Here is a 122,427-nt window from a genome sequence, read left to right as displayed (position 1 = left end):
TCGCCCAAACTCGGGCAAATATGACACTTTTATCCCTGTTTTTTTACAAAAAAGTTATTTTTTTTTTTTTTTTATATTTTTACCCCTGTCCATACAGCTGGATCGGAACAATATCAGGATCGGTCTCGGCCAATACCGATCCGATCCGACCAAAATCAGCCGATCCGATCCGATACCTCAAACCATGAGTAGAGGTCCAACAGCACTCGTGCGTGGGTTGGGTACTCGCTATTAATGAAGATTCTTTAAAGTTTGAATCATTACTTGGTTGAGTAGGATCAGTAGGTAGACTTACTGGTTTGCTACCAAGGAAGTCTTGCACCTCGAACTAAGAAGTGGGCCTTCTTTAAGTTGTGATAGAAGCACTATGCCAAGCTATATAATGTTGTCTACTTCCACGACCTAACCTCCCCCAGATCTCAAAATATTCATTCCATTAATGGCAATTTGAAGGAATTAGATTGGGTCCTCTGCATATGCTTTTCCATGCTCATGTTTTGTTATTAACGGTTCTAATGGAAGAGGATCATCAACATATCATACCTTCCATTTTTGTAAAATCTCATTCTTATCTTTTCCTTAATTCATGTAATCAAATCCCTCAATCAAGGGACAATTTCTTGTATATATTCTCTTCACTATTGATAATAAGATCATACAAATATTTCACCAAGTATTCCAATTTTATATGGTATGCCTGAAAAGATGATCCTGATCGTCTACGATGCGCTGCCCGTAGTGGCCATAGCGATCCAGACACATCGCCTCGCGCATTCTAACGTGGTGCCATGTGATTAATGGGATTTACTAGTGAGGAGGTCCTAGTTAGCATCATTTTTAAACTGGAAAATTGGTAGTAATCATTCACCTTATACATTCCATTCTATAGCTTGAGAAGGCAAAAGCATAACATGAGCACGGAAATGACTTGAACAATAAAACAAGAAAGGTCTGGGCCTCTGGCCATCACAATAAATTTGAAATTTACAGTAAGGTGGCAACAGGCAGTGTATATGGCTCAGACTTTAGTAGGCAAGTGCTTGGCAAATTGCCCCTTTTATCATATGATGCATGCACCTTTTGCCTAGCCCTCTCCAGCTTATAGGCTTCAATCACCTATAGCAATAAGCAACGATTATATGAAGGCACAAGGTTTATGGATGGTCCCTTTCATAGAATTTCTATAGGTGATTCACTTAGTTGTGCCATGTAGATTGTTGATGTGGCAATTCTTAGACTATTAAAAAGGTGTATGACAATAAATGAGAGAGTACATGATTGAATTCAAGTATGGAATTCAATATGGACCCTCGCTAGGCCTCGCAGTGACGGGAGCCTCGTGCACTAGCTACATCCTATATATTTTACAAATTTTTATCATATTCTTTTGTTATGATGTTCTCCATTTAGTGGTCAGGATACTCTGTTTAATGGAACATGATGATGATATTAACTTAATTTTATGTCATGATGTCCATTGTAAGATATTGTAAAGTAGAGGGATATACAAGTATAGTTTTTTTTTTTTTTTTTTTTTTTAAATTTACCTGGGTGTACGATCCAATAAAACCGCACCACTTGGCACATGATTCTGAACAAAGGAAAATCATGTTTGGCTATTTAATTGGCCCTCAAAGGAAAGAAAGAGAGATTGATCAAGCAATCAGTAGAGATCATCGATTCCTACTTCCATAGGTTTGGTGTTCAAGTGTTCTGAACTATTGGATGTCTTTTATATTGCGTGAGGTTCGGATGATTGTTGGACGAAATACATGACAAGAACTCAATGGCCTTTCGTAGTTGAAAGTAGGATCGCAAAGCTGAAGTTCGACAATTCGATTAGAAGGCCAATGCTATCAAGTTATATATATTTCTTAGGGATAAATGGGGATCGGAGGGAAAAAGTGACAGCATACTTGAGACTTCTTGCTGAACATAAACATGAAGCGCAGCACAGCTCACCAAATGCACTAGGCTAACTGTTGTTAATTTCAATCCAATTTTTAAAACCCAAATAACCGTCAAGCGGTCAGTGAATATGAACATCTCTTACGATAATAGTTTAAAAAAAAAAACCAGCCGAAATTTTTCCCAGAGCCTCCGAAGAGGAGGTGCATGTAATTGTGAGGAAGTTTCCAGAAATTTCAAAAACTACGGTAAACAATGTTGACAGATGTGGTCCGTGGTCCGTCCTTTTCCCGCCAAGTCTCTTATTATATTCAACACGTGTTTTATAACAATTGCCGACTTTTAGGCTATACGGCGGGGAGGGTGGACCCCATTTGGACCTATCGGCAACACAAGTCTATAGAATATAGATCCATCCACTCCATCCACGCGGGGTCGTAGGAAGAGTCCAAGCATTGCTGTTCGCTTTTGACAATTTTCACAAAAGAAAGCCGGCTCCCTCCATCAAAGCTTACTTAGACCTTTCAACTACATACTGTCTGATTGGAATCTAACCGACAGCCCCATATTTACATAAATACCCTCTAGTTTATCATCCCATCACACGACTGCAATGACACGTGCGCATTTTCATTTAACACTTCATTATTGCTATCTTTTTTCATCTTTCAAGTTCCTGAAAGTGACACGTCGCATGGTGTCCCACTTACTGCTCTTTCTTTGGTCAAGGAAGTGGTGCAGCAAGTCCCTTCTAATGCACGCACGTAGAAGCTGAAAGGTCTTCTCCATTCTCTTTTTGAACTGGATGTAACTTTATAGGGTAAGCCTAAAAGCATCTTGAAACTTTTCCATCGATTTACAACCCAAATTGGAGATTGGGAAGCATGGTTCTAAGAATCGGTATCCAATTGGTGGGTCTGTATCGATAGTGACAGATTCAGAAATTAATATCGGACCAAGGGTAAGAATGTAAAAAAAAAAATAGTAATAATAATAAGGGAAATTATTAACATAACAAAGGTCTGTTATTTATCGAAACATAACAAGACACCAACTATCCCTTAAAACTACAACAAGAGATGCAACGAGAATAATTTTATAGGGATAATTAAGTAAAATTACACCCACTGTCAAAAGTTAAATAAAAATCATAGGAAAAACAAGAATTTAAACAAGATTTCGTTTTAAAGGATTAAATCGTCATTAAGCACAACCCATCTTCTCCTACCCAACCTCCATCTCTTTTTTCCGGTGGAGCTTGGTCTCCATGAAGTAGTCGGCGAATTCTGCAAAGAACGCCTTGGCACTTATGCAGCTCACCATGTGTTGCGTTAAGAAATCGCCGAGGGATCCTGCGAGTGCCGTCACCTGCAAGTGAACCAAAGGGTCAATAGAGAGAATCGGTGTGATTCCGGCCTAGGGCTCTCAGATGCCAAAGTTAGATCTCCTGAGCAAACAGATAATGTAGAATTCAATATGAGTTATTTTTCTTTCCCCTTTGAGGGAGGTGTACCTTTCCTTTTATAGTGGAGTATGATGATATGAAGAGTCCCAGTTTGATGGCGAGTGTGTCGTTGAGTTGATAGAGGCCCTGGGTAGCAGGGCTCTATCCTGATTGGCCATCTCCCCGCGGGAGGGAGTGTCCTGGTGGTATCAAGATCCTTGACGGATAGATACTCGCGTTTGGTGATAACGTCATTGGTGCTTGAATCCGTCTGGGTGACGTGACTTCTAAGCGGTGGCCCAGAGTCCTGGTGGTGGCATAAGTCTGCAGTGACACGATTGAGTCATAGACGAGCGGCCTCGGTGTCCGTGTACATCACGTCTGCATCCACCATGCTGCGCCTGGGTGTAGGCCGCGCCTGGGTGCAGGCCACGCTTGGGTGTGAGACCATGCCTGGGTGAGGCTGCGCCTGGGTGGGATCCCCGGTTGGTTCTCCTTGGTTCTGGAATGGATCGCTTTGTGACACGTGACAGCCGTTGACTGGTTCGATGAATCTTGGATGTATTATTTGCCCCCACTCTCTTGAGATAGGATGTCCAAGAGAGTAGATGCCTTTATCTAGTGAGGGGTCCGCTGCGAATGAACTTCCTTTGTGGGGCTTACCTATAAATCTGTTAGTGAGGTAGGAGAGGTTGGAGGTTGAAACCTCTCCTCCTACACTTTTCCTTCTTATTTTTTGCTTTGTTTTTTGTAGATATATGTCCCTCTTCTTCACTTTCTCTTTTTTCACTTCTCATTTTTCCTCATCATTTCTCTTTCTTACTTTTTGTCTCCCAGTTTTTGCATTTTTTTGAATTTCTCCTTTGCATTGCACTTTTGTCTTTTGCCCTCTTTTTGGTAACCCCCATGTGCTTGTCCTTGGGTGACCTAGACTAGTGTCAACTTTTTGGTTTTTCTGCCTTTGGTTTGGGGTCCCTGTGCATGCCTTGTTCTCACTTAGTGCCTTGCTTACTTGGAGGGCTTGAGTGGTGCTTGGCTTGAGTGCCTTGCATTTAGGTGGTTATCGGACCTTAGTGGCATTGCGTCTTGGTGGTCATCGGACCTTGCCCCCCGGAGTCTTCAAGCGGTAGGTCCCTGGACGTATCTGTTTGGAGACTATGTAAGGCCCTTCCCAGTTGGCTGACAGCTTCCTTGCCTTCTGTGGCTGTGATGCACTTGCCCTCCTTAGGACTAGATCTCCCTGGTGGAATAGCCTTTCCTTAACCCTGGCGTTATAGTACCTGGCAGTACGTTGTTGGTAGGCGACGTTCCTTAGGAGTGCTCTCTCACGGACCTCATCTATAAAGTCTAGGTTCGCCCGTAGTCTGTCGATATAGGTACGTTCCTTGAAGTGCAGAACCCTATGGGACATGGCGCAGACCTCTACTGGCGTCAATGCTTCAGTGCCATATACTAGGCGGAATGGGCTCTCTCCTGTGGGTGTTCGTACTATAGTTTGGTACGCCCACAAAACGCTTGGTAGCTCTTCGACCCATTTTCCTTTGGCTCCCTCTAGCCTTTTCTTGACTCCTTCCAGCAATGTTTTGTTGGTGACCTCCACCTGACCATTGGCCTGTGGGTATGCTACCAATACAGGCCGATAGTCGATGTTGTAGCTTTGACAGAATGCTTAAAATTTGGGGTTGTTGAATTGTTTGCCGTTGTCTGAGACTAGGATCTGTAGTACCCCAAACCTGTAGATGACGTCGTCGCAAACGAATTTCTCCATCTCTGGCTCTGTTATCTTGGCCAAGGGTTTAGCTTCGACCCACTTGATGAAGTAATCAATCGCGACGACCAGGAACTTTCTCTCCCTGTGCTGCGGTGAAGTTTCCTAAGATGTCCATCCCCAACATGGCAAAGGGTATGGGGTTAAGGACTGATGTCAGCTTGGTGGCGGATACATGAGTTACTGGGGCGAACAACTGACATTGTTCGCACTTCTTGGCATATTGTATGGCCTCCTCTTACATTCTTGGCCAGTACAGTCCCTGGCGGAGGATTTTGTAGGCTAGGGCTCATCCCCCCATGTGGCTTCCACATATCCCCTCATGGACTTCTGCTAGGGTGTACTCTGCCCCCTTGGGTCCTAGGCACAGGAGTAGTGGTGCTGTTACCCCCCGCTTGTACAGTACCCCATCTAGGACGGTGTACTTTGCAGTTCTCATCCTGATCTTCCTTGCCTCAGCCTTGTCTTCTGATAAGATGTCGTATAGGAGGTAGTTGAGTATGGGGTCCATCCAGCTAGGTCCTTCCTCGATTTCGTTAACCTATTTTTCCTTATATGTTGGTTCATGTAGGATCTCAACATAGACTACACTAGCCAAATTTTGGAGTTCATCATTGGCTAGCCTGGATAGGACCACGGCGGCGGTGTTCTCATCCCTGGGAACTCGAACCATCTCGAACTTCATGAAACTCTAGATCAATGCTTGAGCATGTGCTAGATATGATGTCATCCTATCATCTTTCACCTCGTACTCTCCATTCACCTGGTTCACCACAAGCTGGGAGTCACTCCGGGTGGATAGGTGTGTGACTTGGATGGCCTTGGCCACCCGGAGTCCAGCTAGTAGTGCTTTGTATTCTGCTTCATTGTTGGATACCTGGAAGGTGAATCAGAGAGCATATTGGATCCGAAATCCTTTGGGGCTGGTTAATATGAAGCCAACGCCGCTTCCTGCTGCGTTACTCGACTCGTCCACGAATATGTCCCATGATCCACGATCCTTCTCCTTGGGCTCCCCTATCTATGGCTCGATCTCAGATAGGGTACACTCTGCAATGAAATCTGCCAGGGCATGACCTTTGATGGCTGTCCTTGGTTGGAACCTGATGTCATGCTCACTTAACTCCACTGCCCATACTATCAATCGTCCGGAGATGTCTGGCTTGTGGAGTACCTTCTTCAGAGGTAGGTCGGTGAGGACTGTGATGGTATGGGCTTGGAAGTATGGTCGTAGCTTCCTAACCGCGATTACCAATGCATAGGCTACCTTCTCGATCCTAGTGTACCTGGTCTCTACATCGATCAGAATATGACTGACATAGTAGATGGGCCTCTGGACTTTGTCCTCTTCCTTCAGCAGTACTACGCTGACCGCGACAGGGGTGGCGGCCAGGTAGGGATGCAATTCTTCGTTAGGTTCTGGTCGCCCAAGCAGTGGTGGGCTCTCTAGGTACTCCTCAATTCTTCGAACGCCTTCTGGCACTCTTCTGTCCATGTGAAGTCTTTAGGGCTTTGGAGGTTCTTCAATATTTTAAAGAATGGTAGGCACTTGTCACCTGCTTGTGACACGAACCTTGAAAGGGCGGCGACCCTTCCATTCAACCTCTGCACTTCCTTGACCGTTCGAGGAGGTGCCATCTCTTGGATGACCTTGATCTTGGATGGGTTGGCTTCAATTCCACGTACTGAGACTATGAACCCCAGGATTTTACCTGACATTACACCGAAGGTGCACTTTGCAGGGTTTATCTTCATCTGGTTCCTCCTCAGTACTATGAATGCTTCCTCTAGGTCGGTCAGGTGTTGGTTGGCGTGGATGCTTTTCACAAGCATGTCATCCACATATACCTCCATGTTGTGCCCGATCTGTTCCTCGAACATCTTGTTGACCATTCTCTGATAGGTGGCCCCTGCATTCTTCAACCCGAACGGCATGACATGGTAGCAGTAGTTCTCCTTGTCTGTCCAGAATGCGGTGTAGGACTCATCACCCTCATGCATGAGGATCTGGTTGTACTCAGAGTAGGCATCCATAAAACTCAACATCTCATGGCTGACAGTGGCGTCGATCAGTAGGTCGATCCTGGGCAGTGGGTACTCATCTTTTGGGCATGCCTTATTCAGGTCGGTGTAGTCGACACACATCCTCCACTTCCCATTGGGCTTTGGTACCATGACCACGTTTATGAGCCAGGTTGGGAACTTCTCCTTTCTGATGAACCCTGACTGGCTCAACTTCTTGACCTCTTCCTTGATTGCTGCTTGTCGATCGAGGGTGAAGTTACGCCGCTTCTATTGGATGGGTTTCCTGGTTAGGTCGACATGTAGTCGGTGCTCTGCTATGGAACGTGGTATTCCAAGCATGTCAGAGGTCGACCATGCAAAGACATCCATGTTCGCTTGGAGGAGGTGTCCAAGTCCTTCTTTCTGTTCCTTGCTTAGTAGCGAGCCAACCTGTACGACCTTAGAGAGGTCGTCCCTGCTGAGGGGCCATGGGATGAGGTCTTCCACTGGTCTTCCTCTTCTCTCTGTCAATTCATCTCTCTGGTCACTGACCATGTTCTCTAGGCAGAGTGTCATTCCGCAGGTGTTACCATTATTCTTCTTCATGAAGGTGGCGTAGCACTCCCTTGCTTTCTTCTGATCTCGTCGAACTTTACCTACCCCATTTTCGGTAGGGAACTTCATCTTTGGGTGGAGTGGAGATATGACTCCTCTAAGGGCTATCAGAGATGGTCGCCCTAGGAGGCCGTTGAAGGACACCAAGGACTTGACAACCATGAAGTTCACCATGATAGTCACTTGTCGAGGGTGTACCCCGAAGGTGACGGGTAGTTCTATGGTACCTCTGATGGAGGAGGTGACACTTAAGAATCCATGGAGGTAAGTGGGCTCTTGTTTGAGCTGATCATCCCCGAGCCCGAACTGTCGATAGGCGTCCAAGGAGAGTACGTCTACAGATGCCCCTGTGTCTATCAGTACCCTGTGTACAGGTCAGTTGGCTACCTCCACCTGTACTACCAGGGCATCCTCATGTGGGAAGCTTAGTCCTTCCAGGTCTTCATCCGCGAAGGAGATCACTGTCTCAGTTTTAGCTATCTTGCTTGGCTTCTCTGCCACTCCCACGAACCTGGCATGGGCTTTAGCCTTTCTGGTGGACTCTTGCCCCGGTCCTCCAAGTATGGTGAGGATAGGAGGTCCCTTGGTGCCACTAGGTTCTGTTGCATCTCTCCGCTCTTCTGGGCGGTCTGTCTCTCTCGATCTACTCTTCTTTCTTCCCTTCTCGGTTCTACTCTGTCTCCGTCACGACCTTTATCTCCTTGGCCTAAGCGGTTGTCACCTCTCCCCTTCACATACTTGTTCAAGCTTTCTGCTCTTACAAGTTGTTCTATCACTTTCTTCAATTGATAGCACTCCTCTGTGTCATGCCCATTCTCTTTGTGGAAGAGACAGTACTTGTTAGGGTTTCGCTTCTCTGGTCCTGCTAGCATAGGTCGTGGCCAAAGGAGTAGGTCACGATCTTGGATCTGCATGAGCATCTGGGACCTAGTGGTGTTCAGTGGGGTGAACTCAGGGCTGCTTGCCCTCTCACTTCTCTCTAGGCGACGGTCAGTCATCCCAGATGGGCAGTCGCCCTTCTCTTGTCGATGTTCTGTCCTCGACCTCTTACTTTCTTTGCGATCATCAGGTGCTGACCTCTTATTATCCTGCGGCTTGGCCTCGATTGTCTTCGTTCTAGCTTGTAGTACCTCCGCCATATTTATAAACTCGTTGCACCGCTCCAGGAGCTCTTTCATAGTCCTAGTCTCATGACGTGCCAGGTCCTTGATCAGGTCCAGGTCCCTGATACCTCTTGCCAAGGCTGCATGCTAGGTCTGGTCGTCCAAGTCTCAAACCTCCAGCGACTCCTTGGTGAACCTGCTAACATACTCCCTGAGAGATAACCCAGGATTCTGTACCACGTTCAGTAGGTTGACGGTGGTCTTCTTCTGCTTGACACTGCTCTGGAAGCGGGTGACGAACTGTTCGCATAGCTCCGTGAATGAGCCTATAGATCTCAGTCGTAGCCTGAAGAACCATGATGTGGCTGCTCCCTTGAGGGATGCAGGGAATGCCCGATAGGAGACCACGTCCGACCCACCATATAGTGTCATCATGCCATTAAAGTAATTGAAGTGGTCATTAGGGTCCATGCTACCACTATAGAGTTCAAAGGTAGGCAGTCGGAACCTAGAAGGGAGCGTGGCTGACATGATCTCTGTCGAGATTGGGTGTTGTCCAGGTATGAAATGTGTCTCGCCTTTGGTCTGCTTCTTCAACCCTTCCAGCTTCTCATCTAGGTCGCGGAGTCTTAGATTGAGCTCCTCATCCCGTGTCTGTCCCTCACACCTGATAGGACGTTCACTGCGACCTCGTTCACGCTCTCTCCTGGAGGTCCCTCCCGCCTTAAGTGTTGGCGGGATGGTGAATGGTCACGCCGCGATGAACCCTGTCGCAAAGGTGAGGGGCTTTCCTCTCTGTAGGTCCGGCTTCGTTGTGGTATGTGACCTTCTTCAAGTCGACCATCGAACACAGACCTCCGGACCGATCTCTCAGGGCTAGGCACCCTCGCCCTGGGTGTTGGTGTCCTCCCACGCTCTGCCCGTGGCGGGAGGTCTCTTATTCTCCTGGGACGCTGGGAAGGCTCCCCCCGCTACGGAGTGGGGGTTGCCCTGTTGCGCAAGTCTCTTTGATCCTACGCCCTTGGGAGATGATCTCCTAGGGTTTGGCTCTTGTCAAGGTACGGACTCTGCCCTTGCTGACAGCGACGTCCTTCGGCGGTGAGACATCGCACGATGTGTCAAGTAGTCTCAAAAGAGTTATCGTTCTTCAAGGATTTGTCACTGCAGGTCGTTGATCTGACCCGCAGTTGCTGGTGCATTGGGGTCAGGTATCACCTCCACCACCACATCGTCTGCCTCATCATTGTTGGACTCGTCGACCACAAACTGGTCATTAAGGGGGATCTCTTCCTCCAGAGGGACATGGTCCTGGTCATTGGCTCTGCGGTGAGAGCACTCTGGGGGTGGTGATCCATTCCTCGCTACGTTGTTGGTGGAGGTAGTCTTCCTTTGTGCCATTGAATGAATATGGAAGCGAGCTAGTAGATGTAATGGCTAGCGTCGTTCCCACAGACGACGCCAATCTGTTGCGTCAAGAAATCGTCGAGCGGTCCTGCGAGTGTCGTCACCTGCAAGTGAACCAAGGGGTCAACAGAGAGAACCAGTGTGGTTCCGGCCTAGGGCTCTCCGATGCCAAAGTTAGATCTCCTGAGCAAATAGATGAATGTAGAATTCAATATGAGTTCTTTTTCTTTCCCCTCTGAGGGTGGTGTACCTTTCCTTTTATAGTGGAGTATGATGACATGGAGAGTCCCAATTTGATGGCGAATGTGCCGTTGAGTGGATAGAGGCCCTGGGTAGCAGGGCTCTATCCTGATTGGCCATCTCCCGGCGGGAGGGAGTGTCTTGGTGGTATTAAGATCCTTGGCGGATAGATACTCGCGTGTGGTGATAACGTCATTGGTGCTTGAATCTGTTTGGGTGACGTGACTTCTAAGCGGTGGCCCAGAGTCCTGGTGGTGGCATAAGTCTGCAGTGAGACGATTGGGTCATAGACGAGCAGCCTCGATGTCCGTGTACATCACGTCTGCATCCACGATGCTGCACCTAGGTGTAGGCCGCGTCTGGGTGTGAGACCACGCCTGGGTGAGAGGCCGCGCTTGGGTGAGGCCGCACCTGGGTGTGAGACCATTCCTGGGTGAGGCCGTGCCTGGGTGAGGCCGCGCCCGGGTGGGACCCCCGGTTGGTTCTCTTTGGTTCTGGAGTGGGTCGCTTTGTGACACGTGGCAGCCGCTGACTGGTTCGGTGAATCTTGGATGTATCATTCATGTGTTCTAAGTTCTAACAATCAGCACTTTTATGGGCTGCCTATTAGTTTGCTAAAACATATTCCATCTCATTATTTCCTAAAGATGCCCCTACTATCTCTATTACAAATTTCATCATATTTGTAAGATGGATAAGCTTTTCTAACAAACAATTCACCAGAATCAACATGCCGCATTTTTATTCTTCACACTACAATAACAATTTAGAATTTGTAACAGAATCCGTTTCTGCTACTGCAATTCAATGGAGTCACCCGAAAAATCCCTCAGCTCTCTCCAAATAGAGGAGCACTGCTGCTTCATTATTTGTATCCATTTTTTGTGCAGGAAGAAGGCAATACAATAGAGGATTAGTCAAAACCTAATCCCCACAGCATATAAAAAATTTGGAGAAAATAGAAAGAATAGTGATCAAATGGATTTGAACCCAAAAAAACTGAGCCCTAGGTGCCCAACCAAAAAAAAAATTGGATTTACAGTTCTCTAGGACTAGAAGAAGTGAGTTGTGCTACAAAAAGAACACTGTAAGAGTTTTAGTTCTTCAACCCTAATTTGATGCTTCTAGTAACGAAAATGGAGAATAGGCCCTAGTAAGAAATGGATTTTTCTGCTCAATAGTTGACTTGTAGTCTTCATCAATGAGACAGAGAGAACAAGCTAACTCAAACAATTTTTTACACAGGCCCCATAAAGGGGATTTCCATCCAAGACAATCCATTTCCCTTCTTCGATTAATAGAGAAAAAATATTGTTTCTGCATTTCCCCTTTTTCGCTTCAAGTATATTGCCTACTGTTCTTGGTGACCATTCTCTATAGCAGAACCGACATTTTCTTCTTTCAGACGAGGCCACTTTGCTTTTGGTGAAACCAAAACAGGTTCAAAGATCTCTTGAGATTTCCGAGTATTGTTCTGAGATTCATATCTGACTCAGAGTTTAAATTCGCATTCAAGTATGCTTTGCTGGTGGAGGATCCTAACCCCTTGTTCTGAAGCCTCAAGCTCCAAATCCTCAGGCTTCTCTCTTGTGATCTAAATGAACAGGGCTCACAGCTGCTGCCACCCCTTCTTTCGCCATTGATTTGTTACAGTGATCTCTACCCACTGAAAGAAAGACCCTAAACCTAGCTTGGTCCAACAAAATCTCACCTAGAGTTTCGAGAAATACAGAAAATGGTAGAGAAAACGAAACCAAATCCAAGGATGAGAGGAGATTTGCGAGAGGATTGAGAGAGAGAAAGAGAGGCTATGGGTTCACGAAAATTACAGTGACTCAGTGAGTGATCATGCAGAGGTGAATGTTGGAGGAGAAGGCTCGAGATGGACGGAGGTATGCAACGAGTATATTTGTAAATTACATAAATACCATTTTAAATTTCAATTTACAATATAATCATGAGATTCTGATAAAATAAATGAAATGTCTAATTTACCCCCACTTAATTCATTCTTTTACGTCCCATTCTTCATTGTTTATTGGTCTTTTCCTTATTTTGTTATTTTTCCAAATATAACCTACCCTTGTTACATGAATAACAATCCTAATAATAAATTTTTATAAAAGATATGGGCAAAATTGTCCGATCAATTGTTTGTATTTACTAAAATACCCTTAGCTATTTCATGCTCCCAGGGATGTAAATGAATAGTCAAAATTCGTTTCCGTATCCGTTTAGCACTATCTGAATCCGTCTGAATGCTAAATGGATATGGATACGAATAGGCTACAGCTATCCGAAAAGCTATATTTACATGAAAACGGATAAAATATCCGATCCGTATTCATATCCGATCCATATTTATATCCGTATCCATTTAGCACTATCCGAATCCGTCCAAAAATTAATTGGATGCAGATGCGAATATAATACTATCCGAACCGAATCCAATCCGGTTACATCCCTAATCCATTGCTGACCCGGATTCCTGACTCTCAAAGTCTCTGTCTCATTTTTACCAGAAAAAGAAAAAAAAGTCTCTCCCTCACGAAGTTCACGAGTATTCACTTTTTGGGAGTTAGGCTCACCTTGTCAGATAGCGGGGACATTATTGGAAAACGCTAAACTACACAGAAAAGGTTGAGTGGTTACCGTACTACATTGTTACCAAAAAAAATTTAACGTACTACATTGAATTGGAGACGTTAGAAAATAATCATGCTACAGTGTATTATTGCCCAAGGACCATTGTCCCCAATCCATACAATAGATGATGACAACACGGCAGATCAAAGTACTTCCCCCATCAATGAGATACTCTCTTTTTCCGTTGTGGGGAGGGGGATGTCTTAGCTATGAAAAATCTCAATGATATTATATTGGGTCTTCCACCTGAATTTTTATCCTCTCGGGTTCTTCCGGTTCGATGCCTCTAATAAGAGAGGGGGTGGATCCCATTCGGGCAGGGGGTTAGGTTGTTATTTTTGCTCCACCTATGAGAAGAACCAAACAACTGTACCAGACAAGGAACCTGAGAGGATAAAGGTTCCTACCACCGACGGCTCAATTATGTAATGGAGTGAGGAACAAGATATTTACGATCCTACTTACCAAACATACAAGGGTACAAAAGAAAAACTTAAAACAATGCATAAACAAAGATTTATGTAGTTCAACAAGACTGTCTACGTTATTTATAGAGAATAGGATTAAGTCACTCGTCCTCACACCTTCTTTCAGATTAATTACAAGGAAAAAAAAAACTCTCTACAAATATATGGTGAAACCTTATACAAACACATTACCGAAAATATTCATATAGCTCTAAAAAAAATTCTTCGGGGTCTGATGCCTCAATCACAAATACAACACACAAGGTGAGTTGATTCCTCCGGACCTCATGCCTACAATCCTTTAGAATCAACCCACTTATGCAAATGACGATAAATAAGGCATCCTACCCCAACAAAGGATTGAGTATAATGTATGCACAATTCATGTTTGAATGTGGAATTGTAGATATAAACATTATTGAGCACAAATGACAAAGGATGGAAATTAAGGCAAGAGCTAATTTTATCTTGTTTTAAGATTAGAAATGTCCAATTATGTCCAACTACTAGTTTATTTTCAAGAATACTAGTAGGTCGTACCCATGAAATGGCTTTCCAAATAGCATATGGTCTCACACACTAGAAATCAATGAGTATAGTCGCTATCATTCTCAAAATATGAATTCAAGATTCATAAAGAGAGTGTCGCATCTTTTAGAAGGATTAGGCCATTAAATTATAGATACTTTTATGGGAGAGGGTTGGGTATGACACCAACTTTCAGTAAGCTTGTGGTATACATCAATCTCAGAGCAAGACACAAGAGGACAAGGCTAGGGGGTCTTTTCAAAATGAGAGGAAGAGAGTATCATGTATTGTGTTTTAGGTAGCTAAGGAGTTATGTACGGATAAATAGTAGAGAGACGTTAAGAAGAGTAGTGGACAGAAGTTAGAAGAGTTGATAGGGAATGTTAGAGATAATTCTAACTCATTATCGACTAAACAAGGATTGACATCCAAAATTCAAAATAGATTCCAATCATTTGTACACATCTGTCAAGATCCATTATCTTATGAAGAAAATTGCTACACTAATCACCGGCTTAACAATAGCAATCTAATTGACACTCCAGCCAATAGTGCTCCTCATATTAGAAAAGTCTACAAAGAGCCATCTCACATTTTTGTAAATAGAATAACAGAGTTGTCCTTAAATAAGAACTGTACACAAGAAGGATGATATAGTTGAAAATCTTCTTATCGTGGACGTAGGTGACTACCACCGAACCACGTAACTCTTGAGTCTTGCTTATCTCTCTCTCTCTCATTCTCTCTTAATCTCAACAGGGAATAATAGTTCATTAACTAAGAAGTAGTTGCTTATTACTAGAAGGTAGTCTTTGAAATCCTTAATTTATCTTTTAAGAGATGAGATAGGTAGGATTCCTCACCTAAACCAAAATGCCCAGTGTCATCCGTAAGGCCACAACAATTATTCTCTATTTTCTCGCCTATTTCTTGTATCTGTTTCTTGTTTTCTCTCCCTCTATGGTGCACTTATCACTGGGCATGTGGTCTGACCGTTATTTGGCCCGCAGTTAGACTGTTGTCTGATGAGTTCAAATCGTTTTTATTTTATTTAAATTTTTTTACCTTAAAACTTTGAAAACTCATAACTTTCAAATCTTAAGTCCGATTTTCGTCAACCAAAAATCATTACGAAGCTTATTTTGTGTACTATCCACTGACATGGAGTTTTGGAGCAGATTTGATATTAATTAAAAAAAAAAAAAAAAAATTTTAGTTGAAAATATTTTTAACTGTATGATCCACATGACCAAAAAACACATAAAATGATGTCAAAATCAAGTTACTTTCACACCATCTTTAAATCTAGAAAATTTTATGGCAAAATATACTTAATTCATGAATTTTGAACATTTTTCTAGGGATTTTATTTACTTTCGCCTAAGTATCCTATCCTAGGATAAAAATAAAATTGGATCCTGTCTTTGTCTCAGAATTGACATCTCATCATTGCCCTAAACATCCAAGGGGTGATAAAATGGGGTCGCTACAACATGAAGATAAGTTCACTTTGAAATTATTTTGAAAACCTTCTTTTAAACTTAGATTAAATAACTTTTAGAAATAAAAAAATGAGAAAATCACCAGGGATGCATCAATCATTTGTGTGCCCCTGTGTCCGAACACATGTGCACGTCATAATGCACGATCGGGTGACGTTCTTTCTCCAATTTTCTATAAACCAATATTTTTCTTGAAAGCCATCTAAAATTTCACCTTGCATATGAAAGCCAACCATACCTTTTAGTGTAGGAAATCATAACCAAGGTAAAAACCTTATAAGTTATGCAATACACATGTAAATACCAACCCTACCCCCATAAAAGGTCTTAGAAACCATGATTAAAAGGTTTGAGAAGGACCACGTACAGCCCTTGTTTTTTATTCAGTTCCTGCTACCACTTGCCACACTTTCCGAGAAAGAGTAGTTTAATAAGTGTACACAACATCAGACAGCCAACAAAGATGGCATTCACTTCCACTTCAAAGTGGGTGTAGGATAGTATCTATATAGGATCTCTTGAACTGTCCCATTCACCATATATAGTACAATGCTCTCAGGGTGTGTTCCCCATTTGAGGCACCCATACCATTTTATGTGGTGACAGTTGAAAAGGCACGAAGATGCTGATGATGGCCACCGAGCTGTGCTTCCCACGATGCCACCATGGTCGGATTTGGCGAAACTCCCCCTCCGTTCAGATCTCAAGCTTTGCCGCTTTGGCTGAAAGGAGGGGGGGGGGGTCATGTACTGATGGCAACTGTTAAAGGGTGTTTTAGTAAATACACTAGACTCCTCTCCTATCCTGATTCCTGAGTCCTGCCCTTGCATTGTGCCTTCTGCCTCGTGCACGAAAGCGTGACAATACCGTCAAACCTGAAGTGATGGAATGAGCCTCCCACCTTGAAATCTTGAATAGAACAAAAATCTCTTCTGAGATCATAATAGTGGATTGGTTGGATGTAGTGTAGCCTGTCACGCAGACACACTTTGGAAAGGAATATTTCCTCGAATGAATAATTTTTCTAGCTAGGTTTAATTTGTTATATCATCATATTCGTGACATTTGATTTTTGTAAGAATATATCATTTTTGTCTTGGGAGTTGTCTCGATTAATGACAAGTTTCGAATTAGTAGTTTTTTGAGGTGGTATGATCATGTACAACGAAGGTCTAGAGACACTCCAATAAAGAGGAGTGACATGATCTTTGATTGAAGGAGCTAAAAGAGCTAGGGGCAGATCTAAAATGATCATAAGAGAAGTTGTGAGGAACAATATTTCATAATCTAGGTCTTGTACTAAGTATGATATCGGATAGATCCTATTGAAGAGCAAAGACCCACGTAGCAGACCCCATTTAGTTCAGATACTCTTGACTTGCTGAGCTGTATCTCTTTCCTCCTACTTTCTTCCTCCATCCTTAATTTTTTTTCTTTTTATTTTTATCTTTTCATTTGTCTTTTTCCATTTTTCATTGCAAATCTTATCTCCCATCCCTATTTTCCCCAACGTTCATTTGATCTTTGTTTTCCTTACTTTATTTTATTTGGATCCATGTTACCATCTTACCAATTCCATTAAGTTGGGATAAGGCTAAGTATTGTTGTTGTATCATTTTTTACATTTAGCAATTCAAATTGGGGTGAATTTTTTTTGAGAAAAAAAGACTTATTTTTTATTCATATGTCAAGTTTCAGTTCAATTAAAATTGTCCATTTGACATAACAGACTATTTAAAATCTCAAACTACAAAAAAAAAGTTTAATGAAAGTGGTCAAGTGCCTAATGCACTTGATAGCTAGTGGTGCGTAAAGACCCATTGCTACCAGGAGGTCTTGAGTTCAAGTCTCTTGATTCACATCCTACATCTCCCCCTACCTATCAAAACAAAAAAAGAGAAATTTAGTGAATGCATGGATATGATATATGATTAATCTAGACCATAGAGTGTGCGTTGGGACATCAATGAGCGATGGGAGTTTTTTCATTAGAAGTGAGCCCGTGCCTCGATGTAGGTTGCATGCAACATGGCAAGAGTCTCATAATCAATAATGATTACCACACATTTGTCAATCGTAGCCAACAAGGTTTTCCTTTTTTGTTTTTGTTTTTTCCTCGTTAAAAGCTTACACCCTTTAACCAAACCAAAAATAAGGTGAGGAATTGTGAAAATTATGCAACTAGCAAGTCCCTTCTTCTGCCTTCAATTAAGAGGAAGCACAGAGCAGTCAATCTCTTCTTTCTTCCTATGATTTGAAAGTTATCCATGCACCACTCACCCTAAAAAGAGGAAGGATTTGAAAACCACTTGAACGCATGCATACCTGATGACTTATAAATTCTCGGCAGTTGAAAATTTTACCCATTGTTGATTGTCCTTAAAAGGAAATGACTTTTTTCTTTTATGTTTTTAGGAAACAACAACACTGCTACCTAATCGCATGGCCCTTGCATCGACACGGGATCAACGAGTGAACATGCAAGGAGAGGAAACAAAAACATAAACATGTTATGACGGGAGTGTGGGTTCATGTGTTTATCTCTCTCTTCCTCAAAATAAGAGGGCACAGATATCTTTTCATATGGGGCGTTGACCATACTCATGGTCAGAATTCTTTCTTCCAAATTCCATATAATTAGGGGAGCATATTATTTTAAAAAAAAAAAAGAAAAAAAGAAAACTTATGGGTGGCATTGGGCATACTCCTGGACTAACAGACTTTATGATTATCATCCGAAACAAATTGGAAATTTGGACCAGTGGGCCGGTTCATGGTTTAAATAGAAAATCAGCTTGAACTAGCAATCCTAATTTCAAAACCCTTTCCGTCTTTTTTGAGTTGCGTTTAAACTGAAATATCCAAAAGCATCGATTTTTTTAATATAAATTAGGTGAGTTGTCATCCACATTTCTCACAAAAACATTTGTTAATAGTTATGTTTGTTTGGCAAGACACGAAAATAGAAGAACATATCCCTATTAATGGAAGAGAAAGATTTTTTTTCTGAAAAACCATGTCTACAAAGAAAAGCATTTGGTCGACCGATTGGTTATATACTTTAGGTAATTAAAGTCAGAGTCCATTTGAAGTGTCACATGCCCTATTGATACATTATGGGTTTCGAGGAAAATCCTTTAGTATAGACATCTTGTGACTATTAATAATGGATGTGACACATATCCTTGGCTTGACAACTGCCATCTTAATGATGTGTTTATTTTAGAATATAGTAATTATATAAGACAAAGTCGGTTCCAATAGAATGACCAAGGTTCCCACCATTATTTGAAATGGTATTTGTTGTCGAGTGCTAGTATTTCCAATAAAATGATAGAGATTTGGTCTAATATCTTTTCTTCTCTGGGAAGACCTAGCTAGGTGCAGTGGTGATTCAGTTTTATGGCTTTCAAATTCATTTAAGAAATTTATCTTTGTCTTAGTTTGGAATTTGTTAAAATCAAAAGTTTTGAAAATTCAAATATTTTTAGGCATAGTTTTATTGTTTGACGTGTTCTGATCTTATCTCTCTTTATCTGTGAGTTCTTCTATAAGAAAATTTTATCTAAAAAATGTAAACTATCTTTTTTTTTTTTCTCTTCAACAAATATTGGCCTCATCAGAGAACTATCTTTCTCTTTGAAAGAGAATGAAAATGTATATTAAAAATTTTCAATGGTAAGTCAATCTATGATCATGATTATATTGGAAAGTTTGTCTTTAATGTTGTAACTCATTATGCTTGGTGGGCAAAAAAAAAGAGAAGAAAGACCCTCAAACCATTACTTTTGAAATTAGAAATAGACTTCTCCCCATTCGTTTTGCTAGTCCAAATACCTTAAGAAATAGACAACTAACCATATGTGAAGGACCTTCCTCTTATTTCTTCCCCACCCCGGTTTTTTGATATATCATCATTTATTCAATCTTTCTTCAATTCCACCCTCTTTTTGATGTATCATTAATTTGATTATCTACTTTGATCTTTTGTTTGTGATTCTCATAGGCTAACCTTCTATTTTTTTTATTTTTTTAATGAGAAACAGAAAATATAGGCTAAACTTTTGGTTTCGGTGTTGCACTTTGCTGTTTTTCTTTAATTTATTTTCCATTCACCTCAAAAAATAAAAAATAAAAAATAAAAAAAAATTTTCTTTTGTCTAAAATTGACTGATTTGGACTTGGATCAGACCATCAAAATCCTTAGTTCTAACTCAACCAAATAGTTTGGATTAATTCTCAATATAACCATATTCAGACATAGCTGTATTTCTTTATTCTCTTTTACATGGAGAGTGGGAAGTTTTACTTTGGGACTTACAAACCAAATAAGAAATCATAAAGGTAAAAATTATAGGGTAAAGTACACGTACCCCCCTAGAATGCACCTAATATTCCTCATACCCCCTAAGCGGCTCAATATTCCACGTACCACCCCTGCTTTACACCCCAAATGCCATTTAAGTCCACACCAGGTATTAAATATTATAAAATGACCAAACTACCCTTTCTTCTATCTTTTCTAAAATTTGAAAAGACCTAATTGCCCTGACCTATTTGCTAAAATTTAAAAAGACTAAAATACCCTCATCTTCCCCAAATCATCATCTTCTTACAATGTAGATGCCCAATACCACCACCACCAGCGTCGCCGCCGCCGCCACCAACACCCACCATTAACACATCACCACCGTAAAGCCCCACTTCCAACTCCTCCACCTTTCTGTGCAAAATTTGAAAGGAATAGAGAGAAGAGAGAGAGAGAGATAGAGAGGAAGCAGTTTCCGTTGCGTTTATACAGAATTTTTTTCCTTTCACACTAGAAATAAAATGTTCCATTTCTTTCAAAATTTGAAAGAAAACGAAAAGGGAGATCTTTTTCAGTATTGCTTGAGATGCTTATGCTCAGACAGTAAGGCATGTAAATGATGAGTGCAGAGTGGTTTTTTTTTTATTTTTTAAATTACTGTTTCATCAGGCAGAGTTGCAGTTAGCGATTTAGGCAGCAAGTGATGGGGGGAGGAAAGTGGAAAGATAAGTTTCGAATATGCTATAATACCGGGTGGGTGAGAATCAATTCGATGTCGCGCTATACCTAAACGACCATTGAGTGACACGTTGGCTGCGATCAAAGCCATTTAGGGCATAATCTCTGGTTAATTAGTTAGGTTTTGAGTCTTGATGAAGAGATAAGACACAATACCTAACTGGGCTGAGATGCTCGCTTCAAAACAGGGACATGGGTGGTGTTAATTGTTAAATTCACTCGATTCCACTTAAAAAGTCTAGTGCCGAGGCCATTCTGATGGTGTTTATCCAGTCTGTGCATCGGTTGCTCTCAATTCGGATTTCGAAGGAAGAATACACAGTGAGGTGAGGGTTTCTCCCCTTTTGAGTAATTTTTTCCCCGATCCTGGTAATCAAGCAGATCTAGGTTAAGTAGCAAATGACTCAGTTTTCTTAAGGAAAAAAAAAATGAATCTTTGCAGAGCGTGATCAAGAGATTGTGGGGTTCGAAAGATGAAAAATCTGGAGGAGATTGAGGAAGTAAAGGAATTGAACCCGTGAAGGAGTGGATTTTGGCAATTTTCTCGGTTACGGACTATGGTGGGTGACATAGATTGGTACCTGTGAAAGTTGAGAAGGTTGAGCCGTTGAGGGGGGGGGGGGGAGGGATGTGCGATTAAGAAGTTCAGAACTTGGAGCGGTGATGGTGGTGGTGGTGGTGGGGGTATGTAAAAGAAGATGATGATTTGGGGAAGATGAGGGCATTTTAGTCTTTTCAAATTTTAGCAAATAGGTCAGGGCAATTAGGTCTTTTCAAATTTTAGAAAAGATAGAAGAAAGGGTAGTTTGGTCATTTTATAGCATTTAATACTTGGTGTGGATTTAAATGGCATTTGGGGTGTAAAGCAGGGGTGGTACGAGGAATATTGGGTGCATTCTAGGGAGGTACGTGTACTTTACCCTGTATATATGATACTACCTTATTTTTACCCCTTTCATTAGTCTTTCTCTTAGTGTAAAGCCATTCTATTAGAAGTCCTAATCATCCATCTTGAGACACTGGTTCAGATGTTACAATTGGAACCATTTTATCCTTTCCCATAAATGAAACTTGACCTTCATAAGCAAAACCCAAAAGAAACAACACAATAAACGCATCTAGCAATATTCTTATTTCTTAGTGGTGATGTAACCTATAATAGAGGATATTCTTTATTCTTTATTTATTTATTTATTTATTTATTTGGTAATGAGATATTATTTAATTAATCAACCTCTTACTTAAATGATTTTAAGTTCGAAAAAATTTCTTGAAAGATTAACATATATAATAGTTGACTCCGTAGTCAGTGTTAATAATAGAAAAAAAAGACTAACTAGGAAGGTTTTTTCGGTAATATGTATAACAAAATGATCAATTTCCACTTTATGGTTGTTGGAAGCTTGTAATTCTGTGACTCTATGCTTTGCACGTGCGATTGCAATGATCTCATTTGGTGGTGTCATACACCCTCTCACACTCTCTCTCTCTCTCCTCCCGACATACAGATCCCCTATTGATGAACCATGTGGTGGATTCCATCCATCCCATGTCGATCCCTGGCCTTGAAGTATCATGCACATATTAAATAGATAAATTTGCATGTTTTGGAAAGAAAAATTTCTTCACTCTCACACCCAAAATCATATAGATCCACATCTTTATCTAGAACCTTGGTTGTATAAAATGCATTTTTTTCTTTGTATTATTTTATATTTTAATTAAATTCTCCATTTATATTTGACTTAAAATTTTCCCCAATGCCAAAAATATAACTATAACTTTTCTATTTTCCAACGAGATAGAGTTTTTGGGGATGAGCTTCTACCTGAGTGGTGGTAGCTAGCCAATGGAAGGAGGTCTAGTATGTCCAAGCTAGGAGAGATCGTATCAGACTCTCCTATTCCTCATCCTCTTTGTATAAGTAATATGTATATTAAGTAGTGTAACAATAAGTGGTCTTCTTGGTCCCTCAATGGGTCGTTGGGTCTCTTGTCTGATCTCATAGTGGGTCTTGCAAAAAAATAATTAAAGGAGGAAAAGAGATCGTTGTATGATATTGTCCGTGCACCAGCGTAGGGGTCAATGAGAATGTGTGCAAGGGCATCAACAAGGGTGATATTTTTTATTTCAAGAAAAGATGTACGATAATTTCATGCACTCATATGTCAGGGTGTAAGAACCATGCAATCAAGTAACAATATTTTTCTTCATTTTTTTTTTGGTAAAAGAGAGGCATTGATTCATGCATAGGAGGATTGTCATAAGTCATCTTTTGTAGTTCACAAGCCAATACCATACAACAGTATTATTCGGATTGCGATAGTAAGACAGTAAAGCCCATAGGTCTGAAGATTTAAGTTTACCAAAAAATTTTAAAAAATAAAATAAAATTGGCAATCGGCCAATTTGGCTCGGAGTTGACAGTGGTCGACGATTCTGATTAAACCCGCTTCAACACCAAACCACGGATTCCGAATCTCTTTTAAAAAAACAAAACGGATTTCGTATCCAATTCCCACTTTTTAAAACTTACCAAGACCACGATAGCCAAAGAAAATCATAATTTCAGTCTTTCCCTCTCTTTAATAAACACGTGGGCATAAACATTTTGGAAAAATTAATTAACAAACAGGTAAGAGAATGCTAATCGGTCATGTAGGCCCTATATCAAACCAATAGCCAATGAAAGTGCATACAAAGACATTGGTTTGGATGCAATCTTCGATTTCATTGAAAGTTGAATGGTCTACACTAAAAGGCATTGGTTTGTATCTAGACGCATTGTTAATGCACGACTTGATCTGATCTCCAAAGTCCCGAGTTGACCTGCAAAATCGTACTTGGGTCAATGCTAGCCAGTCTGGGCCGATCGATTGAGCTCCGATGCCTAAATCAGATCATGCACACACAGATAATTCAAGAATTTAAGAAGGCTGAACTTCCAAAGAACCTCCCTCGAACTATGACATACCTGGTTATTTATAGGTTCCATGCCGCAGACCATCATAGGCTTTTATCGATTGCAGACCCTTATTTTGATCTAAGAAGTGCTGAGGTGGAGCCCCATTTGAATGGGCACCTGTCTCGGGGAGTCATGCCGAATGCATGACCCTAACTCACTTGTTTCGCGTGAGCTGGGTGGAGTGATCCTTCCTTCTCCGATATCTCCTCAATCCTTGGTCCCGAAATGCTCGGCTCGGTCGACACCTATTCGAGCCTTTCTTGGGGCTGGTCAGGCACAATCCGTCTTTGGAATCGGACCGGTTCTGGGCATTGCAGTTCGACCTTCAATCTCAACCCATGTTACTTTGACTGCGGTTCAAATCGGTGTGGCCTAACCAATCTTAAAAGGACACGCATCACAATATCACTGGTGGGGTGCTACTAGGTATATCACGCACGAACCCCTTAACCACGCTAATCAAATTTTTTCCCCATGGAAAGTGGGAAAATGGAAATTTTATTTTTCTTACTAAAAAAAAAAAAGGAAAAATACTTCCACGAGATAGGCTCCTTTTACCAAAAAAAAAAAAAAAAAAAAAAAAAAGAGACTCTACTTTATAGTCTTTCTTTGCCACCCGAGGACCCAACCAAACGCGACCCAATCCTTGACCATGCACAGTGCATCAGTTTGACGAGAAAAGCAAGAAATACGTCGCGAGTTATGACATATGAGTCCCCACACCACTCTTAATTTTTTTGTTTTTCTATTTCCGCGTGCCTGATACTGCCGTGAGTCCTAGGTGAAAAAACCGTCTTATCCCGTTGAGGTAAGACGCTCGGACAAGGACAAGGCTGTATTTTCACCGCCTTGCGTGTTTAAGACTCACACGACAGTACGGGCTGGCGGAAGTAACCACACCACTCGTACATCACCGCTAAATATCGCGATGGATCATCGAAGCTGGGGGTACCAACTAGGAAGCCACCAACTCTGAAGCTCCATCGAAGCTCTTTTCTCACTCATAACAAGAGAGAGACAGCTAATGGGAACTTGTCTTCGATAGAGACCGCTTTGGCTTGGCACACTAATCAATTTTGAAACGCTTGTATAACCCGGTGACCGAGTTGACAACTGAGTAGACCACCACAGTGCCGCACACCTCTCTTTAGTTCCCACAAACTAGGGCCCCAGAGGAAGCTTACCAACTCCTTATAAAAAGGAACCTTCTAATGCGGTTTAGAAATGCGAGCTCTACCTCTGAAACTCTTGTTTAGTTCAGAGAATTAGAGAGTATTTCATTTCATGGCCATGGAGGAAAATCAGGGCCGTGGTGATACTGTTCTAAATGTGGTTGAGATGATGATGAAGGGGAATGAAGAAGTGAATGTTGTTGCAGTTGGAGAGGAAACCAAAAGTAAAGAAGATGTTGTCGACGATGGAGTACGAGATAACTTAGATAAGGACATGGAAGTCCAGACCCAGAACAAGCACAAGAAACAATTTGTTAGGCTTGACTCGCTTGATCAAGAAGCCTCTCATATCTCTGGAATGGAAACCAAGACAACCAAGGTTTGAATTTTATTATGTTTTTCAAGTGGATTTTGATTTTATTTTAGTCAGGTAGAAATGGGTTCCTTAATTTCCTTGCAATTTTTTCTTCTTTCTTCTATTATTTCTGAAATCTGGTCTATTTGTTCAGTTTTGGCTTTTCTAAAGATGGGTTCAGTACAGTAGAGTTTCATGTTCTTTGATTTGGTTTCTGAAGTGGGTTAATTTTTACTCTCTTTGACAGGCACTATCCATAGCTGCTGTAATGAAGCTTGCCTTCCAAAGCATAGGAGTAGTATATGGAGACATTGGAACATCTCCTTTATATGTATTTGCAAGCACTTTTACAGAAAGAGTCCCAACTAGTGACAACATTATAGGGGCTCTGTCACTCATCATCTACTCTCTCACACTCTTTCCCCTCATCAAATACGTCTTCATCGTCCTCAGGGCCAATGACAATGGCGATGGTAAAGCATAAAAAAACCCTTCAACAACAGAGAAGAATTCTTAATCATTTTGGGTAATCTTGGTTCTTAAATAGTAATTGAGTAATGGGTTTTCTGTTTTAAATAATTTTCAGGTGGAACATTCGCAATGTATTCATTGATTTGCAGGCATTCGAAGGTGAGTGCTATACCAAGCAGCCAACAAGGGGAAGATGAGATGAACCTTTCTGCTTATCAGTTGCAGATCCCCACAAAGCACTTGAAGAGAGCTGAGAAGATCAAAGCAGCCCTGGAGAGAAGCTCCTTTGCTAAAACTGCCCTTCTAATTGTTGCTCTTCTTGGAACTTGTATGGTCATTGGAGATGGAATCTTGACTCCTTGCATTTCAGGTTGTTGTCTCTCTCATGACTCTGTCTTTCTTCATGATATTAATTTATAAGTTAGTAGTAGTATATTTAATCTTTTGGTAATTTAATTGGATTCCTTTATACCTTCCTCACATAATAAATAGTGGAGCCCATATTGATATTTATTTCTCCTACTCTGATCATAAGGACCCATGAGGATGATATCAATTTCCAACCCTTCATTGGTTGTGGTGTACAGATTCCTTTTTAATCTTAATTGCTACACCCTAGACCAAATGAATCTCAGATGTCATGTTTCAATTTTATGATTTCTTTTCCTGCTACCCATCTTCTTATTTAACCTTTGCTGTTTATATATATTTCAAGTGTTTAGAAGAGAGGAAAGGGGAGAGAGGAGGGGGGGGGTGGTTAACTGTTAACTGGGAAGGAAGATTCAAGTTTTCTAAATTCCATTCCCACCCATCTATTGTTGGAAAACACTAAAGGACTCAATGGCAGATTGGCAGGGGTGAGAACTTGTTTGGCCAAAACTATACTCACACTTTGCAAAAGCCTAAACTTGTGGGGGCCACCAAGGGTTGGGTCGAGAGCTTTAATGCAGTGGGTCCCGTTTCCCCACTTGTGAGAAAACAAGAAGGTTCAGATCTGAGACTTTTAAGTAAGGTGGGTTGGGGCGGATTTTCCACAGATTTATAATTTTATAGTGGACCTGTTGAAAAATGATGGGCTTCCCTTTGTTAAAGCCCATAAATTTTTATTATTCTGTTGAGCCCACTGCAGAAAATTGAGCCTCAATACCAATTCAGAAATGGATAATTAAACTTTGTTTTGCATGTAGAATATTTCAATTTTCAAGTTTCAAAATGTTTTTTTTTTCTAACGTAGAAATATGATAATTCATTCCAGTGCTGTCAGCCGTGGATGGAGTGAGGAAATTTGATTCACATCTAGAAACTGGTAAGCATGAATTATCCAAATTTTTTACTGAAATTTTCCTGATTGTTTATATAATTTATCAATCACCAATAAAAAAGTCTAATTCATGATTTTGTGTGTGTCTTTTAGATGTGGTGGTGATGATCTCTGTAGCCATATTGGTGGTTCTATTCTCAATTCAAAGGTTTGGAACTGATAAGGTTGGTTACACATTTGCTCCGGCAATCATGGTATGGTACTTGTTCATCGGAGGCGTTGGGATCTTCAATTTGATCCGACATGATTCGTCGGTGCTGAGAGCATTCAATCCTGTTTACATTTTTTGGTACTTCAATGATGAGCCAAAGCAAGCCTGGCTCTCACTTGGAGGGGTTGTTCTTTGCATGACTGGTATGTTCATGACTGAACCACCATAGACTTCTCTCTTTTTTTTACTGTTCATCACTGACCCATTTTATCATCTATTCGATGAAACAGGAACTGAAGCAATGTTTGCAGATTTGGGGCACTTCTCTGTAAGATCAATTCAGGTTTGTTTCAATTCAAATTCTTATCCAGATTGGAGTCAGAGACAATCTTGTTTCTTCTAGCTCTTAATTTTATTATATTAATTTTTCCAGATTGCATTCACTGGCCTGGTGTATCCTTGTCTGCTCTGTGCTTATGTTGGCCAAGCTGCTTATCTATCCAAGTTCCCAAATCATGTGTCTGATGCTTTCTACAAATCCACCCCTGGTAAACTTCCTTTATATTCTCTTCCTAAATTAAGGGCTTTAATCATAAATGAGTTTTTCTGTATCTGAAAATTCCTCTGTTTTAACATGTCAAACAGAACCAGTGTATTGGCCCATGTTTGTAGTTGCTGTAATTGCATCAATCATTGCAAGTCAGGCTATGATCTCTGCAACCTTTTCTATTGTGAAGCAGTCCATGGCCTTGGGTTGCTTCCCTAGGGTCCGGGTTGTGCACACCTCACACAAGCATGAAGGACAAGTCTATATACCAGAGATTAATTTCTTCCTCATGTTTGCCTGCACCTTGGTTACAGCCTCATTCAAGGAAACCACCAAAATAGGGAATGCTTATGGTAAAAACTTCAAGTTTCATAAGCTCGTTTTCTTACAATTATATTATGGTATTTGTCTTATGAGTTCTAATTTTAATCTTGTCTTCTTAACCTACAGGGATTGCTGTCATGGCAGTAATGTTGGTTACCACATCATTGCTGGTCTTGATAATGCTAATGATATGGCAGACTAGTCTTTTCCTTGTTGCCCTCTTCATTCTGATCTTTGGTTCCTTTGAGCTCCTTTATTTCTCATCAGTACTATACAAGTTTACTAAAGGTGGCTATCTCCCTCTCACCTTCGCCGCAGCAATTTTCTTCGTTATGTATGTATGGCACTATGTCCAGGTGAAGCGCTATGCCTTTGAAGTAGAGAAGAAGGTGTCAACTGAATACCTAATCAGTCTTGGCTCTGGACTAGGCATCACAAGAGTCCCTGGTGTTGGGTTGCTCTACACAGAGCTAACACAAGGCATTCCAGCCATATTCTCTCATTTCCTCACCAACCTTCCAGCCATCCATTCTGTTTTGATCTTTGTCTCTGTCAAGTACTTGCCAGTGAACAATGTCCCAGCAAATGAAAGGCTTCTGCTAAGGCGGGTCGGACCAAAAGATTACAAGATGTATAGGTGCATAGCAAGGTATGGGTACAAGGACAGAAGGATTGGCAATGAAGAGTTTGAGAACTTGTTGATGGAGAGCCTTAAGACCTTCATCAGGGAGGAGAATGGGGAAGACAACATAGCTATGATGGGTCAAGAATGGGAAGAAGAGATACAGTTCTTGGAAACATCAAGAAGCCATGGGGTCATTTACATGTTAGGTCACAGTGAAGTGAGGGCTAGTGTGGATTCTTGTTTGGTTAAGAAGGTGGTTGTCGATTACGTTTATGACTTCTTAAGGAGGAATTTCAGGCAAGGATTTGTTGATCTGCAGATTCCAAACAAGAACTTACTACAAGTAGGCATGAACTACCACATATGATCCCTAAATTATGTAAAGTTGTTATTGTAAACGCTGGTAGTGAAGACCAATGGTAGCTAGAGAGGTTTAGGTTCTAATAAAGACTTGGGACTGAAATCTTACAAACAGAATCTAAGAAATGGAATTGCAAGATGATTACTTAACCCAAAATGTTTTCATTCATTTAATTCATGCACACTCTAAAGTTATTTACTTAAAGTTTCCATGCTTCTGAATTGAGGGGATAAGGGATACTACAACGCAATAAGAAGTTAAGGGCTTTTCTTACCTGAACATCAGGTTACAAAGACATGAACATTTTGAGCACTTGAAAAGAACAAAGAAGAATTGGAAAGAAAAGAGACAGAGAGCTTCCTAAATACAATCGGCATATTCTGAGATTTTTATATCATTATCTGGGTCTGAGATTTTGGGTTGCAGAGGCCAGAAACTTCAACTACCTATAGAGACTTGGAACGATGTTGGGAATGCTCGGTCCAAATGGAGGTGAGTCTCATCACCTTGTCATACAATGCAAGGATTCACGTGGTTTAGAAAGATCGCCTATGTCCACGGTGAAATGAGATCTGCTTCATTATCAATGGAAAATAGGGTTACAGCCGCTCGTCCTCACACCTCTCTCAGATTACAGAGAATGAACCATCAGTACAAATTTATAGTGAACCCTGTACATGTAGTTTACTGAAAAATACACATAACCAAATATTGGGCAGAATTATAGCTCCCTCAATTACCAAATATTGTTCAAGAAATTTATGTTAGATACAGATTCTAGTATTGTAGACCTCCAATGAAAGCTTAACAACTTCAGCTTATAATCAACAATATTCTTAGCAAGTGTCCCTAGCTCCTGCATTGGAGCTCTTCAAGGCTAGAAAGCCAGGAGAAATCAAAATCTTTCAGTTGCTGAACTTTATACATGCCTAGGTTTTTCAGTTCAAACTTAGGCAACTCCAAACACTAACCAAACAAGATTGGTTACATTGAAAACACAGAAAACCAGAACCATCATGGCTGTTAATTGCATATTCCTACACCAAGGCAAATCAGTTTATTCAATCTTGGTAGACAAAAACAAACATGTTGGGTGCTAGTAAAATCACAGGGAAAAGCTTGGAAGTTTGAAAACATGCTAATCATTCTCCATTAAAATACGCATATAAGGACTGTAGATGCTTTAGAGGACAGGGAGAAGAAACACTTAAAATCGCCAGGATATTGGAGGAGGGGGAGAAGAAATTTTGAAGTAATTGGACACTTCATATCTGGTTATTCAGTTAGAATCTAGAATTGGGCAAACGAGAGAAAGCTTAGTTTTGTAGAAAAAGATGGAAAAATGGAGGATCTTAATTCTCTCTCCATACGCCGTCTGTGGGAATCGAACCCACGACCACATGGTTAAAAGCCATGCGCTCTACCAGCTGAGCTAAGACGGCACATATTTTATGTACTCTCTTTTAATTAATTAACAAGTACCTTTAAACAGAGGATCAAGCAAAAACAAAAAAGGAAAGTTAAGAGTTGGATTAATCGCGCGTTGGTAGAATCAACTCAGGATTGGGTAAGCTAGATCCGCATGATGAAGGCTTAACAAAAAAAAAAAAAAAAAAAAAAGATTGGATGCTTATCAAAACAAAAAAACATGGAAGTTTGCAGTGCGTTGCCCTTCGTCCAGACATTGGGGTGGGCAAAATGATAGTCGTGGCAGCGCATCATATGTGCCCAGGTAGCATTCTCTTTCCCAAAAGAAAAAACTAGGGATTGGCAGCTATTACATCTAGTAAGAGAGATCATTGTGAGGTTGTGTGGCCCCTGCATCAACACGGGGGCAAGGAGTGCAGGTCAGGTTCTCGAAAATCATTCTTGTATGGGTCTGATCCGCATAGATGGAATCAGATTGTGGTACCTCTCTTGGATTTCATCTATGCAACTCAGACCTTACGAGAATGTTTCTCGTATGAGAACCTAAGCCAGCCTCTATAACAGAGGGTGGGAATTTTCGTTTCACCAGGGGTGCAGGCACCACACAGCTTGGCAGCCTTCTTTTTTCCCTAAATCCACTTAATTAAGATTGTGTCCAACCTGTTCCTTCAAAACTCAGCCTGATTTCGGTCGAATCAGCCAAGTCCACTTGAAAACTAATATACCATAATTCTAGTCCATAGTGGCACCTATACATGCAATTTGGTTGGGAGTAGAACACGGTGAGTCAGCAGCTGTTTAATTAGGAGTTAGGTAAGCAGTGAGCAGTTTGTTATTTCATGTGGGTAGTAATTAGGAATGATGCGTTGTTATTTTATGTAAGTTGTGGGGTTAGATGTGGAATAGAGTAGTTTTAAAACTTTGGAATTACTCGGCAATTGAATTTGGCACCTAAAAGTATAGATCCACTTTTCTCTACTTAGTTGAAAAGTTAAAACTAATGAAGAACAATCTCATATTCTCATGCCTGAAACTTCAAAGTATAGGAAGACAAGTCCTATAATCCGATGGATGGGTCATTGTTGAACAGACAGTGCCATCGTGTTTGGTTGTCATCGTTGTCAACACAGTGCATGTGTGTCGTTATTGACAACGACATAGTGTATCTTGGTGCAGTACAGGATAGAGGCTGTGTACAGTGGCACTCCAAGGCAGTTATAGAGCTCAGAACAGTGCAGACAGCTGTGACTGGATAGTGTCCCAACATCCCCAGTAGTTATGATAGTGTTCACAATGGCACTGACATCATTAATTACAAAGGTTTGGAAGCATACATAGAGGTTCCACAGTGATTAGGAGTGATTTGATTAGAGGCATTTCTACCATTTTCAGGCATGGACAGCATTATAGGGGCATTTCTATAATTTTACAAAGTAATGATGGCCTAGACAGGTGGCAGTCAACATACAAGAGTGTTTTGGTGATTATGTCAATCATAGGGGTCAGTGGGGGTGTTAATACAATTCACAAGGGCATTTCTATCATTTTCAGGCATGGACAGCATTATAGGGGCATTTCTATAATTTTACAGAGCAATGATGGCCTAGACAAGTGGCAGTCAACATACAAGAGTGTTTTGGTGATTATGTCAGTCATAGGGGTCAGTGGGGGTGTTAATACAATTCACAAGGGTATTTTGATAATTTGACATTGATGTGCCATGTTGGTAGTGATGCTGGAGCATCCGGGCTTATGTTGCAATATATGACACTTCATTTTAATATTATAAAGTGTTTAGAAACCTTAAACTACCTTGGGTGAAGGTTAGATGCATTAAGAATTTTGATTTTATAGGTTTTCGCACTGGCAGCATGTTCATCGATTTTTTTAAAAGGTGTAATGGCAAAACTGGACTGAACAAACTACATGAACATTGTACGAGTCATCTATCCAACGCAACTGGAAGTGCATCGTTTCGATATCGGATGAAGAAGACATTACAGTTTTTGTTCAATTAAGCAGTTTAGAAGCAAAATGAGGAGAGAAATATGGAGTGGGCCACACATTGGTGGACCCCACAGTGCCAAGTGACATGCAGGTAGATCACTGGTTGAGGTGGCATCAAGTTGGCAGCAAGTAACACATGCCACATGGGCAGCTGGGCTAGGCTAAGGTGCAGCCACGCCTGTAACAGATGCAGCCATGCGCGCGCATGGTGCAACAATTAGTGCTGCCGTGCCATGCCAAGGCCTGGATTTAGTCTATTGTGCACTTTCTCTTTCAGGAGATTCCAAATCATGGAATCTAATTGATCTTTAAAAAGGTCAGTGCCTTTAATGCCAAATTGTTGAAAGTCTTTTTCAAGAGTTGCCCACGTGAAGTCCGAGGATGGTGACTTATTTAATTATTTTTGGTAATCTGGTGACTTATTTAATGGCGAGGCTTTTAAAAACTCTTGATTCCATGTATTGAAAGCTGATTAGTGCTCAAAAATGTAAAGTTTGCCGATCGTAAAATGTGCAGCCCAAATGCCGCTCGGCGAGGTACTTGTGTGTTAAGCACATACATCTAAGTGCCATTGGAGATTCCAAAAACAACTCTCTCATTCGCCGATGTCAGATCTCTCAGTTTGAAATTCAAAATCAAGGGACAATTTTCTTCCTGCTTGAGGAGACAAGATGGAAGACCATGCTTGATTTGCTGTACAAACCAACCATCTTGTGAAACTAGGGGTGTAAATGAATAGCCGAAATCCATGTCCATATCCATTTAGCACTATCTGAATCCATCCGAAAGCTAAACGGATGCAGATACGGATAGGATATAGCTATCCTAAAAGCTATATTTACATGTAAAGGGATAAAATATCCGATCCGTATCCGTTTAGCACTATCCGAATCCATCCGATAGCTAATCGGATGCGGATGCGGATATAGCACTATCCGAGCCGAATCCAATCCGTTTACAGTCCTACGTGAAACGTCGTCTGACGACTAACACAGTCAATCAACTTTTTGACTTTGATCTGACGTTGATCTAATGGTTTAAATGAAGACATGTCTTCTAATGCCCATCCAACGTCTGTCACTTGGTGTGATTGGTACACCCCTGTGTCCCCTAATCACATGTATCATCAGCTCATCATACATCTTATCAAAGATTCTATTTCAAGCCTTCTGAATGGCCCAACTTAAAATCGTGATATCTTCCTCATCCGGTGGTCAAATGAGGTGTTCCGTGTTGGTTTTTCTCATCTCTCCGAGCTCTATCCTTAGAAATGAAGAGAACACACTGGTTGCAACCTCTATGGAGTGGAAATCGTAGAAACCCCTTCTCCCCTTGTTGGTAAGCATTAATCCCATGCCCTACCCTTGCATTTGTGTTTATGGAGCTACATTAATGGTCCCAATAAGGTAGGATGCATTTATTGATGTTTTTATGAGTGGATAAAGAAGGAAGAAAGGAAAGGGAGAAAGGAAAGGGAGAAAGGAAAGAAAAGGAAAAGAAAGGAGAAGGGAGGAAGACAGTGGTTTCCCATACTGTCAGGAGCCACTCCAAGACACCAGTGATTGAGCACACTTGAAGATTCCAGTTCTCCATCAAATTAGGAGGAGTTGAAAATTCCAGTGAGCCATCAGTCATCCCAGTTCATCTCCGGAATACTAGTGATCAAAGACATTGCATGTTGTGAGCATTCCTACACTTTTTGGCATGTCATTTTGATATTGTGTATTTCTTTGTATATGTTAGCAAGGTTGTATTACTACAAAGACCTAGGCTAGATGTGCTTGACATCGTATGGCGTCTATATAAGCCCAAACTTGATTTTTATTGGATGTTCAGTGGGTGTTGGACACAGGGACAATTGTTCCTTGGTAGTCATTACTATTTAAATTCCACCGTGGGTGCGGTCTCCTGGTTGTATACCGGGGAATTTGCCGTGGGTGCAGTCTCTTGGTTTTCTATCGGGGAATTTGCTGGAAAAATTAGTGATGAGTAGATGTTGAGGTCAGAGTGACCAATACTCCGTGCACGTAGGCAAACTGTCAAAGCACGTATTTCTCTGTGTTCTGGATGCTTGCTTGCTTTGTTAGAAGTACTTTTCTACAGGATGGATATACAAACATGGTAGGGCCTTTGACAGTAAGGCTGGGGTGTGTATGTGCGTATGTATACCAGCAGTGTTGATCTCCGGTAGTGATTGAGAGTGTGTGCTTGAGTGAGGGATCTCTAGCAGTTGACATAGCAGCTCTTAGCAACAGGGGTTGTGAGTGTAGTTGTGTGTGCCTAAGTCAAGGTTGTCAGACTGTGTATGGTAGCATGATTGTGTATCTGAGAGGATTACATCAGTGACTGTACAAAGCGTTTGGGATATGAATAGGTGAACAATAAAGTGAACCTATTGAGGGAAAAGTTTGAGTCCACTTATCAGTGGTCATCACTGTTCAACAGTCATATGGTTGAATTGAGATCTCTAATTTAAAAGAGCATAGTAAGTAAATACTAGTATAAACAATCCTGGTAATTAAAATAAAAAAAAAAAAAACAGAAGAGCTTGAGAGGAATATTAGCAAATCTAATCATGTTCTTAAGGCCACATATTAAATGTAATTAACATTGGTTACAACCAGATCTTGACTAACAAAACAGATAATATTATACTTAAAACACTAGAAAGACTACTAAAGCTCATAAGTCATTCCCACCTTCAACAAACGCTTACGAGGAATAGCAAAGACTTCATCTTGTTGCTTTAAACATCTTCTCAATCCATTATAAGCATAGTCTATAGTCAACTTCTTCCCCAAACTAGATGCCTTGGAAGCCACCACTTCACTCTCACCAAACATATAGATTACACCTCCTTTCTTGCATTCATTATCCACCAATTGAACCTCCTCTACAAATGCAGCCTCATTCTCAGATGATTCAAACTTAAGAAAATCCTCCATAATGAACTCCTTCAACCTATTCACCAATGTATCCTCGAATGACTCATGGTCCTTCTCCACATCCTTGTATCCATACCTCACTACGCATCGGAAGATACATAATTCTTTAGGCTCAACTCGTCGGAACAAGAAACGCTCCTCAGCCGGAACCTTGCTTATAGGTAATGACTTGATTGAAACAAATATAAGCACTGTATGTCGTGCTGGAACATTGGCAATGTAGTGGGTGAAGATTGGGGAAATGCCTTGGACAAGCTCTGAGTAGAATAGGGCTAAACCAGGAACTCTTTGAATGTCCAAATTGCTGGCTATCTCCTTAAGTTTCTCCATTGAAACTTTGTTATCTAACTCGAAAGTGTACTTCTTGCGGTATACGTAGTTCCAAACAAACATGACCGACATGAGGAATGCAGCAAAGGCTAATGGAAGATACCCACCTTCCACGAATTTGTAAAGGACCGAGCTCAAGTAGACTAACTCGACGAAGCCAATGGTTGAAGCGTAGAGGATAATCAATGCAAAATTTATCTTCCATATCATGATCATCACAAGGATAAGAAATGCAGAAGTGAGTGTCATCACAAATACAACAGCAAGCCCTGCATTCAAAGATAACAATTATCAAAAACGAATCACAATGAAATTCATACATAATTGTTACCTAAAGGATCACTGAATAAGTACCATAAGCATTCCCAATCTGGAGTGTGTTCTTGAATCCAAGTGTGACACCAACACAAGCTAACATGAGTAAGTTGTTGATCTCTGGTACATATATTTGGCCTTCGTATTTAGAAGAAGTGTGGACAACTTTCACTCGTGGGAAACACCCAAGTGCGAGAGACTGTTGGACTATGGAGAAAGAAGCTGAGATCAAAGACTGGCTAGCAATAATAGCTGCCAACACTGCCACTATAAACATTGGCCAGTAAATAGGTTCTGCAAAACATAGTTGATCACAATAGAAGTTATTAGGTTAACTCAGAAAGTGGCCGGAGTCATTGCTTATTTAAAAAAACTTAGCAAGGGAGAAGAGGAATCACTTGGAACTGATTTGTAAAAAGCAGCTGATGCATCAAGAGGGTGTTTACTAAGATAGGCAGCTTGGCCTACATAAGCCAAGACAATTGAGGGAAAAACAATAGAACATGTACTGATTTGGATCGAGCGAACATTGAAGTGACCAAGATCTGCAAACAAAGCTTCTGATCCTGTTTTTTTTGGTTCATCAAAGATGTAAGAAGTTAGCAATTATCAAAAATCAGAGATAATAGTAGTTTCTATTTAAATTTGGCCATGTGTGCAGAGCATACCTGTCAAGGATAGGATGACTCCCCCAAGTGAAATCCATGCATTTTTCTTATTTCTTTGAAAATATTTCACTATGTACATTGGGTTAATAGCCTTGACTACACTTGGATCATGTCTTATGAAGTTGTGGAGACCAATAACAGCAATAAAGAGGAACCAGATTGTAAGAATTGGTGCAAAAGTGTACCCAATTTTGTCTGTTCCAAACCTCTGAACTTGGAACAACAGTATTAGGATCACTACAGATATCCACATGATTGTGTCATCTGTAAGGGAACTCGCAGCTTCCCTGATACCCCCTACCGCTGATAATACTGAAAAACAAAAAACAGGGAAAGGGGCTGTTATGAAGAAGAAAATCACACAAGATGATGGTACCTAAGCCCCCATAAATTCGAAATCAACATAAACAAAGTCATCCCAGTACAATCATTTAATGAATTTTAGCTCACACTTTCTCAGTTAATGGGGGATTATAATTATCTTTACCTGAAATACATGGAGTAAGTATCCCATCCCCTAGAACCATAGATGTTCCAATCATTGTCATAAACAAGAGAAAATACTTTGCAATTCTGCTACTTTCAAGGAAGGACTTGACAATAGAAGCCCGACGCAATCGGCGGTTTGGTAATTCAAGCCGGTAGTTCGATACATCTTTATCTTCAGCCTGTTGATTTGGTATGAAGCTCACCTTTGCATAGCGACATATAAGAGAATACAAAGCAAATGTGCCTCCTGCAAATGGAAGATATTTAATTTAACAACAGAAATTAAAGGTTTATGATACTCAACTCTCAGTAATTAAAAAAGATAGAGAATTAAGTAAAAGATAAGGTAGATAGTCCTATATATGTTTCTTGGTTTCATATTGAGATAAGAAGGTAATTAAGGAGATTGAAGGCTTACCTTCACCATTGTCATTGGCAGATAACACAACGAAGACATACTTGATCAAAGTGATCAAGGTAAGGGAGTAAATGATTAGAGACAATACCCCCAAGATATCTTCACTATGAGCAATGCCATTCGGAAAAACACCAGGAAGAACATATAGTGGTGAGGTACCGATGTCACCATAGACGACTCCAATACTCTGGAATGCAAGCTTTAATGTGGTTACCCAATCCACAGCCTGCAATTTAGCCAAGCAATTTCATGATGTAGTCTGACTCCAACATCATATGATCGAATTCTTCAAGTTCTTATATGAAGATTGGAATGGAAAATCAAAATTTTAAAATAGCAACTTGATTGAAATAGTAACAGGACAAGGTAACAATCCTGAAACAATGCCAAAGAGGGGGAAGGGGGGAGGAATTTTTTCTTATCAAAATAAAACATGCCTGAAATGATCTATGGTTAAGATACCCTGATGGGATCTTCCCGCTCTCCATGTCAAAAGAATCGAGCTTCATAAGCCTTCCCCATGAGAATTTCTTCCCTTTTAGTACCTTGTCTCTCTCTTGTGGTTGCTCCTGCTGTTCATTTTTTTCTTCAATTTCATCTATCTCTCCACCATTCTCCATTGGATTACTATTACAAAAGATTCATGTCAGTTTCATTCCTTTTTTTTTTATTCTTCCAAAAAGAGATGCAAAAAGATACATCTATAGGCCAGAAGTATTCAGTAAGCACAACTTTTGCTTACCATGTTAATGTAATAACATCTTTTTAACAATAACATGTATAAATTCCTACCTAATACAAGATTAGATTCTATAGAAAAATTCAAAATTTAACTACAAATATTTATTCCATTAATTCATTCTTCTGCACTCCTACATATAAATAAGAGGAGCTAGTAGCACTATGACTCATTAGGGCATGCACATCTACAGTTGAACATAAAAATTTCAAAATCATTCAACAAGGACAAAAAAATTAAAGTCAAAGATATAGGAGACGATTCACACTGATGCACAGAAACTGAAAAGAAGAAGGGTTTGAATCTGGATGAGAGAAGTACAGAGAAATATTATTCAAAAAATTGTATTTAATTTATTTAGAATGTAAAAGGTTTTGTGATAAGTTGAACAAAAACAAACTATATGACGTGTAAGGATTGAAAGTAGGATGCTAAAAATTGATGACAGGGGATAGCATAAAGTGAAAATTTTAGGCACCTAAGTTCAATTATAAATAAAGAAGGAGAAATAGGGGATGACGTTGAAAGTAGAGGGGTGCATCCGGAGTATTGTGTAATAAACAAAATCTTTTAAAACTCGATGGAAAATTTTATAGGATAGGTATATGATTGGAAATGATGCACGGAGCTGAATGTTGGGCGATAAAGAAACATATAAACAAACTTAGTGTAGCTGAAATAAGAATGTTGAGATGGATGAATGAAAAAAACACTAGAAAAAATAAAATAAATAATTCACAAACCATAGCTAATTTAGGAATAAGATACATGATAAAGTATGAGAAAGTCATTTGAGGTGGCATGGACATGTGAAACAGAGTACTTTGAATGCTCCAATGTGGAGTGATTTGACTCGCATTTAAGGAGTTAAAAAAGCCAGGGGTAAGTTTAAATTGATTCGAGGAAAAGTGGTGATGAAAGACATGAATAACTTATAACTTCTATTTATTATTATTATTATTATTATTATTATTTTGGGCTAAAGTTATAAATTAGAACTAATAACGAGTATGGCATTGAGTAAAAGCTAAAGGTGAAACCTGAAATCTGAATCAGGAAGAACAAACTTAAAATTCTAGTCTTGAAAGTTGCACTCACACCTTAATATCTTGATCTGATGCATTCATCAAATAAAATATATACTATAAACCCATTTTATTTCATAAATTCACCAAGAATTACAACTATGTAACTACATATCTCCCAATTTATTCTTCTAGCCTCCAAATACCCAAATAATATGAAAACAGTTTACATTTTTTTTATCATTTGTTTTTTGGGGGGGAGGGGGGGAGGTGGAAAGGATTCTCTGATCGTAAGGCATACCCTACGCCTACACACATAAATATTATTTATTTATTTATTTATTCAAGAAGAGAGAAAATATTAAAAAAAAAAAAGGCATTGTTCTCTGTGCCACAGCTCAGCCTACGCCCAGGCACATGGGGTGGGTGCAATGACCACCCTGCCCCCTGCACAGGCTGCCCATGTGCCTGGCCACAGGGTAGCACGGAGAACATTCTCCCTAAAAAAAATATGGGAATATGAGGAGGCACAGTATACACCTTAAGCACAAAGAGCTTTTTCCCATTTCTTTTTTTTTTTTTTTTTTTCCTTCTCTCATTTTAGATATAGAGAAGAAATTTGGGGGAAATTCGGCTTCTCTTTCCCTACACTCTAATAAACCTTAGAAAATTAAACGCCCACAACCACCCCACCTTCATTAAAAAAAATTTAAAAAAAAAAAAAAAAAAAAATAGAACAGAAACAACTTGAATTAAAATTTTTAACAGTAGCTTGCAAACATCGAATGAACAATGTGAGACATGTTTATATCCCTTGTGAAAATTTTTAGAAGGAGAAGGAAAGATAGAAATAGGAAGAAGAGTAGAAGAAAATAAGTAGAAAATTAATAGAGAGATCCAATGTCACAGACAAAAAATCTCTTCGAAGACAAACTTTTCCCCTCCCCAACCCTTATTACATCTGAACATTCTGCAACTTCTCCTCTCCCCCAACTTCAAAACCGCAATGACTCCGGTTCTGGTTTTCCTGGTTTACTCATTTGGTCAGAATCAACTGGGCGGAACCCTAAAGCAAAAAAGCCAGAAAAATGGCTTATTCTTTTTGAATGGGTTTAACCAAGTGGGTGGGTCTGGCTTTTTTTTAACATATGACCCCCCCCCCACCCCACCCCACATCCATACCAAAATCTCTCACCTGCAAACAGTTCGAATTGCATTGCAAGTGAAGAACCACATAAAATTCTTCTCAAACACCCAATGGATCTGAAAGCCAGATTACATTGAATCCGCTATCAAATCTTCGTCTAATCAATCACTCCTTAAAACATATGAAGAGAAATTTTTTTCTTTTTTTTTTTAAATTAGATAGGCTTTCCCTTAAACCCTGTCTCTACACTACCCTAAACCCTATACAGAACCACAAGTTTATTTTAATTGATCTCAGTTATACATGATTCCATGCATGCATGCATCTATGGCATCTATTCCATCAATGCGATCCATGGAACAATCCTTATAACGATATCAGATCATATAAGAATTCATAGTAACAAGAGATACCTTACAGTGTATATAGATTAAAGTTGCAGAAATTTGTGGTCTCAAGTAGAAACCTAAGAGAGGAAACTACTTTTCTTCTTCTTCTTCTTCTTCCTTTTACTGCTTATGCTTGCTTCCTCTTCTCCTTCCTCTTTGTAGTAGTAGTTGTAGTAGTAGTATAAGAGAGATATTACCAAAAAACCAAAAAGAAGAATAACAGAGAAAAAGAGAGAGAAGGAATTGGAGACCCCGGAGAGAGGGAGGCACAGATAAATAGTTACCTAACGTAAGTGGGATGAGGCTCTAATTATTACTTGGTTTTTTTTTTTTTTTTTGTTTATTACTTACAAAGAAGCGAAAAAAAAATTAACGTGTGGGGACCACATCGTTCTACAGTTCATAATTCCTTATATACCCACGTATATTGGGGCCGACAAGCCCAGTGGGTCCCATCTATTTTTCTGAAGCTATTTCCATATAGGAGGAATAAAATAATATTCTAACCATTCTAATCGTTGGATAACTGGGCCGAGGACTCACTAAGGCGTGTCAAACCCTAGGCCGAACCGGTGAAATTGAACCAAACTGACCGAAAACCCCAAATTGAATCAAATCTTTATTGATTTGGTTCAGATTGCGTATTGTGGAATCAGCTGAAAATTGGATCGCACCAAAATCGAATAAAACAACATTGAACATGGGAAATCGGATCGAAACTGATAAAACCGAGAAGTAGCCTACACCAACCCAGCTGAAATCATTAAAAAAAAAAAAAAAAAAAAATTTTTTTGTACTCATAATTATGTATATATTTACATGATAAATCAAATTGCAACTGAGCTGGATCCAATATCAAACCGATTACAAATCGATAAGAGCTACAAACCTATTTATAGAAGTTAATAGGCCTTTTCCAAAAAAGAAAACGAGAGTTAAGAGGACAGTTTATTTCCTTCCAAAAAATGATACAAATTTATTGAGGGTTTAACCTCTGATTTATTAGGGAAAGGAGTGGTGATTAAACGCCAGCTGGACACGGTCAACACACGGTTTCTGACCTGGCATAGCTTCCTTGCAACGTTTTCTACGCCCCCGCGTTCCTCTTCTACCAAAAGCTGCTCTTAATAACTGATTTCACGTGGCCCTAGATCTAACGGACGTGAGTTTGTTGCCCTTTGGTACAGTCGTCCTGTACTTCTCATAAGGGGGTGGAAATGACAGACTTAACCTCACTTAGGCAGTATGTTCGGACAAGGTGTTAGATCTGTCGTTTCCAACTCCTATGAGAGCAATCGGACTAATGTATCATGTAAGAAACCGGACAGGATAATGATCCGGATTTAGATGATAAATACATGGATTACATTTTTTCGTCTCTCTCTATCCTCCATCAAATCCAATAATACGTAAGATTATTTTCTATAAAAAAAAAAAAGGAACAATTACTATCACTACCCTACACTTAAGGTATATTTACTAAAAGTATCTTACCTTAAACTTCTTTTTTGATACTACCTTGATTTTAAATTCTTACATCTTCTTCTTCTACCCTCATGTTTCTAAATGCCTAGAATGCCCTTCCTTTCCACCTGATAACCTCCTAATCTATTTATCCATGAAAAAAACCAACCGATTAACAAAAACAAATGACTTTCACTCTCTCTCTCTCTCTCTTGGTTCGTCTCCTTCTGTCTTTCCCGCCATTGGAGAGCTTAGAGGTCTGGTTTGGTATGAACCCTAACGATTCTCAATTGTGTTCTCATGTATCTGTTAGCACCTATGATGTCAGCTTCTTCATCTACTCTCCCTGCGATCTTTGCAAATTATCCACAGAGCCACATGTTTTTGCCTGGAGCTTATGCTCTCCTCGATCGGTTTGGGACTTTTGTTTATAAACACGAACAGTTTTAGCCGATGTAGGGTTGGTAGTTGGACTCGTTGGGACGGCGATTTCTAATTTGAGGAAGAAGATGGATCCGAGCTTTGAGACGCCGAATAAACCTCCGCCAACGTTGCTGAATGCTCTTACTTGGGCGCTTCGATCATATGGGTTTGAGCAATAATTTTAGGTACCAAACATTGAATGGGATCTAGTTTTTGCTGGCGAAAGGGCTCTGCCTCTTGTGGCTTTTAAGAGCTCAGTGGTAGTTCTGAGGTGTTTGAATAATGTTCTTGGTGGACTGGAGCACAGAAAGTTGAGAGTGGAAAGACTGTAGTTGCTGTGCCGAAGACACACGAGTTCGGCTGAAGAGAAGGTGAAGTTGTTAGAGGGGGGGGGGGGTGAGGATTTGCAGAGCAGCGAATCCACTTACTTCCTTCTTTCCTTTTCCCTTTCAATGTAGTAGGGGAACATAGCCACTCATTTAGATTAGGTTTTCATTGAGGGATGGGTTCTGATGGGTGTCTCTGATTTTGTGTAATTTGATGTTACACGTTTTATAAAAAAATAACGTTTTTAGTTGATGATGAGTGAATTTTTTTTGGGCCCTATTTTCCTTCCCTCTGTGAGCTGATGAATTAATATATTTCCATGCTTTTGCTTATGAATGATCTTCCTCCGAAAGGAAGAATGAAGATCGCAGGTTCTCTTCTAGCAGCAGATTTTTATTCTGAATCTCAGTCACAGGTCTGGTTTCAGAACCAGACCTCTAAGCTCTCCAATGGCGGGAAAGAGGGAAGGAGTAGGAGGTAACCAGAAGAAGTTTAATGTAGGATAGTTTTAATAAATATAGGCTAAGTATAGGGTAGTGATAGTAATTACCTGGTCGCGTGGTCCACCTAGTTTCTGTGCTTTCCAGGATTATCCAAGTGATGGAGATGATAGGATGAAGAAGGATCAATACCAGCTGATTCGACGATGGAAGAGACGCTGGCTGAAGGAGACAAGTTGGGATCTTGCACAACCATTGTGATGAGAAGCCGAGAAAAACGAGAAGATAGTCGAGGTGAGGAATCGTGTGATGAAGGAGAGTAGCAGAACCGAAGTTGAAACCCTTAGAGACAAGAGAGAGACTTGAATAATGATGTTACAAAGCCGGCTTAATATAGACTCAAGAGATACGCAGTCGTGTATACAGAAGAGTTCTAATTTCTAATGAGACTACAATTCGAGTAAATAAGAAAAGGAAAGAAGATAAAATCTTAGGGTTTTTGTAATCTAGACTTTTTTGTCCTCGTAAAACTAAGGTGTCAGCTGATTTTTGCTCAACTAGGTTTTTCTCATAGGGAGGGCGAAAATGACGACTTCACCCCATCCAGGCAGGGTGTGAGGTCGTCATTTTCGACCCCTATGAGAAGAACCTACGAATCTGACCGGACAGGGAACCTGAGAGGAGCTAGATTCCTATCAGCTATTATTATAATGTCTAAAAATGTAAATTCACAAAAATCCTGATCCTCCCAAAACTCAAACATTTCGTCGTCCCCTCGAGCGTGTTCGCCCTCAAGACTCTCACACACTTCTCCTTCCCTGCCCTGCCCTGCCCAGCCCCGCCCCGCCCCGCCCCGCCCCGCCCCAGCTGTGGATTACGTGGCAAATTGAGTTGATGGTTACTTCGCTAATCAACCTCCTTTCTTTTCTCGATCTTGTAGCAGAGGGACAGCTACTGAATGAAGCCACCATTCTCTCTTTTTTTCTCACCTGGAATCTCTCTACTTCAGCCCCTGCTTAAATCAATGGAGCCATGGATTTGAGGAGAATGCTCCCATTTTCCAGTATCCTGATTTTGAATAGTGAAAAGTAAACTAGGAAACATAAAACGATTATATTTCTGAAATCGAAAAAAGATTTTTAAATGATGGGTAGGGTAGGGACAACGATTCTGTGATGCCGCCCAATTTCTGGTGGGAACTGATTCTGTGAAACTTCCATCACTCAACAAGGTCCAATCCATCCTCACGTTACACTCAACACCATGTTTGTGCATGCATTCTCATTGGCCAGTGCACAAGTGCAGGTTTTAGAGGCCTAGAGAGGGATCTCTTTCCTAATTTTTCTTTCACCCCACCGAGAAACACCCAAGAAACTAGGGTCATTAATACTTTCTCCAATTTTTATTTATTATTTATGCTTTTTAGGAGAAAAAAACGGGAGAGTACTGATGGATCTTTATCCTCTCAGTCCCTGCCTGGAACAATTCATCCGGTTCCGCTCATAGGGGGCGGAAATGACAACCTTACCCCCCGTTTGGGTGGGGTCCATCCCCTCTTATTAGAGGCACTAGGGAATTGTGCCGGTCAGAGAACCTGAGAAGATAATTTTCAGAGTAATGATTGGGTGATTGAGACCTAGTTAGGATTAAAATCCTTTACAATGTCAAGCTTGCAAGGCCGCATCGTTGGATGTCACATCATCTATGTGTCGAGTTCGTAAGGTCATATCGTAGTGCACCGCCAAATCGGTGCATTGTAGAGGATTTTTTTCCGGTTCATATGACCTTATCTTTTTTCCTTTTTTTGTTTGGGTACAAACTCATATGACCTTATCAAATGAGAAGAAATAGCATCTCGGGCCATTTATGACATTACATTTGGTGGTTTTCAAACATAAAGCTATGTGGTGATCAAACTAGCTAGGTATCCTATGGGAACACAATTCTTTTCCCATAAAAAAGGGGGGGAAAGTGTTGGGTTATGTGGTTTTTTTTTAGATTGGTTGAAGTTTGCTTCAATGGTTTAGATGCGTTAATTGAGAATGTAGAGAATTTATTGGTGTTGGGCCATGTGGGGTTTAAATCCATGTGTGCAAATGACATATGAATTGGCAAGCACTTTTCTTAGTGTATTTTCTCTACAATGAGAAGAAAAAAGATACTGAGTGGAGAATGTGGAGTCTTCCAAATAAGTGGAAGGATGGAGTCTTGAACAAGGATGAACGTTCCAAAAGAGTGGAAATGATTGATGGTTGAAGACATTAAGCAAAATGGAGTTTTCAAAAAGACACTTTGGAAGAAGTGTATAGTGGGTTTTCTCTAAAAAGCAAGGTTCCTAATCTCGGGATCGTTCATGATTGATACTGATCCGATACTGATCCGGATCGGTCAAAATCGTCTTGAATCGGCTAAAAATTACTAAAATCCAGGTTTTATTGGATCGGTTGCTATATCGGTCATAAAAATATTAAAAAATTAAGAAAATTAAAAAATATATATAAGGCTGAAAAAATGATAATCATTCTGTAATCCTATTTTTTAGGTTGAGAAAACACTCCAGGTTTTGTGGGATCAAATCAATGTTTTCATAGAATGAAATCTTCCCATAATAGATTCCTAGTCCAAAACAGTAAGATCCCCCCTTTTCACACTTGGATTTAAGGCTAGATTAATTTTTATATAGAATGAAATATTCTCTTAATCGATTCTTGGTAAAAAATAGTAAGATCCCCCCTTTTTTTTCTCACGGATTTGAAATCCCAAATCCAAGAATCACGGTTTGAAAGACTCGGGACGAAGAAAATTATGGGTTTTAAACCCAAAAAAAATGACAAGCATTGGCCGATCTAGGGAACAATCCGGTAAAACCTTGTCATATTAGTATGATCACAGGATTGGCCTCGACCGATACCAATCCGATCCACCGATCCGATTCGAGATTACAAACCATGCTAAAGAGAGAGAAAATGAAATCTTACCCAATAAGCTTGACGAGGAAAGAGAGTTAGTAGATTTCTTCTAAGGAGAGAGAAAGTAAAATCTTGCCCCAACAAGGTAGAGGAGGAGAGAATTAGTGGGTTTTCTCTAAGGAGAGAGAAAACAATAAGATAGAAAAAGAGTTCTATAAAAAGTTAGAGGTGTCTATCAAAGAGAGTGACGATTGATCCAAGTGAGGAACCAAAATGTGAGGATCCAAGTGAGACTCCAAGAGGTACAATGTGAGTGCAACATATGTAAAAGGACTAAGTAAGGAGCCAATGTGAAAATGTTGAATGAACGAGAGATGAGAGAAGGGTGTATATGGGGGCTTGGGTTTGGGTATCAAATTGCAAGGTTGTACTATTTTTCTCTTCTCTTGATTCATAGTGGAAGTTGGATCTCACTCTGTCGACGTAGGTGGTTTTGCTGAACCACAAATCTCTCGTCTCTTATCTTGATTCATAGTGGAAGTTGGATCTCACTCTGTCGACATAGGCGGTTTTGCTGAACCACGTAAATCTCTTGTCTCTTCTTTTGCGTATGTGTTTTTTTTTTTTTTTTTTTTTTTTTGGATTTTGCATATATTGATTTGGTGCGTTGTTCACATCCCAAAGAAAAAGTTGGAAAAGTTATTTTTCAACCCCAACAAAAAGAACGTTGATATTCGCGGGGAACCTGCCTAGACAGAGGAGCGCATGAAATTATCACCCCATCCTCCATGAAATAAAAAATTACATCTATGTTGATGTCTCTATGCATGCTCTAATTGGCCCGCATTAATATAGGGGTTATGCAATCAGGTAGCGATCTCTTGCCCAAAAAAATTACAAGTTCCAGACTTGCATTATATGAACAAAATATAGGATCAATGGAGGTTGATTCCAAGATGATGTAGTGACTAGGGCTCAAACAAGACTGAATTGTTTTAAGGCTTTGTTTAATCTTTTAAAGCCGGATCTACATACCCAGGAGTGGTGACGATGACTCTAGAGATCGATCAGTCGGGATTGGATTGGTCTGGTTCAGCAAATAGACCTATGAACACCGGATCAAACTGAGAGGGGGGTGAATCAGCTTCCCTTTTTTGACGTTTTCTATAAACAACACAGTCGCTTACAGTCCCACCTCACACCACCAGAATGTGGTCAGGTCTACCAAGACTGTAAATCCACTCTGCAAAACAGGGATTAGTCTCCAACAAAAACAATAGGCAACGAGACAAGATATACGTGGTTCACCTCACAGTATGTGAAGGCTACGTCCACGGAGCAATACCCCTCGGGGTTTCGTATATGCCCAATACTCAACTCAAATACAATAAGCCGCCCCTACGGCCAGGATACCCCTTACCTTGCTTCAACCTCTCACCTCAGTGAGGATAAGGACCTCAATCCCAATATAATAATGGCCTCAGCCTTACAATCAATCAACCCAATAAACAGATTCAATCACAAACCCAACCCAAAACAGATCACACTCTAGGTTCTACCCAATACATTCAAAAACAAGAATTAAGCCTAGAACAGAGAAGTAATGGTTTGTGATCACGTTTACCTCCTCAAAGGCAAACCTCCAACTCCAAACGAATGTTGTGAGATCTTCAATAGAACGAATCAAGCACCCGAATCCATCGCCAACACCAAATCGAGGTTTTCAGATGATTTCCTTCGCCCCTCTGCTCTCGAACCACGCCAGAATGGTAGAAGACAACTTCTCCTTGATTTCCTTCTTCTCTAGGGCTCCAAAAGTGCGTTTTCGGTCATACTAAGTGAATATATATACTTTCCAATAAATACTAAGTGAATACATATGCTGACCAACAGAATACTGTACCCACAACCATATGCTGATGACCACCACTGCCAAACCTTGTTGCCAACAATGACAACACTGCCACGAGCACTAACAAGACCGATCCATCAATGTGGTCATGCATAGATCCTAATCCTCAATACTTCATGAGAAACCTCAGTTCAGCAGCACATGAACTTGTTAAAGTTGCTACTAATAAGGAAGTAATTGAGCTCTACCGAGATCAATCAAGGGTGCCTCCGCTGGAAGCAGCCTCAGTATTTCAGGATATTGCTTCTCTACTTCATTTGTTTAATTATGTTTTTTTTACTTATATTCCAAGGGCTATCAATGGTGTAGCTGATGCCCTGGCTAGGAAGGCCTTGTCTATCATGTGTAGGATAGATTGGCCACATTCCATTCCTTGGCTCTCTCGGCTTTGTGAAGCTGATGCCATAGATTGTACACATGTTTTTCCAGTTCAGTAAATCTCCTTTCTACCAAAAAAAGTAAAATCTCCAAGCTTCTTAATTTCCAAAAAAAAAAAAAAAAAAACTCCAACCTTCTTTAAGGAGAAATATCACAAATTGGAGTCTTGTAACCTTTACATCTCTTTTTGGGGTAAATTACACGTCACCCCCTGGTTTTTGAAAATACTCATCCGCCCCCCTCTACAGTAATGGTGTTAGTCTGTTGTTAGTTATTGGTGTGAAAGGACTATTTTACCCTTGTACTAAAACATTAGAATTAAATCATCACTTAACAGCATAAAACACTGATCAAGGGTAGTTTAGGGATTTAAATTTCTTTAACTGGCTGACATCATCACTTAACAACATAAAACTAACAGTAAGGACTAATTTGTCATATTGGGGTCTAATTCAGAGGGTGATTTGAGTTTCGTTTGAAAACCAAGGGGTGACGTGTAATTTACCCCTTTTTTTTTAATCAGGAAATTTAAAGACAAGTACTCTTCAAAGTCGCCTGGTTATCACATGTCAAGTTTCAACACAAATAAAGTCAACAAATTGGAAAAATAAAGCTTTAAAAATCCAGTACAATAAAATTTAATTATTGAAAGAAATAGTTATGTCTGAAAAATAAAAATAGAAAGGGAAAAATACCAATACATGGTGATATGTATAAAATGATCCATCAATGGGTGACCAACACATGGCACGGTACTAAGTCAAAGTGGAAGACAATGCTACAACTGGTGTGACTGACTGAGGCTCAATCTCCTCTACCGTCTGTCATCCTATAAATAAGAAGACAAAGCCAAGGTAAAGGGGGGGGGGGGGGTCAATGGATAAACCACTACTTCCCAGAAGTCACTACCGTTGCACGGATTACTGACTTTAGCATCCACCTCAAAGCCAGCTCCGACCCTCTCTCTTACTCAACTCTTGGTTTGTGGTGTGCAAGCCTCCCCCTTACGTGGCAGTTCATTCTAGCGACAACACATGGAAAGATATGATTGAATTTGAGTTTAAAATTTGTCATGTAGTCGATCTAATGATTCTTTAGATATCCAGTGGTCAGAATTGCTACATGTTAGTTTTAAATAAGTTCTTAAAACAAATGAAGATTCAAAATAGTTTTAAATAATTGTTTAAAATAAGTTTCATAACACTTGCATCTTCATTTACTTATCAATTCAATTCTTTTGGAGACATTTTATATCTCTTTATAAAAGATTCTTAAAGGCATTGTTTCTTCAATTTGTGAGATCCTTAATGTCTCTTCTATATAAATACAGGGGGGCTTTAGCTTTTGTAGCATGAGTTAAGTCCCTCCTGAGTCACCTGTGTGTATGTGTTGATATTTTTGCTCTATTATTGTAAGTGTTTTCCTTTTAGTTTGGAGTATAACCTGTGATACTTGAAAAGATTAGTTTAAACCCATATATCTTGTACCTAGTGTAAGGTTTGCCAACGGATTTTTTTGGTTTCAATTTTGTGAAATCTATTATGTTAAAGTAACTAATTGGATGATCAACCATATGTTCCTTTAGATTTGCCATTTTAGTTTTGATGCAAATTGGAATCGTTGATATGGCTAACCATAATGGTATATTTTGATCTTTAACATTGATGATTATTTTGATAAATTTAAATTGAAAAACCATTCCCAATTTTCCTACGAAAACCCTAACAAAGAATATCCCTTCCTTTAAGCAGTCTACACCAAGCCCAAGAACACTTGGTCTGTCTGACTTGTAGCCTCTAAAAACAAAGTCCTAGGATAATATTTGCCTTTGAACAATGAACCCAAAGAGCGTCCTCATTAGGGATGTAAACAAATCGGATTCGGCTCGGATAATGCTATATCCGCATCCACATCCGATTAGCTTTCAGACGGATTCGGATAGTGCTAAACAAATACGGACACGGATATAGATCGGATATTTTATCCGTTTACATGTAAATATAGCTTTTCAGATAGCTATAGCCTATCTGTACCCGCATCCATTTAGCTTTCGGATGGATTCAGATAGTGCTAAACAGATACGAACACGAATATGGAAACGAATTTCAACTATTCATTTACACCCCTAGTCCTCATTGTGGAGGATACGCCAACTTTCGCGAGCAAGTAAAGAAAACTTAAAACATTTAAAATCACGAAAACCCAATCCACCACCCTTTTTATGGAACAAAAAAGACTCCCAATTGCGCTAAAGCACTTCCCTATCCTTATTATCATTCCACCAAACTAGCTTCACAAGATCCAATAAAATGCTAAGAGGGGAGCAAGAACATGGGCATTGCATAGGATGGAATACTACTAGTGACAACCGCTTTAATAAGAACCTCTTTATCCGTTCGAAAAAGGTTAAGACTCCTTCCAACCCAACACCATGGATTGAATAGTTTCTTCCTCATGTTTCCTGGATTATGGTTGCAGTCTTAATTCTTGAAGATCACCAAGGAGTGCTTATAGCAACAACAAAATCAAATCTCTCCTTTACTTGCATTAAAAAACTTGTTCTCCCCAATCTATGAAATTGCAAAGTGTTTGTGTATATTATTCTTATCTGGTTATAAAAACACGGTCATAGATTGTGTGGCATTTTATGGAAAATTTTCAGGGAAGGATCTATTGGTCCTGTGGATTCCAAAAAGAAATAACTACTAGTAGGCATGAAAGTTGTGACCGTTCAAGTATATGAAGTTGCGTTTGTAAATTCTGGCAGAGAAGATAACCATCCAGAGAAGCCCAAGCAGTAAACATCTCTAAAACCCTGGGAGAGAAAGGGATGATGTTTCGGATCTCAGAAATATTAACCAAGATGAGAAATTGTGAGGTGCTAATTTAGCCAAATAAGAATGTTTTTTAATATTCTTTCTATGCTTTTGTATTTACACACATACCAGGCGTCACAAGACAATACAACACAAAACCCAGCCCACAAGCCTCTTCATTCAGACACAATGTGAAAAATTATAACAAGTACCTGAACTTTAACGAAAACGGCTTGGCACTGCAATTGGAACATAAGTTATCTGCCAGAAAACTAGAATGCCATTTCTTGGAGAACTTGAAGAGTCTTTTGATGAACCTACATACAAAAAACAACAGCTCTTGTGAGTTAGTCATCAGATAACAGAACATAGTGAGGTTCCTTCTAAATTTTGTTGAACCCTATGGAGAAAACTAGTAGTGGAAAGTAGAAGGATATTTATAGATGGGCTAACAATGGATGATATAGTTGTCACACTTTAGGTATAATGCGTGTGCAGCTCAGACACACAATGTTGGCATCCTGCATTAATGGTGTACCACAGTACGTCTGTATATCAACTCGGCTTTCTTTTCAAATAATTAACAAGTAAAATAAAACATAAAATTCACATGATAATCTCTCAATATTTTTCTCAAAATCATGGAGAAAAGAAGATGACTTCGCTAAATCCATAAACTAATTCAGGAAATAATCATCTTTCATTTGGTGGGTAAGCTTGGCTTGAACTCAGCAAGTAAGACCAAGCCCAAAAGCCAAGGTTTCTCGATAATTTTCTTAATAAGATGTTGTAAGCAATATGAAATATGCTGAAGTGATCAAAGCAAAGGCAGGTTACCCATTCCAGATGCTGTGCTGTAATACCAGGTACATTTCCAGCATAGATACCACCGAGAACCTACTAGGTCCATGGAATAGAAACATCAGAATTTTTTTTTTTAACTTTTTAGTGAGAAAAAAAAAAGAGAGTACACATAAACAATACATAGAGGATATACTGCATATTTGACTAAAGAGCAGCAATTAAAAGTTTATGATCCCTTATACCTTGGAAACAGTTTCAAGGAACATGCCGGGACGCACAGGAAGCGGTCTACTACCTGTGACACTGGCCTGGAAATTACAATTGGAGTTTCAGTTTCCACAATGCCAACATTCATTTTCCAAGACAAAGGGTTTGAAGTTTTACTCAAAAACCAAAAAGGAACTCACCCTTCCCGCAATTCCACCTGATAATGGTCTAACAGCACCTTCCTCACCATTGTCTGAGATGTCTGCACCTTCATCTTTTCCTTGCATTACATTTGTTATCATTTCTTGGACATTTTTTCCAGGTCTCAAAGCAACTAGCTTGGTCAGAAAGTTCACCTGCACTTGGAAGAAGATAGACTTCAAGACCCAAATAATAATATCAGCACCAAAGAATTATATATTATGATTTTGTCTTACTAAAGACTTCAAAGAATGATGTGACACAGATTTGGAGAGAGAATTATATCCCTCATGCTTGTGTTGGAGAAAGAAGTGGTCAATATAACTAGTGCTTACGCACCACCCCAAGTAGGATTGGATGAAAGTAGTAAGTTAGAATTTTGGGAACACATGGATGGATTAGTGCAAGGTTTGTCAAGGAGAAAAGAGAATTATAGGGGGGTGATATAAATGGACATGTTGGCAGAGACCATAAAGGCTACGAAGGTGTACATGGCGGTTATGGTTGTGGGGAGAGGACTGAGGAGGGGATCTCAATTTTGGATTTTGTTGTGGCTTATGACTTATCCATTGTAGACACTTACTTTAAAAAGAGAGGAGCATTTAGTTACCTACAAAAGTATGCATCATAATAGCCAAATATTTCTTCTTAACTAGAAGATCCGATAAATTGTAATGTAAGGACTGTAAGTTTATACCAGGGGAGAGCCTAACCACTCAACATAGATTAGTGGTCATGGATATGTGCCTCCTTTCGCAGAATCGTCAGAAAGGGGAGCTTACTTGCCCGAGGATAAGGTGGTGGAGCCTAAAAGGAGATACCTTGAATTCATTCACTGAAAAAGTAGTCAAACAAGGAAAGTGGGACTTTGAGGGAGACACTAACACGATGTGGAATGAGATGACAATGTGTATTAAGATGGTTGCTAAAGATGTCCTAGGGGAATCAAAATGAAAATGTCATTCCAGTAGGGAGACTTGGTGGTGGGATGATGAGGTCCAAACAGCCGTTAAGACTAAGCTAGTTTTAAGACATGGCAAAGTACAACGAATGTAGAAGATCTAAAAAAGGTATAAATTTCCTAAAAATAAAGCTAAGAAGATTGTGGGGAAAGCAAGGGCAAAGAAATGTGGAGATCTTTGTAACTATCTGAACACAAAGGAAGGGGGAAAAGCTATCTATAATATAGCTAAAGGAAGTGAAAGGAAGAGTAGAGATTTTGACCATGTTAGATGTATTAAAAGTGAAAATGGTAGAGTGCTAGTAAGGGATGAGGACATTGAGAAGAGATGGAAAGAATATTTCAACAACCTACTAAATGGAGACATGCTGAGTATTAATGCCACGGAAGACGACATCACCCATTAGGTCACCACATGTAGATATGTATGAAAGATTACGATGTCTACACTCTCTAAAGTAAAACAAGCTTTAAGGAGGATGAAAGTAGGCAAGGCACTAGGCCCAGATGAGGTCCCAATATAAGTGTAGAAGAGCTTAGGAATTTGTGGTTTATTTTGGCTAACGAAGTTGTTTAATAAGATTACGAGCACAAGGAAAATTCCAAATGAATGGAGGAGAAGCATTGTGGTTCCGGTTACAAACATAAGTATGAGATTCAGAGTTGTAATAACTATAGAGGCATAAAACTAATGAGTCGTAGTATGAAATTATGGGAGAGAATTATTGAAACCCACCTGAGAAGAGAAACTACTATTTTGGAGAATCAATTTGGTTTTATGCTAGGTAGATCCATGATAGAGACTATTTAAAGCTATCCATGGAAAGATTTAGAGTTTGCAAGAAGGATCTCCATATGGTCTTTATCGACCTAGATAAAGCTTATGATAAAGTCCCTAGAGAGTTAATCTGGCATGTATTAGAGAAGATAAGTGTTTCAAGTAAATATGTGGACATAATTAAAGATATGTATGATGGCATGGTGACTAGTGCAAGAACTGTGGGAGGTCAAGGTAGTGAATTTCCAATTACAATTGGGCTACATCAAGGATCAGCTTTAAGCACTTATTTGTTTACACTAATCCTGGATGATTTAACCAGGGACATTCACGATGAGGTTCATTGGCGTATGCTTTTTGCTGAAGATATTGTTTTGGTGGATGAGTCAAAAGCAAGGATTGACGCTAAGTTGGAGTTATGGAGATCAACCTTGGAATCAAGAAGTTTTAAGATAAGTACAACAAAGAAGGAATATATCGTATGTAACTTTAGTTACACTAAGACGGAAAACGAGATGGTGAAAATTGATGAGAGAGACTCCGCAAAGTGATTATTTCAGGTATTTGGGCTTAATCATAAATAAGGAAGGTGATATAGAGGATGACATTTCACAAAGAACTAATATAGGATGGATGAAGCGGAGAGGTGAGTCTAGAGTGTTGTGTGATCGACGTATTCCTTTAAATCTTAAAAGGAAAATTTTATACGACAGTAAGGTAAATTTTTTAGGGTGGACCTTGGTGCAACAGTAAGGTTGCTCCATTGTGACCAAGTGGTCACGGGTTCGAGTCTCTGGAAACAGCCTCTCCGCAAAGTGGGGGTAAGGCTGCGTACATTATGACCCTCCCCAGACCCCACAGTGGTGGGAGCCTTGTGCACTGAGTACAGCCTTACTCATATGACAGGCTATGATGTATGGAGCGAATGTTGGGCAATTACGAAGCATTATATAGATAAATTAAGTGTAGCGGAGATGAGGATGTTGAGATGGACATGTGGCAAAACTCCAAAGGACAAAATAAGGAATGATCGTAATAGAGCTGATTTGGGAGTCACCCTGATACAGGACAAACTACAAGAAAGTCGTTTGAGGTGGCATGGCCATGTCCATCGGAGGTCTTGGGATACTTCAGTACGGAGGAGTGGTTTGATTCAGATTGAGGGAACTAAAAGAGCTAGAAGCAAGCCTAAATGACCATAGGAGAAGTGGTGAGGAAAGACATGCATAGTTTAGGCCTTGTTTCGAGTATGACCTTGAATAGAAACGATTGGATGGCTAGGATACATGTAGCTGAACCCATTTAGTTGGGTTAAGAAGGTTGTTGTTGTTGTGTTGAAGGTGTTTTACATAATGTTGCTTAAGTTATATTTTTGTAGCGATGCCAGAGCCCATTGAAGGGTAAGGATCCATGTAGCCAACACCATTTAGTTGGGATAAGGCTGAGTTGTTGTTGTTGTTGTTGTTGATTTTGTCCTATTGAAGGTGGTTAGCATAGATCTGGCAAATGTTAAAATTTTGGACAAGAGTATGTTAGGAACGGCACTATCTTTTTTTTCTTTTTTGGTAGAAGGAAAGGCACTATCTTTAGTTAATGTTTATAAAGTATAAATTCTTCTGCATGTGAGTGCAATTTGCCATGGGTAGATCCCAGAGTAAATAAATTAGTAGTTTTGTTTTCACAGGAGCACGTCTTCCTCATAACTAGTATCAGAAACTAAAACATGAACAGACCTCTGCTTCAGGGAGAGTATTTAGACCACGGTCATTTCTTTCATCCAATATTCCACCCCCCATCATATTCCGAGCTTCCTCTCTAACCAAAACAAGCCTTGCCAGTAGCTTCCGATCAGGAACAGTGGGCCTGGTTTCCATTGTCTGCAAAGTATCAATGAGATATGATATTAGAATAAAAGCACAACATAAAAATAAAGATTTATCATTTTGGCTAGATGGAATTCAGTTTCAGATATGTGATCAAGTGAATATAAAGGCAACAGCATAGCACAAATCGCAATGCAGGACATGGTGCACCAGGCGTCTCATTCTGTGCCACATGTAGCAATCTGAACTGTTAGATAGGTAGGAAGCCCCTAGATTGATCACAATATCACATGCCAAATCTACCATTTGTCCCACACAATATTGGACTTTTCAGTTATCATTTGAAGCTTTAATTTGACACCAGCAAACTCCATTTGGCTTAGAACATGACAGTTGGATAGAGGAGGATGTGGCATACCCGTGGACCGGATTCGGATGCCTGGCAGTGACAGTTATAGACTGCCAATTGTGCTAAACGTGGCAAAGCAGCCATTGCACTACCACCTTCCCCAATAAAAATAAAGAGGGGGTGGGAGGTCATCCATTGCTACCTAATGACTTTAATACAATGAATCAAAATATATTTTTAGAGGATGCTAAACATGCAGGCTGCTTTATTTCAAGTTTTGCTAGGTTTCAACATAAACTGGAATTCGACAGCTTCCCATTTACAATCGTCCATTTGTGAAAATTTATTTAGCAACCTCCACTTACAACAAGGAATTCAACTGCTTCCCATTTCTACTTTCCATTTGCAGAAAGTTTATTTGCGAACCTATGCCTCCCACCAAGGAAGCAATGTTTTTGGAAAACTTTGCTTGGTAATAAATTACACTTGATCACTTAACATGCAGGCACAAGATATACCTCATTATTCGGCGTGTAGACAGAGCCTAGAAATAGCTAAGTCTATCTTTTCCTTCCTATCACATTATAAGGTCGTGTACAGCTCTTTGACTGCATTTTTTGATAGAACATTTCCGGGTGAATTCTCAGGTACTGACTGCTCAACTGGAGGATGAAATTATACCCAAGATGAAACCTCATGCAACGGATCTTTATCACCTCCAGTTTGCTGACCGGCCCAGTTCCCCAGTTCCTCTAACAAAGGGGGGCTGAAATGACCTCTCTACCCATGCCCAAACACCCTGCCCGGGTGGGGTCCACCATCCCCCTATTAGAGGAACTGGGGAACTGGGCCGGTCAGCAAACTGGAGGTGATAATTTTCCCTCATGCAACATGCTGGTTCCTTTGAGAGGAATGACAGAAAAATTTTATTATCAGTATGATAACATTGAATTGGCCATGAGATTGTCCATGACACTCTTTTAAGGGGAAGAACTATAACAATTTGTAATGGCTGTTTTAGCAAAGAGTATGGCAATTCTTTTTCCAATCTCACACGGTTGAGCTTGTAGTACCCCGGTTTCTAACTATAGAATTTTAATGCCTTGTAGGATTCAAGAGTGTCTGGAAGTCATTCCTTTGCGACGGCCGTGGGAGTGTGAGAAGTCTCAAAGGTTATGGTAAGCATCATTATTGACCATAGTCATCATTTTCTTTTAAATGTTTAGATGGGGGAATGGCAGTTTCATAATTCCGGATGAGACCATAGACTTTTCGGCATGTCTAGGTTTTGGGTATCATTACTACTATTATTATTTGTGATCTAAACCTTGTCATTATGATATTTATGTGAGTGTTATATACCATAGCTACGTAACAAAGTTATTTTTATCCTATGGGCAGGTGTATTTATACTTTTGTATTGGATATTAGGCACATACTATATAAGGGGCTAATCCCAAGAGGGCTAAAGGTGAACCTTTGGGCTAGGCCAAGTAAACCCTAATAGTCTAGAGAGGCCAGAAATGACCCAGGCATAAAAGGGTTGTGTTAGTCATTTGACTGGAAAAATATCTCAGCACTTTACCTAATTAGGAAATGAGTGAAGAGAGAAGAGGAGGAAGAATGAAAGAACAGCTTTATCCAGTCATGAATCCATTGAAGAACTTGAAGTTTTAAGAGAGATTTGACAAAGAGAAGCCGATTTGCTTAGGGAGTGCAGGGGACCTTAGCACCATCAATCACCTTGAGATTTCAAAGGAGTTTTGAGGTATAATCTCTTATAATCCGTTTGGTTTTCAGCATAGGGCTTAGATAATGCTATTGATGATGATTAGATGTTGTTTAAACTGTATTGAGCCTATATGAACAGTACTTTCGTGAGATTTGAATATGGGTTGCAGTTTCCCCAAGAAATGGTGAAACATGAGTTTTATTGATTGATTTTCTTTGATTCAAAGTTAGAATGAGTGTTCTCTTGGTAGATTAAATGTCTTAATGTTATATTAGGTGGCTTTTGATGTGTAAAAGGTTAGGATTCGCTCTTAAGGTTTTGGGGGTGAAAAACCTAGAAAAATCCCCAAATTCTGTGAGATTTCTCGTTCTTCCAAGAGAGCACAGTCGCGAGCCTGCGAGCCAGCTAAGTTATCCGGCGATTCGGATAAACATTCAGAGGCCTCCGGTAGCCTCTGGAATAGAGAATCTATTTTTAATTTCGATTACTGAGACAACCGGGATACAACCGTCGACTCCGGTTAGGCTTCCGGCGACTCCGTTATCCCTGTTGTTCTTGTTTTATATATTTTGGCTAGGAGAAGCCAATAGGGTTGGAACCAAAAGTTCCTAAGGATGTTTTGACACTTGTTTGGTGATGTTTTGTCTAGAGATGATGAACGGTTGGACAACCCAAGTGTTCAAGTGTGAACCACCTTATTCTACCACGTGACTGTGAGTGGGAATTTCTTTAAAGCATTCTTTCCTTGTTGTGTGATATGTACTTTACTTGATGTGTGATTGTGTAGTGATGTGAATGTGAGCATTATTATAGAATATGGAGTAAATCATGTTGCATGATAAATCATTGCATATCATATCTTTATGGATGTATAATTACTGTGTGGAGTATTAGTTGTGGAAACCTCACTTAGCGGGGGGGGAGGGGAGAGGGGGGAGAAGGAGTGAGGGAATGAGAAAAGGTAATGAGAATGAGAATGTGATGGATTGTGGCGTATCTTACTTAGCGGGGGTAGGAGGAGTGAGGATACGAAGGGTTGATCTCACGTAGCGGGGGAGGAGAAATGGAGATTCAACACGAAGGTCATTCCACCTATGAGTGGGTATGACCAACGATGAGAAGGGTGAAGATTGGAGACCATTCCACTACTGTGTGGTTATGGCAAAGTGAAGAGAAGAGATATAAGAGGTAGATGGAAGTCCACTCCACTTGGGTGTGTAGATGTGGTATCATAATGTAGTATGGATTCGATATGAGAAACTGTGTGATGCATTTGCATATAATTCATGTGTAATTAACCATGAGCATGAGCATGTATGCATGGACGACTTGCATAAGAATAAATTATGATTGTGTATTAATGTGTGTAATGGTAAGACTGTTTTGGAGTGATTCTTACTCATTGGGTTGTTGTAGCTCCCCCCCCCCCCCCCTCATGGAATTTCTTATTACAGAGCCTTCGGAGGAGGAAGGTAGCATGTTCGTTTACTGAGGAGCAGACACGGGAGACTACCATTTGTTTACATGTGAACATTTGGGTTTTGACTCTTTTGTACTTATGTTTTGATGAGGGATTTGTACAGAACAATGTTTCAGTTTGTAAATATGGGGAAGGGACAACAGGGGTGTACTTACTACACAGAATGCCATCAAGAAGGGAAGGTTTTATTATTTACGATGACCCATTTGTTTGATTCCGCTGCTATGAACTCTATGAATTTTGGGGTTGACATGGACTATTTATGAATAAAGGCTGGTATGATGTGCTTACTTAATATTGGAATTTGTAAAATGTAGCAATGATTTATTTAAGATCTTACGATCCCACCTGTGAGTGCAGCTTTCTCCCTTATCCTGGGATTGTGGCGTGACAGAGCTATTGTGGCTTCAATTTTCTTCCTCCATTTGATGTAACAATTGTTGAGCACAGCTTGCATTGCACTGTTGTCATTGTTGTCAACACAGTCAGCCAAGAAGATCAGTTGAGCAGTGAGCTTGTGTTGGTATTCTTGATGGTCAACACACTCACTTAGTTGAGCTGAGATGCGGGCATATGGATGGTCAGTCTGAAGATGAGAAGAGTTAGCACAGCTGGAAGCCTATGAAAGTATTGGTTGTCTACAATCAGTAGTGACAGTAGGCAGTTGTCAATTGAAGGCTACAATGAGCAATCAGCTTGTGAGTTGACATGGTAGACATGACAGGAATCACTGGACAGTTGGCAGAGGCAGTGGCATTTGGGCTTTTGCAGCTGAACAATTGGTTCGGCATGGTGAGCAATCTTCAGAGCTGATTTGAGTTGTGGTGTGAAAAGGCAGTCAGCTTATGGCAAGACATGAAAGTCTTCTGGTGGCCAGAGCAGAGAAGAGTAGACAGCTGAGCTGACAGGCTTGGTGGTTGTGGAGCAGCCTTGTGCCAAGGGTAGGATCGAGCAGGGTCAAGGAGGAAGAAGAACACTCAATCACAAGATTGGAACTCGCAAGCTCCTCTGAAACTCTCCAATGGAGGTCAAATTCAATATTATTCAAAACCTGCCTTTCCTGATTACATTAGATCCTTTTATAAGATTCCTAAAACCCAATCTCAATCCTTGAGCCTAAGATTGAGTTTTACTAAAATAAGAACATACTAAATAAAAATATAGCATATTAGGTAAAAACTAATTAAGGATAGGATTAGAAGGCAATCAACTGTAAATTAGCCAACCAATCCTTGATTGCAATCAACACCAAATCAGTCAATCAAGCCTTGATTGCAATCAACACCAAATCAGCCAATCAAGCCTTGATTGCAATCAACACCAAATTAGCCAATCAAGCCCTAATTGCAATCAATACCAAATCAACCAATCAATCCTTGATTGCAATCAATACCAAATCAAGTAAGGATCCTTGATTGCAGTCAGAATTTAATTAGCCATGTTGCTCTTATTCTCTTAGATCTTCTAAGGATCTTTGGGTGGTTGAGCTGGACTTCCACGTCCTCCACTGCTGCCTCTATGCCTGCATCAGGTTGATAGTTAGCAACGGCAGTGGCATCTGGCAACTTGCGCTTGCACAGTGAACTGGCATGGGCAGGAAGGTCTTGAGATGGCCAAAGCAGAGCAACAACACTATGGTCAATGGTGTAGTTGCGAACAAGGTTTAAAGTATCAGTATCAGTTTCCGTATCGGAAAGGTGATTTTAAGAGATGTATCGTATCAAAGAGATGCGAGATATGCTAAAGATACGCATGGAAATGCTTAGGATACATGCAAAATACAGTTTTGAAGTATAAAACACTATAAATAAGTGTTAGTGATGTAACCCGAAAGGGTGGCTTTTTTCCCCATAGCTAGTACAGTCGGCTATGAGGGGGCTTATTTGTAATCCTGTCCATTCTTTGAATGTTATAAATAAAAGGGCTTGATGATCACATTGATCATTCAAACATTGCATCCTAAATTGTTCTGCTAACATGGTATCAAAGATAACTAATCTGATCTAGGTTTCAGAACATCCCCCCCCCCCCATCGTTTTTCCTTCTCTTCATCTTCTCTCTTTCTCTCGGTCTCTTCTTATTCTCCTTTTTTCCTGTTTTTTCCATCCTTAATAAAGGGCAGCACTAAGAAGGTGACCGAATGATCTAGTTGTTGCCCTCCATGTTACCTCATCAGTCAATGATATGAAGAAGTTTTTTGCGATAGATGCTGCTTCCCTCTCTTCTACGATTTTTGGAGATTCCTCTTTCTTGAAGATCAAGTCTCGATTACCACTGGAGCTTGATTGTTCGTATTGGAGATCCATTCTGGCAGCCTTGGAAAGCATTTATCACAAGTCATCATCAACAATTGAAGCCCCCTACCCTACATCGATCTCAACTTTCAAGGTTTTCAAAAACCTTAACATTTATCGATTTTAGGGTTAGGGTTGTTAACTCTTGCTTATCTTTTGAGGGGAGTTCTATCCATACCAGAGGAGCACTCGACCCTAATATCAGCCACATCTACTGAGTTTTTTTGAAAAATTTAGGTCTTCTTCTTCTTGGATCGATTTCTCCAAATATCGATCTCCTTTTCTGGTTCTTCTTTTGGCTGACTGCATCGACACCTTGCCGGTTCTGTTGAGTTATCCATCCCTCGCTGGTTCTGTTGATTTGTTTTGCAAGTATGTCGGGTTCAGATCTTACTACTACTACTTCTGGAATTGACGGACAGACAAGGACTGAATATTTACCTTTCGCTGCTCCTATTAAACTCGATGGAACAAACTACTTAATATGGTCCAGATCTACTTATTTGACCATTGCTGGTCGAGGACTTATTGGACATATTATTGCCAGTGACACAAAGCCAGCTCAAACTGGTCCTCTTCAGGATTGATGGGTTTCCAATGATGCTATGGTGATGTCCTATTTGTGGCACTCTATGCAACCTGACCTCTCCAGCAACTACTTATTATTGGATACAACCCATCAAATATGGAGTGCTGCCAAGGAGACTTATGGACAGGTAGGGAATGATGCTCAGGTGTATGAGATTCGAAAGAAGGTTCATGACACCACAAAGAAGGAACTGTCAGTCTCTAAATACTATGCTGCCCTAAAGAGTTTATGGCAGGAATTGGATCACTACTCAGATTTTCAGCCTTCCACTGCAGCTGATATTGCTGCCTATCGCAAACACGTGGACAAAATTCGTGTCTATGACTTCTTGGCAGGCCTGAATGTTGAATATGATCCCGTTCGTGTGCAAGTGCTTAGCTGATCTCCTTTCCCTACATTAGAGAAGTCCTTTGCTTTGGTTCATACTGAGGAGACTCGTAGGGCTGCTATGTTGCACACCACTACTATTGATAGATCTGCCTTACAAGCTGGTTCCATCCCTACTTCCATTACCAAAACCGATGGTGGTAATGCTGCCTCCAAGGAGCCTGTAAAATGTGAACACTACAACAATCCCTATCACACTAAGGCTACTTGCTGGAAATTACATGAGAAACCTGCTGACTTTGAGGCGAAACAAGGACGTGGGAAGTCCAAGTCCAAGGCTAATCACACCGAAACTACTGTTGTTGCCCCTTCTACAGACATTGGTCTCATTCCGGATGAACTTCTAGCTTTCTGTCGCATGCTAAAGGCCTCTTCAGCTCCCCACCTGATTCGGCATCTGCACCTACTGCCCCTTCTGGTTCTCACTTTGCTTCAGGTATTCCAGTTGGTAGTCATTGTGCATCGGCTGTCTCCAGTCCCTAGATTATAGACTCCGGTGCTACTGACCACATGACTGGTTCTTCCCATATTTTTCACCAGTATTCTACCTCTTTCGGGAAAGACACTGTTTGTGTGGCTAATGGTTCCCTTTCTCCTATATCTGGAAAGGGTTCCATTCGTTGCTCTCTACTTTTACATTATCTTCTGTTTTACATGTTCCCTCTTATTCTACTAATCTTCTTTCAATTAGTAGTCTTACCAAAGATTTAAACTGCAAAATAACCTTCTTTCCTTCTCATTGTGTCATATAGGATCAGGTGAAAGGGACCACGATTGGGGGTGGTAAGGTACATGGTGGTGTCTACTTACTTGACACAAGTCAGACTTCTCTTCCGCTGGCTTCACCTCCAGCTCATTAGGTACGTCTGATCTGCCATCCTCCTCTTTGAACATTAGCTTTTTTATTTCCTCAGTTAGTAAAAGATTGTAAATTGGATGAGTTTTTATGTGAGGCTTGTGTTTTAGCCAAACAGACTCGTTCCAATTATTTTTCTTTTAATTAAAGAAATGTTTCCTCCTTTTGCTTTAGTACATACTGATGTGTGGGGTCCTACCCGTCGTGCTTCCATTTCTGTTCATAGGTGGTTTGTTACTTTTATTGATTGTTATACTCGTACTACTTGTGTGTATATGGTGCAGTACAAGTGTGAGGTTTTTCGATGTTTTCAGCTCTTTCATCGTATAGTTCAGACCCAATTCAATTCAACTCTAAAAATTTTGGGTAGCGACAATAGCAGTGAATACATGGAGGGTCAGTTCCAAACATATTTGGCCGATAATGGAATACTTCATCAGACCAGCTGTGTCAAAACTCCTGCCCAGAATGGAGTGGCTGAAAGAAAGAATCGTCATCACTTGGGAAGTTGCTTGGGCCATTATGTTTGCACGGCAGGTTCCTTCTCAATACTGGAGTGATGCTGTCCTTACCGTTGCCTACCTGATAAACCGCATGCCTACTCATGTTCTTGATGTCCATGCACCTACCGACATTCTCCAGGGTTCTTCTTTTGTTGTTCCACTGAAGATATTTGGTTGTGTTTGTTGTGCTTGTAACCATCATCCTCATGGCAAGCTTGATCCTCGTGGCATTCGGTGTATCTTTTTCGGCTACTAAGCTACCCAAAAAGGATACAAGTGTTATCACCCTCCTACCTAACTTTGGTCACTATGGACATTGTCTTCCATGAATCCCTGGCATATTATTCTCAGCCACCTCTTTAGGGGGAGCATGATTCAGGTTTTGAAGATGTGTCTGCTATACTACCGGTTCCTATTCAAGGGGAGCCATCTCCTCAAGCCTCTAGTTCGGTTCCTGTTCTGGGGGAGCAATTGGTTCATAGACCTGTGAGTCAGATTCCTATTGATAAAGTCTATACCTAGATCCCTAAGCACAAGGAGCAAGTTAAGACTACCACCACTACTGTACCTCTTCTCCAATCGTCAAACCTTTGATCCAGAGCCTGCTACTCCATCTGGTAAGGATCCTTCTCTTGAATTACCTATTGTTGTTCGTAAAGGCATTAGGTTTTTGTACCCAACATCCCATCTCCAATGTTGTTTCTTATGATTCCTTGTCTTCTTCCTATCGTGCCTTTATGTCTTCTCTTTCCACTGTTTCTATTCCACAGAAGTAGCAAGAGGCAATTGCAAATCCAAAGTAGAAAGCAACCATGATGGAAGAGATGAAAAAGCCTTATCCAAAAATGAGACGTGGGAGTTAGTGGTTCTTCCTTCGAGCAAGAAACCAGTCAGATGTAAATGGGTATTAGTAGTCAAACAGAAGACGGATGGGTCAGTAGATAGATACAAGGCAGGACTTGTGGCCAAGGGGTTTACTCAAACCTATAGGATCGACTACCAGGAGACTTTTGCCCCAGTTGCAAAGTTGAACACTGTTCGGGTTTTATTGTCACATGCTGTCAATCTGGTTGGGATTTGTAGCAATTGGATGTAAAAAATGCCTTTCTTCATGGAGAGCTTGAAGAGGAAGTTTATATGGAGATTACTCTAGGTTTTTCATGTGAGAAGACTCATGGGAAGGTTTGCAGACCGAAGCGGGTATTATATGGGCTGAAGCAATCCCCTCAAGCTTGGTTTGGCAGGTTCCATAAAGCCATGAATTTTGTAGGGTATAAACAAAGTAATGTTGATCACACCATGTTCATCAAGCGTTGTGGAAATAAGATTACCCTTCTTATAGTCTATTTCGACGACATAGTTGAGACCAGTAATGATGCTGATGAGATTTCTCACCTGAAGGTTTTCTTGGGACTAGAATTTGGAATAAAAGATCTAGGACAGCTAAGGTGCTTCCTTGGGATTGAAGTTGCCCATTCTTCCAAAGGCATTTTTCTCTCCCAAAGAAAGTATGTTCTGAACCTACTCTAAGAGACTGGTTTGTTAGGGTGTCATCCTTGTGATACTCCTTTGGAAGCTACTACTCATCTGAAAGAGAAAGATGGTGATCCTGTTGATAAGGGACATTATCAACGGTTGGTGGGAAAATTGATCTATCTCTCCCACACTAGACCAGACATTGCATTTGCAGTGAGTTTGGTCAGTTAGTTCATGCATGATCCCTACTCCACTCATATGGTTGTTGTTCTTCGCATTCTCCATTACTTAAAGTCAGCTCTAGGAAAAGGGATCCTCTTGTCTCCGCATGATCATCTTCGTATTGAGGCCTACATTGATGTTGACTGGGGTAGTAATCCTGATCAGAAATCTACTTCAGGTTATTATACGTTTGTAGGAGGTAATCTTATCACATGGCGTAGTAAGAAATCAAATGTTGTGGCAAGATCCAATGCTGAAGCAGAGTTCTATGCTATGGCCCAAGGAATCTGTGAGTTATTATGGCTTCAAAGTTTACTTCAAGATCTTAGTAGTTCTGTTCATCGTCCAATGATGTTGTACTATGACAACAAAGCAGCAATTAGCATTGCCCACAATCCAGTGCAGCATGACCGTACCAAACACGTGGAAATTGATAAACACTTCATCAAGGAAAAGTTAGAAAGTGGACAGATTTGCATATCTTTTGTGAAGTCAAGTGATCAGCTTGTTGATGTCTTCTTCACTGAAGGATTGAGTGGAAAAATGTTTCATCCTAATTTGGTCAAGTTGGGCATGTGTGATATCTATGCACCAACTTGAGGGGCAGTGTTGAGTAATGTAACCCGAAAGGGTATTTTGGGCTTTTTCCCACTATAACTAGTAGAGTCGGCTATGAGGGGGCTTATTTGTAATGATCACATTAATCATTCAAGCATTGCATGTCACACCCCAACCCTCCACCCTGGGGTTTTGGTATGACTAGGAGAACACCTGTCATCCTAAACCACCACCAGGATCTCGATGTAGTGGCTTAAATCACAATCATCCCAATACAAAATCATATGTACATCAGAGTGCGAAAAGAAACACATTTACAATAAAAGCAAATGTAGAAACAAGAGTGCAGAAGCGTTTAAAATAACACAAAGGGTTCAAAGTCTACGTGATAAATAATTCAATGTATTACATTTTATCCTAATAGATTAATTAAAAACTAAAAACAGGCCAGTAATATTACAAAGTTTATACAATACAATTGATGAAACTTAAAAGAAACAAAAGGAAAAAGAATCCCGATCCAGGTGCCCCTTTGGCACAGTCCTTGAATGTACATCCAGCATCAGAATTCTAGGTCACCGAATCCGAACGGATCATGACCAACAAAAGAGCATCCTCAAAGCATCACTTGCACACATCTAAAAAGGTTGCGCAAAGAGGGGTAGGCTCCACTAAGCCCAGTGAGGGGATGGGGATGCACACACACAACAATTCACATATAGTCCATGGTACATGCAATTATTACTAATTTTTCACCTAACACACAATCTAGGTCACTAGGCATATACTACTGTAACAACTCGGGAGACATCGTAGTTCACTTACATCATCCCCACAGTGAAACCTCAATTGTTACCTTGGGGCCCGCGCCAGTCGAAGCCCCAGGCTACCCAGAGGCAGACCCCGATAACCAGTGATCATCCTTGACTTGGCCTCGTATCACTCCTCAGGCACACAAGGAGCCCTGGTAACCCAACACCTGAACCTCTGTTGGTAAAGGTCGTAGCATAGGGAACGAAAACCTAACCGCAATAAAACTACATGAATCTTATCGTGTCGAGAGGTATTCCGGGTGCATCAACGTCTCATTCCATCTAGCACCTGAGGACTAGCACAACACGGCGCATACAGATCAACATGACATGCAATAGCAATTCATACATCCTTGGGGTTCCGATACCAGCACATTCCGTCACCATAACCCGATATAAGCAATGAAACACAATCCACAATAATGCACATAACAACTCAACAATCAAGTTATAGAATGCAAGTATGCAACATGCTTGATAATGATGCGATGAAATGCAATATAGTAATTTATATGTCCAGATATATTCAATCCCAAGAATTCACCCAAACCCACTCACCAATAATCCGTATATCGTTTGTAGTGTTCATTACCAATCGACGTGATACACACTTCCCCATAGTTGGTTGGTAGCCTAGGAGCACGTGAACATAAGTGTTAGGCAGTGTAGGAGGGCCCCATAGAGGGTCCCCAAAGTTTATCTTTTAGAACAGCAAAACAGAGTACGAACGGATCCTCGAAACGATAGGCAGACTATTGAGTCCAGTCGTGGATCCATTCGCAGACAAAAGTGGCAGTAGCCACAATACTTGGAACGGATCCTCAAATGGTAGGCAGACCGGTGGGTCCAGTCGTGGATCCGTTCGCGACATGCCACAAAGTCATCAAATGGATCCTCGAACGGACTCCCGATTCTTGGGTCCGGTTGTGTATCCGTGTGAGATAAAACAGAGATTCTTCAAGTTATTACTTCCCCAGCCTCAATCCTCGTGGATTTTATAGTTTTAATGCTTAGGGGAGGGTACCTTAAGGTCTCCTAGGGCCATGTTATTAACATCAACTCATTGGTTTTAGGGGGCTCAAGGGATTGAATCCCCAATGATCAAATTCTAGGTTTTTGGATAAATGACCCTGGCACAACCATACAATGGGGTCCAACATCCTACCAAGATCATACCTTGGGTTCCAAGTGGAACTCTAGGTCAAACCCATCCCTTAGAGAATCCCCAAAACCCAAAATAGATGGTGAGAGAGAGAGAGAGAAACGTACAAAGCTTACCTAAGACTAGAGGAAGAACCCCAATGAATGAGCTCCAACTCCTCCCTTCTTCTTCCTTCTCTACTTCCTTCTCTTTCTTCCTTTCTTCTTCCTCTCACTCTCCACGGTTTTGATTTGTAAAAGAGGAGAAAGAGTTGAGAGCTTTAGATTTTATAAAACTAAAATGGCCTTAGGGCATGTTTGGTTGATATACCAAAGCCCCAAAACCCATTAAAGTATAGTTGAGCCATGTGGAGCACATCTACATGGTCCACCAAGATAAAGGAAAGATGGGGATGGGGTCCACCATGCCCGAGAACACGATAATGATGTCCGGGACACGAGGTATGTGGGTCCCACAAGGATTCCTTCACAAAAGGGCTTGACAGCACGAATGGATCTTCGAATGGACTCACCAGCAGTGGATCTGTTCATGGATCCGTTCCTGCAGAAAAGGCCAAACAATATGGAAACGTTCCTCGGGCCTTGGCCCGCACTCCGGGGACTTCGAGGGGAGTGTGAACTAGTAGCAATTAGGGTTAGAAACTTACCCCGAGTATAACCTCATTCCTCGTCAAGGCTTAACCTCGGGCCACCGAATAGTAGCCTCTTCTCAATACACACCTCACAGATGCACCGCTTGACGATGCTACAGGAGATGGGGTTCTCCCTTCAATGCTCTTCGCTCATGGGCCTGGTACTACGAGGGTAATCAATGAAATCATCGTCGACGAACTTTCCCCAATCCCGGTTGAGGAATCTATCCTCGACAGTCAACCCCGTGAACTGGTCAATGATCTTGTAGGTTGGTTTGATGACCATAGCGAATAGCTCACGGGCATAGACTTCAGCTCCATCTACGTGGTGTAAGAATAAGATTATAATATTAGTATCTTGGATGAGGGTATACATTGCATCCTAAATTGTTCTGCTAACAATAAGTAATATGTAAAATATATTATATACAAAGAGAACTAAGTACAACGAGAAAAGTGCATTTTCAATTGATTATATATAAGGGACGAGGTTTCGTACAAGTACTAATGCCCCCAAAAAAAAATTATTTTCAGTTTGGGGAAGATTTACGATTTAGATGCACACATTTGATACAATCATTCAGTTTTTTTTTCCACTAATCTAGTGATCTATTGAAGAAAAAAAAAGAGACACAAAAAATCAATATGTGAGCAAAAAATTCAAAGTTTCAAGAGAAAACTGTTCTTCCACTAATCTAATTTCGATCCATGATTGCTGGATGCTTAATCACCAAATGATGAAATCAACATTACTAGAGTCGCTTTTGCTAATAGAAGCAAGAAATCAAGTTGATTTCGCCAAAACAAAATCGATCAGAATGCCTTATAGGCATAGTTGTCACGGCGTTTAGGCGACCCAAGGCGTTAGAGGGGGCCTGGATGCAAGGCGAGCAAGGTGATATTATTTGTTAAGGTGCTTGGATGCCAAGGTGGTAACTTAGGTGACGCATTGACAACTATGCTTATAGGAGCTCTCGGTAAGTGTTTTGCAGTCATGGATCATGTTATACAGTGTATAAGGGACGTATCTAGCATATCGATACACATTGACCACGTATTGACCCAATACAATCGATACTTTGTTTGAGTATCGTATCGGTTGTCATATCATATCGGCACCTTAAAGATATGATACATAACGGTTTGTATCGGCAGATACATTTGGATACTTAAAACCTTGGTTGTCATCAAAATGGTAAATAACACAAAGTAGAAAGAAAAAAATATGGCATAGCTGTAATTTAGATGAAATCTAATTATAAATACCACCCAAGGCAAAAGGGTAATCTTTGAATGAGAAGTAAAATAAGGACATGAGGGACTTAGTGCTAATGAGAGGGTCATAAATGAAAAATTCAAATAATGAAATAAAGGACAAAGAATATGGAAAGCACTCATCGTATTCTAGCAATTTTAGAGGAAGTTTTCTTCCTCATGAAACCAACTGGAGCGAGAACCAGGGAGATTGAGACCTTCACGCAACGAGAAGAAAACCACGGCTACTGCAACCGAAAACTAGAAAGAGGAGGCAACGGTGACCTGGACCTGTAACAACCACTGAAAACTTCCTGATAGTTTGCAACCAGCATCAACTATACGCAGCGAAAAAACAGGTTGTCTTCAACCTATGTTCCCGAGAACCAAGGGATCATCATCAACTTCTTCGCAACCAGATCAGCAAACAAAAAGCAGGAGCAGCCATCAACTCCATGAGACAGCATATAATCCATCGACCAAACCTTCGAACCAGCAAATATCAGAAACCATAGCAGCGGCAGCCATAATTGAAGAACCAATGAACCATTCAACATCAAACAGAAGGGGTTTCAGCAACAGAAAAGCTCCAACAGCAATCGACTACGATATTCAGCAATTTCAGAACCCCAAAATTGAGACCAGAAACCAGACAACCCATACGAAAGAATAAACAACCACTGCCAGCAAACCTTCGAACCAAACATGTATGATTCATCATACTATACTTCCGTCTTCAGCATACGAAACCCATATGAAACTCATCGAAACTCATACGAAACCCATTGAAACTGAAACTAAACCCTAGTTCTACTTTTATGAACTTGGGTTTCCTTCTTGGTTTCCTTCTTCAACCCAGAAACTAAAACAACTCTCTGCAAACCAAGGAGAGAATCAGGTACTGGTTAAAGTTAAAGCTCTGATACCATGTAAAGAATCCCAGAACCTGTAACCAATGCCTAGTAAAGAGAAGAGAGAAGATATAAACAGATTAAGGGAGAAGAAGATAGAACAATGGGAGAAAAGGTCTGTGTGATAGATTGTATGTTCTATCGTACCAGCCAACATATATCTATATTAAAGTCAAAACAGAATTACAAAAGGAATATAACTCTTACCTAGTTAAGCCTAAAGCCTAAACAGGAAACTTACTTAGACTAGGAAACTAAAAATTAAAGACATAAAGAAATAAAGGAAATCACGATGGGGGGACTCCTCCTATCGTGTTACATATCTTAACAATTGTGAAGACCATTGAGCTCAATTGGAGTTCGGCAGGAACATTGACAGCAGGCGTTTTTTGTGAGCAGTTAACCTTGCATTGTGTGCCGATATGGTATGATGAGGTGGCTAGTGTAGTGCTCTATGCTTTGGAAGAAGTTATGAGAGCCTCTGGGATGCATGGTGATGATGTGGAGCTTCTGTGAACATGATTGCTATGATAGTTGGCATGAGGGAAAGCTTGACGCTAAAGTGCAGTGATTTGTAGTGGCATTTTGCATGGTGCAGACCTTCATGAGAGTTTTGAGCTATCTTTGAGGCAGAATCAGTTAATGCTCCAAACTAAAAGACTCTTGCCCTGTGAGTTAGCCTTCCAACGCTTCAAGAAGTGAGTCAATCCGAGTTCGGATGAGGGAGTTATGATCTCTCGAATGCAGTTGACATGCATGATTTCTAGAATGATGTTTCTACACCGTGCAGCAACTTCATGGAAGATTGGAAGTGTTGAGTGTTTCTCCACTTGGATTTTTTAGAAGCCATAAACGAGGGAATTGTTCATCTCTGAGTTAGCTTTACAATGCTTCAAAAATCATGCCAATCCGAGTTCTGATGAATCAGTTATGGCCTGGACAGTGGAGACGACACAGTGGTTCAGAACACTGTTTTTGCACATCCGGCAACTTCAGAGCTATCATTGAAATCCTTCCATTAATTCTGGGTTGAAGCTCAAAACTAAAGACTATATCTCTATGAGTAAGCTTTACAATGCCTCAAGAATTGGGTCGATCGAAGTTTGGACAAGGAAGTTATGATCTCGAACGTAGATGCAGTGCATGATCTCTTGAACACCCATTTTGCACATACAGTGACTGCCAGTCCATTTTCCAATGTCTTGCACTCTACCTGTGTTGAAACTCAAAACATAAGAGTTGTACGTCTTCAAGTCTTCTTTCCAACGCCAAAAGAATCGGATTAATCCGACATCAGACGAGAGAGATATGGCAGTGAAAAGCCCATGCTACCAATCTCCATTAGGCATTAAAGCTTCTATTGAAGGCTCCAAAGAGATGGTTGAAGAATGCATTGAAGACCAAGCTACGGTTTGAGAAGATTGAGAAGAAAGAAGAAGAGCAAGGAAGGAAGGAAGGCAGGAAGGCAGACATCAGAGAAGACTTCAAAAAGTGGAGAGGTCCGGTCTGCAGCTTTCTCCAGAGGTTACCAGAGTTGTAGGTAACCCTTGTAGCAAATCCCCTTTTGTATTGTATTCACTGTAGGCTTGGTGTTTGATAAAGTGAATATTTGTGTTATATGTGGGTGAGATTTGTAATAGATTTGTGCTTGTAATTGGGGCATTCCATAAGCCCATTATTTCTGTATTTCTGGACTTGTCCAGCAGGTTCTGGACAGAGGGATTAGAGTTCCTTGGTAGTGAGTGCTACCTAAAGCTAGGGGTTGGTGCTCCCCCACAGTAGGTGTCGTGTAATTCTGGAATTGGTGCTCCCTGCAGTGGGTGTTGCAGCATATTTGTATTGAGCATATAGAAGCCCATTTAGAGCATTGCTCTGTGGATGTAGGCACACTGCCGAACCACGTAAAAATCCTGTGTTGTGGGTGGTTGCTTATGGATTGCATGTGTGGATATATGAAGTGTCATTTTTGCAGGATGGTCATGCACACCGGGTAGACCTTGCCATGTGGTTGTGAATTCCTGTGGTTGAGAGGCAAGGTGTGTTATATGACTGTGTGTCACTGAATTGCATACTTAAAAATAACAATGGGAAGTTAGGCTTTGGGCAGTGATTTTTGTGAGCCAAGGCAGACCTTCAGTGACAGTTGGGCAATTAAAAAGAGATTTTAAAAGAATCATTGATTCACCACCCCCCCCCCCCAGTGACGACCAAAGTTCAACAACAATAACTATTGCATTGGTTTTGCTCCTTTTAGGTTAATAATACATTCTCAGGTATTAACGAAAGGGAAACCAAAAACTTTATCAAGAAGGTAAGAAACAGCAGGATGACCGTGGGAAAGGATCACCACTGGACTCAAAGAGTCTCACAGCACTTCCCTTCACAAGGTTATCGACAAGGATGTTTGTCCTTAAATACGTAGACATAAAGATATGTATGCTGATGTGGTGACTAGCGCTAGAATGACAGGGGGCCAAGGTAGTGAATTCCCAAATCTTAATTGGGTTACCCAAGGATCAGCCTTAAGCCCTTATCTGTTTGCGCTTATCATGGACGACTTAACCAAAGGCATACAAGATGAGGTTCCATGGTGTATGATATTTGCAGATGACATTGTTTTGGTAGATGAGACAAAAGCAGGGATTAACGCCAAAGTGGAACTATGAAGAACAGACTTGGAATCAAAAGGTCTGAAGATAAGTAGAACTAAGACCGAACATATGGTGTGTGACTTTAGCAGCTCTGGGATGGATAATGAAGTGGCAAATATTGCTGAGAGGGAGATCCCGCAAAGTGATCACTTACGATATTTGGGATCAATTGTAAACAAGGAGGGCGACATAGATGACGATGTTGCCCAAGGGATTAAAATGGAGTGGATGAAGTGGAGAGGTGCAACTGGAGTTCTGTGTGATCGGCGTATCCCTTTAAAGATTAAAGGAAAATTTTATAGGACTGTCATTAGACCAGCTATGATGCAAGGGGAGGAATGTTAGGCTGTGAAGAAGTGTCATATAAATAAACTTGGTGTTGCAAAGATGAGGATGTTAAGATGGATGTGTGGGAAAACTAGGAAGGATAAAGTAAGGAATGACCATATTAGAGCTGGGTTGGGACTTGGGAGTAGCTCTGATAGTTGATAAACTTAGAGAGAGTCGTTTGAAGTGGTATGAACATGTTCAATGGAGGCCTTCAGATGCCCCAGTTCGGAGGAGTGACCTAATCCAGATTGAGGGAATCAAAAGAACCAGGGCCAGGCCTAAGACAACCATAGGAGAAGTGGTGAAGAAACACATGCTTAGCTTAGGCCTTGTTCCTAATATGACCTCAAATAGAGCTGATTGGAGAACAAAGATCCATGCAATCGACCCCATTTAGTTGGACTATGATGATGTGAGGCTTTTTTTTGTATTACACTCCATTTCGAGGCCTAGAGCAGAATGTTGGGCAGTTAAGAAGCGGTACGTAGCTATGGTTGATGCCCTAGAGTTTGTGTCGATGTTGTATGCCCCACCCCCCTTTACTTCTTTATTATTATTCTACTGTCTCTTCAAGGATCCATGTAGCCGACCCCATATAGTTGGGATAAGGCTATGTTGTCATTGTTGTTGTTGTTGTATTAGCCAAAAATTCACAAGACCAATCACTGATTTCAAAAACAGCAGGAGATGGATGGGTTCAGTTTCACTACAGATTTATGGTTCTAAGTAACAGCCAGATCAGAGAAGAAAGAGAGAACTGCCCCAATCCAATTTATATCTATGGGAAGACTTAAGCATACTTTTAAAAACAACTCAGGAATTTCTAAATCAACCAAATAAACTCCCTATAGTTTTTACCTAATCCTAACCAATACCAAGTCAAAATAAAGAGAACTTTATAAACACACTATCCTAATTTAGTTGACACCTATTGCAATAATGCCAATATCCAGGCACTTGAGGGGGAAAGGAAAGAAAATGGCATGCAAAGGAATCAATTCTGTGATCCAACTTCTTGATATACTGCAACCGAAAGCCCAGTTTCCAAAAGAACTTGCCATCAATTTTTGTTCTTAATGATTCCATCTCGTAGTGACGAATTATTCACTCAAACAGTTTCGAAGCAAGAAAAAGCGAAACAGATAATCAGAATTTTTTTTAAAAATTAAATAAATAAAAGAAGCATTCATTTCATTAATCATGCAATGGATGACTCGAAGATGCATAATACATATCAGAATACAAAAGGCATAATCAAACAGTTCCAGATCTAAAAGATTAAAATGGAAGCTAGCTAATACTTTTCACCATTCACCTCTAAAAGATCATCAGCCTGGTTTGCTATATCATTTAAATTTGCCCCTGGAAGATGAACTTTTGTGCCTTTCTCACTTTTAAAGACACCTCCACCTGCAGCTACTCGACGAAGTAATTCATGTCTGCTTTCTTTCTGGGGAGTCTGACAGAGCAGGCCAATGACTTGAACCTAGAAACCAAAATAAGAACTAAATCACCTGATTCACAGTACTAGATCATGGATTGAAGTTCCTTGAAGCTAGAAGTATTTCAGTCATTAATGCTGGAAGAAGGAAGCCTCACATGTGGAGGGCACTTTTTTGTTAGATGAGACAACACCGTCTCCTTGATCACCTCCAAGAGTGACTTGCGCTGTACAGAAACCAATGAAAATTGAATATAAACATTCAAATCCACATATATGTTAAGATCGTGACAATGCTAAATGTCATAACAGGAATCCAAAGAAGCACGGGACAGAACAGACAGCCTAATCTAGCTTGCTCATATGTAAAAAAGAAGTACTAAACATAAAGCCCAAGAGAAAAACCAACAAGATAAAGCATGGATCAAGCATCTAGAATTTGTAGGCAATTCCCGCATCAAACGTTTCTCTCGTGTATCATTAGAGGTTCAAATGCACATGACTAAACATTCATTTCAACAGGCCTATCCATCTCCTCCATAAAGATACTTTACAAATGTCATTTTTTGATAGTATGCATTCATGAGGTCCGCATTTGATGTTTGCTTCTGTCATCAATTTCTGTTAGATGCCATTCCATTGATTTGCTTCACTAACTGAATTTGTAGCCCTTGGTTTCACTTGCCATTAACTTGGTTTTCAATCTATATGACAATATAACTAAGATAAAAATGTTTATAAAGGCTCTGCAAAGTTGTGATCCTTCCAAACTTGAGCAGGATCTTAGAATGTTCTAGTTTGGAGAGATTAACGATGTCAAGTTGTAAGCATTAAACACACACACACACATATATATAGCCACCTATCTTTTCCTAATTTTCAGGAAGTTGATATGCCTGACATTCATATCGATGTCAACGGATCATACCCGTGCATTATAATTTGTTACTGCTCCATATCATCAAAATAAATGTAACTAACCTTGACTTGAGTACTACTTGCTTAACATGGACCTTGGAGAAATTCTATCAGAAATTTCTAATTTATTTTTGCATGTACTCATCCCTTTCTATTGCAAACCAGAAATTGTTATCGAAACTAATGCCTAAAGTTTTCTATGAAAAACAGGTACCGAAAATTGCATGATTTCACAAGTCATGGCAGCAAGAGCTCCCTATGGCTCTGAAAGTTGAAAGATAGGAAACCAGAACATTGCCCTTTAGACTCAGATTTCTGTACTGGCCCTGACAAATCACCCTGATGACAAAATAATAACTGGAAACCTTGAACATTTAAATTTATCTGGTTGCTTACTTTATAGGAAACTCTAAATAGCCAACTTCAATTCAGCAAGAAAAAAATGCTGTAGAAGGATATCAAAGGTATAACAACCTAAAAAAAGTCTGCCTCGCAATTATTATTAAAAGAGTCAATTAACCAGAAACAAGTTGGTCCAATCTGGTAAGCATCAAGGGGCAACATTAACTGCCTTCAGCTGCAATGCAACATAAACACAAAAATGAAACAGACAACGTTCAAGGATTATCACAGTTAGCAATTAAGAGAATATAGAAATATAATCAATATAAGAACATAATAGATATTCTCAAAAGTACAGGTATCAAAACAAGCAATCAAAATTAGTACTTGAGTGTCATTGTCCTTTTCAGCAAGTTGGATCATGTAATCAAGGGCCATCATAAACCCAGACTCCATCTCTTCAACTCTCTTTCCAATTACCCCTTGTGAAACTAACTCCACTGCAGCCTCCTCCGATGCTTCATCCATGCTCATATCCTCCAACTGCACTTATGTATACAAAACAATTAAATGATGCAAAAACTGTGGTTACATTTATCTACGACCAACAGCATACGGCCCTTGATAAGAATATTGAACCCTTGAACAAAAACACTCAACAATACAAAATGGCTATAATATGAAAATTTTCTTAGGAATAAGCTTTCTGAAGCAATGGTTGGGCACTAACCGAACGCAAATATAACTTGGAAAGTTACTAATTCACATCAACATATCAAGCACATAAAAAAAAAATAAACAAACACTGACGACTTTAATAATCTATAGAACATATAAAGCTGGAAATATTTTGACTTTGAAACTAAAAGATTAAAAGAAACTGTAAGAGGGAGGGAGTTGTTACCACTGCTATATAAATAATTAACTCAGGGTACTCATCAAGACTTGATAATGGAGTAAAGGTTTTGTAGTCAAGGTAATTAAGGTTAAACAATCATTAAACAGAACTTACGGGGTTTTAAAGCAACTACAGATTAGGGATCGTAATTAAGGAGAAAATTAAGAGCAATCAATCAACAGATCAGATGCAAGTAATTCTCAGGTCGAAGCTGGCTTTCAACTGGATTCACAGTTGTGCAGACTTATAATGAAATCTGATGGATGGATTAGAAGTTCTGAAACAGTCCCACCAGAATTAAGCAATTAAGGTTTCAACAGAATCTGAGATTTTTAACAGCAGCAGATCAGAGAACCTAATCTGGCCCAAAACCTGGTCAAAGGCTAGTTTTATATAGCAGAACAGAATCCCAGAATCTCAATTAATCCAAGGGTTGGATTCTGAGATCAAGAAGTTTCTTACTGCTGAAAGGAATCTCAGAAACAGAGCAACAAAAAATAAGTGATTAGTTTGAAGGAAAATATTAACCAGCAACTGAGAGCTTAATATCCCCAAACGGAATCAGATTGTAACCATAATATATTTGACTAAAGCAAACAACAGAAAACTGGTGTGCGAGTTACTTGAGATCAGATTCTAGTGAAGGTAGAATAAATAGGAAAAGAGAGGGATATGACCTGCGAATCACCACCAACCATGTTAATGCATCACCACAGCAACAGCAATTATGAATCACCACAGAACCGTAGGTGGCAGAAAGCTACTTCTTCCATTTAACCAAAAACGTGGGGAAAGGCTGCTAACAGCTCTTACATTTATAAAGACTCAATCATGCCACATCATAGTTGTCAAAGCATCACCTTAGCATCTAAGCTCTTTCTTGAGTCCAATGCGGCAGCATTCCTTGTTGATACTTCGCGAGTTTACATTGATTTATGTTATTACTTTGTTTTTTGTTGAATATGCTTATATTATATCCCATGCTTTGTTTATTATATGTTGATTTTCTCATATAAGGCCATTACTAATATGATTATAACATATTACATTGATATGGCTTCCATGTTGCATATGAACATAATTACATAAAATGATCAATGCTATATTACATATAGTCATCAATGCACGCCTAAGGCGCCTTGTTGCCTAAGTGCTCCTCCATACCTTGGGTCTCTTAGTCGCCTTGAAACCTATGTACCTCATTAAAGTACACATATCAGGTCAAACAAAGTACAAACTGAAAAACCCAGACCATAGATGCTTTAAAGTCAAGGGAAAAGAATACATTTAAATTTTCCAGGATCTTAAAAAATACAGTATTGTAATATTGGGGTAGGAGAAAGAGAAAAACCTTGAAATTCAGTCCTCCCTAAACTACTTGGACTATGCAGAATAAACTCTGCAAATTTGTGCATTTCTGGACTCTGCAATGCTAAATAAAGGAATATAAGATTACTTGAAAACTTGCACAAGTTGAGCACTTTGAAAGCAGAGTGTTTTTTTTCCCCCCCTGGAGGGAGAGGGGTGGGGCGGGTGAGTCATAAAAATTTTCCAAAGTAATGGGTACACAACTTGCAAGGAAAGCAGCTGGACAATCTGAAGGCTTGCCCAAATTTCAGGTTTGCTCAGATAAAAAGTACAGCAAAGACAAACCCTGAACTCTGAAGGTCTGAGAATTTCATACCTAGGCAAATTAAGTTACTCGGTCGAAAACGGAACAATGGAAATCTTTGGTACTTAGAGAACGCATAGAAATTTGAGTCACTAAATAGACATGTCATAGTCGAATTTAGGTGTATTTGGCACTTGGAGAATACAGAGAATTTTATTAAATATTTATTGTTGAAGCCTTAGCTCTGTTTCAAAATTTCAAAATTTCACAATTATGTAGGCTTTACACTTGGTTAGTCAAATCTCGATACGGGCACGTCAGTACGGGGAAGAAACAGATAAGAAACAGAGAAACTGCAAATACACTTGCTGGGTATGCATTAATCGAATAGAACTCACCAGTTTCACCATTTCCTCAAGTACAGAGGTAACCTGTTCGCCCCCTTTAAGAAGCGCCTCGTAGTGCGAGGGGTCCCATTTCTCATCCTCTTTTACTTTTGCACTGGTCTTTATTCTAAAACCCTCATCTGGAAAGCCTCCACCAACTTCATAGCTGTTGCAGAAGGTAATCCAAGAAGTTTGCTTCTTGGTTTGTCGGGAAGAAAAGGAGAGAAAAGATCCTCTGCAATCGGAGGAGATGAAGGGAAGATGAAAAGCATTGGTGGTTAGCTTTGTAGTAGAAGAAAAGCAAGAACAGGTGGTGGAGATGGCTAGCCTCTCCAGCATTTTTTGCTTTCTGAGCTCGGCTTCTTCTCTGTAAGTGTTAATAGATGGATAGGGATTACAACGAAGAAGAAACATTCGTAAAAGGTAATGAAAAAAACCAAAAAAAGAGACATTTCTGACAATTCAAAGAACCTCCCTGCGTGTCTGACAATTTCTCAAACCTCCCCTACTTTTCTTAGCCACAGTCCATTAATGATGTTAATAAAAAACCTGTTATGACCAAAATGCCTTTACTTATAAAAGACTAACATCAATACACTCTTTCCCTTTCTATTTTTCAAACTTGGTTTCATTTAACCCCAGTCCATTAACGGTGTTAGCAAAAAACCCTACACAGTATTTTCTTCTTCTTCTTCTTCTTCTTCTTCTTCTTCTTGCTCTTGCAAACCCACCTGCTCCCACCTCTCTGCAACCCCATCCATGCAGGCAGCATTCCCCACTCTCTTATTTTTCTTCTTTCTTTTTCCTGCAACCTCACCCGACCTCACCCCTTTACAACCCTGCAATCTCAGCAAAGATGAGAAGATTACACATGGTTAGTAAGAAAGGGAAAATTAAGGATGACTAAATGATTTTAGGAGAGAAAGAGAACTCAGGGAACCCACATAACAAAGAGAGATATAAGACTCGGTGATCTCCCTACTGCGACTCCCTGCTCCACCTGCTACCTCCCTCCCTTCCCACTATACTTTTTGCTAGTTTAAATTAGAGAAAAAAACAAAAGAATAGCCCAATAACATTGGAAAGGGGGAAAAATAAAGAATGGCTAGGAGTTGAGAACTTCCTTCATAGATTTCGAGAGGATCAACGACATCATCCCTGTGAAGATCTTCAATTTGAGCAATCTTCTCCTTCTTAGCGTGAATAATTGGATTAGGATTAATCAGCCCGAGAGTCATTGTCTTCCTCTCTACAAATTAAACAATTTTCTAGTCTCTCCATGCTACCCCTTATCAAGTCAACCAATGTGAGTCTCAGAGCATTGGAGACCATGAAGCTCGACCAGAGTCCGAGGGGGAGGGGTAAAGCAAGGCAAAGTTGGATGGGATTCAATGTACCTCATGCTTTCATAGCTTCGCAGACGAATCCAAAAACTCCCCTTCCCACTATACGTTCTCTTCCTCGGGCCTATGTTCGCCCTCAAACAAGCATCTATAAGTTGGAACATTAGATTTGATCAAACATGCAAAAAGTTTGGAGCCTTGTATCTACAAGAAGATCAATGGGAACACAGTCTATTTCCTAGTCTTGTATGTGGATGAGATACTGTTGATCAATATTAATATGCTCACTTCTGTAAATAGGTGGTTATCCAAGAATTTCTCAGTGAAGAGTTGGGTGATGCCAGTTACATACTAGGAATCAAGGTTGTGAGAGATCGAAAAATTAAGATGTTAGGACTTTCATAAGCCAACTACATTAACAAAATCCCAGAGAGGTTTAGAATGGAGAATTCTAAAAGAGAAAATGTTATCTTTAGACATGTCATTATATTTTCTAAGTCACAGTGTCCCCAAACCCCTGACGATACAGACTATAAAGAGGTTGTCTATGCTTTTGTATTGAGAAGTCCAATGTAAGCAATGTTGTGCACTAGACCAGATATATGTCATGCGGTTGGTATGGTCAGTAGACACCAGTCTAATCCTGGACCGAAACATTGGACTGTTGTTAAGTGCACGTGAAGTACTTGAGAAGAACAAATGATTATTTTCTTATTTGTGGTGCAGACAACATGTCAATAGTAGGATATACTAACTCAAACTTCCAGAATAATATGGATGACAGGAAGTCTACTTCCGAGATGTTGTTCATGTAAAAAGGACAATTAGTAATATGAAGGAGTGTCATACAGAAGTCAACGAAAGATTCCACGACTGAAATTGAGTAATTTATAGCTTGTAAAGCAGCCAAGGAGGGGGTATGATTGAAAAGTTCTCAATTGACTTTGAGGTTGTACCTGACCTTGTTAAACACCCCATATCACTTTTATGTGGTAATAGAAGAGTGATTGCTCAAGCTAAGAAACCTAGAGCTCATCAGAGAAACAAGCATGTGGAGCACAAATATCATCTCATTCGTGAGATTATACAATGAGTTTATGTTATTATTGTCAAAGTTTACTCTAACTATAATTTGTCTGACCCTATGATGAAGGGACTCACACTGGTTGTATTTAATAAACATGTTGAGGATATGGGTATTAGAATAGCTAGACATTGGTAGACAATAAGAATCTCTAATAGTTATTTTTCCCTAACCTAAGAGATACTTGCTGTTGCATTCATGTCTTGTGCGTATGTGGTGTATCAATGGTTAATGTCTATCGATAAGACTTGCTACACACTGTCTGCTCGGTGTATATTGTATGGATGTGAATGAGGGTAATGCTCAATTTCCACTGCCTTTTCGTTAAGGATAACATCCATATGAGTGAGTTGTCGGACAGTGACTATGCATAGTCCAGGGCCCAACACTTGTTTTGGAGGGAGTTTGTAAAATGGATTTTATTATAGTTAGTTAAATAAATATTATTTGAAAAATATTTTCAAACCTTTTTGTGTCCGGTCACTGGTTATGACACTCCCGTATTAATGTGCAATGGATTATGTTTCATGATGGTGATTTAAATCCATCTCTGTAAGGTTCATTGTGGACGTTAGTTATGTTGTGGAGAAAATGTAATAAAAGTTTATACCATCGGAGGTTTTTAAGTTACGTCTTTGATAGGATTGTCCTTTTATGTAATTAAATATAACTTAAGGGTTATTCTTTAGGATCACACCATGTGGAATGATTATGTTCGTTGGATTGTAATCATTTACATTAGCCTACTTATAAAAGAGAGGCTAAGACTAAAACCCTAGAAGAGAGAGTCTCATCGTCTTCAAGCTTAGGTTACGGCCATCGGAGAAGGGGCATTCAACGGAAATCTTCACCAAGTGCTACATTCCTTTGGAAGAACATAAAATCAATGAACGTTAGGTAACCTTACACTCGATTGTTTGCTTTAATGACTGTGTTCATTAAGATGTGAATGCTAGAATTTTTTTTGTATTGTATGTTCATTGTGCGCCGCTTCCGCTGCATCTTACATTTGATAAGTCCAATCAATTTTTTTTTTATTTCTATGCTCTTTCCCCATCCATCTTTTCTCATCTTTTCTTTCCCGTTTTTGTCTAGATCTCAGTCGTTCTTACTTTGTTTGCTTTTATCCTTTGGAAGAACATAACATCAGTGAATTTTAGGTAACCTTACTCCCGATTGTAATGACTGTGTTCATTAAAATCTGAATGTTATATTTTTTTTTTTTTGTATCATATGTTCATGGTGCACCGCTTCCACTGCGTCTTACACTTGATAAGTCCAATCAGTTTTTTTTTTCTCTGCTCTTTTCCCATCCCTCCTTTCTCATTTTTTCTTTCCCTTTTTTGGCTAGATCTCAGTTGTTCTTACTTTGTTTGTTTAGATCCTTTGGAAGAACATAACATCAGTGAACTTTAGGTAACCTTACTCCCAATTGTTTGCTTTAATGAATGTGTTCATTAAGATCTGAATGCTAGAATATATTTTTTTTGTATTGTATGTTCATCGCGCACCGCTTCCGCTGCGTCTTACACTTGATAAGTCCAATCATTTTTTTTTTTCTCTACTCTCTCCCCATCCCTCCTTTCTCATCTTTTTCTTTCCCCTTTTTTGGGTAGATCTTAGTCGTTCTTACTTTGTTTGTTTAGATCCATGTAGCAAAAACTTCATTAAGTTGGGATAAGGCTAAGTTGTTGTTGTTGTTGTTATATTCATGGTCATTGTTATTTAGTGATCTTCCACATTCTATTATATGAAATGTAATCATTCTCTAAAAAGAGCATCGCACATTCTACAGAAAGTATTTGGTTTATATTAACAATGGATCTAACCAAAATAATTCTACTGTAGAAGAAAAGCAACAAATTCACATTTAACCAAAAAAAGGTAAGCCCAGAAGAAAAAGCACCATTCTATTAGATACAACAAAGCACTAATCTATCAACCCAATTTAGCACACATTTAACCAAAAAATGCTAAGCCTATAAGGAAAGCACCATTCCATTAGATATGAGGCAATGATTTATCAGCCAAATTTAGCATCCAAATTTTTGTATAGATCAATGTTACTGCTGAACAAGGGAGAAAGTTCTCTGTTCGGGAGTGTGGCCTAAGCCAACACTCCCATGAGTCTATCTCTCTCCTCCACATATGAAAAGACACCTCTACCCCCTTGTTTTGAGGAGGAGAGAGATAGACACATGGGAGTGTGGCCTACACAAAAAACTATTTCCTGCTAAACAATTACAGTATTTAACAACAACATCAATAGCAAAAGCTAAGCCCAAAAAGAAAACACCATTCTATTAGATACAATGAGGTAGTGATTTATCAGCTCAATTTAGCACACATTTAACCAAAGGAAAGCACCATTCCAGTAGATTCAATGAGGCAGTAATCTATCAACCCAATTTAGCACACATTTAATCCAAAAAAGCTAAGCCCAAGAGGAAAGCACCATTCTATTAGATGCAATGAGGTAGAAATCTATCTATAAGCTAGTAGCTAGCCCAATGATTTGAACTTAACCTGATTAGAGTGGTCAGTGGTTGAAGACCTTGTTCACATCTTCCCTCCCTCTTAACTATATAAAATTAGAACTTAAAAAAAAAAAAAAAAGGGAAAGTTTTCTTACACAGCCGTGTATGTGAGAGGGTGGGAGTTTCAAAGCATTAATTAATGGGTGGGGGTTTATGACTTTTCTTTTTTTTTGGTAAAAGGGGTTTATGACTTTTCCAACTCTTTGTGAGAGGGGGCACGACCATGTATGCTTACATGGCCATGTATGAAAACTTCCCCCCCCCCCCAAAAAAAAAGAGACAGAAATCTATCAACCCAATTCTATATAAAAAAAAGGATAAATTACACATCACCCCCTAATTTTCAAACGAAACTCAAATCACCCCCTAGTTTTTGAAAATACTTATCCGTCCCCTCTATAGTAACAGTGTTATCTTAAATCAAACCAAAAAGTGAAATGACAAATTTAACCTTATCTATTCTTTTATATAACCAGTCCTACCCCCTCCACTCGGACCACTCCACCTCTCTCTCCTCTGGCACCGGTACCAGCCTCCGGCACCGGCACTGGTACCGGCCTATGCATCTTCCCCCCTCTCCCCTTGACCTCCTGTTTCGCTTGATAATTTACCCTTTATTTTATCCCCTTGACCTCCACCTCTCTCGTCCATTTCAACTCATTTTGTTAGTGTCAAATGCTTTAGCGTCTACTCTCTCTACGCCTATTTCCACATTTAAACAGATCATATAGGCACGAACTACATCTGATCAGTCATCTAAGTAGCACACTAACCGGCAATCAGAATGCCCCCAAAAGTAGGTCGAGTGGAGGCCCTAGGTAGGGCTTTGTGCTCCAAAAGTTTCACAGCAAACAGATTAGAGGGCTGGGTTTAATTGAAGGTTTACTATGCTGGGAAAAAAAAAAAAAAAACAGAAAACAAAGTATATGATGAAGCCTTCAATCCGGAATTAAACTGGGATCAGATGCTTCCTGTTGTTAGAGATTGATTGAGAGAAAAAGGACCACCAACTATCTTGAATTCAACAATCAAAACTCCCACAGAAAATAAGATATCAATCAAAACTCAGACACAACCTTCCTGGGTTTCACTTGATATGGACGGTAGACTAGGATTTAGGATACAAATCTTCTTCGGTGAAATCCATCTAAACCCTTTTCTACTCCAGCCTCCATTGACCACCGACCTCAAGCAATCCATTCACCTTTATTTTCATTAACCCCCCTAACACCTTGAACCATTCTCCAGCTGAGAATCCCATCCACCTCCCACCTCTCTTCCCACGGTTACAATCCAGCCTAGAATCCCATTCACCAAATCCACCTTTTCCCCTTAATCTACACCCTTCCCTACTCCCATTCTCCATTTCCACTAACTGAAAACCCCAAAAAACAGAGCTCACAGAACCACCTTCATCTCTTTTATTGCCATAACCCAAAACCCATTAGATTTGGTTTTAAGGTTACAGGTCCGGTAGTGGTGGGTTACAGGTGATGTGAGGAAGAGGGTTGATGGATTTGGGGGTTTTTAGATCCAAGGGTAAAAAAGTAACTCTACACATGATCAAGGGTAGTTTAGGGAGTTAAAAATTTTTAACTGGAAGACATCATCACTTAACAACATAAAATCAATTATAGGGACTAATTTGTCATATTGGGGTCTAATACAGGGGGTGATTTGAGTATTTTCAAAAACCAAGGGGTGATTAGAGTTTCATTTGAAAATTGGGGGGTGACATGTAATTTACCCTAAAAATAATAATAATAACTAACAGAACACCAAAACCCCAACCAAACCTAACAGGAAGTAGTGAAGAACAGAAAACAATTGGCTAATCTCTTTAATCTCAGTTTCCTCTTCTTCACTTGAAGCTTCAACCAACACTAAAAGACCCCCTTAACAATTAGGCCCCTGATGGGACAAACAACCTAGCACCGCGAGAACAAGCTAGCGAGGTCGCGAGTCAAGAACTGAGACCGCGCCTAACTAAGTACGAGCATGCGAACTCTTGCGGCTTGAGTTGGATGCCGAGCTGAGAGCGACATGCAGAGCAGGGTGCCTGGTCGCGCTCTAGCCCGCACCGCTGCTAGAGGACATCGTGCCCACAAACGACAATGACCTAGCCACAGCTAGGTGTGCGAGGAACGGCCTCCATACTTCGCATAGATAACGTGAAGATTACCAGGGGCCAACGCGGCCCGAGATTCTAGCCCACGTTGCGCCTAATCAGGTGCGTGGGAAGTTATGGATAAACATTATCCCACGCATCACTCCTAAACGTGTAGGATTAAGCACTTGTCAATCCCCCAAAAGACGTCTTGTGAGGGAAGGTGCAACTTTAATTCCTTATTGCACACCAGCCAGCACGCACCGCTCCCTCGTCCGAGCCAGGATCTGGGCAGAGCATTTTGGGTCACTTCCAATAATCCCCCCTCAAATGCACGCCCACTAACAGAGCACCCATGGCACCGGGGAGACTTGAACTCGCGATCACCTACTCTGATACCAAATGTGAATTCACCTAGAGAGGGGTGAATAGGTTAAGGTAGGGAATAAAAAAATTATTGCAGAAATAAATAAGTTATCAATGAGATATAAATAAATAACAAAAATAACACAAGAGATTTATAGTAGTTCGGCCAATACTTGCCTATGTCCACTCCTCTCACCTTAGAGAGAATTCCACTAAAACAAATCTTGAGTATGAGCAAGAGAACTCGTATAAATCTTGATTGAGAGCAAGAAAACTCACCACCACTCTTGATTCCGAGCAAAAGGACTCAAACTAATCTTGGTTCCGAGCAAGAAAACTCAAACTACTCTTGATTCCGAGCAAGAGGACTCAAACAGCCATATAAAATAAAATTGTACTAAGATTAGGATTACCTCAACCTTAGAAGTATGAAACTATTTTTCACCTTTGAAGCTTGGAGCTACTTGATGTGGCGTAGCTTAGAGAGGGAATGTACTTGAATGAATGCTTTGATGAAGAGTGCTTTGAATGATCAAGTACCGAAGTCTTTTTGATGTCTTTGATTAGCTTTAATTAATTGTAATTAGTCTAATTGAGCTCACCTATTTATAGGTAAAGGTACTTAAAGCATCTAAGGCTTAATGCTAATTTTGGACATAATTTAGTCCAAAATTGCAAACAACTGCTAGCTCAGTTGGTTGGTGGCATTGCAAGTTGGTGCATGCCCCCCCAGGAGGTCAAGGGATCGATTCTCCTGGATTGCATATTGTGCCAAAAAAAGGCACCTTTCTCCCCCTCCCCCCTCCTCCCTAGTTGTAGATTGTGGGCTTGTCTTAGACTTCGCCTTAGCTTGTAGTTGGCCTATGGGCCCTTGAGTAGGATAGTCCCAAAAAAAAAGGACATAATTTAGTCCTAATCCAGTATGCCGTTTCCCAATTCGGTATGCCGGATCATGGAATCTATCCGTTGACCAACGGTTAAATCCCAACAGTCAAATTGCAATTTGGTATGCTGGATTTGATTCGGTATGTCGTTTCCCAATTCAGTATGCCAGATCAGATTCGACACACTCCGGTTGCTCTCTATGAGCAAAATGGATTCGGCATGCCGAATGGGGATTTAGTATGCCAGATCAGTTGATTTTGCTGAAAAATGGCTAAGTCCATGTTTGGACAGGTGTGGGGCCATTAGCTTAGGTTTGGTCCATGTAAAAACACCTCCTAGGGTCACTCTACATGTATGCATGCATGAGTGTGTGCATTACAAATGAACTTAAACTTTAAATACATCTTGATACAAAACAATTAAACAAATGCTTTTAAACTCATGTATCTCAATGAGTTGCTTGAATACAGTTTTTGAAAGTAGTCATTTTCTTCAAACCATTCATTGAAATATTGGTTATTTGTCTTGGTTTATTGTCTAGGTGCATCAAGCTTCTACAAGCTCCCCTTTACTTGATGCTTATCTCTTATGAAGTCTCTATACAAAATAACACAAGTTAGTACAACTAACTTATTTATTATCATCAAACCCATAATGAGTGATGTGTGGAGTTTACCCCAACAAAACGTACTCACTCCACTCCGAGAATCTAGCCTTCCTATTTAGGCACGATTCTACCCCTCAACCACCTTAAGTAAGGGAGGTAACACTCATCACATCTATCTTAATTCTCTTTGAATCATCTGTTGCTTAGAGATCTAACTTAAGCATCGGAGTGAGATCACCGGCGACGCCCAGTACTCTCCGCTGATCTTGTTTTGCAGGCAGAGCTCGCTCCAGGAGGTTTCTTGATGCAACAACCCATTTCTCATACTCTGATTTTTGATTGAATTCTGTATTTAAATCTTTAGTAAATGGTATTTAGAAGAACCAACAAGAGTAGAGGTTTCTATTTGAGAATGAAGCTTGTAGACCGCCAATGAAGATATAATAAGAGCTTTTCTTACAAATATTTCAAATGGGCTCTTTATTTATGTTTAAGCTTCTATTAATTAACCCTTACCTCACTCGTAGCTCCAGCACAACCAAATCTGCGGCCTTGTTTGTTTGACGGAGAGAAGTGGAAAAGGAAAATACTGTCCACATATGTGGACACTAAATAAGGAGGGGGTTCAGTGGGTAATGAATTTCTTGAGAGACACGTGTGGGATACTCACCATATGTGGAGAGGAATTTAGCTCGTCTCCAGGGAGCCTAGCACGCCCAGGGTGCTACCAGCTGTTGGGTTGTGCTGCACAAATCCCTAGGCATGCGCCAAGATGTGTGCAACACAGCTCAGCCGCTGGATGCCCCCTGGAAGCACCCTGGGCGCTGGGCTCCTTGGAGACGGTCCTGATCCTGTGGAGAGTATTTAGTCTCCACATATGTGGAGTTGATCCAGACTCAGAAACTTGTAATTGTTTACCACAAATGTGACAGTTTGGTTACATGGGGTGAGAAACTTTCAGACAAACTCATTAAATGCATTTATTTATATCTGTTGAGGTGGTACCCCCTCTTTTTCCCACCCCTTATTGAGTCTATCTCTCTCCTCAACCTATCTCCTTTTTTTCTCATGGAATCCCACCCCATGTTCATTTCCTCTCACACTAAATCCCACCCCACTACAAAATGCATATTCTATGAAAAATATCATCCCCCTCCCCTCTAAGTTTTCATAATATCAACCCAATCCCCAAGTTTTGAAAAATGATAATACCCTATCCTACTTTTTAAAGATTCTATCAACCTCATCCTAACTGTTAAAAAACCCCATTAAGTAATGACGTGGGTATGTCTAATTTTTTTAAAACCCCAAATTACCCTTAATATAATTTAATTTCCATTTTACCCTCTTCAATCCCAAAACTCCTTTTTCATCCTTTTGCCCCCAAAACCCAGATCAGTATCACCTATAATTCTGACACCCTCCAATTCCCTACAATGCCTCACATGAGAGTGAAATGATCACTTACCCATTGCCTTAGAAAGTGTGTCCAAGCAGTGAGTAAGTGGTCATTTCAACTCCCATGTGAGGCATTGTAGGGAATTGAAGGGTGTCAGAACGGAGGAGATGAAAATTCCCCAAAGCCCCTTTTTCGTTTCTACATCTTCTTCCTCCAACGCCTCACACCTGCAACATCTACTGTAAACGACGAACAGCACCGCCCCTACAACATCTTCTTGTTGCCTCTTATTTCTCTCCGTGTTTCTTCTTCTTCTTGAAAGATTTTTTAATTCTCTGCTAGATGATGACAAACAACATTTACCCATTTAAAAATTAGTAATAATTGTTGCTATTCCATAATTTTTTTCAATTTTCTTTGGGGATTTCACTAGATTCCTGAAGTCTAGTAATGGAACTAGGAATTGAAGTCGAAATCAGAGTATGAGTTAGTATTAAGGGTTTTTTCTTCTCTCAGTAAAATCTTTCTTGAATTGTTACATGGTATTAAATCTGAACCCACTACTATGACATTGATTTGCAGAATTGCTGTTTTTGTTTTCATGCTCTTTCTTCTCGAGATGATCTGTGAATAAGGTGTAGTTTGAACTTAGGAGGCTAGGAGCCCTCGGAGCAAATATCAGTATGTCTCTCTCTTCTCCGACGGGTTGAAGATGGGATCTTGTTGTGCATAACATTGGTCGGCACAGAAACTAGATTCCCTAGCAAAATTGAAGCCCCATCTCCTCTCCTTGGTATCGCAAGTCAGATCTGGGTTTGGTCTCTTCTCTGCAAATTAGATCTGAACCTGGTTTTGCAAGCCACATCTAAAGCCTTCATCACAAATCAGTTCTAGGTTTGGTCTCTGTAAAACTGATATGAACCTAGTATTGCAAGCCACATCTGAAGCCTTCATCGCAAATCAATTATGGGTTTGGTCTCTTATCTGCAAATCAGATCTGAACCTGCGTTTTATTTCAGTTCCGGAGTTCTTTTTTTTTTGTTTTTCTATCGCAAATCAGATCTGAATCTGTATCTTGTTTGAAGGCTGCTTCAATAGGCCTCCTCTTTCTCTCCGTCAATGAAACTGTAAAAAAAACACACACGGTGGGGCTGCCGGGTAGGGTGAAGATGGATGAGGGGGTGTTGCAAATGGTGGGGCAGGGTTTCCATTTTGTCTGTTTGCAGAAGAAGAAAGAACAAAGAAGAGGAAGAAAAGAAAAGGGTGAACCGGTCCAGATAACTTGATGGTCTGACGGAGGATGCTTGCTGGCGCCTTCTTCTTTCTCTCAACTTCCCACCATGTTGGAGAAAGGCTTATTATGCCTTTTTAACTCCAATTAAAAAAAGGGTAATATCGTCTTTTCATATGTTATTTTAACGGAGATAATCACTTAAGTTATGGTTGATAGAATCTTTAAAAAGTAGGAGAAGGCATTAACATTTTTCAAAACTTGGGTATTGAGTTGATATTATGAAAACTTAGAGGAGAGACAGATGATATTCTCCCCATATTCTATTATTTTCTTTTCTTTCCTTGTCAATCCAACCCACAACATGTGAGACCCATCCTCACAAGTTTCCCATCCCTTTTATTCGTCAAACAAGCAGGCCCTGTATAAATGATAAAAATCCTCTACAATACCGGTGGGGTGGCGGTGCATATCCGACGGTACAGCAGAGGCCATGTGTGCCACATGGTCTTTGCTGTGCCGTCGAATGTGCACTGCCGCCCCATCTGTACTGTAGAGGATCCTGATCCCTATATAAAACGTCGTTTCTACTTTGCGAACTATAACACGTTTTGAAATCAACATGAAAGTTTTAGGCCTGATTTGGTATGATTTCTATTTCTTAAATTGTTTGGTTTAATTTGTGTACTTTATTCCAATGAAATAGAAATTCTGAAAAAATGAGGCTCTGTTTCATTTTTTAAATTGAAATTGATTTTACTTTTGCTCTTTGATGAGCACATGATTAATTTGATGGGTAAAACAATAATTTCACATTAAAATTAAAACACCACATTTTTTCTACTCCTGATGGTTTAACTACCACTATGCCATCACCATCACCCTGTCGCCACCACTGCCACCATCACCACCACGACGACCACATGAAATTAACTATTTTGTCATAAGCATAGTTTTGAAAACCAAATTGAACATTCTAGTGGAATCATCGATGTAAACTAGAACCATTAAAACAGTAGAAAAATGGAAACCACAAAATAGTTCATACATCAAAGCTTATTTTTTAATGATAGGAATCAGGATTACAAGATAAGCGGCTATTGTAGACGAACAAACCTTAAGCTTAAATGATGCCTGCAGTATTATTACGAAAATAGCCTTGCGATGCTTTTATTGGCCCTGTCATTGGTAGGAACCACAATAGAACCGCCGAGAGTGGCCAACGCCAAACGAGTGAAGAAAGGTTAGTATTGTCATTTCGAAAGAGATATGAGCAAGCAGTTTGGGAACTGACTCACTGAGGGGCGGATTCGTAAATTCGAATAAAAACTGAGGGCATTTTCAGGATTAAATCGGCAATCCCGTATTCCTTTTACGCATTTCGCTTTCCCGCTTCTTCTATAAATACCCTCACCTGCTACTTTCAATTCATATTCAGACTGATTTTTCTTGGTGCTCCTCTCTCCTAGGGTTAGGGTTTCTGAGTTTAGGTTTCTTTGTCTTCGTCTCTTTGTTCTTTTCTGCAACTCTTTCTTTCTTTTTAGCAGCTCTACTCAACAATGGCGCAGGAGAATGCTGCAATCGTTGATGACCAGAACGGTGGAGTCGAGAACGGCAGCTCCAAGGCCTTTACTTTCTCTGCTCTGAAGCCTCATCTTACGATCCCTGATTCTAAGGCCAACGAGGCTGTTCAGTTTTATAGAAATGCTTTCGGAGGAGAGGAACTGAAGAGAGCTATGTATCCAAAGAGGAAGGCTGAACAAGAGCTCCCTCTCATCCTTGCCGCGGAAATCAAGCTTGGATCCTCTGTCTTCTTGGTCTCTGACCAGGCCGAAGACTCTGATGTTGTGTAAGACTTTATTTCTCAACTTTTTCTTCTTGAAATGGCTTGATTCATCTGTTTATGCTGGCTATTAGCTTTTTGTTTCACATCTTTCGTTCTATTTGCTTTCTTTTCCTGAATGTTGTGCACGGTATTGCGATTTTCTTTGTTCATGTCGTCCTCGACAGTGTCTACGCTTTACTGTTCTCGTCTCATTTTATTATTTTGTTTACGCTTTACTGTTCTCGCTTCTATTATGCTGTCTATTAGCTTTTCGTTTCACCTTTTTCTAGACTGAGTATTGATCGTTCTTTCAGACATTTTACTGTGGTTATCCATGTTGGTTCTTCTTAAAGCTCATCTCTCTCAGTTTGTACGATCTATGTTATTTGTTTCATCTGATCTACTTTCCCCTCGTAGTCTCTATGTTCAGCTTTCTTTTCTCCCAATACTGTGCGTTGTTTTTTTAAAATGTTGGAAGAAAATATTCTGTTCTTAAATGGTAGTGTGGGACTGCCGGAGCTTATAATCGCAGGCGACGTTCTGTTTACCGGCTTTATGTACCTCTAAATTTGTTTCTCGCTTATATATTGGTTACATGGTCTACCACAGGGTTTCGCACTTTCACTATATATGTTTAGGACATAAAATGTACTGTTTGTGCTTCCCACCTTTACGATCTCTTCGATACGAGATTTGTTTTTTACGTGGCTGTTTAATCTTACAGTGGCTCCGCCGTGTTCTGCCTTGAAACCGAGGATGTCGACGGCTCCGTCAACAAAGCCGTGGCCGCTGGCGCTACGATCATCGGTGAGATATCTGAGGGCGAGGGCGGTTGCTGCGGTGGACGCGTTGGGAAGGTGAAAGATCCCTATGGTTACATTTGGATGATCAACGCTCCGGCGAAGGAGTGCGGAAACGAGGAGGCTTGAAGCATTGACCGGTCGTTTGGAGCTATTAACTGATTTACTGGTCCCTCCCCTTTTTGTCTATTTCTTTGCGATCTTTATTCTGAAGTTTCAACTTTTCTGACAGATGGATTTAATTGGATAATAGTTTCTCAGACAATGGACGGCTTGGATGGTTATATGCTTCAGATTGGGGATGTAAATTGAAAACTTGGAATGATAGAATGGGAAAAGTTTAGTAGTTTCTGTTTATGGTGGCCCCCCTTATTCTATTATTTCCTACTATATTTTAATCGTATCAAGATTATTACCAAAAAAAAAAATCGTATCAAGATAATGCTTGAATATATGATTATTTATAGGGCTATTCCCCCTTATTCTATTATTTCCTACTATACTAATCGTATCAAGATAATGCTTGAATATATGGTTATTTGTAGGGCTATTATAAAAGTTGCAACTCTGAACTGACAACTTGTAATCTTCTCTTAATTGTCTTTGTCTTATTTCCAAAAACATTTATTACATTATTTAATGTTAAAATTAAAAGGATTTTTTTAAAAACTAAACATCAGTTAATATAACATTTAATACTGTTTTTAGTAAAATATTGTATTAAGGGAGCCAAAAAGTACAGTCTTGTTATAACCAAAAAGATTTGTTCCAATATATAATTAACATGCTTTCACTAAAATAACACCTTCGAAGGTTGTCTTTTGTGATACGCTTCAGGGTTTGACTTGACTTGACTTGACTTGACGATTTGGTTTTGGAGCCTATCTGACACGTGTAAGTGAGGATTCTCTTAAATGGTTTCTCTTGGTTGTGAATGTGTGGAACATGTGATCCATCCAACGACCGTAGTGACTGTGTTGTTGTGGGTTCATGGTGATATATGAATTCTTTAATAATGTCTTTATCGATTAATGCTATTATTTACTGTATCATGAAGACATGGCAAGCATGAGGGTCTACAACCCCCCTTGCATGAAATATCGATTGTTAAAAGTTCTTTGGGTCAAGGCTGAGTTACAGCTTTGCTGGATATAAAATTTGGGCCTACGTATAAGATGGGAATTTAAAGGGAAAGCATTACCATCTGTTATTTGACGTATTTGCATTGAAAAAGTGCCCATTGAAGCCACATTTTTTTTCCTTTCTTGTTGCTTACAAAATTTAGATACAGGGATAGAGGAAGGAAATTGTACAAAGCCAGCCCTTCACTTCATATGCCGCAACCATCTGAGGGAGTCTCTTTTAAGACACATCACAAAAGAACATAAAGATTTGTGTTGAGATATGCATGGAACGTCTAATCTAGGTCTGAAATTAATATTTTACATTCACAAAAGAAGGAATCGTAGCCAAAATGCACTTAACAGAGGTACAAGTTGCCACTTAAACAAGGATGACACCTGAGTCACATCTTAATGTGACTTCGATCCATGAAACTCAAACCATACATTTATATTTTCCATCATATTGAGTGGGATTCAGTGTAAGTTGTCTTAGTGTACAACCCAATAGGACCATACCATTTGGCACAAGTAACCCAAAAGAACATAAGGACCATAGTTCTTACGATTTGGAAGTGAGAGCTGTCTCACAAATCGTAGATTCTCTCTTGTCAAGCGTTGGGTGTTGCCATCATTCGAGGGAGGATTTTGTTGTGTTCTCCATTAAAGCGTTGAGTGGAGATTGATTCTTACTTTTACAGGTTCGGTGTTCAAAAACTGTGAATCGTTGGGAGTGCTTCACTTATGATACTAAAAAGATAAGCCTAAACCCTGTTTGAGATGTTTGATTTGAATACCCTACATGAGGTTCGATCCATTGTAGCTAATCGAAAATTTTCGATTTGATACCATTTCCGCCAACACTTAACTCTTCTCTCCCTCTCCCTCTCCCTCTATTCCCTGTCTGTTTGCCTCCTTCGAAAATCCCCACCCCTTGTAACTCCCCATGCCCCACCTCCTTTGCAAATCCCCGTTCCTTGCAACTCCCTTTGACAATCTCCGCCCCCTCCCTCCCTCTCTCTCATCACGGCCACAACTAGGGGTGTCAGTTATAGGCCTTGTCCAGCAGACTCGATCGAGCCCACCCGACTAAAACCCGGTCCAACCTCTTTACTAAATTTTGTTTAATAATTGGGGGATCCCGATGTTGGGTCCTAGCTGTCTGGCACCGACCTGACCAACCAATTTCAGGCCCGACCCTTTAACTTGTAAATTTCCCCTCCCGGCCTCCCCTTCCCTCTCCTGGTCTTCCCTATGTGATTGTGTCAATATTTAACTGTGTAATGAAAATTAAGAGGAAATTAAATGGAATTTACCAGATTGGAGATACTTTACGTGAAATGTTGCACCAATTATAGACTTATGGTAGCGGATTTCTCACCAACTCCAATGGCACCCAGGAGAGCACAAAGAAAATAAGAAATTATAGTTCAAAGTATTAAAACAGGCATACAAGTTTGGAGGCGAACAAAGTGACTGAAATGGTTGTCACTTATCATGATTTTGAAAATTAGAACCTTACTTGGGTGAAATCACGAATCCCAGATTTGAAAAGGAACGAAATCAGGTGTCACACTACTCGAAAATGGTTATACCATTTAAAGCCTGTTTAGATTTAAACAGGCCCAGAACCCAGTTCTACACCGTTTAAGATCCGATTATATTACTTGATTATAACCCAAGCCCGATCCGATTATATAAATAGACGATCACGGTGTAGGCTTTAACCACCGTGAAGCCTGGCTAGACCTGACCGAGAAAGACCGCTTGACACCCCTAGCCGCAACATATGTATTTTATTGCGGAATTTTAATGATATAAAGGCATGCCTAAACTCCTTTGAAACATGGCATACACAACAGCTGTTGCAAGTCCCGCCTACAGCACCGAAGAGACTTGAACCGGTATAAGTCCCACTTAAGTGGAGTGCCTGAATATGGTTTGGTTTGGTCCTAACCTTTCTCATTTTTTAGGACGAAGTGGCTGCTAGGGGTGCAACTGGGAACCCAGCCCAACCCCTTGGTCCCTTAACTCAATACAAGCCCAGTCCCGTCTAAAGGTCAAGCTGGGATATCACAGCCCAGGCCTAACCCTATCGGGCTCAACCTAACCCAGCCCGGCACTTATTGACCTTGGCAGCCCCTAATTTGCCATTTCAGGGTTTAGCTAGGCCGAGCTAGCCATGTTTTTTGACCATATGTTTGATATCTTACATATAATTGTATATTTTATATGGGAAAGAAAATGTAACTTAGGCGCATGTGGTGTGCTGCCCCTGCACCTAGACATTTATAGGTAAGCAAAATGACCATTGTGCCTTTGGAAATTTCCGCCTTTCCATGGGGGCACACGGTTATTGCACAAGTCCCTGTGTTTGGGTGCAAGGGCAGCACACCGCACACACCCACGTACCATTCTTTCTCCTAATTTATATTTATATATAAAGGGTCAAGTCGGGTTGGGCTTAAACTGAGGCCTCAACTCAGGCCCAGCCCAATTCTACCCCAAGCCTAAAAATCTCAACCCTAGCCCCACGTGATGAAAAGCCCAACCCAGGCCCTCTCGGGCTTGCCAGGCCAATCATCGGACAGTCAGGAGCACGTTCGCATGCAGCCCAATACACGGGGGAGGGAGTTGGATGGGGCTACGTGCCTGGGTGCTCCTGACCGTCCGATGTGCGACGGATGCCCTGACGCGCCACAGAGGAGCCCCATTGGTGGTGTTTTTTTTTTTTTTTCCCCCTGTAAGAAAACTTTCCAAACGATTGATGCTTGCCGGATTGAACCATCAACGAAGTAGTTCTGGTTCAACCCTGAACCAAAAACCGAAAGATGAGGAATTCCAATTCTATTTATTTTGACTGATTTTCATCAAAACCGGCCAGTTTTCTTCAAACTTGACCTTTTGAAGCTATGCAATTGCCTATTGGTAACTCTCCAAATATATAATCACAATCCTATTATTGCAAAGGTAGGAATTACAAGTACAAGAACTAATACAAGAGGAAGGAGCCATATATGCCCATAAGGCAGCAACAAACTGGTAGGAGAAATAACTGCGAAACAAAAGGCACAATTTCAAAAGCATAAACACAATAGACTTCTGCAACAAAAACACCAGAAACAGACACACCCATTGTTAAGATTCAAGAGATGCCCAAGAGAGAGAGAGAGAGAGAGCTTAATCCTTAGCAAGAAGCAGGTGGGGTGAGGTTACACTTGGCAGGGAGTTGCATGGCAAGGTCTGGGTCAATTCCCAAGGTAGGCAAGAACAAGGAATTTTTATAAGAGCAAAGGCAAGTCAAATCAGCCTTAGTAAGAGCTTCACAGCATTGCTCGGAGGGATCCACAGGGTTTGGCTCAGTCACAGAGGGTTTGCAAGTCATAAGATCGTCTTCACTCATGTTACACAGGCTCAAAGCGTTCAATTGTACCACTTCTTGAGTTCCAATGAGAACCACCAGCATTAAGATCAGAGCCACCATAGACAGCTTTCTTGACATTCTCATCTTTACTACTATCCCCTGACACAGAGTAATTACCATTGGAGACTTGATAATGGAGCTATCTATGCTCCCCTTTACTCTTTATTTAAGCAACTCAGGGCAGAGATGAGAGAACTGACTTTTTAGGATTTGGAGCCCGTGAATGTGTATTGGCGTGACTCGACAAGGTCACGGGAGTCCATAAGGCCCATATTGTTATGAGTGTTTAGGGCTTTGGGCCCAGCTTTTGATTTGATTTGTAATTTACTTTGCTTTATTGCTTATCTTCTGTGGTGAGTTGGGTGTCTGGAAACGTGGCTATTGTGGAAGGATTTTGGGGAAGAACTCACTTTTCTCTCTCTTTGTTCTTCAAGTGGCCACGTGCTGCTTTCCCATCTCTTTTCACGTAGGGTACTTCTTGTTGTAATCTAGGTGGTAAATTGAGAAGTTGGCACACCTAGGCTTTGGCCCAGTGGTTTGGCATTGTCTGGTTGAAGGCACGCTCGAGGTTTGATCACTTGATCAACCGGTCCTTGCCATGCACCACTCTAGCTCTCCCTACCCCTTGGTCACTAGGCGCCCACTCCCTCTCTGGGCCACCATAGTGGTGAGTCCACTTGGCATGAAAAGATAAATTGAGGAGTTGGAACACTTTTTTTGTTGGCTTTTTTATCTTATTTTTAAAAGTTCTTCAAACAAGGGGGAAGCAAGAAACTTTAGAAAAATTTAAAAATCTCACCGATCGTTATATCATCTCGTTCTCATAAGCTGCCATTGTCTTGCACGTTTTGTTGGGCACAAATAGGGGTATCAACTGGTCAGGCTTGATCGGGCCTAGTCGAGCCTCATTGTGTTTAAAGTCTGTATCGTGATTGTCCATTTAAGTATTTAGGTCGGACCAAGTCAGACTCAGTCGGGTCTAGTCAGGCCTCATTGTGTTTAAAACCTGCACCGTGATCGTCCGTTTAAGTATTCAGATCAAGCCTAGCTGGGCCTCACTGTGGTTAAAGCCTGCATCGTGATCGTTCGTTTAAGTATTCAGGTCCGGCTTGGTCAGACTCGGTCGGGCCTAGTTGGGCCTCACTGTGTTTAAAGCCTGCACCGAGACCGTCAGTTTAAGTATTCAGGTCAGGCCTGGTCGGACTCGGTTGGGCTTCGGGTTATAATCGGGCTAGTGTAATTGGCCATTAACCGGGCCTTGTGGGATGTTTAACTCTAAACGGACTTTAACTGATTAAGAGTAATAGAATAAACAACTTATCATTTTCTTCCTCACTTCTTAGATTTATTAGTTTTTTTTTTTTTTATCAATGGTGGAAAAAAATTTGCTAATCATGTGATCCTCAAAATATGGGTATATAAGTTAATCAAGGTATCAATTAAAGTCCAACATCGTACCAAAAAAAAATTAAAATTAAAGTTCAACGATGGACTTTCTCTTGCTACATGGGATAAAGCTACTGCATTAGTTTTGATATGAGAGTGAGACCATATTATAACATATATGTGTATATTAATAACCTAATCCATCGACCAAGAGTTGAAAATTTTCAAGACTCATATTCAGTTAAAACCTGATCAATCATCCAAAGATCAAACACGCTACTAAAATTTATAAATATTCAGTTCACAAGGTTTCAAAACAAGCAAACAAGGTAGGGGTAGCATTCGATCGGTCTAGTCGGCCGCTTGACAGGTTAGGACCCCACACTAGAACCACCCAGTTACTAAACGTGTCGGGCCGGGTGTGAAATTGACACCCCTAGGTACAAGTGTAAAATGTTAATGAAAAAACAAAAAAAATATTATACTAAAAGTGCAATTAAACAAGTAAGATTACAATCTTTTTTTTATTAACTTTGTTTACAACAAGATCTTCCTTTTGATGTAGGTATTAGACATAAATGCCTTGTGTTTGGCTTAGTCGAATCTAATGGAGTAGGGATATTAAATTTCAGCCCTAAAAGGTTGGCCCGACCTGAACTAATTGGTTCAGCTTGGACTGAACCGAACCCTTAACGGGCCAACTTTGGTTTGGGCTTTTTATGAAACCGATAGAAATCGAAAGGTAATGAAGGTATTAGAGAAGGAGAATTATAAAAAACAGACCGATATTTTGTGCACGTGAAAATTTTGTTCAATATTTTAACCAATAATAATAACGAAAAATATGTTCAATAAATTGAATATCAACTCAACCTTATATGCAATTATCTAAATGGATATTTGTGACCCTATTAATTGATCAGTCTGGATGTGTTAGCATTTTCCCTATGTGGTTCGGTTACCCACTATAATTAGCACACCCATTGTTATTTAGGCACTAAAGGTATGTTTGGTAGTTAAGAAAAGAAAAAACAGAAAAAGATAAAAATAATGATGATATAATGATTGATTTATGTGTCTAACTCTCTTCTCAAATTTAAATTTTTTGAATTCTTTTTTTTCTTTTCTTTGCTTCCAAATATAGCCTAAGGAATATTGTGTGTATATTATCTACAGATTACGATTGGTTGCCTTTCGTATTGGGTTAGGACACGTAAAGTTATTAATATGAGGTTAATTGGTCTCTTCTCAAGCAATATTCTTGCAAATACAAAAGTTCCACCACTCTTGTATTATGGCGGGTCAATGAAAACATTAATGTTAGGATTGGAAGAACTCACACTCATAAATCGGTCTACAAAGGGAAGAGAACCCAATATTATATATGCCCACGCCCAAACCCTTATGGGACTGATGTGAGACTATTAGCGTACATAACATCTATTTGCGGGTGCTGAGGAACAAAATAAAATGCCTCTTATGATAGGGTTAGTACGTGGTATGTGGGATCACATAAATAGAATGAGGCATGCATATTGCCACTAAATTGAATTATTTAAAGTTGAATATCACCAATGTTCATTTGGTGTACTCACTCAGTCATGAATTTTTTGCCTAAGTAGTTTGAAGAAAGGAAGAGTGGTCTCTAGATGAGTTAGTTAGAAGGAGAGTTGGGATTCAAGTGTAAATGGAAAGTATTACCGAAAAAAAAAAGTGTAAATGAAAAATATATGATGACTTAAATGATATTGAGGAAGGTAGGTGGAGGGTTTAATGGAGATTTAATGATAAAACAACATCCACGTGGAAGCGATGGAACCACTGGGAAGGACTGTTAACCAAAATTTCCTTCTGGACGAAATTTTGCTGCTACACTAGTAGCAGGATTGTTCCTGTTACAAGGCTGGCAGCTAAGGAATGGAATCTTAAAGGGTATTTTAGAAAATACCAAAATCTAGGAGAGTATTTATGAACCTAACAGTGAAATTAATTATTCCATTTCATTGGCTGCCAGCCTTGTAGCAACTTATGCCGATTTCATTTAAGTCATTGTGACATTGAGGAGGTAGAAGCTAGGAATGTTCCTGCAAACCGGATAGCAGCAAAATTTCAGTTTCGGAGGTGTTTAGTCATTAAGAAATGACAGAATTGTCCCACTCATTTCCAATATTCCCACCACCAAAATTTAAAGATAGATTCATAGATTAGAAGATAGCAGCAATTACATCAAATATGAAGTCGATCTGGGGGAACCAAGATTAATTTAAACTGAAAATGACTAGACAAGACTGCAACCCATGAACAAACATATTAATTAAAGAGGAACATTAACACGTCTTGATGATCAAATGCATTATTCTTCCACTGAACTAACAAATTAAGCCCTCCATTTGCATTAATGTCCCTCTTCTTCCCCTGCAACATACACACACACAAAGATAAATAAGTAAATAAATAAATAAAAGAAAAGAAAAAATTATTATTGTGCTTTGTTTGTATAAAAAGAAGTTATGTTTGGTATGTATTTTAAGTTGATTTTGCATTTTCGGATGATAAAAATAATTGTTTTTATCGTCCAAGTATACAAAATCGAGCTAGAATGCATACCAAACGCAGCCTTAATGTCCTATACATGCACAACATGTATGGTGGTCTATACTTACTCTTAATTAACATTGAACAAGTTGAGAGAGTTTGCACTTGGCAGGGAGCTGCATTGCAGAGTTGGGATCTATTCCAAGTGCAGTTAGCCACTTGGAATTCTTGAAGGAGCAAAGGCATTTGAAGTCTGCATGAGAAAGTGCAGTGCAGCAGAGATCAGAAGGCTGTGCCGTGTTCCCCGTACTCACAAATGGTTTGCAAGTTGAAAGATCAGCTCCGGTCAGGTTGCATAGTATCGTCGACTGTGCTTTTGACACCATCACCACCTCATCATTGCCAAGGAGGACTACAGCCATGACCACCAAAATGACAACCACGTTCAGCTTTCGAAATGCCTCCTCCATATCTTCGATATTTCTTGTGGGTTTTTGTTATTATGGATAGTTATGAAGGTGGCACTGCCCTTTAAATAGGCCATAATAATGCTCTCTATATAAGCTTGGTTGGTAGGTTCTGTGAAGGAATAAGAGCCCGTGAATGGACAATTGGCAGCATTGTGGGATCACGGGTATGCATTAGTTAGTTAGTGGGGGAGAATGGAAAGAGAATTTTTTTTTTTTTATGTTTTTATATAACTTGGCTTCTATATATTATTTTGAATAATCATGGAGTTTCAAGTGTAAATGGGTGGTGGAGAATGGATTTCATTCTCTGTGGGGTTCCATGCGTAATGGATAAGAGAGATAATAATGCTATAAAATCGAAATAGATTAAATATATGATTTGTTACTGGCAATGTGGTGAGTGGTCCATATCTATGGGGAAGAGAACACATGTGACCATTGATCAGTATACAAAACTTTTAAACTAGGACAAAGTTTTCTTCCACCCATAGAAGACAGTTCACCCACCATCTTGGGGTTCACAAATCTCTTCGATCTAGGGTTTTGTATGTTCCAAAATATCTTTTCGATCCCATTCCCGCCCGATCCCATTCACCAAGGGTGGAGGGAAACTCGGTCCTTTAAACTATGGTTTAGCTTAAGTTGAAACTAGATAAATGCATTTACAATTGATCTTGATTAAAATGGAAGGGTTAGAGCTAGAATATATTGCAATTGGGATTTGCTAGTGATGGTGAGGTATTTTGCCATTGCCTATGAGAAATGTTGAAATAGGGAAAATCAATGCATGAAGGATGAGAAGATTCTTATACTAAGAAGATAATGTTAATAAGTAGTATTAAATTACAATACAAGAAAAACAATATTAAAATAGGATTTGATCTAAAAAAGTTGTATATATGCTACTAATACGACGTGGAGGCCGGATTAGATCTCACTCAAAAATATTCGATTTTGAGTGAGAATCAAGTGGTTTCTCATCAATAATTGAAAATAGGATAAAATCCTTCAACCAATAAAAGTTGGGGATAGTGTTGTGGTTAATTATGACCGAAAGGTTTCATTAGAAATGCATTTGGATGGATTTTAATTTGGACTCCAAAGGTTCCTTCAAGTTTTGAGGCCGTAGCTTGTGTGAAAACTATTGAGTCCAATTTTTGTCAAAACCCCTAGAAATCGACATCTAATAGGCTCTATTCACCTTATATAGTATGGACTTTGAAGTCGAACTACTTGCGTTATAGGAAGCGTTCTCAACATCGACATGGGAGTGTTGATGTTGAAGAGATTAGCTTACGTATGACGATACATGTATGCAGCTTTATCCCTGGTTTCACAGAGAGTCTGTTTCCAGATTCAACCCTGTTAAGGATAAGGATCCATTGGTATTTCAAATATTCAATTTTATTTGAATTAGTCAACACTTATCTAAAACTAGCTGTTGTAACTAATTGGGTTTATCCCATTGTAACAGATACGAATGTAACAACACTTTGAATTCAAGTTTATAAATATCATCACTACCCAACAAAGTGGGTAAGGTGAGATTCATTCCAATTCAAACTCTCTATCTCACATGGTATCAGTCGACCTTATCGATTCCTGGTAATCTGCTGCCTTCTTCAACGACTCTATCTTGGCATTCATCTACTGAAGCAACTGTTCTTCCTCAGCAATGTCTTCTTCTTCCTCAACACCTGCGTTTCAGCATCACTTAACTTTGAAACTTACCTATGATAATTTTCTTCTGTGGAAAACACAATTGTTTCCTCTTCTTCGATGCCAAGACTTAATGAGTTACATCGATGGCACAATTAAATGCCCACCCATGCATCATACTACTGCTGAATCTACTGAAGAAATTCCAAATCCTGCTTACTCTGATTGGATTCGGAAAGATCAGCTGGTACTCAGCTGGATAATTTCATCACTCTCACCAGAAGTATTGCCATATGTAGTCGGGCTCGACACATCTGCAGAAGTCTGGAGTGCTCTCCAATCTGCGATCGAATCTCTCTCACATACCAGTGTTCTCCAACTCCATATGCAGCTGCAAAACCTCACCAAAGGTGATAAGTCTGCTTTTGCTTATCTTCGCGAAGTCAAATATGTATCCGATCAACTTGCTGCAGCCAATCGTCCTCTCTCCAATGAGGAATTAAATGCTATTGTCTTCAAAAACATTGGACCTGATTTTAGCGATATTGTCGCTGCTCTTTCTACAAAGACTGAACCTCTCACTTTTCATGATCTTCATTGATTACTCTTGAGTCATGAACTACGGTTGAAGAGTGCTCAAGTACCCATTGAAGCAAATCTTACTCATGTACCACCACCCACTGCTGTACCACCACCCACTGCTGCCACAACATCAGCACTCACTTCAAATGCTTCTCCTACAAACTCTAGCATTACTAATTATTCCAATCGAGCACAAGGACAGCGGCAAAGAAATAGAAGAGATCGCTGCCAGATTTGCAGCAAGTTCAACCATACTGCTAGCAAATGTTATTTCCACTACACCAATCCACCTCCAACAAATCCATCACCATCTGCTAATATGGCTGGCATATTACCTACTCCTCCGTCCATGAGCGATTGGTTCCCAGACACAGCAGCAACCCATCATGTCACACAGGATATTAGTAACCTGCAAATCTCTGCACCATATAATGGTAATGATTCCTTGCGCGTAGGTAATGGGGTTGGATTAAACATTAGCAATATTGGCTCTTCTCATATCCGTTCTCCATCTAATAATTTATTTCATTTCACCAACATACTCCATGTCCCTAAAATCACCAAAAACTTACTTTTTGTTCATCATTTCACAAAGGATAATAACTGTTTCTTTGAATTTCACCCTTTTCATTTCATTGTGAAGGACCAGGTGACAAAAACGCCTCTGCTTCAAGGATCTCTTAAGGACGGGCTGTATCAATTGCCGAGCTTCAAGCCTCCATCACCTTCAGCCAACACCGCCCACTCTGATGTTCAAAATTCTGCCAATGCGTGGCATGCTAGGTTGGGACATCCTCAACCACGCACAGTACATGCATTGATTCATTCCCAAGTCTTACCTTGTTCTTCCAATAAAATAAATAAATGTGCATCTTGTTTTCTTGGCAAATCCCATAAAGCATCATTACCTGTCACTGGTAGCATTAGTTCTGCACCACTTGATTTAATTTTTAGCGATGTATGGGGTCCAGCTCCAGTTTCCTCAGTCAATGGTTTTCAATATTTTGTTCTTTTCATTGATGATTTCTCCAAATTTACTTGGTATTATCCACTTCAAAATCGTTCTCTTGTTCCTTCTATTTTTCAACAATTTAAACGAATGGTGGAGAAACAATTTTCAAGACCAATAAAACAATTCCAATCAGATTGGGGTGGGGAATTTCAAAAATTGAATACCTTCTTAACAAATGTGGTATTATTCAGAGAGTTGCATGTCCTCACACGCATGAGCAAAATGGGGCGGCTGCGGAGCGTAAAATTAGACATGTGGTAGACACAGGTTTAACACTTCTTGCTCATGCTTCCATCCCACTAAAATATTGGTCGTTTGCTTTTGAAACTGCAATTTATCTCATAAATCGTTTACCCACTGTTCTTCACAAAAATAAATCTCCTATACAAGTCTTGTATAATCTTACACCCAACTATTCTTTCTTCAAAATTTTTGGTTGTGCTGTCTACCCTCTCTTGCGCCCCTATAATTCTCATAAGTTCTCTCTCCGCTCTACTTTGTGTGTTTTTATGGGATACAGTCCTCTGCATCATGGCTACAGATGTTTGGATCTAAAAACAAACCGCATGTACATTGCTCGCCATGCTCAGTTTATTGAGGATCACTTTCCTTTTGCCACTCATATTCAAAGCACACAACCACATTCACTCCCACCTCAACCATGGTTATCAATATCCACCTTTGATACACGTCCGTTACAGGTCCAAGAAACAGCAGGCACGTCATCTGGTATGACTTCACATACTACACCTTCATCATCTCCACTCTCCCCGCCTACCTACAATTATTCACCACTTATTGCCAATGCTGATGTGATCCCTACCCCATCTACTAACGAACGAGGATCAGATGCTATGAATAATGTTGTAGGGGTTATTGCAGATCCACAACCTTCCTTGCCTCCTAATTCAATATCTTCACAAGCCCAGAGTCATTTACTTGCAGCGCCTCTCACAAGGACTCACCCGATGCAACTAAGATCCAATCCAAGGCCATCAACACGTTATCCTTTGCCATCTGCCCACTTAACAGAAGGGCCCATTGAGGTTGAACCTACTTGTTTCACAGAGGCTAACAAACATGATAAGTGGCGGACAGCTATGGAAACGGAGTTCAATGCACTGTTAAAAAATGGAACTTGGAGTTTAGTTCCACCACAGTCCCATCAGAATGTAATTGGCTCTAAGTGGGTGTTTCGAATAAAAAGAAAAGCAGATGGTACGATTGAGCGCTACAAGGCCCGATTAGTGGCCAAAGGCTACAACCAGCAGGAAGGTATCGATTAAACAGAGACATTTAGTCCTGTGGTAAAGCCTACTACAGTTTGGACTGTGTTATCCTTGGCGACAGCAAACAACTGGGAGATGCGCCAATTGGATGTAAGTAATGCTTTCTTACATGGAACACTCAAGGAGGAAGTTTATATGAAACAGCTTCAAGGATTTATTGATCCCACTAAACCACAGTATCTATGCCGGTTACATAAGGCGTTGTATGGTTTGAAGCAACCGCCAAGGGCTTGGTTTCAAAGATTGAATGCCTATCTACTTACTTTGGGGTTTGAAGGATCCAAAACCGACACCTCATTATTTATTCTTAAGCAGGCCTCTCATTGTGTTTATATGTTGGTGTACGTAGATGACATAGTCATCACTGGCTCTAATCCCACACTACTCCATCATACCATTACTTCTCTACAGCAGGAGTTTGTCATTCGTGATTTGGGAAAATTGCATTATTTCCTTGGCGTGGAGGTGCTTCAATGTTCTAAAGGTATTGTGCTCTCTGAACAAAAATATATTACAGATCTTCTCAAAAAGACTGGCATGGATGGTGTCAAACCAGTCCATACACCTATGGCTATCAATACCTAGTTATCACAAGCTCAAGGGAAGCCATTGGTTTATGCAACAACATATCGTAGTACAGTGGGAGCCCTCCAGTATGCCACATTAACAGGGCCAGCCATATCATATTCTGTTAACAAAGTATGCCAATATCTCCAAACCCCAACTGATGAACATTGGCAAGCAGTCAAACGCATACTACGGTATCTTAAAGAAACCGTTCACATGGCCTTCTTCTCACCAGTTCTACATCTCCCACCCTCAATGCCTTTAGCGATGCTGATTGGGCTGGATGCCCTGATGATGACGGTCTACAGGTGGGTTTGCAATATTTCTTGGCAACAACCTAATATCATGGTCTCGCCAGAAACAAAATACAATCGCTCGATCTTCAATAGAATCTGAATATAGAGCGCTTGCTAATGCTACAGCAGAGCTGGTCTGGATTAAATCTCTCTTACAAGAACTTGGTGTGCCACAAGCAAAGCCTCCGGTACTTTGGTGTGATAACTTAGGAGCTACTTATCTCACAGTGAATCCATTGTTCCATGCACGCACCAAACACATAGAGGTGGATTTTCACTTCGTTCGTCACTTGGTTGCACAAGGCTTGCTTGAAATCAAATTCATCTCCACTCGCGATCAGCTAGCGGATATTTTCACCAAATCCTTATCACGTTCTCGCTTTGAAATGATTCGTAACAAGTTGAAGATCGTTCAGAGACCAACTTCCACTTGAGGGGGGATGTTAAGGATAAGGATCCGTTGGTATTTCAAATATTCAATTTTATTTGAATTAGTCAACACTTATCTAAAACTAGCTGTTGTAACTAATTGGGTTTATCCCATTGTAACAGATACGAATGTAACAACACTTTGAATTCAAGTTTATAAATATCATCACTACCCAACAAAGTGGGTAAGGTGAGATTCATTCTAATTCAAACTCTCTATCTCACAAACCCATGACCACAATGGAACAACCTTACTGTTGCACCAAGGTCCACCCTCCAGGGCACTCATCCCCATCCTAGATTGCACTTGAAATCAATAAAATCAATAGGGGATAGGGTGAACAAGCTCCGTCTTCAGCCACCGTAGCCCTTAAACTCCAGCATACAAGAGAAGGTCTGAGTAGGTAAACGCAGCAGCACTTTCCCCTTTTCTCCTCTTCTTCTTCTGCCCACGGTTTCTCCATTTTTTCCCTCTCCCTCTCTTTCCTTCTTCCTTTTGGACAATTTCTTCACCTACCTGCCTCTCTCTCTCTCTAATTCTTGCTGTCTTTGTATTTTTAATCTCAAATGGTTCATGCAACTTTTTCTTATTTTTTTCTCATAGATTCTGTCCAACTTCCTCTCTCTTTTTTATTTCTAGCTTCTTTCTTTCTTATATATTCTCCTATATTTTTCTCTATTCTCTAATCCATAAAACTCTCTCTCTCTCGGGTTCCCTATCTCCTTCTCCTTCTCTTTCTCTCCTAACATGCTGTCCACGCAATAGAGGAGAGCCCACTTCTATTTTTCCTCTCCTACGTCACTCTTTATTCTCTCTCCTAATACTGCCTTCTCTTCCCCCCCCCCTCCTATTTTTTCACCCCTTCTCTCTTATGTGGTGGAGACTCTCTCTTCTTTATCCTATATTTTCTCGATCTAAGCATGCCAAAAGCCTACCCTGAATAGGATATTAATCCATAATATAATAATCCTTTACACTTTAACATACATACACTTTCATATCTGATGTAGGACTATTCTTTTTGCCTTATGCGTGGATATCTGAATAATCTCCCCTCCACGCGGATGACAAACATGTGGAGTCGGAGATAAAATCACGAGAACCCTCGGCCAAACGGGACTTCTCACACCTACGGCTTTGATACCACTTATTGAGAACTTGGGTCTCATCCTCAAAAGCTAACCGTTAAGGAAATGGTGCTCAAGTACCTATTAACCCACCCACATCCCCTTTCATATCCAATGTGAGACTATTTTTTTTGCCTTATGCATAAATATCCCAACAAAACACACACCAATTTTAATGTGAAAAAAGCTTCCAAGGTAATTAAAGGAAAAAACCATGAGATTTTGTCTTCAAAAACCTTCCACTATAATCATGGGATTACACGATCTTCTCTCTAGCCCGTGCTAAACGTTAATAAACATAAAAATAAAAATCCACTTTCAAATTACACTACAACTCCCCAAACAAAGGTGAATTCATAATAATATAATAATCTTATTTCAAAACCTGATGTAACAAATACATGAGTAACCAGTACTCTTCCCTTCTTCCCATGACAGGGACAATGTCGTCATGTTAATTACAATCCACGTACAATGGATGCAAGAGAGAGCATATACTCTTATTATTTTTTTCTATCCACTCCCACCATGAAAATGTACAAGAGAAAATATATCCAAACTGTTTTTTTGTGACTCTCTATCTCATAACAAGAATAAATTCATACGCACATTACCTCTTTCATTCCCTCTTATAAAGAGAATTTACACACACAGGGGAAGAGAGAGAGAGAGAATGTGTATTTGATCATCTTATGTAAAGAATGAGTTCGTTTCTATGGACCTACCAACAGGTAAGCGTACAAATGAAAGTCAATCACTTGTCCTATTTTTGTCATTTATAAGAGGAGGAGGAGTATTTATGAAAATAAAATTAAAATGCGATTGACTCTCACATGTACATTCACCTATTGTTACGTGCAAATGATCCATTCACGTAAAGAGCTACGTACGCAAATTCATGGATTTCATATCCTCTTTTCTCTCCATTTATCTTTATTTTATATTTTATTATGTCATAAATGTTGGTGAAAGTTGGTGGTGTGGCAAGTCTAAATGCAACCACCGCTAGGACCCTCGAGTCTGGATTAGGTATATGAAATGTTAATTTGGTTGAGAATTTTTTTAGTGGGTTACTATTATCTACACCCGACCTCTGATTCAGTAGTTGAGCTTGAACATTCCCCAACCCCCTCCAATTTCCTCAATTTTATTTATTTTTTTTTTATCAAAAGCCAATGAAACTTTATTGGAGAAAATCTGAGATGGAGAAACTCTGCGTTGTTGGGTTTGATAGTTTTTATTTAGATCGGTTGATGGGTTGGTTCAATGGTTTAGTTTGAATTCTTCATTTAAATTAGCGGTGAAGAGTCTTCAACAATGTTGGAACTTCTAAGTAAATGATAGTGGTTGATGGTTGAAATCATTAAACATGGTAAAGTCTTCCAAGAGTCTCTTTGGAAGAAGTATGAGTGGGCTTTCTCTAAGAAAAGAAAGTCAAATCTTGTCCAACAAGATAGAGGAGAGGGAGTTAGTGAGTTTTATTTGAGAGAGAATGTTTTTCATCTTTGTTGAGACTTGAGAAGAAAGAGGTGTAGAAACACTAAGGGAAAAAGAAAGAGAAAGAGGAAGTGAGTGAGTGACCAAGAGAAAAAAGGGAAGAAAAAAAGGATGTACAAGAGACTTGGGTTTGGATGTCAAATGGCAAGAGTTGTACTATTTTTCTTCTCTTATTCTTAGTAGAAGATTGAATCACTCCGTGGATATAGATGATTTTACCGAACCACATAAACCTCTCATCTCTTATGTGATTGTTTCTTCTTTTCTTTTTATTTGTTCTTGTTGATCTTATGCATATCATTTTCGTATGTTCCTCATTTTGGAAGAGAAGGTTGTTTTCCAACCCCCCAACATGCCTTAGGTAAAAAAGATTAAGAAAATTTTCTTTTTATAAGAAAATCAAGGAGAGCGTGCACAAAAGTATCAATAGGGTAGACATTTTTGCCTTTCATAGGGGACGGCACTGTGTGTAGACAGGATCACCCTCCTCCACAAATTTTTTTTGGGAAATAGTTTTCTGTACGGGAGTGTAGCCTATGCCAGCACTCCCATATATCTATCTCTCTCCTCCTTAAAACAAGAAAACAGAGGTATCTTTTTACATGAAGAAAAAAGAGATAGACTCATGAGAGTATTGACATAAGCCACACTCCCGGACAGTGATCTCTTCCCCTTTTGTATGTTTTTTACCCAAAAATTTAACAAGGACAGGTGGGACGTCCCCCACCAGACACAAGACAAAACTAACAGAAAGTAACTCTCGCCAAAGTATGGGCCTCCCTTAAATTTCCTCGATTTGGGAGATCAGATGAATCCACTAGCTAAAGGATACACTTCACCGACCTCAGACACGGAACCCAACCACATGCTTTCTTTCTCTACGATATGTGTGTGTGCGCGCGCATGTCTAAGCACAGCTTAGACAAGCCCAAAGGGACAAAGACAAGTTAGACAATTACTAGAACAGGATCGGAAGAGTGCACTCAATTCCATTGGAAGGAAAGGAGGTGAAGGCGTGCCAACCACAATTATCTGACAATGAAACTTTTCAAGTTCATAAGTTTATGAGCCTTCTCATCAGGCATCTCTGGCCCACTAATGGGTTCTTGTGACCGTATAGTGCAGTGCCTGCTGTCACTGACTCAATGTGCACTCACGGGCTCTGCTTGAACAATCCCTGCTATAGCGATTGTTATTTCAAGATTCGTTCCCCCTCCTTGGCTTATTTAAACCTTAGAAGTTAGAACCCGCATTCTTGGCTACCCAATCAAGACAAAGTGAAGAAGAAGAAGAAATGGAGAAGCTTGTGATGGTGGGGGTGGTGTTGATGGTAGCAATCCTTATGGGGAATGAAGTGGTGGTATCGAACTCTCAGAGCATCTGCAAAATGACTGGACAAGGTCTGATGGCATGCAAGGCTGCTGTGACTCCTCCAAATCCTCCAGCTCCTTCCAAAGCTTGTTGTACAGCACTCTCTCATGCCGACCTCAAATGCCTTTGTGGTTATAAAAACTCCTCTGTTTTACCTGCCCTTGGTATAGATCCCAACCTTGCCATGCAGCTACCTGATAAGTGCAAGATCCCTAAGCCATCCACATGTTGAAATAGGTACATTATAATTATATTCTTGAGCACTTATGCCATTGATTTGTATCCAAATAGCACAAATACTAATATTTTCATGACTGAACTGCAGACTGGAGACTACAAATTGAAACAATAGATGGTGGAAAGGCTTCTAGGATTTGGATTTTTTTTTTTGTTTGTTTTGTTTTGTTTCTGCCATTAACTAGAAATAATTCTGGTTGGGTAGTGATCTAGAATGTAAGCATTGGCATGGTTATGTAATGTTTTTTGTTTGGTTGAATAAAAAATTATATTAAAGAAAGCACTAAGAAACGGATCCGGATCGTCTCCAGGGAGCAGGAAACGCCCAGGATGCTGCCAGCCTTTGGGCTGTGCCACACACATCCCTAGGCGTTCATCGGGATGTGTGCGGCACAGCTTAACCGCCGGATGCCCCTGGCAACACCCTGGGCGCACATCCCTAGAGAAGAACTAAATTCCTAAGAAACTATATCTCTCTCCTCAAAAAAGGAGAGAAATACACAAAAGAGCCAACAGATAACCCCACAGCCAAAACAAGCTAAAGGGGGAGCACCCAAAGAGAAGCTAAAGGACCAAACACGAGATTAAGAGGTGACCTTCTTCCCATTAGGTTTATAGGGTGGATCGGAGGAAGGTTATGCAATGTTATTTGAACTCGAACTTGAGGTCTTGATTTCTTATGTTCGTAGATTAATACGGATTGTGATCCTCTGCTACTGGGCAGCCGTGCGGCGTGCGGTCTCACACAAGTAGGGGCAAAATGACCCCACCCACTGACCGAGCACCCTCCTCGGGTGGGGTCTATGCCCTGCCCAGCCGCACGACATCCTGGCAACAGAGGATCCAAAATGGATTACTTTATCTCTTTTTTTTTTTATATTTAAGTACGAATGCACTGACATATCCGTTTAGGGACATCCCTATTCATTTAGAGATATTCTAGGGAAAAAAAAAACCGAATACTCCAATATAAATCCGCCTGGAAAAAATTTCTGATACTTAATAATAAAAATTACGTAAATAATGATCTTGAGGGTTTTTGAAGATTCAACAAGTTCTAGAATATGAGGAAAAGAAAATCATGGTCTAAGAGATATGGATTGAGAGTGAATTGTATCCGCTAGGGGGAGGAAGGTCCAGGTTACACAAGGGAGAGATGTAAATGGATGGTCGAAAATTCGAATTCAATCCGCATCGGAATCCATCCGAATCCATTTAGAGGTATCCGTATGTGACCAAGGAATATCCAAATCCGATTACATCCGATCCATATCTGACCCATTTACAGGCCTAGATATGGGTCCGTTGCATGTATGCTCATGTCCCTCTCATTGTCATTATGAGTGTAGAGAGGGTAGAAGGGAGCAAGGGTCATAATGTACACAATCTTACCTCTGCTTCACAAAGAGACTGTTTCCGGATTCAAACCCATGATCACAAGGTTGCAATGGAGCAACCTTACCACCGAGGTCAGTCGCCGGCAACTAAGTTGCAATGGACCCTCTCTATGAGTGCAGAGAGAGTCACTTCTCGAATTACTACTACTGGACATGACTCCAACATGACAGCCAAGTTTTTCATTTGGGCCCAATGAAGCCCAAAAATAGGCAACCTACAAGCCCACAGGCCATATATAGGCCCACAACCCCGGCTCAAAAAAGTCAAGAGACTTATGACTCATGACATTTGTTGGAGTGTTGGACCTTTTCAAAGTCATACAACCTGCATGGATTGCCATTGTCGAAAACTTAAGTGAGATGCAGAAGATGAAGAAGAAGCAGATATATGAATCATTGACATTCCAATAAGAAATATAGAGAATCGTAATCTGCAAGGGAATTTGACTGGAAAGTCATATTAATGCGTACCTGCTCAAACATGAAATCCATGGGACAATTAAGCATAACATAAAACCTGGTTAACCAATTGTTATAGTAATTTAGTATAGAGTTATTCAAGTTTAAACAGGATACTAATCTGATTAGTGGTGGCTAAAAGCCGGTTCAGATGGGTTTGGGTTATATATAACCAAGCCAATCCATCAGTTTTATTAACTGGGCTGCGAAGAGTAAGCCCAAGAATAGGCTATCAAATAATAAGGCTGGATTTAGTGGGTTATTCTGAGTGAGTTGGGGTGGGCTAAGTGGGCCATGTCGGGAATTGGTAGGTTTCAGGCTCAAATTGACCAACAAGATGAGTTGGGTGGGCCAAGTGGCCGGCCCATAGTTTAGTTTCTCTAGATTAAGATCTTTTGCTGTTGAAGAGTCTGAAGAAACCCCCTCTTCCGAATGGCCTTCTTGGATAGGTTGGTTTGCAATTTGGGTTGTTTCAGGCAATAAATTCCTCTCAGTTTTATATCAAACGTGAACATTTGGCCATATGTTGGAGAGAGGGAGAGAGAGAGAGAGGATAAGGGATACGAAGAGAGGATCGTTAGCAATTTAGATCCTCTCCTGCCACCCTATCTCCCACCCGGATAGGGTGCTCGTGCAGTGGGTAGGGCGGTCATTTTGCCCTTGCCTGTGTGAGATTGCACACCGACCGCACGGGCAAGCGGCAGCAGAGGATCCAAATCTGATCGTTACACGTCTATGAATCCTATTTAGATGTTGATACGAGTTGGGGCTGGGTTGACTCGGATTCCGTCAATCATTTTAGGTACATTTTGTAGGGTTTTCTTTTGATTTCTATATCTTTTCACCCAGATGTCCAAATTTCGAGGGGGTGAATGTTCACGTACGTGAACGACTCATAATCGTTCAGATGAAACATTCCTACAGAATAGATTCCATCTGAATCGTTCACGTACGTGAACATTCCCTGCATTCCAAATTTCATGATCCATTTGTCAGTGGAAAAGCTTGTTTCGACTGCTATCAAATACTATTTTTTTTTTAAAAAAAAAACCAAGAACATTTTGTCCAAAAATATATTGAAAAATCCATCTGAAAGTGGGTTTCATGAGGCCAAAAATTAATCTTTATGAAATTATAGGAAAATAAAGTCTTCAAAGCAATTTTTAATAAAATGGTTTTAATGATAAAAAATCACATAATCACGAAGTCTAGACTGATTTTAAGATCTTTTGACCATCCTTTGTCTCAGTCAACATTTTTTGGTTATTGTTCCAAGCTATCTCTCTCGATAATTTTTGGGATAGTTCAAAACATTAGCACGAAGTTACATAGGACCTCCAAAGCCATAATGGTTTTAATGATAAAAAATCACATAATCACGACCTCCAAAGCCATAACGGAAACCCAATCACTATTCAAGGGCATCTGATCATTATTGCCATGCACGTCTTCAGGATGAAAAAAATGAGGTATCTCTCTAAGGCAATGTTATGGGTGGGGATGGTCGATGTGACAAAATAAAATCCATTTGTATATTTTCTATGTTGGAGAGATTAAATCCCTTGAATAAAAATAGAAAATAATTTCATATTACATATGATAATTTTAGTGACGAAAATTTAGATAGTTAGAAAAAGGACCAAGAAGATGCATTATGGGAAAATTTTGGACAAGGTACATGCAATATGAGATCTTTTGTATACAAAGACAGCCCTGTATTTTCTATAAAAAAAAAAAAAAAAAGATAGTCCCGTATTGCACATTATGGTCTATATTTTCCCATCATATGCTAATTATGTTTAAGTTGTTGATAATAATATTCATTTTGATAATAATTAAAACGAGAGGCGTCATCTCACGATGCTTTGTGAGAGAGTGTAGGAAACACCACAAAATAGAGATCTTTTTCCCCAAAAAAAAAAAGGGAAAATGTTCATTGGGGTAGGGGGCATAGGTTACGCCCAGACATACAGTCAGGGGCTAAATGATGGCATTGCCCTCCATGAAAGGTGAAAACTCCGCTCCCGAGATGCTAGAGCGAGTACTCTCATTGGCTGTCGCACACACGTAGCCCATGCACTCCCCATCAGAGAATGCTGCTGTTCTAAAAAAATATTAATAAGAGAAAATGTACACTACATTGACTGAGTGAAAAATAAATTCCCTAATTGATTTTCTTTTAATTTTGTTTGGGAAGAGGGGACCATCGAGTTAAATTTTCATTCATCTAACCCAAAATGGCTAGTCACATGATTATTGATTACTAATGGAGATTCATTTGGGGACAAGCATTAGTGTGTGAAATCGAAAAATTATCGCCCCCAATATTGGGGCATCCTGTGCGCATTCAACAACGTAGCACGATCCATGTGTGCACGGTGGGGCAGTGTAGAACCCTAATTTATATACACCATCAAATTGGTGAATGGATGGGAGTAATATTCTCCACCCCTTGGTTTTATAAAACAAGCAGCGGTGTAACTTCTTCATGTGATCATCATATCACATCACCAGTTGTACATATATCATTTCATCTTTCAATCTTTCAATCTTTCAATCTTTCAAAATCTTTAGGCCGGTCTAGTCAAAGTAGGATAGGATCTCAGAGGATTTTCTCCCTCTTCGGGTTTAAAACGGAGAGAGAATGTTAAAAAAATACTAATTTGGAATAGAAAAAATTGTCATATTATCCTTTATTTTCTTGATTCAAGCGACTTGTGCTTAGAAGTATTCGACCTTTATTTGCTGCTGTAATTGGAGCGTTGCTGTGCGCATCGTGTGGCACAGCAGCGGTCATGTATGCATAATGGGATTTGCTATGCACACATGGCTGCTATTGCATCGCACGATGCACACAACAACACTTTAGTTACAGCAGCAGATAAAAACTCACTAATTGCTCTCCTGTGATGACATTAATTAAAGATTATTTCTTATCTATTTTCATAGATAATAGAGTTTGAAAAGTTTTAACTGGTGAGAATTGGATTAGATTAGAAATACCAAGTGATAGAGACTAGCATGACGGAAGGGAATCACATAATTCAAATCTGGCGGTTTAAATTAATGGTATTCCAAGTCATCTCCAACTAGGATCAACTACGGACAAGATCTAGAGAATAGAAAAAGCCAAAGTAGTCATACAAAACTAAGCAGAGTTTCACATTTATAGAGTTAAAAATAGGGAAAAGTTTTCATACACGGTCGTATAAACAATGTATGTGAGAGGGTCTCTCTCAAACAATTGGAAAAATCATAAATCCCCACCCATTAATTAATGCCTTGAAACTCCCACCCTCTCACATACACGGTTTACATGACCGTGTATAAAAACTTTCTCCTACAAAATATAAGGGAAAAAGAATTATGTTTTATCGCGCTTCCCTAAGTTTAGACATAGGATCGGCGAAATGATCACCCCACTTCCATGTTGGATGTTGGAGAAAAAATAATCTTTAATAGGTACTTCAATCTTTTGCATGACAAGTTAGATTCAGATGTGTATGTGGACTGTAGATACTAAGCTCTCTTGCTCATATGTTAAATTTCGGAGTAATTTGATTTTATCAAGTAGCAAAACAAAAGAAATTGAATACTTTTTTAAAATTTTAAAAACAAATAAATAAAACTTTGAATACTTTCTTCAAATTAATAAATAAATAAAATGGGCAATTAAAAACATATCCATGCAAGGAAACTAGTTTATATCATAAATTAGGTAACCTAGGATTATTGAATGGGTTTGTGGGATAATGTATCTCTTAGAAATGGATTTCCTCTAGTCATGGCGGGAGCTGGAGGGTCTAGCCCCACAAAACAACAATAAAAACAGGGGTGGGCTGGTCATTTCACACGTAGGTCTCACCTAACCCCACCTATGAAATGACCACCCCCCTTGTTTTTGGGGTGGTTTTCAAACACTGGACCCTCCAGCTCCCGCCACAGTTAGAGGAGAGCTAGATCCGTATCTCTCTATATCTCTGGCTCTTCGTAGCTAGGCCATAAACTAGGTCTTCAAAGACTGGTTGGCTATAAGTTTACACAAGTGAATGTCTGGTTAAGCTTCTCTAGCTAGCTTTTTATGGAACCCCAATACAAGGAAACTAGTTTATATCATAGGTTAGGTAAACGAGGATTCTTGAACGGGTTTGTGGGACCATGTATCTCTCTCGCTCTTCCTAGCTAGGCCACAAACTAGGTTTTCATGGACCGGTTGGTAATAAGGTTACACTAGTGAATGTCTGGTTTAAGCTTCTCTAGCTTTTTATGGAACTCCCGAATTGAATCTTCAGTTCTAAAGCCAGAGAAGCTCCCCAGCACCTCTCTTAGGCTACGTTTGGTAAATGTCTGCACAAAGAACGCCCGTTCTTGACTAGAAACGTTCTTTGGCGTTTCTGGTCTGGAGCGACATTCTGAGACCGAAAAAGGACCGTTTGATAACGGTCTCAAGAACGCCGTTTAGAACAGAAATGGTGTTTGGTAAAACCTGTTCTTCCCTAGTTGATATTAATTACAATAATGCCATTTCCTTGTCAATTATACCAAAAAAAATACTTGTAAAATCCTTTTCTCTTACCAACCTTAGCATAAAATTAAAATATCTCATTAACATAACCAAAGTAAGTATAAAAATATTTCAAATTTCAAAAATGCCATTAAAATTGGGTTCTTGTGTGGATTGGTGTCATAACTGACCATGCTACGAACAGTTGAATAAAAAGGGCCTTGGTGGATTCGAACCACCATCCCCTTGGAACATGCTCATGTGCTAAGTGCTTTACCAATTTGAGCTAAAGACCCATCAAGTAGAGATCCAAAACAAAAATATAACAAAAAAAATTAAAGTAGCATGAATCTCTACATGAGGAATGCAATGAGAAAATGTTTAAAACAGAAATACATCAAGAGAGTCGCAATGAAATGAATCTTTGCATGAGAGAGTTAACAAGCAAGATTTCCATAATTGAAATATGGACAGTGGAGTTTTCTCACACCAACACCTAAAGTCCTCCTATTTACTCAATAAGAACTCATGGACTCAAAAAGAATCATTGAAATGACTAGAAAAATCAATACATGATAAAACATACGACTGAAACAAGTTATCAAACTTGTCAAGTACCTTATCAAAATGAACCTAGCCTATCCAAAGATATGCCAGCCAAATCATCATCAACAGATTTATCCTCTGAGAATTGAAAATTATGGATCAAAGAAAGGGAAAGGAAGCGTCTTGACTTCTGATTACATTGTCACAAAACCAGTCACTAGAGACAAATCCAATGTTAGAATGTATTGAGAATTTTGACAAGTGAACAGCAAGTAAGAAAAAATCCTTCCTTTCTCTTCTCCTTAAGTCTTCTTTACCTAATCCTCTCTTGCTTTTCCTGTTGGTGTTTCCTTTCCTTCACTCAAAATCTTATAATTTCTTCTTCTTTTTTCACTTTTTGGTGGGTTGGAGAATGGCTATTGGAGAGGGAGAAAAAAGCTTTCATAGTCTCTGGTTGTCCTAGTAAATTGCTAATCATTTCATTTGTGAAATAATTATGAAAGAAAGGGAACTAGGGACTGGTGATTCCTGGGTTTGCTTTAAATTCAAAAGTAGTTCCTTTCCTCATAGAAGCTTTTGTCTGACTCAGTTATTTTGAAAGCAATGGAGTAAATGATGAAAGCTTCTCAACTCTCTAATCTCAACACCCCCCCATACATCTTCTTCCCCTGTTTGTTACTCTCAATCTCTAACTCCCTCTCATTGTAGAGATGGACATGGACCTAAAAAAAATATTTTAACAGGGGAGGGGGATTGATATTTGATACTTCTTAGATTTGCTGCTAAACTTGCTGCTTTTCTCTATATATTCATTCACCTCTCTAAGTTTCTGACATTAATGGATTTATTTCCCCTCTTCTCCTTGTTACCTCTAACTCATGAACTTTTTCCCAAATCCCCACCATTCACAGATTCTTATATGTTTTAAAACCAACTAAAGAAGATCTCCAATAGGTTTTGTCTTGATTCTGACTTTATGGGCTGTACTGGGTGACTTATTCCTACCTTTTTTGGATCTTCTTATATATTTTCTCACACATCAACAACCCATTGATCTAAACATGACATTAGAAGAAAAAAAATTTAATTAAGTTCCATTAATACTGGTCTCTCATTATAAGGTCAAGGCCATGACCCCTTTCCTTTTAGTAAATCAACCTAAGGTCATATATGAACATTATAGCTTGACACCAGCACCCCCAGCCCCTTAATTCTCCCCTCTTGGCCTAAGAAGATCAACATTGGGATTGGAAGTCGGAACTAAATATCACTTGTATGTATCTTTGCGATTTCTATTCATCTTGGGTTTTAAAACATAGAGTACAGGGAAACAATTCTGTATTAAATCAATTATATACAGAGAAACACTAAAAGACAACTACAGAATCCAGCCTTGTGGTTCAAACTTTGAAAATTTTCTGGTGCACAACCTTAAATATTCCTGAGTCCACTATTTCTTCCTCTATGCTATGTTGCTGCTATATTTTACATACAGTTATTTCTCATTGGAAGTTATTTGCCCATCTGTAGTTCCATAACAAAGGTATCTTGTTTTGTGATGACAGGTGCATGCTATTAGGTCATCACTTAAGAGGCTTGGAGAACAGATTGCATTTGAGCTATGAGGTCGGATTGTTGTAAAGATGAAAAAATGTAAAGAGAAGTTATGCAAGGTGAAATACGCACCTCTGCTTCGAGGCTCCTGCAAGTAGATTCAAGGCAAATTTCAAGAACTCGGAACTCGAAAGGTAACGCCTTGGGACCTCCCGTCAATTGCTTGTCCCCTGAAGCCATGGGACTACCACTCTCGTTCGTTCCAACCATCCCTATTTCAGGGCTCTGAGAGAACTGACGGAGCAAAGGAGAATCCTGATCAGGCTCAGGAGATTTGGGTCCCAAACCCCCATTAGCCTCTTTTGCAGTAGCACCGTCCCTTCCCTCACTTGCCTTCTCATTGAAATTGCAGAGTCGAGATTCAAGATCACGAACGAAGGGAGCAACCCAGGTATCCTTGGAGTTTAGCACCAAAACCTCAGAAGCAGTGATGATCGCCTTGATATGCTCCAAATTGACAACAATCGCCCTCTCTCTCCCAAATCGTCGATGGATACAATAGCCCAGGATCAAGAATCCTCATATCACAAGCTGGAAGCCGAAGAGGAAGAGAAAGACGAACCAGGCCAAAGAGAGAGACAGAGAGCGTGAGGGACAGAGCGAGACAGAGATAGC

At 40.0% G+C, this 122,427-nt stretch overlaps 5 protein-coding genes, 1 non-coding gene and 1 pseudogene across 10 annotated transcripts in view; 2 read left to right on the top strand and 5 right to left on the bottom strand.

Annotated features, from left to right (window-relative positions):
* The first annotated feature begins 24,831 nt into the window (after positions 1 to 24,831).
* Positions 24,832 to 29,086, top strand: LOC122669385 (potassium transporter 5-like). 4 transcript variants are annotated; one of them, XM_043866140.1, is made up of 11 exons: positions 24,832 to 24,911; positions 24,954 to 25,192; positions 25,416 to 25,641; positions 25,755 to 26,009; positions 26,895 to 26,945; positions 27,054 to 27,314; positions 27,402 to 27,454; positions 27,545 to 27,659; positions 27,757 to 28,011; positions 28,109 to 28,667; positions 28,727 to 28,968. In XM_043866140.1, exons 2-11 carry the CDS (start codon positions 24,980 to 24,982, stop codon positions 28,821 to 28,823), a joined length of 2,085 nt encoding a protein of 694 aa, XP_043722075.1. In that variant the 5' UTR covers positions 24,832 to 24,911; positions 24,954 to 24,979; the 3' UTR covers positions 28,824 to 28,968. The 4 variants fall into 4 exon arrangements, with proteins under 4 accessions (XP_043722075.1, XP_043722076.1, XP_043722073.1 ...); XM_043866141.1 differs by lacking the exon at positions 28,727 to 28,968 and having other exon boundaries at positions 28,109 to 28,149; positions 28,280 to 28,484; XM_043866138.1 differs by having other exon boundaries at positions 28,109 to 29,086.
* Positions 29,087 to 30,337: 1,251 nt separating this feature from the next.
* On the bottom strand, positions 30,338 to 30,410 carry TRNAK-UUU. Its single transcript has one exon. It is a non-coding gene; the product is annotated as a tRNA-Lys (tRNA).
* Positions 30,411 to 34,966: 4,556 nt separating this feature from the next.
* Positions 34,967 to 38,222, bottom strand: LOC122669386 (potassium transporter 5-like). Of its 2 annotated transcripts, none has more exons than XM_043866143.1 (7): positions 38,006 to 38,222; positions 37,569 to 37,794; positions 37,149 to 37,397; positions 36,662 to 36,973; positions 36,392 to 36,559; positions 36,033 to 36,287; positions 34,967 to 35,947 (listed from the first exon to the last, which is right to left on the bottom strand). In XM_043866143.1, the coding sequence occupies exons 1-7, from the start codon at positions 38,186 to 38,188 to the stop codon at positions 35,079 to 35,081; spliced, it is 2,262 nt and encodes a 753-aa protein (XP_043722078.1). In that variant the 5' UTR covers positions 38,189 to 38,222; the 3' UTR covers positions 34,967 to 35,078. The 2 variants fall into 2 exon arrangements, with proteins under 2 accessions (XP_043722078.1, XP_043722079.1); XM_043866144.1 differs by having other exon boundaries at positions 36,662 to 36,898.
* A 13,527-nt stretch (positions 38,223 to 51,749) lies between these two features.
* LOC122669173 (protein PEP-RELATED DEVELOPMENT ARRESTED 1, chloroplastic) lies at positions 51,750 to 80,522 on the bottom strand. The gene is made up of 9 exons (XM_043865859.1): positions 80,118 to 80,522; positions 77,597 to 77,752; positions 76,108 to 76,176; positions 75,824 to 75,994; positions 56,222 to 56,365; positions 52,749 to 52,904; positions 52,584 to 52,649; positions 52,375 to 52,434; positions 51,750 to 51,854 (listed from the first exon to the last, which is right to left on the bottom strand). The coding sequence occupies exons 1-9, from the start codon at positions 80,517 to 80,519 to the stop codon at positions 51,810 to 51,812; spliced, it is 1,269 nt and encodes a 422-aa protein (XP_043721794.1). The 5' UTR covers positions 80,520 to 80,522; the 3' UTR covers positions 51,750 to 51,809.
* Positions 80,523 to 93,094: 12,572 nt separating this feature from the next.
* Positions 93,095 to 94,646, top strand: LOC122669914 (uncharacterized protein At5g48480-like). Its single transcript, XM_043866825.1, has 2 exons — positions 93,095 to 93,513; positions 94,214 to 94,646. The coding sequence occupies exons 1-2, from the start codon at positions 93,224 to 93,226 to the stop codon at positions 94,416 to 94,418; spliced, it is 495 nt and encodes a 164-aa protein (XP_043722760.1). The 5' UTR covers positions 93,095 to 93,223; the 3' UTR covers positions 94,419 to 94,646.
* Positions 94,647 to 114,824: 20,178 nt separating this feature from the next.
* Positions 114,825 to 122,427, bottom strand: part of LOC122669847 (induced stolen tip protein TUB8-like) — a 9,596-nt gene continuing 1,993 nt past the window's right edge. Inside the window, exon 2 of the mRNA XM_043866719.1 lies at positions 114,825 to 114,836. The gene's annotated coding sequence lies outside the window, so the exon portion shown is untranslated. The remainder of the gene's footprint in view (positions 114,837 to 122,427) is intronic.
* Positions 115,083 to 122,335, bottom strand: LOC122668403 (annotated as a pseudogene).

Source organism: Telopea speciosissima, chromosome 7 (genome assembly GCF_018873765.1).
Source record: "Telopea speciosissima isolate NSW1024214 ecotype Mountain lineage chromosome 7, Tspe_v1, whole genome shotgun sequence".
NCBI classification, from domain to species: Eukaryota; Viridiplantae; Streptophyta; class Magnoliopsida; order Proteales; family Proteaceae; genus Telopea; species Telopea speciosissima.
This window is presented reverse-complemented; position numbering and strand designations above follow the sequence as displayed.

Bases quoted from the DNA above. Each gene is read 5' to 3' on its own strand.
- LOC122669173 (XM_043865859.1), bottom strand. From the start codon at position 80,519: ATGTTTCTTCTTCGTTGTAATCCCTATCCATCTATTAACACTTACAGA. The intron at 56,366-75,823 runs GTGAATGGTGAA...GATACTTTGCAG, and splicing joins AGGCTGATGATCTTTTAGAG to ACAATGGAAACCAGGCCCAC. The intron at 52,905-56,221 runs GTCTGTTCATGT...TTCCAAGTGCAG, and splicing joins ATACTCTCCCTGAAGCAGAG to GTGAACTTTCTGACCAAGCT.
- LOC122669914 (XM_043866825.1), top strand. From the start codon at position 93,224: ATGGCGCAGGAGAATGCTGCAATCGTTGATGACCAGAACGGTGGAGTC. The intron at 93,514-94,213 runs GTAAGACTTTAT...TTAATCTTACAG, and splicing joins GCCGAAGACTCTGATGTTGT to TGGCTCCGCCGTGTTCTGCC.
- LOC122669385 (XM_043866138.1), top strand. From the start codon at position 24,980: ATGATGATGAAGGGGAATGAAGAAGTGAATGTTGTTGCAGTTGGAGAG. The intron at 25,193-25,415 runs GTTTGAATTTTA...TCTCTTTGACAG, and splicing joins TGGAAACCAAGACAACCAAG to GCACTATCCATAGCTGCTGT. The intron at 27,455-27,544 runs GTTTGTTTCAAT...TAATTTTTCCAG, and splicing joins TCTCTGTAAGATCAATTCAG to ATTGCATTCACTGGCCTGGT.
- LOC122669386 (XM_043866143.1), bottom strand. From the start codon at position 38,188: ATGGAGAATGGTGGAGAGATAGATGAAATTGAAGAAAAAAATGAACAG. The intron at 36,288-36,391 runs GTGATTCCTCTT...TATGTTTTGCAG, and splicing joins TTTTTACAAATCAGTTCCAA to AACCTATTTACTGGCCAATG. The intron at 35,948-36,032 runs GTACTTATTCAG...CTTTGAATGCAG, and splicing joins CCAGATTGGGAATGCTTATG to GGCTTGCTGTTGTATTTGTG.